The sequence below is a fragment of the Nelumbo lutea genome, chromosome 1 (assembly GCF_056320005.1).
Source record: "Nelumbo lutea isolate HS-2025 chromosome 1, American lotus-T2T, whole genome shotgun sequence".
NCBI lineage: Eukaryota > Viridiplantae > Streptophyta > Magnoliopsida > Proteales > Nelumbonaceae > Nelumbo > Nelumbo lutea.
In genome coordinates this window covers 4,719,967-4,864,145 of record NC_142684.1, presented here as the reverse complement: position 1 = coordinate 4,864,145, position 144,179 = coordinate 4,719,967, and the positions used below count along the sequence as shown (strand labels likewise).

Genomic DNA, 144,179 nt, shown 5'->3' with positions numbered 1-144,179 from the left:
TAGGAGAAGAGCAGAAGGAAGAAGGTAGTAGAGCTTAAAATCAAGTAAGTTTTTCTTCTGTTTCCCATTTCATCTTAACGGAAATTCTATACCAATCGAAATATTTATTAAATAAATTTAAGTTACTGTAAAAGCCCTAAGATTTCATTTCAAAACTCCAGTCAAACAACCAGAATTTCAATAGCAGGAATTCAGAAGTCTTAGATGAAATCCGGGATGGATTATTATCAAAATACAACACTTATTTAGGTTTCACGATTTTGAATTCGAAAGGCCTCTATGAATTTGGTCTTTTATTTTTTTTCCCTTTTGAATTATCATCGAAGGATATTTTGCTGTAACAGGAACTTCTAGTTTCAGATTTTCTATTTCTCTTCAAATTTTCCAATTTTCTTTTATTTTTTCTTTCGTTTTTTGGGAAACTATGCAGTATATACTTATTAGTGGAAATAGGAAATGCAATATTTCGTATACTTACATGTTTAATGTTGGATAGAGCAGCCTGGTAGAGAGGTTTGCATTTTCCTTGTTGATAGAATAATATATGGGCTTGTACAGAAATACTTCTGATATATTTTTGGTGATTTCTGGAAAACTATTTTTCTTCATTTTCACATAAAAACCCTTTGAATATATTTTGACACTTCTAGTTTAAACTTTTTTTTATTGCTTTTATCCAAAATGGGTCTTACTTAAGTATAGTGCAGAAATTTTGAAAGTATTTCCAATTTATTTTTTTCTATATTTTCTAAATTACCTTATATTGTTTTTTTTTTTTTTTATTTAGCTGTAGAGTGAATGTTTGGTACCTTTGAACAAGGACTTTATGGGAACCTTCGCTTGTTTAAGAAGCAAATATTGTTTTTTAGGCTAAACCCCTATCATCATAATTCTAAATAAAGCTGCAATGAACGCTAGAAAAAATCTGAAGTTCACTGTTATAAAAATGAAAAGACTATGAAGTAGATCTGGTTGAATTGTGGTCTTAGTAAATTTTGTTCCTGTATCCTTACCAATTTGCTATGTCTGGACTCTAGAATCATTCTATGAAAAATAACTGTGGTCTTCAGGCATGCCAGCTGTTTACTCAATACCAACAGAATTCTCAGATACATAGCCTTAATCAATTGAATTTTTATGGCATGCAGAAGATGATAATTGGTAATGTTGTGTGGCAGTGGATTTGGAGAATCCTGTGGGTGATGGCACAGGAACAACAGAAAGATCTGCTGCAGCAGATTCAGCTGTCTATGAAGGTGATCCAAATCCCGAGCCCTATGAGGGTATGGTGTTTGAATCTGAAGAGGCTGCTAAGAATTTCTACGATGAATATGCCAGACATGTAGGATTTGTAACCCGTATTGTATCTTCCCGTCGTTCAGAGAGAGATGGATCAATTATATCCCGTCGACTTGCATGTAATAAGGAGGGGTTTAATCTGAACAGTCGGAAAATAGGGCGTGTCCAAATTAGGAAGAGAGAAAGCAGAAGGGAAGGTTGCATGGCTATGATTCTGATAAAGAGAGAGAAGCCTGGGAAGTGGATTGTTACCAAATTTATGAAGGACCATAATCATCCACTGATAGTCTCCTCTGGCAAGGATCACCCAACCCCAGTTAGTCCTCTTCACAAAAGATAAATATAAATTCAATTTTCATTTGTTTTCTTATTGATCTCATCACAAAATTTTGATGGTCATTTTCCTACTTCTCTTGTTTATTTATTTTAATGTTAAAATCCATTTACAGTTTCTTTCTTTGAAATATATGTAGAAGCTTTTCTTCTAGTGTGGAACACAGCTTAGCCAGAACTGCCCTTAAGGAGGGGTAGCCCTTAAACTGTGTTTCATTAAGATAACATATTCCCTAGAAAATAGGATTTCAATCCTAGAAAAAAGGTACAAGTGCTTTTAATTTTTATGCACTAGTTTCTTGATTATAGTTTTTGATAACCAAACATGAACATGGTAATACACCATTTATATTGCCAACAATGGGTTAGTTCGATTTCCTTGTTGATGTTTGAGAAATCTGTAGTATGTATTCCTTATTTCCCTGTCTGTCTTCATATAAATACTTACGCTAAAAAAAAAAATTCTCCCCAAATTAAATGCACTAAAACCTTCTTTTCTTCAAACCTACAATGTGTATCACTTTCCCTATCTCTTTCTCATGCACAAAAATTTAATGCTCTTTCACAGGCTCATGCACATCCACCCTTAACAAGACGCATAACGTTTAGAGTCCAGTGGGTGGGTAGGGGGCAATGCTTTGGCTGATTCTCTTGTTAAACAGGGGTCCTCTAGGGATGGGTATTTTTGGGAAGCTTTGTAATCTTTATTTCTGATCTCTTGTAATGTTTAGGAGAGGCCTGCATCTCACGCTTCTCCAAGGGATGCTTGCAAAGCCTTATTCTTCTTGATTATTGAAATTAATTTTCAATTATAAAAAAAATGGTGTGTATTTATAATTTTAGAGTTTTTGAATAATCAATTTAAGGGTTATCAGGTCTTCTTTGAATTAAATTAGGAGTGGCACTTCTAATTTTCCGTATTTGAGTTCTACTGGATTCTTATGGTTCTACAGTCTAGAAATATGTATGGATGTTTGACAATGAAGGAATGGTGTTTATTTGTGATCTTATAGTACAGCTTATGCTATGCGTGTTGAGTGATTCCCATTGCCCTAAAATGATTCTAGGAACCCGTTTGTGTATCCAGGTTTTCTTTCTCTCTATTTTCTTTAATCTTGCAAAAATCCATTACAGCCATCTAACAGGCATGACCATTATGAGTCAGAAAGTCATTAATTTGGGAGAAAATGCCACATTTGTCGCTCTAATTCCAAAAAATAGTGGATGCTAAATACCTAAAGACTTCAGGCCAATCAATTTAGTAGGTAGCCTCTACAAAACAGGGCTCAAGGAGGTACTCCCTAACATAATATCACAACAACAAGAAGCATTCATTCAAGGTGGACATAATTAACCAATGTTTGATTGTTAATGAATGCTTTGAAGACATGATGAAGACATTGAGTCAGAAAGGATGGGCATGCAAGCTAGGTTTGGAGAAAGCTTACAATCTAGTGCATGAGGATTTTTTTGGAAGAGGTTCTAAAGCAATGTGGTTTTGATGTTCAATGGAATAAGTAGGTCATGGGGTGTGTAAGATCCTATCACTATCATGTCAAAGGCATATTCTGGAAGGAGGAGGATGTATGTGGGCGTGTCTTATCTGACCACACGCCTAAAGAGATTGTATTATATACTTCTAAGTTACAAAATGTGTGAAAGGGCAGTAGCGTCCTTCACAAGTACAAGTACAAGAAAGAAAAAAAAATAAAAGAACAATTATATGGTACATAAAGGACATAATCTTATGGTGCTTCCAAACAATAGATCAGCCTATAGACTCTCTGCACTCCCCCCACCCCTGCCCCCCCCCCCCCCCCCGCCCAAAAAAAAAAGACAAAAATACAAAAATACAAAAAAACTGATACTGAGGAAGGAGCATCAGTTTGTTAGCTAAAAATCTATGGTGAGGACAATAGCCTTATTGTAGATGTCTGCAAGTTGAAGGCCAGAGGAGATGTGAGGAAGAGAGATGTAGCCCACTAGGAACTGATCTTGAATAAAGTGGAAATCAACCTCAATATGCTTTCTGTGTTCATGGAACATAGGATTTGAGGCTATCTTGATGTGCTTACATTATTAGCATGGATGGGAGTAGGAGTTGAGACTAGAATATGTAGATCGTGAAGGACAGAAGGAGAGCCTTCAATCATATAATCTCTCTACAAACGGATGACATAGCATGATATTCTGCTTCAGTGGAAGACTTGGAGGCTGTTTGTTGTTTCTTACACCTCCATGGAACAAGAGATTCATCTACAAAAACATACCACCCAGTTGTGGACCTTCTTGTGTCTGGGCAACTCGCCCAATCAGCATTAGCATAAGCAATTAGTCTAAAGATGATGATGAGAAAAATAATCAATGAGACAGAACACCTCGAAGAGAGCTTGAGATTAACTTCAAGTGGTTGCCGAGGAGAGGAAATGAACTGACTGGCCACATGGACAGCATAAGAGATATTGAGGTGTGCCATTGTGAGATAAATAAGTCGGCCCACAAGCTGCCAATATTAAGTAGCATTTGTAAGAGGTTCACCATCATCTTTGGAGAGCTTGAGATTAACTTCAAGTGGGGTATGAACTTGCTTATCATCAGTGAGATGAGCCGATTTGACCAAATCAGCAACATACTTGTGCTGATTTACAAAGTATATCTCAGAAGAACAAAACACCTCCAAGCCCAAAAAGTAGTAAAGGAACCGAGATCCTTCATCTTAAAAGAATGAACGAAAAGATTATTCAGATGAGTATACCCTCATTATCATCACTAGTGATAAGAATAAGAATATCATCCACATACGATAGTAGGAGAGTGATTCCTTGAGGTTGAGTATGAATAAAGAGTGAATAATCTGAGGGGCTGTGGAGTCTGGAGCATAGTTTTCAAGGTGTCTAGGCGATTCTGGGTGATATTGGGGCACCTAGTTGCGCTTAGGCGATAAAAAATTTATAATATAAAAAACTAACTTTTGGCTAGTTCCCTAGTTTTATATACCATTTAGCATGTATATTAATTGAAAAAATACCAATTCTCTTTATTAAGAGCATTAAATTTTCTCTAAAAATGTTTGGTGGATGGTCTTACTAAGCAAGGTGTACAAAGACAGTCTATGTTTTAGGCTCAGTTGTAATGCTTGGGGTTTAGACACAAGGTGTCTATTTGTATACTTAACAACTTCTTGTTGTACTTCATTATTTTTTCTTAATGAATTCATTTACAGAGTTGCTGATAAAAAAAGCTCTAAAAACGTGGCAAATCATCACATCGAAAAGATAAAAATCTTTTACATATATTAGTTTCCTTATTTTCAAAAATAATACTAGTATTTAATAGAGCAACTTCATATCAATTAGCAGCTAAAGAAGGTTATAAACTTTATATGATAAATATTCAAGATGGAAAGTAAAATAGAAAACACAAGGATGGAGTTTCTGTTTTATTTAATTAGAGAGAGAGAGAGAGAATAGAAAGAAAGAACCTCTTTATAAATCTATTCTTTCTTTCTTTCGTTTTCTCTCCTCAAAACCCTTTGATCTTTTAAATTTCAATAGTAAAATGTTAAAACAAAGTATAATTGTATATATATATTTCGCCTAAAAGGGTGCCTAGTTGCTAAAAGTCAAGGTGTTTGGGTGAAGCGCCCAGCCAAGGGCACCTAGTTGCCTAGGCGACACCTTGACAACTATGCTCTAGAGAAATTGTACATCTAACTCCCTTGCCTTGCAATAATTCCCCATCTGTGGCTGATATTTTATGATTATCATTAACCGGTGTAGAAACAGGGTTGGCATCAAGTATGCCCGTCTCCAATAGATCTAAAATATACTTCCTCCAAATCATCACCAAGCACCATGTATCAACTAGTGCAGCAGCATACAAAGGCCAAGGAGGGGGCTTTTTGGGGAGAGTATTACCAAGATCACTCATAGAAGCCATAGGAAGGTCTTTCTTGTTAAACACCTATTACATCATCTCCAATTCTTTCATAATCGATTGAGTACTTCATATTCTAACTTACATCATCTCCAAGGCAGTGGTCATGTGTTGAGTTTTTCCACCATGACATTCTTTTTCCTCATAATATAAAACTGTCATATCTGTTTTGACAATGGCCACTGGACCATTAAGTAGATAAATGTCTGTGCCAATGACTAGGTAATCAAACACCTCACTCTGCCTACATAGTCTCTGTGCATCTCTGAACTAAATCCTTAGTTTTGTAAAGATACTGATTTTTAGGGATGCAATTGATCAGATTGTATTCAAATCAGGGTATATCCGAATCCGATCCGATACACTATAGATCCGATCGGATCTCATAAATACAGATTTTAATTCGAACCCAATCAGGATGTCGGATATCCGAATCTGATCCGATCTGATTTCATTTTTAAAATAAAAAATTATTAAAAGGAAAAGAAAATATAACAATTTAAATAAAGAAAAATAAAAAATACAAGTATTTTTCAACTATTTTTATCATATATATACATGTTTTTATAAAAAAAAATAATATAAAAATTTTATAATTAAATAACATATATATATATATATATATATCGGATCTGAGGAACCAAAAATAGGGCCATCCGAATCCAACAAAATAGGATCAGACTTTGGACCGGATCATGATCCAATCCATTTGCACCCCTATTATTTTTACTTTACATATTCTTTCCATATATGTAATTTCACTTAATACATGTACCTTGATAAGGGCCTTGTTCAAATGGCTCATCCAATTATCTATTATCCATTAGATGTGTATGCCTTGATAAGATAGAAAATGGAAATGTATTTCATAATTGTTGAATGTCACAATACAACTGCTGAAAGTTTACCATAAGAAGGGAGAGAAAAATAAAATGAAACTATGCAATGAAAAAAAAAAAAAGAATCTGTATATGCCTACCAGATAATACATAGGATAATGTATGAAATATTTACATCTCTTTGTTCTTATCCAAAGAAAAAAGAGAAAAAGAACAGAAATCTGTGCCTTTGGTTTCTATTGGCAAAAAAAATGTCTGCTTGTAAATCTTGAGAAGTTGGACAATGAATGGTAGGCGGCACTTCATGCTAATCACGTTGTGTTGGACATTCTGGCTGTTGGGAACCTTAGGATGGTAGTTAAGGAATATGTTTATCTGAATAGATGATCCAAACCATTTGAGTTGCATAAAGTATCCAGGCATTGAGTCGTTGGCTCATCCAATTCCAATCATTCTTTTGGGTGAGTGATCTGGGTGCATTCCGTTTTTGATAAGGGAGCACTCTCCTAATCATGGGACAAGAAGTTTGAAAGACAAAAGTACCTCCATGTTTAATCATTATAAACAATGACTTCTTTGTGTTTTCAATAGGGAAATGCCTGGTTTATCATGTAGCTGTGAAATGTGGTGAGGCAAAGCAAAGCCAAACCCCCCTGCCTCATCCACCTTGTGTGTATGTCAAGAGGCTTAGGCCTTAGGTGTGCGTCTCATCTATGCAACATTAAAATTGAAAAAAAAGTAAAACAAAAACATATTAATGTATAATATTCTCCAAAATTCAGGAAAACATGATTATTTATTTTTTTGGTAGTTGGAAAAACATGATTACTTAATTGGTTACACTCAAATATCTCTATTAACCTGAAAATATCGCTTTGCATTTCTCTTACTAAACAAAATAATCCTAATGCACTACACTATGTCTTAACATATTGCATCTAAGAATAGCATCTACTATCTACATCCATAACACCCATGACACGTGAAAATGCCAATCTACAAACTAAAATGATAGTTATCATCATCATCATCATCAAAGCCTTGTCCCAACTTTATGGGATCAGTTACATGAATCCTGTTTCACCATTTTATTTTGTTCAATACCGAAATAAATAAACAAAAATAAAAATAAATAAAATAAAGTTATTAATACGAAAAAATGAACAAAAATTGTCTCTTTCTTTTTATTCACTCTCATTTTCAAGTCATTTATTTCTAATAAAGAAGTTGTGTATGTTGGAAAATGTTCATTTGAAACTTGTTATAAATTAGTCTATATTGAAAGATATATTAGAATGTATGTAAATTAAGTGAAAACATTATTTTATTTAAGTAGAAGAGATTATAAATATAAAATCAAATACATGACAATTTCAAAGACATGAGTCATATTCGAAAGTATATAAATGTACTAAAAAGTATATACACAAATAGACTATGAAAAAATAAATCATATCTGAAAATGTATAAAGAAAATAGAAATTATAAGTAGACTCAGTTTGTTGTGTGTGTGTGTGCATGCATGTGCATGTGCGTAAACTAGGATGCATGCAAATTAAGTAAACGGATTATTTTATTTAGGTAAAGTAGGTTATAATATAATATAATATTATCTGTCCTCCTGTCCTCCCCAGACACTGCATAGGCGAGAATCAGTATAAAAGATTATAAGCATGAAACAAAATAAAAAGAGGTTTTAGATTGGTAATCAATATCCTCTGATATATTAACCTAGGATCTCTTCTGTGAGCCAAACATAAAGTGAATGGTGGATTACTTCTGTGAGCCAAACATAAAGGAAAGAGTAGCATGTGGAGCTACCTGAATGAAAAGAGAGTATTTAAATGGTTGACTTGGGATATGACAATGAGATTACAATGGGTAAAGAGGCGTGCCAATTCCTTTGCAGATGCAATAGCCAAACAAGGGGTGGGAAGAATGGGCTTATTTGTAATCTTTTAATATTTGGAGGAGTTGAGAGAGTTTATCTCCCCCTGCCTTTGTACTTATCTTTCTTTTGTTCATTAATGAAAAGTTATTGATCAAAAAAAAAATTACTATTGCCTTTTTTCATGCATGCCTCTTAGGCATGAGGAGCAACACTAGCTTCTAATAGTGTTGTTTTTCTTTGTTAGTCCACTATCCATGTGATTTCCATGTCAAGTTGTTTGAGATAATTTGTGTAATTTAATGCAGGATGAGAAGGATAAGAAAATTCGGGAACTATCCCTAGAGCTGCATCGTGCAAATCAACGGCTAGCTGCTTGTCGAGAACAGCTGCACACCTTTATAAGATATATTGAAGAACATACCTACCACCTATCAGGAACGGTTGATGATGTAGTCAACAATATCAAAGAAATTGAATCTGAAGACAAAGAACTTTCACAATACAGATAGGGGTGGAAATTTCAGGCCAGTACCTTTGTATAATTCTTCCATATTGTATAATTAAATCTCTATTTATAGTCCACCATAATCTTTGTGCCCTAAAGTATGTATAAATCCATTTTTTTTTGTTAATAAAGTGTCTACATTTGTGATGGTTACTAGTTAACATTCCATTTCATGTTCATACTTCTTTGGCCTAGTCCTTGTTCATACCTTTCTAAATCATCCACAACATTCACTCTTCCTACTTCAACTTCTCTAACCCAATTAAGTTTGCAGAAAATTTCCTACAAAGCCGGAAGTTGAGCCAAAGGAAAAGAGCAATTAAGCAAAGAGGTTATTCCATAAATGGAACCATAGCCAAGTCATTGTGATGGGTTTTGTCATGACTGTTATTAAAATTTTATTAGAACTCTTTTCTTTCTTATTTTCGAACTCAAGTGTGGAAGTAATTCAGAATTTTAGATTAATGCTCGATCACTTATTTGACACACAAAAGTACTTGTTTCACTGGTAAACCTCCATATGCTTGAATTTTGGCATCTTCGTCATTTTAGGCAAGGTTCAAAGTATTGCAATGTATCAATTCTACGATATGTATTGGTTTTCAGGGCCACTGATACATGAGATATGTTTAATCAGACGTGTTTAATACATTTAACTCATAGTAATTATGTTATTATAATGATCAACATACTAATGTCACAGAGTAACTGGTAGGTGGTAGCCAATTTTAAGCTATGCATAGGGATATGCGCGGGACAAGAATGCAGTTGGAAATTTAGGATGTATCAATATTGCAAAGCGTATTAAAAAAGACATTTTTAATAAGATATATACAGAGGCACACTTAGGAAAATGCATGGATATGGTGGAGAAATTATTATAAGTGTGAATATTAACAAATCCTGTATGCATCTCACAAATTCATTAAGATACTAAATTTATAACGCAAAAGAACAATTTTAAAATTTGTAATTGATTTTTGATATGGCAATGGTAAACACATTTCATAAATAAGAAATGCACATTTGTTAATATTTAAAAGTGGGTCAAATTTAAGTCAAATACGTTTTTTCCTTGTTAGGAGAATAGGAAGAATGATGTATAAGGACTAGAAAGTTATATTAGGGGGGGAAGCTTAATTACATAACATAAATTAATGGTGGTAAATGCATATACTAAAAAAATGAAAGAAAATAGAGAAAAAATAAATGTCCAAGAATTAGTAAAAGAAAATTAATCAAAATATAATTTAGATGAAGAGATTAATGATATATGACTTATAAATGACTAATTATATAAAAAAGTATCATATAATATTTTAGGTGCATCTAAAGAAAATAGGGAAGGTTAAAAACATTGGGGTAAAATGAAGATGTTCAAAATATAATCAATAAAATAAATATAATACAAAGATTGGCAAAAGACTAAAAATATAGAAAACTTGAAAAAAAAAACAAAATCATAAGAAAGAAGTCAAAAAGAAAGTGAGATATACTAAATTGAAGGCATATCAAAAACTCTATCATAAATCTAATCAAAATTTTTGACAAGGCAGAAAATTAGTTTTACCACACTAGAGGCTCTAATTCATAAGGCTTTAGTTTCATAAAAGGAGGCATGACATGCAAAATACTCCCATTGATCTCGGTGCACATGCATTCATAACTTTTCAAGCATGTTTAAGTCTCTATTCTCTACCAAATAAATTATTGTAATTTAATAAATCAGGTACTTTAAATTTAAACTTGAGATGTTGTATTTGTAAGCAACTAAGTCATAAGGTGGAAAATAAGAACTATAAATTTTGCCCTAGTTAGCTTAAAATCACTATCTTCAATTGTTCTTGGAATAAAAAGTTTCTTCTTTCTTTTTATTCACCAACTTCAAGCAATCACTCTTGAAATAACAGGTTATATACGGTAGAAACAAAATATTATCTTCTATATTAGTTATATGCTTGATGATTATTTATGTTTGTCTAGGAGTTTTCTTTTATCATACTTTTATCTTTCTTCTTTCCTGATTTCTTGAATTGCTTTTTCTTCGAACCAAAACTAGCTAAATGATGAACAGATTCAACTTTCATTTTCTTTTATCAATCTTCTTTTGACACACACTAATTGATCAATTTATTTGTTGTCCACATTTGGCAATCACTAGTGTTGCAATTAACAACAAATGTCTCATTTGATTTTGGTAGCCTTAACATCACAATATAAATCAAGAAATCATCTTCTAGTCTGATTTTTAATTCCTCAAAGGCAAAAAAGAAAGGCTTAATAATTAATTTAAAATTGGCTTCATAATGGTCCAAATTTTGGTTTAAAAGTTTCCCAAAAAAAAAGAAATTTACCTGTCATCAAAATGGCACAGGTTATTGAGAAATTGTCTTAAAAAAAACAAATTGAATACGAAACTAGTTTAAAAGTTGTGCTCAAAGTTAGTTCAAATTTGCACAAAATAGTCTAAAAATGATCCTCAAATTATCCAAAATTACTGAAAAAGGCTTGTGTTAACTTAAAACTTAAAAATCAGCCTGAGGTTCCCTTAAAATTTGTAAAAAATAGTTTATAAGTTAATTTTAATTGGCCACAGTATTAGCCTAAAGGTGATTTTAAATTATCCACCAGAAAAAGGTGGTTTTAAAATAATCCCAAGTTAGTCTAAAATAGGCATTCAAACCAACCCTCAAAGAATATGTTTGCGGGAGATTCAAAGACAATTGTCAGTTCGCTGAAAAATGAGTTAACAGGACCTTGACACATATGGCATCAGATTAGAAAGGCTATGTTTGGAAGCTAATTTTGGTTGGGTGCCACAATCAACAAATACAAAGGTTGATGCAATAGCCGGAATTCATTAACAATTGTTGAATTGGGGGAAGGGGGGCATCCTCTAGATTTTCTTTCTTTCTTTTTTTTTTTAGAAATGGTGAATTTCATTAAAGTAAATAAGAGTGGTCAACAGCGTTCTTATCTCCTGGAGATGGAGTTGGTGGGGTGGCGGCAGTTGGATGGAGTAAGATATGGAAGCTGAAGGAGATGCTCAAAGCCTTCAGAATTTGGTCAATTAGGGATTGAAATCAAAGGGGGTGTCTTTGTCAAAAAAATACAACTACCGGAGTGGGAATATCATTCCTGGGGGGGTCGGAAATGGCCACTCCTCCATATGGACGGGAGGATAATCAAATGATTAGAATCAGAATGGCCCATTACAATTCCAATTCCAATTCCAGGCTCCTTTTCCCTCAAACCAAACAGACCCTTAGTCATTTATGGGTAGAGCTTTTTGGCCTATTTTGGGCAGTTTGAAGGCAGTTTTTAGGCCAATTTAGGGATGTATATGGGACATGCTTTTAAAACGTTTTGAAGTCTCGGGGCTCATCATATTGGTTTGAACCCTATCTAATGTTTTTTATTTCCAGAGATTGGCTTCTTGCTTAAATATTCAAGCTAAATTTATTTATGGGCCAGAAGTATAATCTGGGCCAACTTGAGGTTATAATAAGATTTTGAGCCCAACATTTGGATTGTCCTTGGGATTTCACTTCAGATGGTTATTTTTTAATCAAAATAAATGTCTTTTATGACGCTTACCTTGGGCCAAACCCAGCCCATTTAGAGCCAATATTTTAGTCAATCGAAGGCCCATTTTTAGGTTTCATCACAAGAAAGGACCATTTTAGGGCTTACCAGAAAAGAAAGAAAGAAAGAAAGCCCATTTTAGGGCAAACTTCGAGCTATAAGCCACTGATCTTGGCAGCGGTAAGCCTTGCAGTACGACCCCAAGATAATGATCTGATGCGCCATTGCGCCTGATACAAACCTTGAACCTTGACTATATTGCCCAAGTGTCCAAGTTTCATACAAGTAAATTACAATTATCGATCACCAGATAATTAGAGATAGTTGATGGCACCACCTCCATTTAGGAGGCACGAGGTCAAATCTAGGGTTGTACATGGGTCAGTTTGATATGGTTATACATAATTTGTCCAACCGATTGGCATCTTTATCACTTAGATTGGTCGGTTTCTCGGTTTGGTTGGATGGGCGGAGCTAGGAGGGCCATGGCCCCCCTATTTCTCATCAGTAGGGCCGAACAAGTCCCATGATGAGTCTGAGTCTGTCTCAGGAGGTAATGGTGGTTGTGGTGGAGGAAATGTCAAAAGATTCATCGTCTATAAAACTAGTACTATTAAAAGATGGGCTGATAGTAACAGTGACGAGAGCAATTCCTCCTGATCTCATTGTACATTACTGCGTCGGCAAACTAGTTGCCTCCGCATTATGAGAAGATGGCAAGGATATGAGTGAGAATTGGATTGGTCTAGTTCAACCGCAGAGGGATCGAACAAATAGTCTAGCAGATCAGAAATACTAAAAAGCATTGAAAATATAAAAAGCCAACACACATTTGGGGAGAAGAAAATAAAGGAGCTGACAATTTAGCAAGTACAGGTCATGACTTTCACGACTCACGAGTAGGCTCGAAAAATAATAAATACTTAGAAAAAGTAGAGAATGGAGTAAAAAACTTGTAACACGGCAGAACTTTTGCTTTACAAGTTTTCATTCCAAACTTTACCAACATTATGTAAATGCAAATTGCCAGAAGACCATTTGGCCTCCGCCCATGCATCTCATATAAGAGCTGTTCTGGAATATTATCACTATCATGGTAAAACTGAAGCCCACAAGCAGACCTATGCAAATTCCAAGTCGATAATGGAGATAAATAGGTTAAGGCAACGCGTTAATTATATACCATCCCCATATATAATATAATAAACTGGAAAAAAATGAGAAATTTAACAAAAGATGAAATTTCAAATATTTTGGATCTTGGAGTGCAAGAGGTCAGCCAGTACCTCAGTACACACTAATTACAACATGATACGGCACATAACCCATGCATGACTTGACTGTACCAACCAAACGCTTGTATTCCAGTCCTTTTTATCCTTATCGCCATCATTGTTTGTGTATTCCAGTCCTTCAAATGCATCAAAACGAGCACCAAGTGCTCTCAATAACGCACCTGCATCAAAACTAAACAATAGAAAGTAGAGGTCTTAGAAGAACATTCTGAAATGTTAAATAAAAAGGCTTCTCAGACATATAAGGTGCGACCAAAGATAAGACCTAACTTAGGTATGATTTGTAATCGAGCAAATACACTTCACCTAAAAGAATATCTTCCATACCAATTCAACCTCTTGGAAGCCTTTTGCTTGATTTTTCATTTTGGGAAACTAAATTAGATTTAATTTGTGATTAGAGGTTACAAAGCAACTTTCTAATTTTAATTAGGAAACACATCTCTAGAACTAGAGTGGGACCTATGTACCCAATTTTCTAAATGGGAAGCCTATATACATCAACCCGGCGTTTTCAACCTATAGTTGACCCAGATGGTTGGACCAAGGACTTGGTCAATCCTGGTTTAGGTCAATGACCCATCAACCTAGATGGTTGATTCATTTAGCCGCCTTCACCCATTCAACAGGTTAGTGGGTTTTTGTAATTATTTTCTTGAAACTTCTTTATATAAATGACTACAAGTTGACATGTTTACATGCATGGTTGATTGACTTACCCACTGTCCCAGTAGGGAATTAGTTCAGCCTCCAGACTGGGTTCTAAAACAATGCTTCAACCCATTACTACTTTTCTCATCCCCTAGCTCTTCTTGACCCTTCAACCTACAAAAGATCACTTCTCACTTATCACCTTACGGCCAAACCATCTCAACTTTATTTCTCTTCTTATCACCTTACGGGGCTACTCTTATGTTCCTATGAATATGTTCGTTCTTAGCTTTCCAACTCATCCATTTCAACATTCACATTTCTGTTGAATTAACTTTTATTTGCCATGTTTCTTGGCTGTCCATCACTCTACCCCATACAACATTGCTCACCTTATAACTGTTTTATAAAATTTTCTTATTACCATTATGGTGCTTTGGTTACTTTGCTACATTCTTCAAAAGAGAAATAAATATAAATATACTAACACATTTGTGTATGTAAGAAGAATATATGAATGGATTAGAGGATGAGTTATATCCAGTATAATAATTCCTTCCCTTGTTCCTTTTTCTTGTTTTTCCTATTGATTAAACACATTGTCAATGTCAACAAGGCCAACGAAAGAAGCCTTTGTCATTGCATAGCTTGTGAAAAAATGAAGCAAGAACGGTAAGGCCTACATCACATCAATAATATCAGTTCATGCCAACCAACACCAACAGAAAAAGTACATTCATAATTCAACCTTCTATTGGATCGTTAAAACAAGTAGTAGCACCTGTAAAGATTTGGAAAAAAAAAATTATCTAATTACCTTGAACATGTAAGATAATGCAATTGGTTGCATTTCTTGAAAATGGTGTTGCTCATCCCCATTTTTTATAGTAAATGAAATGAAAATTCACTACAATAGAAAAGACAAGCTTTTTTTTGATAAAATGGGTGTGATGAGGTGACACTCCAAAACAAAGATACCAATTGGAAAAATTTAAACATCATTAAAGATAACAAATCATATAGAAATCACTGTCATCTCAACAGTAGACCAAAATTTTAATTCAAATGAGCATCTCTAAATGTCTACATGTTAATAAATAAGTTGTTACAATCATATAAAACTTGTAAGTATTGTAATTTGTGCAATTTTTTTAGGATTTATTTGAGTTTTCTAGCATATTTATGTCTATCTTGATTTTCAGTCCATATCCATAGAGAAATCACTGTCATCTCAACAGTAGACCAAAATTTTAATTCAAATGAGCATCTCTAAATGTCTACATGTTAATAAATAACTTGTTACAATCATATAAAACTTGTAAGTATTGTATCTTGATTTTCAGTCCGTATCCATGTGTATCCAAAGCATATTTATGTCCATCTTGATTTTCTAGCATATTTATGTCTATCTTGATTTTCAGTCCGTATCCATGTGTATCCAAAGCATATCCCAATACGCCTCTTGAAATTGTCTTACACCTTGTGTTTCCAATACTTTGAACCTTGCGTCCACTCTAGATAAATCACTCTCTCGAATAATATCATCTTCTCTAATCCCATGGAATAGAACTATAATTAAATTATCCTCGTAAATTATGTATTTATGTATAGGTTTACTTTTTGGGAATAAGAAATAAAACTTAGTTACCATCCCACTTAATAAGACAATAACTAGTTAGTCTCATAAATTTTGTATTACAATTGTGATATCAAACAAGTTACACAATTAAGTTACTTTATGGGCAGCACATTCATTTCTGTCATTTATAATATAACCCCTCTGTGTCCATCCCTAGATTTAAGTGCTCAAACCTTTTTCCACCAATTAAATAGTGGATAACTTTGATTTAGAAATAAATTTCCGAGAAAATGGGTTACAACACCCTCCAAGATGGAACATTTCCTTACTTGACTGCATTCTCTTGGCAAAGCACACCATATGAAAAACAAAAACACCGAATCAAGATTAAAAGATAGTATACCAACCAACAGTCACAATCTCATAAAAGACAATTAGTTCAATACCCCCAAAAAAAAAATCATCAAAATACCTAATCTCATTTCCACTTCCACCGTTTTGAAAATGCTTCATTAACCCCTATCCAAGCTCTTCATTCTTCCTCTCTCCCATTCATAAACTCAATACCGGTAAACCCAATACTATCCTTGTTTCCTTAAACTCTGAACCCATCTCTTCTTTCTTCTAGATGATCATATTCATCATTCCTATTAAAATCCCCACCCACTCATTCTGCCTCTTCAAATTCCATCTCTCTAAACTGACCAACTTTATTGCAAAATCCTGCCCACCCAAAAAGAATAATCAAAATCTTTTTTAATCCTACCCTTACTAAAGCAGTGATTGATATCCCCAAGAATTTGAACCTGCAAGAAGTGAGGGTGAAGGAAATAAAATTTTGGAATTCCTCTACCCTTAACACTTTTTGTGAAAGGATTCTATCATAGGTGTCAAGGCATCATCTTGACAACTAAGCACAACTTTGGTTGGGCACCTCTGAACACCATGACTTGTAGCAACAAGACACCTGTCCAAGCAATAAGGTGCCTGCCTATGTGACAAAAATCAGGCACTTTATGATAATACTATTATTCAACAATATGTATATTAAAACATTCTATTCTATACTGTGTATATCATTTATACTTTGCTTTAATTTTTTTTTGTTACATTGCTTTAAAATTTTACTATTAAAACTTAAATATATCCGAGGATTTAGAGAAGAAAGAAAAGGAAAAGAAAAGTCAACAATTTTCTTTTTCTTTTGTTTTTCCATCTTTTTGGCTTTGCCCTTGTTCTTTTTCTATTTTACTTGCTCTATAATTTTTTTATCAGTATACTTGCTCTATAATTTTTATCATATAAAAATTTAGCTCTTTTCCTAGATAAAAACTATAGCTTTCTCTAGTTGCTAATTTGCTATAAAGTTGCTCCATTTAGCTTTTTTGAAAATATTGAAATTAATATTTTAAAATACCATTGACTTTTAGATAAGATGATGCCATGTTTTGAGAGTAAGTTTAATCTTCTTAATAAAGAGAATTAATAATTTTATCAATTAATATGCATGCTGATTTATATATAAAACTAGAGAATTAACCAAAATTTAATTTGTGGTTACCAAATTCTTAATCCTAGGGACCTAGGTACCATCCACCTAGACAACTAGTCGCCCCATAGTTGCCCAGAATCAGCTAGACACCTTTTTTTTATCAGCAACACATAAATGATTTCATTAATAATAGAAAATAGAATTTCAACAAGAGACTGGAAAAAAGAAAAACTCAGCTTCAGTAAAGCTGACCCAACACAAGAATTACAATTGAGCCCAATACAAGGAAAGTCTCTGTACCCCTTGTTTCACTAACCCATCTGCCAGACTGTTGGCAGTTCTTCTAACCCATTTAACTTGGATCGTCATGTCTTCTGACAGCCTGAATTCACTTCCTAGGTGCCAACTCACCCCATCCCCCTTCTTCAACCATTCCACAACAGTTCTCAAATCACCTTCAATGATGAATCAGCTCGACACCTTAGCAACTATAGAATCCATACATAGGCCATTGCTGCCTCTTGGGCTTCAATTCAAAAAGAATTTCAAGGATTAAATTTCTGCTAGTTTCTGAATTCTGTGCCAGCAAAGAAGTGGGCAAGAAAAGGTTGAATCTAGAAATTTGAGGAAGCAGTTCCAATAAATGCCATTGACACCCACGAATTCCATTTACTCAATCACAGCCCAAGAGTCTCTATGGATGAAGATACGCTAGGTCCTTTTTTAAATAAACAATTTTAGAATCATGGGCCTTCAAATCGAAAGAACAAAACTAGGTCTCATTGCCATCCCAAAATTCCATTTACTCAATCACAGCCTAAGAGTCTCTATGAATGAACTTATGCTAGGTCCTTTTCTGAATAAACAATTTTAGAACCCTGGGCCTTCAAATCAAGAGAACAAAACTAGGTCCCATTGTGATGAAAGGCCCATGTCACTAGCATTCTTCATCTTATATTAAAATGTGTAAGAAATCTTTGGCAAATTTATTGATTCATTGTTCAACAGAATATATGCCCTTAAGAGAATGTACAAAAAGGGTAAAGTGGCATCATGATGAATCTATTGTCTGTGGGCATGTTTGCTGACCTTCAAAAGTGGCTGAGGACTTTGCAACAATTATAAGGATAACAACAATACCTGGTTCACTCCAAATTGTCCCTGAGGTGCATGGTTTCTTTGATCCGCTTGCATATCATCCCTCCTCTCCACTTGTGAAAATTTTTGAGGTTCTTCATGCCCAGGGTAACTCTGACCATATCCAGAACCTGCTCCTTGTCCATAATTCCCACCACTCTGAGGTCCAAAGTTCCTATTAAAGTCCCCATGTTCAGGAGATGCATAGTCCCTTCGGTCTCCTTGTGGAAAGTCCCTACGTTCTTGAGAATAATGGTTTCCTTGCGCCCCTTGGTTGTAATCCCTCTGATACGAAGGCATTGCATCTCTTCTCTCTCTCTGATAATTGTCTTGTCCTCCAGGAGCATAATCCATGTTGCCTGTTGGCCTAAAATCTCTTCTTTCTCCCTGTCCAGTTGAACCATAGTTTTGTTGTGGTGCATAGTTCTGTTGTGATGGATAATTTTGTTGAGGTTGATAGTTTTGTTGGGGTGGATAGTTTTGTTGGGGTGCATAGTTCTGCTGGGGTCCATAATTCCTTCCATCTCCCTGCATTGATCCTTGGCGATCATATGGTGGGTTTCCTTGTTGGGTTGGCATCGAGCCTCTTTGTCTGTCATATCTTGGCCTGTCATAATTTCGATTTCGGTCACCATATCTTCCTTGTGACCTTCCATATTGAACAGGGGGAGGCCTTGGGATGATTGTCCCATTAATGTATTTGTCTCCTGAATGTTGCAGAAAGGAAAATAAATTGTAAATACAAATGAAACAATGAAATACCAGAAATAGAATATGCATAAACAAATATGTTTAGACATGTGAATACATCAAGTATCCAGAGTGCCAAGACCCAATGCTTTATGATCCCACCAAGGTCAGAAAGTATCCAACTTTGGCAAATAGTGCAAAATCTCCCATAAGTATTCCAATCCAAAAAATACAAAGAGAATCTCCAGATAAAATGGTAAAATTATCCCATCATTATGTAAGGTCAAAATGAGGTAAAATCATCTATTGATTCTATTCATTATTCATGTGGCATGTATTAATACTTTTTGCTAAGAACATGTCTTTGAGTACTCAAGTGGCCATTTCTTGGTGCAATGGTAAAACCTTGGGCAGACAAGCATGACAAATATGGGTTCAAGCCTGAGAGAAGGAACTCCATGCAAAAAAAAGAATGCCAAATGTATGGTCCAAATCCAATCTACCCCTCCCAAGACCCTAGGCAAAAGGGACCACCACCATTGGCAAATGGCTCCTTTTATCATAGACAAGTTAAAATTTCATTGAATTAATGTAAAAAGATGCATCATTTACTACTCTCCATTATAAAGAAGTTATAACAAACAGCCAAAGGCTGATCAATCCCACTAACATAAAAAATACTTTTTTAATCCATTTTTTATCAATTAATTTTTAATCCAATTACGCCATGATACACCCCCTCACTCAAGCATAAGCCCTCTCAAGTAGGTAATGACTCTGTACATGCCATTGAGCATCCAATACATGGAACATACAGAATTTGTATGTTTCATTTATTTTCGTTCGTATCAGTCCGATACGGGCCCATATCAATTTAAAAGAGCTCTCTTTCTTATTTAATTTTGACACCTTTTAAATATCAAATTTAATTCCCTTCTCTCCAAATTTAAATTATATGACTCTTAATTATCACATTTAATTGCATGCCATTAAAGGCGAATTAAATAGTACATTTAAGGCAATTTCAGATTTGAATTTGAATTTGAATTTGGCATGCCACTAAATTTGCGTATAAAAATCACAAATAGGCGACCAAAGGTATTCGAACCCTAGTCATTTGTTTTCAACAACTACAAGCTTGCCACCACACCATACCCTCAATGCTTGGCATTATAATATGTATTATAAATTTTAATTAAACGCACTTTTTAGATTATTATAATATATTCAAAACATGTAATTATATTCTTCTATAACATATATTTTTTTATTTTAGTTTCAATTTTTTATAAGACGCCTATCTTGAAAAGTTACACAATTACTCCAATTGGACATTTGAGTGAAAAGTTATGGCCTTTAGAGTCTGCATTAATGTGCTAAAAAATTCAAAGCACCAAGTGGTTTTCTAGACTGGTTCATCAACTTTCTAGTTTGATTAGCTGGGTTGGTAGTTTTGAACATTTTTTTACCCAATCCGATTTTGGGAGCATGACTGAACCGGCCAAAATCTCTCTAAGTCATGGTTCAACCGGTCCAACTGGTCAATCCATTCCTATTTTCTAAACAACGATAAATATTAATACAAATTATATTGATTCTTTAAAAAACTATGGTATGTATGTATTTTATATCTTCCATCATTTTTTCAATAGTTTCCAATATATAAATCATTGAAATATGGTTTTTTATGTTTAAATAACTTGTTTATAGTCATATAAAACTCATATTTATTATTATTATAGTTTCTTTAAGATTTATGAGTTTTTGTGTATCCATGTGTATCTTAATTTTCTTTTATCTATGCGTATCCAAAGTGTATCTCGATACATCTCTTAAAATTGCCTCTTCAATACACATTCCATTTCCGATACTTTAAACCTTGCAATTCACATAGAAAAAGGAAAAGCAAAACAATTTCTACATTACATATTACAGCCTAGAATGGAGCAACCCTTTAGGCTCTCGTTTGGTTTGTAGGAAGATTTGGGTGGGATGGGGTGGGATGGGATGGGAAAGTGTAAAAATTTACCTTTCCATTGTTTGGTTTTATATATGGGAAAATAATAGGAAAACACTGTTACGAGGGAGAAGAGAGGAGGAAGATGGAGGGAGAGTTGGAGAACTCCATGACTGAAGCTCCGAAGATGTCCTCCGGCACCGATAGTCCCCTCTCCTTTGTCGGTGCTTAATCGACCATTGTGCAGTGGTCCCCCCTTCGCACTTCCTCTATAATAGGGGATGATTGGAGACGAATAGCCGTTGTGGGGTGCTCTATTTCACCAAGAGGAAGATGGATAGTAGTTCATTGGCGGAAAGCGAAGATGTAGTAGTGTTGCGAAGACAATGAGCAATGCTTTGGTCACCGCCACTATGGGGTGCTTTGTTTCACCAAGAGGAAGACAAACAATAGTTGGTCGGCGGAAAGCGAAGATGTAACAGTGTTGCGAAGACGGTGAACAGTGCTCTGGTCACCACCGCTGTGGGGTGCACTAGTCACCGCTGCTGGTATTTCCTGTGTTCATTGTCAAGAAGACGATGAACAGTGCTACAAAAAACAAAACACGGAATAAGAAAGAGAAGAGAGGCGAGGGGGAGAAGGATGTGATTGAGAGGGAATGTCGTCGTCGCTGCTCTGCTTTTGGGTTCGAACGGAGAAGGGGAAGTAACAATGGTTTCTCAGTTTTTCCACCGGGGTCGCACTGTTCTGGTGCGACCCTAGCTCCACGATTTTGGGATCTATCATCCCACATTTTTCTCATCCCATCCCTCTACTTCCCTTAAAACAAACAAGAGAAAAGGGAATATTTTTTGGAATATTCCCTTTTTCTCATCCCCATCCCACAAACCAAACAGAGCCTTATAGACAACCCCAACCCCTTGCTCTTGCCAAAGAGTTAGACAGCATGTTAATACTCCTAGGCACCCAGATGAATGAGGTATTCAGGTATGTACCTACACGAGGGACAACAATATCAATTACCTAAATTGTGATGCATTATCTGTTGGCTATTTAACAAAGAACCACTGTTGCAAAACCATGCTAGAATCAAAATAATATTCAGGTTAAATTTTAGAAAGCAAATCCATTTCAGCTTTTCAGATAGGGAAGAAGGGATATCATGAGGAACAATACCTCCATACTCCTTGTTCACCGGATCAATGTAGGAATCGGGCAAAATAAAAACAACACCAGGCAAACCTGATTAAGAAATTAAAATTAAAGAAACAAAAAATATAGAAAAAAGATATATTAGAAAAGCCAATTGTGTGCTGTCCAGATAAACTCATTACCGGAAAAGCTTACCCCGAAACTTCTCTGACATTTCCTCAGTCATCACAGCCTGGAAGCCAGTATAGGTTGTTGTGCTACAGGCATACATTCTTTTCTTTGCCTCTTCCACACTACACCCATAGAAAAGCATCACTAAATTGGCCTACTTCTCTCCCAATTTACAACTCCAAATATGTTCTTGCTCACAAACAAATATTCCTTCGAAAATATCCAACAAGTAAATATCATAGACAAAATGTAACAAAGATGTAAATCTTGCCACACCAACAATCAACCAATTGATTGGCGACTAGGAAATCTTATATAACCACAATAAAAAAAGAAACCTTTATAAACGTAAGGTACCCTTGGAACAGTAATACAACAAATTGAAGCTTATTGATCAGTGTCAGAATTCAGACCCATTGGAATGTCCACCAATAAAGGAGATCATCATCCAAACCAAAAACTGACAAACTAGTGACCATGTACTTCTATGAACTCTTTAAAAGAATGAGTGAATATAGATCATTAGTTGAGAAACAGTAACCATGTTACATATACATCCAGTTTAGGAAAATGCACCTAACATCCTAGACAACTGAACTAATGGGTCACTTCCCCAATGGTGATACAAGAAATTAAATAGATTGCACAACCATATCCAATCTCTATTAGTCTATTATCAAAAAAAACCATATCCATCACCTAGGTCACTTCATTCTGTCTTCTAGCTAGAGCCAATGGGCATATTAAGAAAATTGAAGGACAGGTTGGAACTCGGACGCAACAAAAGGATTCATCTTAAGTTGGGTATGTGAACTACAGATGAAACTTTGATACAGAAGTATATATAGTGATTTAGTAAAACAGATCAAAACCACTTAATCACATTATTATGGCATGCAATATGCAGTACTTAGAAATGTGGATCTTGATAACTTGGTTGATAGGGAGGTGGAGGTAGGCAAGTCATTGGGTTTGTTTTTTGTGGGTGGGGAGGCCTTTGTCAGAAGAGCTTTTGAAGAGTTTGAGAAGAAAAAAGGAGAGTCTTACAAAAATTACTACCAGGGAAGGGGGTGAGACACGGAACAAGGGAGAAGGGCAAGAACAAGATTTTGTTGGGGAGGAGTAATTCAGGTTGTAACTTGTAAGGAGGGTAAGGGGTCTGGACTCTGAAATTGGTAGGAGAAAGGAGGGGAGATTTTGTGGGAGATGTTTGAGTTTCTTTAAGTATTGTCTCTTTTTGGGGGTTCTTGCGTTGCTTTTCTGAAATTGGTAGGAGAAAGGAGTGGAGAGTTTGTGAGAGATGTTTGAGTTTCTTTAAGTAATTTCTCTTTTTGGGGTTCTTGTGTTGTTTTTCTGTTTCGAGTATGTGGTTGTATTGCAGCTTCCCTTTTTCCTTTTAATGAATTTTTTCTTGTATTATCAAAAAAAAAATCACATCCATCTGCCAAAAAATAATGGATATTCCTATTAGGAAGATGAAAATGCACATATCCAGTTCTGTAAATGAACTGGACTGAAAGAAGTATGTAGCTGACATGAAATAAGAAAAATAATGGAAGTTTTCATTCCTGTAGAAATTTAATTGCTTCATATGGTTTACGATCAATTACCACAAGGCTATTTCTGGATGATAACATTTATAATATCAGCTCATTTTTCAATGGTGTGAAAAAGAGCCAGAAAGTAGTGAGCACATATTCCTCCCTTCAATCAATGAATTCATGTACATAGTTGCCAAGGCATCACCTGGGTGCCCACCTAGGCAACTAGGCGCCCTTGGTTGGGTTCCTCACCCAATTCCTTGACATTTAGCAACTAGGCACCCTTCTAGCTAGGCAACAATGTATTAATACATTTTATCATATATATATATATATATATATATATATATAGAGAGAGAGAGAGAGAGAGAGAGAGAGATAAAGAGATTCAAAGAGTTTTGTTTGAGGAGAGAAAAAAGAAAGAAAAAAAAAGAAAGAGGAAAAAAATAATAGAATTATAAAGAGATTCTTTTTTTATATTCTCTCACTAATTAAATAAAACAGAAACACCTTGTTTTTTCTATTTTACTTTCCATCTTGAATATTTACGATATGAAGTTAGTAACATTCTTTAGCTGCTAATTGATATGAAATTGCTCTTTTAAATACTTATTATAGTAGTATTATTTTTGAGAATAATGAAACTAATATAAGTAAAAGGTTTTTTATCTTTTAGGTGTGATGATTTGCCACATTTTTAGAGAAAATTTAATGTTCTTAATAAAGAGAAATTGTTATTCTTTCGATTAATATGCATGCCGAATGGGTATATAAAAATAGGAAACTAGCCAAAAGTTAGTTTTTTATATTATAAAATTTTTATCGCCAAGGCCACTAAGTGACTAGGCGCCCCCGTGTCGCAGAGAATCGCTTAGATGCCTTGAAAACTATGCTCATGTAGCATGGACCAAAGCCAATAAGAAAACGTAACTGGCATGGGAGGAAGTTCACTTAGTAAGAGGTCAGGCCAAGACCACCTCAAATAGTATGGTTTAATCAAGAAGAAATGACATGTAAAATTTTATAGCAATAACGAGTATATAATTGTCTCATAGTAGAGAGCGATTTTCTTTTTTTATCGATCAATAAGTAGAGAGCAATTTTCTTTTTTTATCGATCAATAAGTAGAGAACAATTCTCTTTTTTTATCGATCAATAAGTAGAGAGCGATTCTCTGACAACAACAGAAAAAGGAAACACAATGTACCGTGGCATAAAAGATATACGTAGCAACTAGATACTCGGTTCAGAGTTCAGACCACCAGGAACCAAAACCAGAGAGGGAGAACCATACCTCCCAACAACTTTTGCTAGGGTTTGAACATAGGTCTCGACCATCTCCTCAGGAGTGGGTTTGGGATCTTTGGGGAACTCCATGGTGATGAGCCAATGATTGTAATCGCAACCCTCGAACAGAATCGTGTCTGGCGATATCTTTTCATCATCATTGCGTGACCTTGACGACGATGAATAGGTCAATGAGGGCGACGAGTGGAACGAAAGAGATTGAATCCGGAAAGGATTTGAAAGGAACCGAGGGCTAGGGTTTTGAAGAACATTTGTAATTAGGGATGCCGAGGAAATTGGACGATGTAAAACAGAAAAGGAAGAAGAAGCAGAAGATGTTGCAGAGAAGAAGCGATGGTGCCTGAAAAGAGACGATGAGAGGGATAATGATCGACGAAGACGGAGGGACGATAGAGCCATTGCTGATGGCTGGACGACCACGACGAGAGAAGGAAGTGTCTAGGGTTTTCCAAACCAAACGAGGGGTTTAAGAAGATGTTTTGTAAGCAGCGTGACAAATTTTTGTGTAAATTACAAAGACCACAGCAATAATTTCTGACAAATACCCTCTGGATTTTAGCTGTGAGACAAAGACACCTCCGTTAGCGTTCCGTCAATTAATTCGAAAAAGATTACCGTCCATTGTTAGAACTTGGGAGTTATTTAAAGGGAGAATGACGGTTCAGGCTTTTAAGCCCAAAGCGCAGTTGGATATGTGCCGGGTTTTTGATATTTTGAATGTTTTTAGATTTGCAGTAGAATTCAAAAATCTGCATTTGGCGTGTCCGTACTTTTCCGTTATTTGAATACCCAAAATAGGGTATTCAAATCAAAGCCGGTGAGTTAATCGATCAATCGGTTCGACTAATCATCAATTTGGTTCATCTATTTTTTTATTCTTCAATTTTCATAATGTTATATATAATAAATATAAAATATTATATTATATTATAGAAAGACTTAGATATACATATAAAATATTATTTTATAAATGATATTTAATATATTATATATTATAAATATATAATACATAATACTCATTTATAATATATAATACATATATATATATATATATTCATTTATAACATATAGATAATATATAGATGTGAAAATATATATAATACATAAGTATATATAAAATATAACTATGTATATTAGTTAGTTTGGTTAACCACCTGTTTTTTATATTGATAAACCAAAACCAAATTAGTAACTTTGGTTTTTCCAAAATACCAAACCAATAGTTTTGGTTAACTGGAATTTTTGGTTAAGTCTTGTCGATTCGATTCGGCTTTTTCGATTTTTCTTGCTCACCCCTAACCCAAACTACCTTTTTTCTCAGTAATAGTTCATATTTTCTCCTTAGGTAAGTTGTTGAAACCTCCCTTGAAGTTTTTGGTAGTTGTTAAAATCTCCCTTGAAGTTTGGTAATTGTATCACCTCTCCTAAATTTTCTAGCATAGATGCAATTAGACCCACTTTATTATAATACTCTAAGAAAAGGCATGAAAATGTCCAAAATACCCATGTACTTACATTTGACCAAAATGTTTATTTTCCAAATTTTTTCTTCATATCAATTACTATCCAAAGCCTCTCCATTCTCTTTACCCTTCGTATCAATCACTAAAGGCAACTATCATTTTTTCTATGTGGAAATCAACCTCAGTAACTACATGGGTATTTTAGACATTTTTGTATCTCTTATTAGAGTATTATAATGGAGGGGATCCACTTGAAACTATATAAAAAGTTATGTGGAGGAAATTGCAACTAACAAACTTTATAGGAAGTTTCAACAATGGTCAAAAACTTTAAAGAAGCTTTCAACAGTTTATCCTTGGGCAAATTTCTTAAACTACCCTTATAGTTTAGCTATTGACTAATTCTATCTTTAATGTCTACACATTATTTTAAAACAGTCCTACTATTTTTGACAATTGACATCTCATTAAACACTAATGAAAAACAAAATATCGAATATGTCCTCTATTATTCCTCAAATTTTCAAAATAAACCCCAATTGATGAAAATTTTCAAGAACCTTCATAAGTTCTCTATGTTGTGCATTTGTTGTATCTCGCTACAGTTGTCGTCGTCGTTGTCTCTACATCCATTGTCCACCACCTCACAATCTTCATAAACCTTCCTGAGTTCCTGTTCATGGAGGTGGATCAAACTGGACATTATGGTCGACACAACAATTTGTTCGATGCAAAGGCGGTGAAGAAAGTGCTTGGCATAGAGCAACGATTAGCTTTTTTGCAACCGATGAGCTTCATGAACAATCCTCTACAACCAATTTGTTTTTCTATCCACGTCTCGTGCAAAACAATGTGGTGAGGATGAACCATAAGAAAAGGAAAAATGTCGGTGTCGACAATTGTTCTAAACCCACCAAATGAGAGGCAATTCGTTTTGGTGCCTCAGTTGCTGACTTCAACATGGCCACAACCGCTTCTACTACCAAAGCCTCCAATATGGAAAACAGGGCTCCTTGTTAAACTCTTGGTGCCTCAATTGTCGACTCAACATGGCCACAACCGCCTCTACTACTAGAGGGCCCAGAGCCTCCAATTCTAGAAAAAACAGGGCCCCTTCTCGGACTCTGGAATGGATAGACAAGGGTCTACATCCAATTCCACTATTAAACCAACCAAAGTTTGCAACAGAGTCACAGACAATAGAGGATCCACTCTTTCTCTTGGTTACATCGAAACAAGAATGGTAGAGACAATATTGCAGCAACCTTGAGTGATTCCAATGCCAATCAAGCAATTCCTTGTGAGAACATCGTTGTCCCCACCGATTGTCACAACCTCGAGCCTTTGCAGCAATTCAGGCACAATAAAGCAATTCTTGGTGAGGAACATCGTCATCCCCGCCGATTGTCACAACCTTGAGATTGTATAACAATTCAAGCGCATAAAGGATATGGGCAACATTCGTGCATGAGGGTGTTTTGTAATTGGATTAATAGGTTTTATGTTGGGGCCTCACAACAACCACCCACATTATAAAATCACAATGTGTTTAAAATAACAACCATGAGAAATCCAATAGAAGCCAAAATGATAAAATAAAAGCATGCGCCACAAAGAACACAGACTTACGTGGTTTGACCTTATCGCCTACGTCTACGGGAGAGACGAAATTTGTTATTCACTATGAAAGAAAATGATAACAATACAAGTACTTTGCGGCTTGTAGCCCAAACCAACCCTTAACCCTTGTACACCCGTTCTCCCTTTCCTCTCAACCTAAAGAATAAAAAAAAGAGAAAAAAATTCACTCTCGCACCAAGAGCATTCTGTATTTTTCTCTCACACATTTTCTCCCAAAAAGCTTTAACCTTACATACAAAAGAAAGCTTTTATTTGTAAAACATTTTTAACCTAAAGAGGAACCACACCAACTGTTAGATTAAAATTAATCCAACGGTTGTAAAAAATAAGACATAATCCCAACAATCTTCACATTGGCTTATTTTTTAACCACCTCAGAGATATACTATTTCCTCCACCTGTTTGCAAATACCGCAAACCTCCATTGGCCTTAAAACATCACCAGCTACACATAACTTGAATAATTTGGGCCTGACTCCACATGATTCAAACAAGACGATCAATGTACATGTGTAACTATACCCAAGCTAACAATCCTAATTAATTTCAGAGAGGGACCTCGATCATTCATCTCTTCCAACAAGAGTTTTCATATCACCATCATCTATACCTTGAATGTTTGTAGCATTTGTCTTACTCTATCTGCAAAAGAGACCCTCCATGTGGCCACACTACCTTGCGCATTCTGTTTCCAACTTTCCGTCGAGATCTTGAAAACCACAGTACTCTCAACCAAACGATACAAATGCTTGCATTTTTCTCCCTTCATCAAGACCATACCACCACGTGTGATTTTCATGACTCTACCTACATCAAAAATCTTGCATCCCTTGGAGTCTAACCGGCTAAGTGATATTAGATTCATGCACATTTTTTTGACATACGCCACACCACCCAAAGTGCGAACTACTCCATCAAACATTTTGATTTTTTTTGTCCCAACACCCGTGATGTTACATGTAGATCCATCACGCAAAGAGACAACACCTGTCTCTTCTCTTAGGATGTGTCAAAATATTCATTCCTGGAGCAAATATGCATAAAATATCCAAAATCTAAAACCCACTCATTTGGAGAAAATTTGCATATACCTTCGGAGACTGTGAAAACATCTCCATCATCATCAGATGCATCTGCCACGCTTTCAAATTCATCATCATTCATTTTTCATGCAAGACAATATCTCTTCATTTGACCAAATTCATTGCATCTATAACACTATACTTTACCCTTTCCCTAGCATTGGATTTAGACCTACTGCTTTCAAATCCCTTGTCAGACGACCTTCCTTTTTGATCCGTTCCCACCGTGACCAATGCAGAGTTTTGCCAGCTCTCATACTTGGGCTTCCTCATAACCTCATTGGATATAAGAGATGCAGTAACTTCTTCCAGCTTCATTGTATCTTTCCTATACAACAATGTTGTCACAAAGTTTTCATATGAATCAGGAAGTGAGCTAAGAAGCAAAAGGCTCATCTCTTATTCCTCCACATCGACATCAACTTTCCCTAGTTGATCCAAGATATTGTTGAACACATTTAGGTGTTCTAGGAGATTCCCACATTCTTCCATCTTCAACTCGTTACAACTGTCGCTTCAGATATAGCTTTGTAGTTAAGCTTTTTCCCAAATAAAACTTCTCCAGCTTATCCCACAATTTCGATGCAGAATCTTCCTCCATAACGTTAAACATAACATTACCAGTTAGGAGCAACCGAATCATATTAACACACCTTTCCCTTCCTTAATGTCTTATGGCTTCCCATCCTTTCCCTTCAATGTTCTAGCCAAGCCTTGTTGAACCAGGATGTCCTTTACCCTTCTTTGCCATAGGGTAAAACTGCCTTTGCCATCAAACCTCTCAATCTGAAACAGAAAACCTATACCTTCTGATACCATTATCTCTCAAGAAATTTTACAAACACCTTGTAAACACTAACCTAGGAGCTCTGATACCACTTTGTTGGGGTCTCACAACAACCAACCATAATATAAAATCATAAGGTATTTGAAATAGCAACCATGAGAAATCTAATAGAGGCAAAAATGATAAAATCAAAGAAAAGACAAATAAAAGCATGTGCTACAAAGAATACAAAGATTTATGTGGTTCGGCCTTACCACGTACGTCAATGGGAGAGACGAAATCTGTTCTTCACTACGAAAGAAAACTAAAAACAATACAAGTACCTTACGACTTGTAGCCCAAACCAACCCTTAACCCTTATACACCCCTTTTTCCTTTTCTCTCAATCCGAAGAACAAAAGTAAGAGAAAAAACTCACTCTCGCACCAAGAGCACTCTATATTTTTCTCTCACCCCTTTTCTCCCAAAAAGCCTTAACCCTACATACAAAAGAAAGTTTTTATATGTAAAACATCTTTAACCTAAAGAGGAACCACACCAACTACTATATTAAAAATAATATAGCGGTTGTAAAAAAATAAAACACAATCCCAATAGTTATGTACTTGGTTGAGGGTTAAAACAAAAAAAAAGGCAATTATGATGCATTTCTTGGGCAACCTCCATTGTTGTTTGCTACACATTGGGAGACAACGAAGTTTACTTTTGAGTATGTGCTTGAAATGTGGAGTCTAGAGAGGAGCCCCATGAGGTCTCTAGAATACCGATCGGGATGGAATTTCGCTAACGCCATAAGAGAATATGGATACAATTATAGGCCCAATTGGTCAAAGCCACCAGAGCTCATGGCACCTATATATACCTTCATTGTCACGTTATTATTGTTTGGGTGCTTTGCATCTCCCAAAGGACCCAACCTACCCAAAGGACCCAACCTACTCACTATCCCTTATCTGTTCTCATACCACTCATTCGTTGCCGATGCCACCACCATTGGTGGTGGTCGAGGCAATTGGTAATTGGACATGATCTGATTTCTAGGCACTCCATATCCATGGGAGCACCTAGAATCTCTCTATGACAAAGGGTATTTTACGGATTTTTTAAGAAATATATCAACCACGTGATGTCACATATGAAAGAGGTAACGATAGGAGAGGTTTTAAACAATTGTCAGGAACAGTAGGGGTACTTTAAGACAATATGTATAGTAAGAGTAAAGTTAGTCAATTAGCTAGACCATAAGGGTATTTTAAGAAATTTGCCCTTTACCCTTTTTTCTTTTTCTTTTTCTATTTCAATACAAAAAAAGAAAAAAACTCATATAATATTTTTTTCCTTTTATCCTATTTTTGTCATCCACGATGACACCTTACCAATTCGTGTGTGATATATTTACATCATCAACTTTAACCATGAGCTGTTTTGACCAATAACCCTCCTTCCTTAACCATGTATTTGAAGCAATTATCACACAAAATATGAATCAAAGAAAGACAACTTCCCAAATCTCATGGCTTAAAATCATGCTCCTTCCTTTCTGTAGCAACTCAACATCATGCTTGAACTAACTTATCCAACATGAAAATGATTGCTTTAGGAGTCATTTGATGACACTTTTCAAACATTTGCGTATAAAAAATTTGTTTTTCAAACGCTAGTCGCATTTGGATGTGTGTATGAATAGATGATTTGAAATAACTTTTTAGGTCTGAATTGGTCAGACCCGGGCCAGTCATTGAATGTGGTCGTATCTTGATATTTATATAAATACATCATTAGCCAAGCTCTTCATGAACCAAGTAGCATCATTTGGAATCCAATTCCGATTCCTATCTAAACCAAACAGGTAGGGGGAATAGACCATTCCGATTCCGATCATGAACCAAATGGACCCTTAGATGTAGATTGTAATATCCAAATTCGATCCGATTATATAAATACATCATTTGAATTCGACATAATCAGATCAAACCTCAGATTTTCAGGTATCATTGACAGACCTAATCAAGATTGATCTAGGGGGACACGTATCATAAAAATGGCAACCAATCAAGTGGTATTTATCAAAATTCATTGGGGGTATTTCATTGGTCAAAGCTCATCCCTTTTTATCCTTTTTCTAGCAGCGAAGACTTTTCCATGTTTCTAAGTTGTTTGCATGTCCTATCCACAAATGAGATGTTCTTATTGCGGGGTTGTGTTGTCTTGTGGGTAGGAGATCCAAACACATTTGTAAGACCATGTGATTTGAAAACAACTAGGAATGGCAACGAGATGAGGCAGTCCCTGCAAAAAAACCTATTCCTCTCCTTTCTCTCGGGTTTCCCCATCCCCACAAGGATGCGATTCTTATCGTTTTATCTTTTATGATATCAAATTTACTTTATATTTTATTTATATTTCATCCAGAAAAAGAAAAAGTTATAATCCTATCAAAATGGACCCAGGAATTCAATCATATTTAGAAAAAGACAACTTCATTAACCAATTCATAAGAAAAACACAAACAATCAACATAAACGGGGATCCCCCATGGGGTGAGAATTGGGGACCCGAGGGATAGGGAATGCTCTCCCCATCCCCAAATTTTTATCACCACAGGGAAAAACCATCCCCAATCAGCCCCATTCAGGGTGGATCCCACGAGAATCAATGAAATAGAAAAATTATCATCCCTAAAAGCAAATTTACATTGTTGAGTAAAACCAAACTCGTCTATTACACGGGCCGGTCACCGCTAGTAGACAACTATAATGGTTCCGGCTTGAAGGAAGAAGGAAAAAAAAAAAAAAAGAAAGAACTTGTGTTGAAATTGTCTCCATGCATCATATATATCCCACTGGCTGGTAGGTAAGAAGATAAGCTTTCCTTATTCTTCATTTGCTTTCACGTGTTCTCGTCTTCATTCTAATATACTTGTGCTTTTAGGATGCGAATGGTGCCTACACCCATTTTGGGAAGTTCTTATGATCTAATAGAGCAGGGCCCACTCATAGAAAAAAGGGCCCACAAACCGGAAGGTAAGCCCTCCGCGAAAGCCCGATCCTGTTAGGTTTGGGTTCAGAAAGACCCATGGTAAACCCAATTCATGGACATGGCATCGTTGAAATATTTGTAAATGTAAGATTAGTTAAGCATAAAACATACAGAAATGGGTCAAGTTTGTTGGTATTCGCTTTCTGTGTAGCCAGGTCAGGTCAGGTTAGTTTAAGTCCGGGTTAAAATTGCTTTGGGTCGGGTTCAAATTGGAGCAAACCCATTGCCATCCCTATCCCGTCTTGATAGGAGAGTAAGGGATGAAGATACAATCATACAGATTACAACACATTCAATAAGAGATTCCAACCAAATAGTCCAGAATTCATGGCTAAGATATTTTTCATCAATATATTCTATAAAAGAAATATAAAACATTAATCTTCTTCTTCTTTACGCTTTATCAATCCACATGTGACACACGAAACGGAATAATCCAATTGACGCAACCATATCTCATGTTGCCATGACCCATCTGTCATAGGGTTGCAAATGCATCCAAATTCGATCCAATAATGTAAATCATATATCCCATCCGATGATCTGATAGATTTCACAAAGATCAATTCAAATTTGAATTTGGTAATGATGTCAGATATCCAATTCTGATTCAATCTGATTTCATTACCCATAATATGTAAAACTAACAAATTAACAAGAAAAAAAGAAACAAAACAGTCTAAGAAAAGCAAAAAACACAAGCGCTTTTTTCAACTATTTTTATCATTAATATAAAAATATAAAACAATATAAATAATATAAAAATCAAATTACAAAAATGTAATATATATATATATATATATATATATATATATATATATATATATATATATATATATATATATATATATTATGGTGCATTTGTAAACAGGGATCTCAATGGTTTGGTCCACCTGATAGAACTAAACTGATTATAGCGGTTCTGGTTCTATGATTTTGCCTGATTAATAATTGGGTTGGGACCTGTTCTTGCTGTTTCGAACCAATTCAAACCCAAATTGATTATTTAGGTAATAAGAATCTCTTGATTTTTAATGTAATTTTTATTATATTTTGTATTTAAATGGGTAGATCTCATAAATAATTAAATATGATATATGATGGTTATGGTTAAAAGCACATTTTAACATATAAACAGTTTAAATGTATAATATTTTAAAATCATGTTTTAAGTTGATAATTAGTAATACCAAGTTTAATCATGTCTAATTGGATTAGATGGAACTAATACACCCTGTTCCAAACTAGACCCGTCCCATTCACAGTCCTATTTGTAGCTAAGGGTGCAAATCCGGTTGGGTTAGTTCTGGTTGAGATCAACCCTAACCCTAATCGAGTTACTGAACCCCTAATCTTAATCTTAATTCAACCCAACTTTTTTTTTTTAATTGGGTTTGGCTAGGCCTGATTTATTCTTCATTTTGTTGATGTTTTTTCTGTTTCTTATACTTGAAATTAGGGGATTAAGATTCATGGGTTTTAGCATTCATCATTTGTACAATGATAAAGTTTTTTACACCATAATTATATAGCACTAACAGATTTTTGCTTTTAAACATAAAATTAGAAATTGTTGATACATGTATATAGATACGTGCATTCATGGAAACATGATTGCACACATACATGCATGCATATTTATTAATATTTATACAAATATGAAAACTAGTATAATTCAAATTGGGATGAATTAGCTTAGGCCTAAAGCGCACAACTCCAATCCAACCTAAAGTTAATTGGGTTCATATTTTTTCATCCTAACCCTAATCTTGACCCTATTCAACCTAATCCAACCCATGGGCCAATCTGGCACTCTAACCCAACCTGAAGTTAGATTGGGTTCATACTTTTTAATCCTAACATTAATTTCAATCCAATCCAACCTAATCTGACCAAAGCAACCCAAAAAGTCGGGTTGAATTTAGGTCAGCCCAACATAAGTTGAGCACTTGAACCCCCTATTACAAGGTAAGAAAACAAACTCATGTCATATCCTTGGCATTACTCTTCTATCAATCCATGCATGGATCCACTTAAAACAAATCCCAATTCATGACATTGGCTTTAGGTACTATCAGGGCCAAATACATGCCAATTGCCAATCTATTTGACCCTCAATTGTCTAATTAGAATTGCCAATGGGTCGTGTCTGGTTTGGGATAAGGTGGATCAGTTCTCAACTGATTATCAATTGGTTCGATAAGACAAAATTAGAACCAAATCAATTAATAATTGGGAAAGTCGGGTATGATCCCATTAAATCAATTATACTTGAGATCTATAATTACATGTTATAGTAACAACTTAAAACTTCATTTTTTTGATAAAAACAAGTTGATGGAATTCTGGCCCAGGTTGAACTTACTACATGGAAACCTGACAAATTGACACTTGGATGAGTTAAAGACTACCACATGTCCAGAGTGGACAAGTTAAAGAATAGTGATGTGGCACACCCTCGTATGCCCCAAAAGCTAAAATAGGTGCATGCCACAACCCTAGGGCGAAGTAGTGACACATTACGAACACCAAATGAAACCCGCCAATAATGACTTCGAATTTAACGTATGAGTTCAAATTAGCACCCCACAAAACAGCTCCCACAACGTCCCAAGCACATTCTCATTGTATATTGGGAATATCTCTGGATGATAATACTAGAAATGATGGTATCATCATTGGAAGATGTTCTTAATAATACATCGAATGGGATGTTCTGTGTGGGGGGCAGTCTTGTGGGGACTGATTTGGGCCCTTATCGTATGGCTATGACCAATTCTCAACTCTCAATCTCTTTACATTGCTCTCTTGCCTACTTAGTCTCTTTAGTTTGTAAAACTATGACCAACTTGGCCTAGTTAATCACTACTTTCTCTTGATTGACTTGAGCATCTAAGTGCTCCTCCTTGAGAACCACCTTTGAGCCTCCGACTTCTGTGTGTAGTCATTGAGCCAATTTAGTTCACCTAGATTAACAACTACTACGTGTAGTCATTGTTTATTTCATACATAAACAATTGTATACAATAAAATTCATATAGAATATATATTTTTTAAATTTATTGTCTATCTTGATATTTCTTTTTAACTTTTTCAATATCTTGTTTCAAATTTTCTAAAAAAATCATGCCACCCTCAACTTGGCACTATAGAGGCTCACTTGAGCTCATGCAATGGGCCATGCTGAATTCCCTTTTGAGCCAGGCTGGCATGGCCAACCCAGGCCCGAATGGTAGTCCAGCACAACCTACTATAGTGTGGGCAACCCACATTATACATCTACTAATGACCTTGAGCTTTTTAGCATGGAATTAGACATGTTCATGGGCCGAGTGCCCCGATGGGCCGGCCTGCCCCCCGGACGGGTTTGAACAGGCTTTTTGGCCTGCGGGCTTAACTTCGGGCCGAAAAGCCCGGCCTGCATAAAATTCGAGTTGGGTTCGGGCTTTGCCAAAATAGCCCAGCCCGAGCCTGACCCGACCCGACCTATAGTTAAAACTAAGTAAAAACCCTATGTGATGTCCATTTTAATAAATTTGTTGATTCACTTATAGGTCCATTATTCATTTAAATAGGGGGGAAACATCTGAATTAAAATAGATAATGTCCATTTGAATAAGGAAAAATTCGAATTTCTTTTATTAGGTCGGGCTTTGGGCTCGAGCCTAACATTTTTTTGTTAATAAAGAGTAAAAAACCCAGCCCGAGCCCGGCCCATGAATAGGTCTACGTGGAATGTATATGGTACTGGCGTACTGCACACCCCTTTAACCTTGATTGTTGATTACCTCAGAAGCTAATAAGTGCCCCATAAGCGATGAACACAATGACACTCCCCTGGCGAGTTCACATTTGCACCCCACATGGAGTGCCTGGCAACGTCTCACAGAACATCTCTACCATGTATTGGGAACATCTCCTAATAATAGTATCAAAATTGGTGATGTCATCATTGAGAGATGTTCGCAACACATGGCAGAGATGTATTATAGGACAGCGTTGTAGGGCACCCATCTGAACTCCTCCTTGACAGGTATATAAGGGCACGGTGCCCAAGGTGAGACTCTTCTTGGTACACTTTTGGCTAACAAACTCTTTACACTCTCTCAAGTTCTTTACATTGCTCTCTTGCCCATGTATGAGCTCTTTAGCTCATATGACTACAACCAACTTAGCCTCACTAGCTCGGCCTAAATGATCACTACTTTCTTTTAATTGACTTGAGCATTGGAATGCTCCTCCCCTAACAAGCATCTTGGGGCTGCTTACTTTCGTCGTGTGCTTGGGTCATGGACCATCTCAGTCGTCTAGCTCTCACCAACTTCACATGATGTTTGGCCACCTTCTCCAACAAAATTTACCCTTTTAGACAAAAATTATATATCAACAATTGCAAGAAAAACCAAGAGATCTCCATATAAATCGGTTCGAAACAGCAAACCGGTCTCACCCCAAGTAGTAATCGGGAGTCTCAATCTATTTATTTGTCGGGAACAATAGACCATATCCGGTAGAATTGGTTCGATCAGTCTGGTTCTATCGGGTAGACCTGACTTATGACAGTTCTTTCTATGATGATGCATCCAACGGTTCTAATTGTCCTTACTACTCCTTGGACGGCTGAGGTTGTTGAGACAACATCGTTTCAAATCAGAGTTCGTCCGATCCAATAGATGGAGATGTCCCACAAAATGAAGGTCCCACCAAGTTAAATAATACATACATAATGGGTCCCACTCCCACGTGTAGCATAACAAGGAGACAAATCCATTCTTTCCATTTAATTTTCTCAGCACTTTTTGCTGCTTGCAAAAAAGAAGCGCCACGAATATGGATCCATTTCCCATACCAACATTGATTGGTAAGCCAATGCGTTGCCTTTACAAATAGAGAGAACGAGCATCGATATCTCCTGGTTCCATCCATCTCCTCCCGATCGACCAAGAGAATCCCAAGCTTCTCAATCATCTGGTAATCATTTTTCTTCGGTTTCAGTGTTGGATGCTACTTTTTTTTGTTAATTTTTGGCCATTGATTTCGAGAATCTCGTGAAACTACCTGTGATTTGGGAATTTCGATCGTTAGGTCAGGAGTCTGAGTTAATCGTTATTTTAACCGTCGTTTTTTTTTTTTAATTCTATGTTTTTTTTGCATGTTTGTTTTATGATGATTGATTGCTGTTTTTCAGTAATTTGTGTTCTTTGGTTGTGTTTTGCTCTCTGCATGGTATAGGGGTAGCGGTTAGATTCATTTGATATCTAATTTTCTTGTACTCGTGTGTTTGTTTGCTTAGAGCCTTTTGTTTTTGGTATTGACATTTAGAAATTTTGTTTGGGTGTGATTTTCAGTTTAAAGTGTTGCTGCTGTGTCTTGCAATGATTAAATTTAGTTTTGTATAGAGGAAACATATGATGTGACCAGGAGAAACTGGTTTACTTTGATGAGCCTGCATTTCAGGAGAGTGCTATAGTAGGAGGCATCATTATATCACCTTCTGCAATTGTGTTGATTGCAGATTGTTTTAGTAAAGCATTTAAATGCCATTTTTAAGTGAATTAACATTTATATTGTTTCCAAATACTGTTCTTTTGAAATTCATTCGGTTATTAAATGTTATTTTTTGTTGTTTCTCAATAATTTGATGGGATATGTTTTCATTGCTTCTGGAGTTGTGTAACTTTCATTTTAATCAGATTGATTCTGAATCTTGATTTTTGAAATGCTCTTTTCTGAAGTTTCTCAATAAAATATAGTCTGGATTTTTAGTGTTATCCCGATTACTTGTTTTCCTGAAGGATAAACCTTGGGTTTGGGAACACAAGACCCATGCCTACTTATACCTTGCCACATGTCGCATGAGGTCAAGATCCACCATTGGTTAGGCCCCTTGTATTCTAAATATGTGATGGTTAAAGGTTTTTTACATTTATGTGACCATTGCTTATCTTGGACCTGTCTAGTGGTCGATACCAGCCTCTTAATTGTCCAACCTGTTGCAAGATATAGATACTGTACAATCAAGATGCCTCCTTGCCTTAAAATTCATATTTTTGGTCCATATGGAATATGATTTCTTACCATGAACAATAGAAGAAAAGATTACGAGTCACTTTTAATTCTAATATGATGCTCAAGGTGAGGAGGGATCTAGGGCCTCTAGCCTAAACTTTTCTTAAATTTCCTATTTCTGTTCTGCCACACTATTGCAGTGGCCCAAGCTCTGATTATAACAATTGTCACTAACCAGTGAGCTCAAGGACATTAGTCATTGTATTTTTCTTTCACCCCCTTTCTTTTTTCAAAATACAAATTTTGTTGTCAGATATATATACCTGCAATTCTTTTATCTTCTAAAATATACTCAACGGGGATCACAAGGGAAGTCCATGATAAATACAACAATCTCATCTAAAAAAGTACAACCTAGACTGTCAACGATTTGGGGTTAATCTGTGGGCAACTTTGGATCATTGCAACCTTTTTTCTTAAGAATGTTGGCCTTGGGGGATTGTCTATTTTGTTATGGATCATGCTTGTATTCTTTGTGGTGCTCTTCACAAAATGTTGTGCTTGTTTTTATTTTTGGTTAATGAAAATTTCCCTTACTATCAGAAAAAAAGACATACAAGTGCTTGAAATGATGTAAATAAAAATAGAACATGAAATAAAAGAACTAGGGGTCAATCCCACTATGACATAGAACTATTGCCTTACCACTAATTCATCCTTGTAAAGAAAGCTAGTTGGTAGTAACTTTAGCTTGTACTTACTTTGATATGTCTTGTAATCTTAATGTTAGCTCCATTTTTTTTGTTTGATAGGAAATGATAACTTTCATTAGCTAAAAATCTTGAAGTACAACTGTCATCTACTAAAGTGAAAGGTGACCCCTGAACAAAAAACAACTTACAACACTACCCAAAACAAAACCTCCCGATTCACCCCTTGCTGTGCTATGTTGTTAGCTAAAGCATTTGCTGACTTCTAGACCAAGAAACCTGTGCACCCAGCTCCCTTGTGAGGCATAATAATTCCCTTACAGGTTGTCTAAGGAACCACGTTCCCAAACTATTTGATTGCAGCCAACCTACTACTAATTTTGAATCTCCCTCCACCTCTAGCTGTCGAAAGCCCAATTGCTTGGCCAATGTGAGCCCCTGGAGGAGGGCCAACACTTCAGCTCTAAGCGAGTTCCCCAAATCTATTGGACCAGAATACATAGCTGGGATTTTTCCTCCTGCATCTCTAAATACACCCCCTATTCCAGAAAGTACAGGGTTCCCAACAGAACTGCCATCAAAGTTCAGTTTGACATTACACTGCAAAGGAGGGGACCAAACTTCTTGTATGGTAGGTGATGAAGTAGAAGACCTTGCTAAAACACTCCAGCCTCTAATCGAATCATCTATGGAGACATCCTTGAACAAGCCAAGAGTTTTCAGCCAATGTACTGCCTTGATGGTGATCCTTTCTATAACTTCTAGAGCTGATTTTTCTTTCCCTTGTAAAATCCTGTTATTTCTCTCTTCCCACACTGCCCACAAGATAGTTGTCCTCGTTCTCCACATCATCCTTCCTTTCTTTTTGGTTGTTGGAAAAACCTAGGATCAAATAATTCCACTGTGCTTGAGGGGGGAGTCCACCTGCAATCAAAGAGAGAGGAGAACCAATCCCAAATAAGAGCACTAAAAGGACAAGAAATTAATAGGTGATTCACCGTCTCACCATTCCTCAAGCAAAGGCTACAGACATGAGGGGACAAGCACCAATTTGGCCTCTTTCTTAGAAGCACTTCCAATGTATTAATTTTTTGGAGAACCACTTCCCAACAAAAATCCCTTACCTTTAGGGGTACTGGAGCGCTCTAAACTTCTTTAACAGGAAAGGAGGTGATCGGGTTAGAAGGGAGGACCATAGCATAGAAAAACGAAGATAAAAAAAAGCTACCTGAAGAAGTTTCAGTCCAAATTCTACTATCAAGACATGAGTGGTCTAGAAAAATTGAGTTTAGAAGAGAAAAAAGATCATTTGCCAATCCCACTTCTGAGTCCCTCAATCCTCTCCTTGGTCCTAGATCCCAAGAATCCCCAGAAACACGAAAAGAAGAGATAATTTGAAACTTTTTTCAAAGAAAGGGAAATAGGTATAGGAACCTATCCTTAAGTAGAGATTCCCCAATCCACAAGTCCTCCCAAAAAAGAGTCTTATTACCCACGCAAGCATCATACCTAATGAAAGGAGAGAAAACAGGCAGGATACTAGCAATATCTTTCCACGGGGGAAAGCCTGAAGCCCTTGGGTCGAGTCAAGCATCCCATCCATTTGTTGCTATTCCATGAATACTTCTTATCGCCTTTTTTTTTGATGAATAATACTCTTATCACCTTGTGCCATAAACTTTCTTGCTCCTTAGGAAACCTCCATAACCATTTTCCCAACAAAGCTGTGTTTCTTATTCTGATATTTCCAATCCCTAAGCCCCCTTTGTCTTTCTTTCTAGACACCACTTCCCATTTTACCCTATGATCCTTTTTAGAATCACCAGGTTCCCATAGAAAATCTCTCATTATTTTTTTTCCCAATCTGGTTTGCAATCTTAATAGGCAACTTGAAGGTAGACAAAAAATACAATGGCAAATTTGCTAGTGTTGACTTAATTAGACTGATTCTACCCCTTAAAGAGATGTAGTTCCTTTTCCATCCTACTAGTCTCTTTGAAAATATTTCCAGAACAGGGTGTACCAGAAGCTACCTGACCTCGATTCCTCCCAAAGGTAAGCCTAAATACTTAAGAGGCCAATCACTTACCTTACAATCTAGAGATCTAGATAAAGATGCCACCTATGCTTCTTGCTTATTAATTCCAACTACACAACTTTTATTCTGATTTACTCTCAAGTTGGAGACCTTTTCAAAATTCTCTACCAAGATCTTTAAATTTTCCAACTCCTCCGAATATTCTTCACAAAAAAGAGTCAAGTCATCAGAAAATTGAAGGTGGGTTACAACTATTCCCTCCCTTCCTACTCTCCACCCTTTAAGCAAATTACTAGCATCGGCTCTAGTAATCTGAACACTCAAAACATCAACTATTAAGGTGAAAAGGAAAGGGGAAAGAGGGTCCCCTTGTCTTAAACCTCTCTTTGCCGAGAATAAATCCTTGGCTACCCCATTTACCAAAATGGAATAGTGGCATGAAGAGATACAACCCTTAACCCAATTGCACCACCTCTCTTCAAATCCTCTAATTCTCAATACTTTCTGTAAAAAAACCCCAGTCCACCAAATCATAGGCCTTCTCCAAGTCCAATTTGCAAATCAGACCCTTTTCTCTTTGTCTTTTTCTATAATCCACACATTTATTGGCAATAAGGATTTGATCAATAATTTGTCTTCCTAACACAAATGCTCCTTGATTCAAAGAAATCAAGGATGATAGTACCTTTTTGATTCTTTCTGCCAAAACCTTTGAGATTACCTTATACATACTACCAATTAGGCTTATGGGCATAAAATCCTTTGGGTGGTTTGCATTTACCTTTTTAGGAATCAGAGCTATGAAAGTAGCATTGGCACCCGAATTTATCTTTCCTTTCTCAAAGAATTCCGAGAAGACCTCCATTAAATCACCACCTATAATATCCCAACAATCTTGGTAAAAGGCCATCGTGAAATCATCTGGGTTCAGGGCTTTAGATCTTTCCATTGAAAAAACAACATTTTTACTTCTTGGACCTCAAAATTCTTTTCTAGTTGATCCATCAAAACTCTATTCCCTAGAAGCCAATCGAGGTCAGGAAGTTCTCTCTCTCTCTCTCTCTCCTCCTCACTTGTAATCACTTCCCCATTCCATTCTAGCCTCCCCATAAAATTCTTCCTCTTCCTTCCATTTACTAGGGTATGAAAAAATTTGGTATTCCCATCTCCCTCCTTCAGCTACTTAACCTAGACTTTTGTCTCCAACTTATCTCCCCTTTCCTTATGATTTCCTCCAACTCTTGTTACAGCTTCCACGTTCTTCCCTCTCTCCTATTGTCAATCTTCTCTTTGCCTCACCTAGAGGTGTAAATTGGGCCATGCCGCTTGTGGCCTAGCATGGCCCATCACGAATTTGGATCGGCCTGGCACGGCGGTTCGTGGGCCGTGCTAGGCCTGGCACAATTGTGTGGGCCGTGTTGGGCCTGGGGTTTTAGGTCCGTGGGCCGGGCCAACATGGCACGATCCCGCGACACGACCCAACACGGCCCATATATATTATTTATATATATAATATATAATATATTATATAAATTATAAATTTATATTTATATAATATATTATAGTATATAATATATTAATAAAATAAACAATTGTTTTCAGTTTTACTATACTAATTTATTTAATTATTGTATATATAAGCAATTGTATACATCAAAATTCATATGAAATTAAAATTTTAAGTTTTTTTTTTCAATCTTTTCAAATAAATTGCTTTGGCCTGGTCCATGGCCAGGCTTGATCCAAGGCTTGGTCCATGGACCAGCCCGGTCCACGGCACAGCATGGCATTGGCTCGCACGGGCTTGGGCCGTGGGTTGTGCCGGGCCGACCCCCCAAGTTATCCCAACGGAGGCCGGCACAGCCCGTGGGCCGACACGGCCCGTTTTACACCTCTAGCCTCACCTCCATGAATTTCTTGAATCCTATTTGCAATCCACTCTTTTCTTTCTTTCACTCTCCCAAATTTCTCCTTATTCAGGGCTTTAATCCTAGATTTTAGGGCGTGTAGCTTTTTTATAAAACTTATACCCTTTCCACCTGAATTCCACATTTCCACTTGGTCTTCTTCCTACCACACTTGAACCTTTTTTTATAAAATCAGGATGAAGCGACCACATGTTCTAAAACTGGAAAGGACACAACCCCCACCTAAGTTTTCATGGGATAACCTAATTGGACAATGATTTGAGGTAGGTCTAGGGAGAGCCCTTACTGTTAGTCCCCTCCTAGCAGTTTTGAAATCTGAAGAGAATAAGAATCTATCTAATTTACAACACAGGGGTTCTTCTTGGAAATTGGACCAAGTGAAGTTTGCTTGCAACATGGGTAGCTCTCTCAGTTCATATGATTACACAAACAGGTTGAACTTTCTCATGCTAGAGGTGACCCTATGGTTTGGATTGGTAGTCTCATTTAGGAACCTAATGACATTGAAATCACCCCTAAACACCACGGTCCATTCCAAAGACCCCTTATGGCTGCAAGCTCCTCCCAAAAATCATCCCTCTCCCTATACGAGTTAGGTTCATAGACATTGGTTAAAGCCCACTCAAAACGATCCTCTTTCCTTCTCAATTTGATTGTTACTGTAAAATTGCCAATTAGTTCTTCAGTACAGTCCATCTCTTCATTCTTCCATATTGTAATGATGCCTCCTGATGCTTCTCATGATTGTGTAAAAGCCCAGCTTAACCCTCTAGCTGACCATACACTCCTCACCCATCTTCTATCCACCCCTGTCAGCTTTGACTCTTGAATTAAGACAATGGTTGGCTTCTCTTTCCTAAGGACTTCCCTAATGACACCTTTTTCTTGAGCTCCGCAATCCCCTCGCATTCTGACTGATTATCTTCATGGAAATATAAACAAATAGGCCCAAAGATTCAGCTTAATTTAACCCAATTTTCTCTGTTTCCTTCCTGTGCCTCATCTTTCATAATCCACACCATACCTAAGTCTTTCGACTTTATTCATCTTCTTTTTTCTTCTTGTAGAAGTCTCTCCCTCCCCCTTGTTTGGAGCTTTTGTTTGAGTTACTTCTTGTCCTTTTTCCTGATCCTTGCTAAAATTATTAATTGCCATTTTAGCTCTAGCACCACTCTTATTAATCTCCCTCTTCCTTTTCCATAGTAGTCCTATAAGTTCAGCCCCTTCTTCTGATCCTAACCTGGAATGAATTTCCACCTCTACCAACTGCTCGAAAAGGATCACTATTAATTCCCAGATTCGCTCCCCTTCCTCAGACTCTTCTACAGCCTCAACATCCCCTATCTCTTATGTTACTCCCACCGAATCGCTAGGAATGTCATCTGTTGGGCAGGACCTGGAAACACCTGCAGGCTGGACAGAAAAAACAAGAGGAGAGAGGGGAAGATTAGCTGAATCACAAGAAAGAACCAAAAAAGATTGGCGCAAAATATCAGGCTTCAAGGGGTCTACACTAAGTTTCGCAGAAGACTGGACTAAAGGGCTTCTATATAGGGAATTCTCCTCCAAAACAACCTTTGAAGTGCAAGCTGGGGAAGGGGAGAGATCTGTAGCTTTGCTTGCTGAATGCAGAGATGAAGGAAACACTCTACCAACAACTTGGCTTTGTCTCTGGACAAGGATAGGATCTGCTCCATCTTTAATTGAGGTATTATCGTTGCCCAAGTGAGGAACTAGTGATCCGTAGATCTTCTGAAAGTCCAAAGGAAGTCTGCTGGGGGCTGGTGAAGATGGTTTGAGCAGCAGCCTTGTTCCCATTTCCATTTTTCATTAGAAAAAGTAGGAAACTAATCTTGCTAAGAGATAAAAGCATCTCTACAGCAATTCAATCCTTACAAAGAAGGCAATTGTAGTCTATAGAACTTGAGAGTCTGCTGTTAGCTATCTCAATCCCTACATTAGTAGTTCCCATTTCTCCTCTAAAAGTGCCTTAGAGATAATGCACCAAAATTCTTGATTGTTTACATTCAACTGCAATATTGACCTCAAAGTTTCCATAAAGTGTCCATGCACAACAATTCATATCCGGCTATATCATCCTGAATAGATTCCTTAAAGTTGTATCTTCTATAAAACCACCTTTGTTTGACGGACTAAAAACTTGATTAAACATGGCCGAACTTGTTACAGTTGCTGGCCGAAAAAAAAAAAAATTCAGCCTAACCCGAGAACCGGTTTTTTGGTATTTTGAAACCTGAATTTTTGGATCGATGTTGCATTGAACTTGGACCAGTTGAAACCCGAATTTAAAAATGATCATATTTAATATTGGATTCCATAGTATGCAGCTCCCAAAGTGGTGGTGGTTCATGCCCAATATCAAACCCAGATTGGCCTCCAACTGAAGATGGAATAGTTGTATGCGTGAAGCTGATTCAACAACACCATTTCAGCAAAATCAAATCCCAACTTGCTTGGATTGATGCAGCTATGTGAACCTGGTAACCTTTGATGTTTTTCTTAAAAAACACAGTAAAGGACTAATGAAAATCAGCCCCCACCACAGCTGGTTCAAACTAGGTTTTTGGGGTGCATAGGGAGAAGAGAAAGATAGCTAGAGGGTGGAGAGAAAAGGATAGTTTGTCCCCTCCCTCTTACCCCCCTATATAGAGCAATGTTTAGAGAATCGGTCTGGACATAGAACCAAAGAAGGAAGAGGTTCACAGGTCAGAGGTTCAACCGGGGTCGAACCATGATAACGTGGCATATACATACATACATATATATATATATATATATATATATATATATATAATAGAGGTCATATAAATGGTATATATAATATGTTTTACAACTTTTAATATTTTTAAATCTGGTGTATTGATGCTGAGTTATTTAATTTTTAAAGCAAATGATTATGGTTCAAGTGTCTTAATTTACATTTTCTTTAAAATACATGCATAATAAAGTAATATGTACAATAAAGAGTCATTAATTAACACAAGTTAAGAGGTGGACTGATGGTAATTAAGCAATATATGAAAATAAAAGGTCATGGGTTCAATCTTGCTAAACACAATTTAAAATTTCTATTATTTAAAGACCCAAGCGATTTCATGAAATTGGAACCGGTTCACTAGTTAAACCAGCTAGTTTGTTGGTTTTCACTGGTTTTTGAATGAAAGCGGTTATTGAGGTATGACCGAACCGACCAATGTCTTGGGTCATGATTTAACTGGGCCAACTGACCGATCCGTTATGGTTTTCTAAACACTGATATAGAGCACTCTCCTAATCCTTTTAGGAGCTGATCCAAATTAGATTTGGATTAGGATTTAATCCATTAGATAAGCACATTATCTTCTTAAGAGGACGGGTGCTTCATACCCATATTCGATCCATGTCAGATGACTTCTTAAACTATCTTATTAGTAATGGGCCTAAGGCCTATTTTCTTTAATGGCTCACATAGGCATGCGTGACCACTTAGGCCTGAATATTGTGTGGCATGGGACCCACAAAGGTCTTATACAAGTCAATAAGGGTTCGGTCCACCCTTGGAAAGGGACAAGCCAAATTCACTGCCTAAGGGTAGTGAACCTTGAGCCAAACAAGTTGGGCTCAGTCTAGGTCCAACACTTAAATATAAATGATCATTGGATCCAACCACCCTATGAAAATCCAAGGATAATGGACTTATGTAAGATAAAACCCATAAGGTTATCAACCCTATAATGGTTTCTTGCCCTTAACCTCTCAACCCTTAATAATCAAAACACTACTTACATGGAAGTACCTCTTCCCTAACTGCAAAATGCAGTGTTATACTCTTTGCTCAGATGGATCCTGAGATTAAAACCTTTTGCAAACCTTTTTCAGAAAATAACATAATATATGTATAAATACAGTTGAAATCCACTATCGACAGTTTAGGTTTCCATCAGAGAGAGTGTAAGCCTTGATATTCACTTTGTTTGACAAAGGGGCCAATCCTATCACTATGAGCACCCATTCAGGTAATTTCCTAAACTGCTCCAACATGTCCAAGTATTTGACCCTTGATGGATATCATTGGTTGGTGTATCAAAAACAACTCAGTCCAAGACCTAGTGTAGTATCATAATCAAGTCTTAAGTTAAGTGCAGCTTTCCAATTTTGCCCATCTGTCTCCAAGGTCTAGGGCATAATTGGAAATTGATCCAGGTTTAATGTTTTTTTCCAAACACTCACTGATCGTGCTTGGGGTCTAAACCTAGCAGCTGAGACAAGCTAATCCACCAATTTGGCAGGATATTAGTGTTAGCTTTGTCAGGATAAACTTCCCAAGTCTATCCAATGGCTGAAAACATTCTAAACTAACACAAGTCTCATAAGTGTTTGGTTTAAGGAATAATTCATAGAAACACACCAATCTAAACATAAAATAATAATGCATTGATATTATTCATATATAAATGTTTGTGTACATCAATTTGATTGGAGTTAAGGGCATACGTTATCTAACAACCTTAGTGTTCACAAACTCTCCTAAAAGTGCCTTATAGTTTATGCACCAAAATTCTTGGCAGTTTATAGTCAATGGCAATATCCTCCTCAAAGTTGCCATTAAATTCATAGACAATAAATCATATCCAGCTATATCACCTTGAATATAGTCCTCAATATTGAAGGAGATCTACAGTTGGCAATCAGTTGGCTCCTAAAAATGGGAAATGATCCATGGATGTACAACAATGAATTAAAAAAGTTTAAATGGTTCACTAGGGTTGTGGATGTAAAAGTTCAATGGATGGAAAGGTTGGCTAACAGCATGGCTGATATATTAGCCAAACAAAGGGTGGAAAGGGATCAAATGTTTTGGGCTTAGTTGTAATTCAAGGGTTAAGGCGATTTGGAGATAAGAGGTTTTATCTCCAATTACTTTTTATACCTTGTACTATCCTACCCTTAATCATTTAATGAAATCTTCAGTTATTGATCCATAAAAAAATCCTCAAGTTGCATCTCATGAGATGAAATACCCATTTCCTAAATTGCTGAAGAGTATACTAGATTCATTGGGGTAACCATATTAGTAAAGGTGGTTGTACATGTCTACCTTAACTATTCACTTCTTTTTAGGTGCTTGAATATTGTTTCTCATTTTTATAATTTTATTTAATCCAAGGATAACTTGATGTTTATTAATGTTATGCAATTTAGGCAAGATTTGAAAGGATAAATGCACAAATTATTCAACACAGTTTTAGGATATATGCTAAGGTGTGAGCTTCTTTTTTACTTCTTGATTCAAATAATCCTCACTAATTTTCAAAACTTTGTATATATATGAAGGGCTTAGGGGCTGGTTTTAGAGAAACCATGGATCGACTTAATGGTTCCCCACATCTCATGATAGTTTCAGATCTTGATCATACAATGGTAGGTTGGGAAATAATTTTCAACTTATGGTTATGGATGTTATAATATTCTTGTGTTTCCCTTATTTTATTGCACAAGGTTTTTTCTGTCTATAGGTGGATCATCATGATCAGGAGAACCTTTCACTTCTTAGATTTAATGCCTTATGGGAAGCCAGCTATCGTCATAATTCTCTGTTAGTTTTCTCGACTGGAAGGTCACCTACACTTTACAAACAGTTGAGGAAAGAGAAACCCATGTTGACTCCAGATATAACTATAATGTCTGTGGGGACTGAGATAACATATGGTGAATCAATGGTTCCAGATGATGGATGGGAGCAGTTTCTGAATCACAAATGGGACAGAAACATTGTCAGAGAGGAAACATCAAAGTTCCCCCAGCTTACTTTACAGGTATGCATTTTAGCTACTAGCCTTTGGTTCCTTGATTGCTATCTTGGCGGTGAATATGAATGTCAGATGTTGTAATTTATCAGTAATGTAAACAAATTAAGTTTCCACATGATAAAAATTGATATTATACATAATACAACATGAAAGAAAATTGGCTTTCATACTATTTTAGAATCTGAATATATTGAAATTTATGATTCACAGTCAGAGACGGAGCAGCGACCACACAAGGTGAGCTTTTACATACAGAAGGATAAGGCCCAGGAGGTTATAAAGGTTCTTTCAGAACGCTTGGAAAAACGCGGGGTAAGATTGAATGTCTGAACAGAAATGCTATTTCTTGAATACTAATAATTTGTTTCTTTGAACTTTGTATGCTGTTTTCTGTGATTATCTTAACACTTACCACAACCATATGTTGTCTGGATGTTGGTTTTACTTTTTTCCTTTTATTTTCTTTTTGTCTTTCTTGTTGGCCAGTTAGATGTAAAAATAATTTACAGTGGGGGAATGGATTTGGATGTTCTACCACAAGGTGCTGGCAAAGGACAGGCTCTTGCATATCTACTTAAAAAGTTCACATCTGAAGGAAAAGCACCAACTAACACTCTTGTTTGTGGTGATTCTGGAAATGATGCTGAACTCTTTAGTATTCCAGATGTATATGGTGTCATGGTTGGTAGCCTGAAGTGCACTTAATTATTCCTTAACTGCTTGTTAACTCGATTAAAACATTTTGGTTTCTTTTTTTAATTACTTTTTCCCCATTTGTATGTTTTATATGCAGGTTAGCAATGCCCAGGAAGAACTATTGCAGTGGCATGCTCAAAATGCCAAGGGAAATCCTAATATAATCCATGCAACTGAAAGGTGTGCAGCTGGAATAATACAAGCAATTGGTCATTTTAAGCTGGGTCCAAGCATACCTCCAAGAGATGTTGTAGACTTCTCAGAGTGCAAGCAAGAAAATGCCAATCCTGGTCATGAAGTAGTGAAGTTTTACTTGTTCTATGAGAGATGGAGGCGTGCAGAAGTTGATAACTCTCAGCAGTATATGCAGAACATGAAAGCTTTCTGTGTATGGCAGATATCAATTCTTTTTTTTTTTTTTGATAATTGATATCAATTCATTTTTCCTTCTAGAGTAGTTTTGTTTGATTTTTAATCAACTATTCTAGTAAGAGAAAGCCAACTGTTTAAGTTAACCCACTAACAAAAGTGCCAGCTGGTTCATCTGGCAAAGTCATGGATGTAGTTCCCACTGAAATACAAAAAAAAAAAGGTCCAAAAATTTGAGATCACTGCCCTGGTTTGGTCCCAACTCTAGATTGACTTGGGAGTGCAAGACTCACTTTTTTGATTTGTGTAGCTGTTTTTCCATGTATGGTACCTTCATTACCCTTTTTTGAATAGAATATAATTTCGTTACTTTATTCAAAAGAATCTAAGGCTGATAAGCATGAGAATGCGGATTTGAATCTGAGAGTGGCCACTTTGTGCCAAAAACTGCTAAAGGCTAGGTTCATATCCAGTCCACCCCTTCCAAAACCCTAGATAGCTGGGACAAATAGTGGGTCATAGTCTCTTTCAATCCCCCCCCCCCCCCCCACAAAAAAAAAAAAAAAGAAAGAAACCCAAAACTTCATTGTTTTACAAGACTAACTTTATTCTCTTTTCTTGGTAGTGTATTATATTTTTCTTTGAATATGTAATTCCTAGTGTACATGTCTGCTCAACTTTAACAGGATGACATGATTGAATTTTCTGAATACTTTATCCCATTCACCTTTTTTAGATGTTGGATTGGCCATTCATTTGTTTCCCCTCTTGATTTTTATCTGGGGCCTCCCAAAACCCCTGAAAGATAGTACCAACATTGAGTAACGGCCTAATGGCTTTTTTCTTAGTTACTGATTGTAAAGTTGCTAAATTTGTATATCTTTTTGTTCAGTATGCTGCCGGCATCCTTGTCCATCCTTCTGGAGTTGAGCGCTCTCTTCATGACTGCATTGATGCAATGACAAAGATTTATGGAGACAAACAGGGAAAACAATTCCGGGTATGGGTAGATCGAGTTTCATCTGCACAGATTGGTTCAGATGCATGGATGGTGAAATTTGACAAGTGGGAATTGTCTGGTGAGATTTACTTTACCTGATTAGATGGATTGGCCTTGTTTTATCATGTTAAGTATATGCATTTCGCTATAGTCATTTCATGGGGCACATGCATCAATGGCTCCAGAATCTAGACATCAACCTAAGAAAATTGTAGTTAATTGAAAGCAATTTCATTGTGATAACATTAGGTTTAAATGCACTAAGAATATATCAAGTTGGGAGGAGCAAAAATTGCATATGAAGTAAAAGAATAAATTGAAAAAAAGTACAATGGAATTGGAATAAAATATAAAAATAATATGATAAAATTGAAAATAAAAATTTATAGTGGTATTGAAATAATCAAATAACTTCTAGATAAAATTGAAAAACAACATTTACAATAATTTTAAAAATGTTGTACAACTATTGAATATACAAAAAAATATCAACTTCAAGTTCCACCTCCTCCATCTTCTTGTTCTTGATTTACATCATTTTCTTCTCGTGAACTATCCGTTGAAGTGTCATGCCCTCCCTGATTTTATAGTTGTCTTCAATATCCAATCAATCCTTCAAACATATATGCATCTACAGGCTTTCACCATTCATGTAGCTTCTCTTGTTGTCCAATACCCTACTACTTGTAGTAAAACAAGACTTTGATGGAATGGTGGACACAGGAGGAGTTAGTAGATCATTTGCCATGGTGGCAAGCACTAGATATTTTTTTTCCATGTTCTTTCCACTAGGATAAAATATCAAAATTATTTAATCCGTTAGAGTTGAGGGCATCTGTTAAGCTATTAAAATTAGCTTGTAAATAAAAGCTATGTTTAGTAAATGAACTTGATGATGAAGTGGCAGCTGATTGTTACCTTTTATTTATTAATGACCAAACTCTATCTCTTTCACTACTAGAACTAGTGGTTCCAGTAATGGAGGTTGTACAATTTCTTCTATGTCCTAATAATTGTGATTCATATATACTATACATTTTAAATAATAAATTATTAACTTCATCATTTTGTTCCAAAATCACTTCTTATATTTTCATAATAAGATTCAAGAAAAACATCCAAACCATTTTTTTTCTAATCCTAGGATCTAATATTGTAGCTAAGCAATATAGAGGCAAAATATTTTTCAAATTTAATTTCCATTACATCAATAATATTTTGAAATTTTAAATTATTTCTATAATTTAAAAAATCACTAATTATAAATAATTGATTAACTAAAATATGAGAAGTTGGGCAATAAACACCTGAAAATGCACTAGTTGTATCATACAAAAATTGTAAAAAAATCTTTTATACAAACAACAATTTCTCAATTGTCATTAGTTATAAAACCATGGAGCATTTTCTGATTATAAAAGTAAGAATGTCTTTATATGAAATACAACTCTCTAACATAGACTAGGTGGAATTGCTGATAAGAAAAATATATAGAATAAGTGGAATTCCACCTATGTTGAACATCTAATACCGAATTTCTATATTTTAGACCATGTTTTTGACATAAAATATTTAAATTCTTGTTTTCCTGTTCTAGAACTTTTAATACACATAATACGATTTCTAATTTTAGAAATGTGAGGTGAAATAATTTTAAAGCAGTTTGTACACATAAGCGTAAGTTGTGACATACACATCTAATATAACATAAATTATCATTTAAACATGGTCTTAATTGAGATTTTAAAATATTTATTGTTGAATCATTATTACTGGCGTTATTAAAACTAATAGAAAAAACTTTATTTTCAATATCATAAGTATGTAAAGAATTTAATATACTAGCAGCAATGAGGAAGTTCAACAATTTGATAGAGTTCATAGAGTTGAAAGAACCTCAATTGCTAAAAGCTACTTTCACTTGGCCAAATTTTTAAGAAAATCAAGTTTGTCCCAAATTGGATAGATTCCTGCTCTCCATTGATTAGGAAGAATTGTGGGGAAACCTAACTCTGAAAGCCTTCCTTGGTTAACCTCAGACTATTACCCTTTGTGTTTAAATGAGGAAAACCTCCTTGGGGAAGTTCCAAGATTTGTAGACAAAGTGAAAGCTTGGTGGATGAAAGAGGAATCAATGACTAGAATAGAGGGTTGAGATTCACCAAGAAATTGAAGAGGTTGAAAGAAAAAATTAAGGAGTGGAATAGAGAAGTTTTAGGAGACTAGAAGAGAAAAAGGGAGAAATTGCTAAAAGGATAGACTATTAGAGGAACTAGACCAAAAAGAGGTCCAAAGAGAGTGTGGTTTGGAGGACAGATTAAAAAGATGGAATATGAAAGTGCAGCTAGAGGACATTCTAAGGAAGGAAGAAATTTGTTGGAAACAAAATTCAAGATGTAAGTGGTTTTTTGGTTGCATAGTGAGAACTGCTTCATGGAAAGTGGTTCTTTGAAAGGCCCATTAGTGAATGGGCCTTTTGTTAGGAAGTGGTTCTCCAAAAATTAACCTTTGGAAGTTTGGATGTGCTTCAAAGAAAAAGACCAAACGGGTGCTTATCCATACATGTCAATAGCCTTTGCTTGAAGAGTGGTGAGACGGTAAATCATTTATTAATATCCTATCCTTTTGTTACTCACATTTTGGAATGTTTCTCTCTCATTTGGTGTAGGTGGAATCCTCCTACAAGCGTGGTGGATCTTTTTGAATTTAGCTTTTTTTTTGGACTCCAGAATTTGGACCCCCACCCCCACAGGCTTATTCTTTTGTGCCTCCTTCTTCAAAGTCTTAAGCTAGTCCACCAGTCTTGTAGCCCTCCCCTTCCCCGTTAAAGAGGTTTGGTGCAGACTAATTCCTTCTTGGGTTGGTAGTTTTTCTGGAAAGAATCAACACTGGTGATCTGCTCCAAAAGAAGAGACCCAAGACATGTTTATCCCCTCACATGTGTGTTCTTTGTAAAGCTGATGGGGAGATTGGTTTTCACCTTATGGTGTCATGCCAGTTTGCAAAGTCTATTTGGGAGTGGACTTTCTCCCTCTTTGGGTGTATTTTGGAACCCTCCATCAAACTTACAAAGTCTTTTTTCCCCTTCTTTCTTTAGGTGGCAGATGAAAAGGGGTAGGACCATGTGGAGATGCCTGAGGGCTGCGGTATGCTGGTCTTTATGGGAAGAAAGAAACTCTAGGATCTTCTCTGAAGTAGAGAGAGGTGCTGAAGGACTGAGAGAAATGATCCATATAAGGGTTGTACAGTGGCTGAAATCCTCAGAGTTCACATATTACACAGTGGATGACATGTTGAGGAAGTGGGGTGAGATTGCTAGTTGCACCCAGACCAAAATAGTAATGAGTGTGTCTTGGACCCCTCCACCAGCTGGTTTCTTAAAACTAAACTTTGATGGGAGTAGTAGAGGGAATCCTGGACACTCCGGAATTGGGGTGTGTTTAGAGATGAGAATGGGATTGTTTCAGCCTCGTTCTCAGGCCCAATCGGAGTGGGTGGCTCTCTCAGAGCCGGAATCTATTCAGTTATGGAAGGAGTCTAGAGAGCTAAGGAGATGAGTATAAGAAAACTTATAATTGAAGGAGACTCGGAGGTGGTGGTAGGGTGGCTGAATAAAGACAACAGTGGGTTATGGAATTACAGCAATGAGAGGAGGAAATTTAGGTGGCTGGTTCAAGAGATGGAAATCAAGATCAGTTGGGTGAAAAGATCAGCTAACTCTTTTGCTGATGGGTTAGCTAAGCAAGGGATGGAGAGGGAGTTTATGCTTTGGGCTCAGGTGTAATTATTTTTTTCCTTTCTTGGGGGCTCAAGCCTCAGCTGGAAGATAAGAAAGTTTATCTTCCCCTTTGAAATTATTTCTATGATTAATTAATGAAATGTGTTATTGATTAAAAAAAGAACTTAGCTTTTTCCAACAACCAAAGAAAAGAGGATGGGTGGTGTGGAGAACAACGAGGGTATTAATTATTTGGGCAGTGCGGGAAGAGAGAAATAACAAGATTTTCCAAGGGCAAGTAAGAATAGCACTTGAACTCATAGAAGGGATCACCATCAAGGCTATACATTGCTGGAATTGTTGGATCTCTTCAAGGACTTCTTTTTAGATGGTTTATTTAGAGGCTGGAGCATAGTAGCGGGCTCTTCCTACTTATATATTACCTTCCATGAGGATTGGTCCCCTCCTTTGCGTTTTGGCATGAAGTTGAATTTTGATGGCAGCTCTGTAGGTAATCTTGGTCCTTCTGGAATTGGGGGTGTTTTAGAAATGTTGAAGAAAGAGTTCTAGCCCTTTTCTTTGGCTCGATAAGATTAGGCGACTCTCTTAGAGCAAAAGTTTTGGCACTCCTCCAAGGGCTCAGGTTGGATAAACAATTGGGTTTTCTACAGTTAGAAGTGGATGGAGATTCAAAATTGGTAGTAGGTAGGAGCGGAACTCAAGAATTTTCATGGATAAAGCAAGAAGGAAAGAAGTATTTGAAGCAATTGAAATGAAAGTGGTGCATTGGTTGAAGTCCTTGAAAGACTTGTCTTGTATTTCAGCAAATGATTTACTGAGGAACTGGAGGGCAGTGACAGATTCATTTACTAATAAGGCTATCATAGCTCATCATTGGAGCCCACTGGATAGATGATTTATTAAACTAAATTTTGATGGTAGTAGCTTAGGAAATCTAGGTGCTTCCGGCAATGGAGGTGCATTTAGAGATGAGGAGGGCAAAAGTATTGCACTATATTCTGGGCTGACTAGGGAAGGAGATTCATTGAGGGCAGAAGTCATGGCTGTAATGGAAGGCATACAAAGGGCGAAGGCAATGAGCATCAGAAAATTAAGTGTTAAGGGAGACCCAAAATTGGTGATCAACTTGCTATAGGATGAGGGAATGAAAATGTGGATGTATAATAATAATAGGAAGAAATTCAGGTGGCTAACTAGAGATATGGAAGTAAGGATAGGGTGGGTTAAGTGGAGCACAGATGCTATAGCTGATACATTAGCTAAGCAAGGGGTGGAGAGAGAATCGTTGTTTTGGCATAATTGTAAGGGAGTTGGGGCTTCTTGGGGGAGAGATAAGAGGTTTTACTTCTCATGAACCTTAAATTGTTTTGAACCATTTGTATTTACCACTTTCTGCTCAGGTTAACAAAATTTGATGCTATTGATAAAAAAATTGGTAGTAGGTTGGATGCAAATAAATAGTTTGGGCACTTGGTCCCTTAGACGTCTGCAAGAGAAATACTGAACCTAACAAGGGAGCTTGAAGCACTTATTAAATGGACTAGGAGGTCAACAAATGCAATGGATGATACTTTAGCAAAGCAAGGAGTTAGTAGGGAAACTCTTTTCTGGGTGTGTTTGTAAGTTTTTATTTTGAGGGGTCACCTTACCTATGAATGTGAAAATTGTACTAACTTTCCTTTTAAGATTTATGAAAGTTACCATTTCTCGTAAAAAAAGTCAAGTGGTTACTAGATGGGGATGGAAACTCAAAAGTTCTTTCGCTCTTTGGCAAATGGGAGAAGAAGAAAGAGCTTTCTCTCTAGCATTGTGGTTGAAGATCAGATAATAACTTCGAAGGAGGAAATTGAAAAGTGCTTCGTGGATCATTTTAGATCAATCTTTGCCTCCTAGAAGATAGGACTGTGAACTTAGGGGATTTGAATTGGGATAAGGTGCTGGCCCATAAAGCTGCCCTCTTAGAAAGAGCCTTTAGTGAGGATGAGGTCCATGAAACAGTTTTAACTATGGAAAGGTTAAAGGCTTCAAGACCTGATGGTTTCACGATTACTTTCTATCAGGACTGTTGGGAAATTATAAAGGATGATTTAATGGTTGTCTTTGTTGAATTTCATTGAGAAGGGAAAATTTCACTAGGAGCAAATGCAAACTTCCTAGCCCTAATACCCAAGAAGAAAGAGGCAAGAACTCCTAAGGACTATAGGCCTATAAGCCTTTTGGTTAGTGTTTATAAAATCATTGCAAAAATCTTGGTAGGTAGGCTAAAGACTGTTTTACTCTTGGTAGTTTCCCAAAATTAAGGAGCCTTTGTTGAAGGGACCAAATCCTTGTTGTAAATGAGTGTATGGCAACAAAGATGTAGGGGGGTAAGGGTTTCTTCCCAACAAAAAGAGGAATAAGGCAAGGAGATCTTCTTTCTCCTTTCTTGTTTAGAATTGTGGTTGAGGTTCTAAGTAGGCAAATCCTCAAGACTGATCAAGAATATCTTTTTCAGAGGTTGGAGGGTTGGGAGATCTAAGGTGGTAGTGATTCATTTGCAATTTGCAGAAAACATTATCATTTTTTGTGAGGATGGTGGTGAATCTAGATTGAGGAATTTGAAAGCTTTAGTAGAAGAGTTTTAAAGGATCTCAAAGTTAAAAAGTTAATTGGGGAAAGAGCTCTGTGGCAGGAGTTAACATCAAAGAGGATGAAACCTAATTTATGGCACAAATACTAGGATGTGAAGTAAAAAGTTGGCCACTGGAGTACTTCAGTTTGCCTTTGGGGGGTAATCCAAAATTTGAGGGCTTTTGGAAACCAGTTATAGAGAGGTTCACTAAGAAACTATCTATATGGAAGAGAAACTACATCTCAATGGGGGGAAGGATTATATTGATTTAAGTCCACCTGAGCAAACTTGCCCACTTCTTGTCCACCTTTAGGATCCCCACAAAGATAGCTGGACAACTGGAAAATATAATGAGGGATTTTTTATGGGAGGTAGGAAAGGAAGAAAAAGATCATTTAGTAAAATGGGAGCAGGTTTGTAAACCCAAGGAGCAAGGTGGACTAGGAGTTCGAAACTTAGTGAAGAGAAATACAGTTCTACTAGGAAAATGGTTGTGGAGGTTTCCCTGTGAGGAAGATAAACTATGGCTCATGTTCATTGAAAGCATTCAGGTGCAGTGGATAATGGCTGAGGTGCAAGAAGCTAATGCAGCTTCAAATTCCCCCTAGAAAGAAATCTCTGAAATCTTGCCGTTATTTACTAATTTCATGCATCTTGATGTTGGGTGTGGGATTAATATTTTATTCTGGGAAGACCTTTGGCTTGGGGATCAACCCCTTTGCTTGCAATTCCCTAACCTTTACTCTTTGTCAAACCTTAAGGCTGAAACTATAGCTAGGGTTGCTGCACCATCATAAACTGGGATAAATTGGGACTTTGGGTTCAGAAGGGGCCTAAGAGACAATGAGTGTGATTCTCTCCTTGTCCTATGATTAAAACTGGAAATGGTTTACCTAGATCAAAATGGCCTTGATAATAGAATCTGGCATCTAACTTTTGATGGTTTGTTTTCTTGTGATTCTTTTGTTTTTAACTTGCTTGCCTGGTCTGACACTATGAGAGTAAACTATCCTGTGAGAGAAATATGGTGCAAACTAATTCCTCCTAAAGTACAAGCTCTTTGCTAGGAAATGTTCCTAGGGAAGGTAAAACACCTATGACGTGCTACAGAAAAGAAGGGCAAATATCTTCCTTTTTCCTCATGTGCCTCATGTGTGTGCTCTTTGGGACTACTGCTCTCTCTTTGGTTGTAGATAGATTCCCCAAGACATAGTGAGCCTTTTCAACCCAAATTTTCTGAGGCAACAAAAGAAAAGGGGAAGATGTATGTGGAGGGTAGTATGTTCAGCCTTGGTTTGGTCTATTTAGGAAGAAAGAAATCAGAGGATCTTCAATGAGAAAAGTAAGTCAATGGAGGAGGTGATCGAAGCCATTAAAATTTAGATTGGTACATTGGGTTAAAACGATGAAGCTCTTAAAGAGTATTTCTATTGATGACTTCTTAAGGATATGGAGAGAAGTGGCACTTTCAGAACCACATAGAGAAAGTGTAAGAATGGAGTGGAAACCACCAGGTTTAAATAAGCTAAAACTAAACTTTGATGGCAGTTCCTTTGGCAATCCAGGAAGAGCAGGAATTGGGGAGTCTTTTGGAACCATCAAGGAGTAGTGATGGCCTTGTTCTGTGAACCAATCGGTTTTGGTGACTCAATTCATGCTGAATCTAAAGCACTACTGCAAGGGCTGAAGCTTGCTGAACAATTAGGGGCAAGAGAATTGGAAATTGAAAGAGATTCCCTTTTGGTCATAACATGGCAAAGCAAATTGAGTCAGCACCCTAGAAACTCAGCTTCATTTTCAGACAAATTGACCAACTTGCAAAGGAATATAATTCTAATTTTGGATGGGTTAAAAGGGAAGCAGATGGGCTGGTGGATGTGTTAGCTAAGCAGGGAGCTGATAGACCATCCTTATTTTGGCCATTGCAGTAACCTATTGTATCATGGGTTCCATATATATGCCTTGTAACAAATATTTAAATTAAAAAATGAATTTTCTTTGCTGATAAATTAAAAAAACAATGGGTGGGGGTTGGTTCCAAGAATTTGGAACCAGACCCTATCCGCTAGAAGATTGTGTAGGATTGGTTCAAGTCCAGTTCGAGTTTGGTTCCTTTCGGTTCCAGGTAAAACCTACCTATTTACTCACCCTTAGTGATAAGGGCATATAGCCTAGGTTGATAAAAGTACAGAGGAGGACGTAACCCACCTTGCTTCATTCTTGATACTCAATCCTGTCCCTAACAAAATTAATCCAATTATAAGCACAATACAAAACGAAGGTAAAGATATAAGTTAACAATATGCTATTAAACTTTAACTTTTATGACCTGCAGCAAAATCAAGGCAAGTATCTAGTTTATAATAGTACAGATATAATATTTTATATTATATGTCATGTAACATGTGTATAAAATTTATTTTGTACATTATATAATATAGAATTTTATGTATAATATTTATTATAAATGTCATATTATATTATTTATATATAAAATATAAAATATAGCATAAAATAATATGTATATATGTGGGCCAGGCTAGGCTGAACCTGAGCACCTCTACCATGCATATTCTCTTGATATTTCTTTTTTTTTTTTTGCTAGCCATTTCAAAGCATCTATTTCTCAAATGATCAGCCATGAATGTATTATCCAATGCCACCAATCATGTAAAAGCTTTATTCCCCCAGATTCTCCTTTTTTTTTTAATCAATAACTGTGAAATGTATTAATTAATATTAAGAAGAATTAAAAAGCAAGGGGGCTAAACAATCTTAGCTCCCTAGAACAATCAATGAGCACCAAATACAATTACAATAAAGCCCAAAATAAAGAGTTTCTGTTAACCCCTTGCCTAGCTAAACCATCTGCCAGTGAGTTTGCACTTCTCTTTACCCATTTGTATTGAATTTCAACATCCTTAGTCAGCCACTTAAATTTTCTTTTTTCATTGTTGTACTTCCATATCCTTGAGTTATTCTCTTTTAACCAGTTCACCACAACTTCAGAGTCTCCTTCAATGATCAGCTTACTAATTTACAACTCCTTGGCTCTTCGTACCCCTTTGGTCCTGAAAGCATAGCTAACAGATTCCCATGTTCTTATTCTCCCCCTATTCCAGATGGTCCTGGATTACCCATACTGCTGCCATCAAAATTCAGTTTAATAAAGCCGTTAGGTGGAGGACTCCAACAAGAATTTGATGCCTTCTTAGTTGAAGCTAATTCTGCAATTTCCTTCCAGTTTTTTACCATCTCATCTACTGAGAAATCTGCAAACAATGCCAAAGTTTTTAGCCAATGTATCACCCTAATATGGATTACCTCCAAAATTACTTCCAAGCTTCTCTCCTTTTCTGAGAAGATCCATGAGTTCCTCTCCTCCCAAACAGTCCAACATACTGCATCCCTCATACATCTCCACATAATCTTGGCCCTTTTTGTTGGCCCACTCGGCATGTAACTAAATAAACTTTGCACATTCAAAGGGGGGAGGGGGGGGGTCCACCTGCACCCAAACAAAGAAGTACACCACTCCCAAATGCCTTTAGTAAACTGACAGGAAATCAGTAAATGGTATTCAGACTCACCACCAGCTTTACAGAAAGCACACCAGTGAGGACACAAACAACTGTTGGGTCTTTTTCTTTGAAGTAAATCACTTGTATTAACTCTTTCCAGAAAGGCTTCCCAGCAGAAACTTCCAACCTTAGGGGGTATAGGAAGACACCACACCTCTTTAACAGGGAATGCCAGATCCAAAGAAGGAGGTTGTGTTAGAGCTTCAAAGAAAGAAGCACATGTGAAAGAACCAAAGGGGGTAAGAGACCAAATTCTACTGTCTGCCTTTGTTGGCTCTAAAAAGACCCCTTCAAGAATGGATAACAAGGATAAGATACAATCAAACTCTGTGTCCCTAATTTCCCTTCTAAAGCCCAAGTTCCAGCTGAACCCAAAAGTTGAGTTAGAAGGAACAAGGAAGGAGGAAACTGGTTCATTTTTAAAGTGGAAAGAGTGAAAAGACTTGGGAATTGGTCTTTTAAAGGAGAATCCCCAATCCAGATATGTTCCAAAAAATTGATGAGATTACTTGAGTGCAAGTCATACTTGATTCATGGAGAGAACAATGGAAAAATAGTTTGAATCCCACAGCTTATCCTTCTCCAAAGAAAATCTCCACAGCCATTTCCCTAGTAGTGCCAAATTCCTACTCCTTATATTCCCAATACCCAAATCTCCCTCCCTCTTGCTCCTACAGACCATCTCCCACCTAACCTTATGGTCCTTCTCTTCCCCCGGCTCCCAAAGGAAATCTCTCATTTGTTTTTCTAACCTGTTATCCACCTTAGTTGGAATCTTAAAGACTGATAAAAAGTAGACAGGAAGGTTAGCTAATGTAGACCTAATTAAAGTAATTCTCCCACCAAGAGACAAATAATTCTTCTTCCAAGTTGCAAGTCTCTTTTCAAACCTCTCCACAACCGGAGCCCAAAACTCATCTTTCTAAGGGTTATCTCCTAATGGAAAACCGAGGTAATTTAAAGGCCAATTAGAAACTGCACATTCCAGAATGTTTGTACACTTCGATGTCTCCCCCACCCCCATATTGACCCCCACTAGACAGCTCTTCTCAAAATTCTCCTTAAGGTTTCACATTTGCTCAAAGAATTGTATAGTGAGCTTCAGGTTTCTTATCCTATTAAGGTCCCCTCCTTCACAAAAGAGTATTGTGTCATCTGCAAATTGCAAATGTGTGAGTGGCACACTTTCCCTTCCAACTCTCCATCCTCTTATTAGTCTGCTCTAGAAATTAATCTCCCCAAAACTTCTGCAACCATCATGAATAAGAAAGGGGAAAGAGGATCTCCTTGTCTTATTCTTCTCAAAGCTGGAAAGAAATCTACCACTGTCCCATTTATCAATATGGAATAATGGCATTTCCTAATACATCCCATCACCCACTTACACCACCTGTCTCCGAACCCAAAATTGACCATCACCTCCAACAGGAAAGACCAATCCACCATGTCGTAAGCCTTTTCCAAATCCAATTTGCATACCACCCCTTTTTTCTTAGATCTCTTGAACTCCTCCAAACTCTCATTTGCTATAAGTATTTGATTTGTTATCTGCCTCCTTTCACAAAAGCTCCTTGGTTGTCTGCTATAATTGCTAGGAGCACTTTTCTAATTCTAATGGATAGCACCTTAGTGATGATCTTATAGATGCTATTGACTAGGCTGATCGGCTTATAGTCCCTCGGGTGATTTGCATTCCTTTTCTTGGGAACCAAGGCAATGAATGCGGAATTTAGCCTCGGGTATATCACTCCTCTAGAATAAAATTCATCAAAAACTAGCCTTAGGTTCTCTTTTAATATCTCCCAACAATCTTGATAAAAAGCCATTGTAAAATCATCAGGGCCTAGTGCCTTTGATCTGTCCATAGAAAACACTGTTTCCTTTATTTCTTTCAATTCAAATTTCCTTTCCAGCCATTCCCTATCCTCCAGTTTTAGTGTAGGCCATTCCAATCCTTCAAGCCATACCCTATCGTTTAGGGGTCTTCCTTTAATGTTAGAGACCACCTGATTTCTGATAATTATATTGTAATAATATTTTATTGAAACATTGGTTGCTGCATTCTTTCTACCATCTTATATCACTTTCTGTAGGGCTAATCAACATTTCCACTTTTTCAAACCCCTTGTTAGAATGCTCGAGTCAGGGGTATTTTGGTCATTCCGGATTATTTGCTTGAGAGTGAAAGGTCTATTGTATCTGAGTTTAAGTTATGTGTCCCATCTTCTATGAGGGACAAAATGGTCTTTCCTGTAACTCTATGTTTTTGAATAAATACAATTGGGTCAGCTAGGGGAGAGAGATTTCGACTCTCTTCTAGTCTGGCCGAACCTTTCTTTCTTCTTCTTCTTCTTCTTCTTTCTCTTTTCTTTCTTCTTCTCTACTTCAACCTAGAATCTGCTAGGGTTTACTAACATGGTATCAGAGCTGTAAGGTCGTATCCTCATTTCTTTCTTGCTGCTGTTCTCTTTCTGGGTTCGCCTCCAACTTTCACAGTCATCTTCTTCCTTTTATACTGACCTGAGTGGAGGTTCGATAAGGGGCTGAAAAGGAGCTGTCGTTTTGTGGGCCTGGAGGTGAGGATGCCTCCGGTCGTTGCTGTGGTGGTCATTGGAGTGGTATACTAAACCCTCTATTCAGTATCGAAGAGGGCTGAATGTGGATAGGTATGAACACTACTGTTGTTTGTCCAAGTAAGGGACTGTGAATGTTTCTTTTTGTTTCAAGAGTTGGTTGTGGTGGTGCTCAGTGTGACTGATATGCATCTCAGTCGTGTTCCTCTGCATTTCTCTTCGTATGTATGTTGAAAGAAGAGTTGTTGGCTGTTGAAGTTCACAACAGCAGTAGATTGGTGGTGGTTGTGTCGTGGTGATTGGTGTATCTATGTTTCAAAATATTTAAAAGTGTTCTCCTATACCTTGTGTGTAATCAGTTCTGCAGTGTGTAGCCCAAGTGTTTGATGTGAGGACTGAGTGATTTCAGTCTTAGTGTGTTGATGGTGAATGGTTCTGTAGTGTGCAGCCTAGGTGTTTGATGTGAAGACTGAGTGATTTCAGTCTTAGTGTGTTGATGGTGAATGGTTCTACAGTGTGCAACCTAGTTGTTTGATGTGAAGACTGAGTGATTTCAGCCTTAGTGTGTGGTGTGTAATGTGTATTTAAAGAAGCTGGAATTGGTGGTGTTATAAGTGAGATAAGTCTTGTGAAAGTGTGAGGTTGTGTTGTATATTTGAAGGTGAAATAATTAAAATGGCTTCATTTGAAAATGGGAATGATAACAAAACAGGTATCATGCTTTCTCCAGACTAAGTGTTCAAATGACATCCATCAAGTTGAATGGTGAGAATTATGTATCATGGGCAAAATCTGTGGAGGTGTTCTTATGGCCAAGAGGAAGGTAAAACATGTAAGAGAGGAGAAACCTCCCTCTGATTCCCCTGGGTTCAGTGATTGGGAACAAGTAAATGCACAGATAATGACATGGCTCTGGAACAACATGGAACCAAAGATTAGTGTGAACTTCATGTCCCTAGATACAATTAAGGAAATCTGGGATCATGCTAAGAAGTTGTACTCTGGACAAGACAATACAACTAGGGTGTATCAGTTGTACCAAGAGTATTTCAATCTGAAGCAAGGGAGTCAAAGCTTAGAAGAGTACTATGCAAGTTTGAGGAACATTCGTGATGAGCTTAATGTGTATCATCCTCTAACATTAGATGTTCAGATCCAACAACAGCAACGTGAGCAGCTTGATGTGACAAGGTTTCTTGTGGGGTTGAAGGCTGAGTATGAGCCTGTCAGAGCACAAATATTGGGAGGATCTGCTCTTCCCTCACTTGAAGAAGTTTTTGCTCGTCTTAAGAGGACATCCATTGAGTCGGTAGAACATTCTTCTCTCTCTGACAGATCTGGTTTGGTAGTAACTAAAGGGGGTGGTTGTGGAAATAGAAGTGGTGGTGTCAGGAGTGGACTCCCAAGCAACCATGGTGGTCACATGTTTAGCAGGGCTAGTGGTCGGACTGGAGGCCGAGACTCAGGGGGAGGTCAGGGAAGAGGAAGGAGTAATGCTCAGAGAAAGTGTACACATTGCGGTTTAGAGGGGCACACAGTTAATTTCTGCTATGATTTGCGTGGTGCACCCAACACTTGGGCTAACCATGCTAGGACTAAGGGTAGTGACACAATTACTGAAAGTCAACAAACTGACCCAATCCCCTCCACATTCACTTGTGCTTCTGAGAAGGAAATGGTGAGTGTACCACGTGCAGTATATGAGCAGTTCATTCAAACATCTTAGCAGAACACCGCTACACTTGCCCATTCAGGTATGGCTTGCTTAGCTTCCAAAGACTCACACGGGATCATTGACTCCGGGGCCTCAGACCATATGTCTGGGACTCATGATGTATTTTCTTCCCTTTCCCACTCCTCCACACCTCAAATAGTTACACTTGCTAATGGTTCTATATCTCCTATCTATGGTGTTGGTGATGTTAATCTCTCTTCCTTGCCTTTATCATCTGTTTTATATGTTCCTAAGTTTCCTTTTAACCTTATGTCTGTCAACAGATTAACCAAGTCTCTTAATTGTTCTGTAACCTTCTACCCTTCTTCTTGTGTGTTTCAGGATCTCAAGACGGGGAGGAAGATTGGTGGAGGGCATGAAGCAGGTGGATTATATTACCTTGATGGTGGTGGTCCTCCAATAGCTTTTCAGTCATCTCTTACTCCTCTTCAATGGCACTGCAGACTTGGTCATCCTTCTCTCAAGGCCTTGAAGTTACTGGTTCCTTCCTTGAGTCATCTTTCATCATTAGATTGTGAGTCATGTCAATTGGGTAAACATCATAGAGTCTCATTTAGTCCAAGAGTTGATAGTCGTGTCTCAAGTCTTTTCTCTTTAGTTCATTCCGATGTATGGGGTCCAATTAAAGTGGTGTCATACAATGGGTATAAGTATTTTGTAATCTTTGTTGATGACTTTTCAAGGATGACATGGATTTATCTTATGAAAGATCGTAGTGAGTTGTTCCCTATTTTTAAAAAATTTTATGCTGAAATACGCACTCAATTTGGTGTTCATATTAAAATTCTTCGCTCCGATAATGCCAAAGAATACAACTCCTCACCATTTCAACAATACCTAGAACATCATGGGATCATTCATCAAACTTCTTGTTCCTACACCCCACAACAGAACGGTGTAGCTGAACGAAAAAATTGACATCTTCTTGAAACTGCTCGATCCTTGATGATTAATATGAATGTCCCAAAATATTTTTGGAGTGATGCTGTTCTTACATCCTGCTTTCTGATCAATCGGATGCCCATGTCAATCATTGGAAGTCAATCCCCTTTCTCCATGTTGTTTCCCACTTTATCTCCATTTCCTCTTACCCCAAGAATCTTTGGCTGTTGTTTTGTTCAACACTTGGGGCCTGGGTTAGACAAGCTAAATGCTCGAGCTACTAAGTGTATCTTTCTTGGCTACTCAAGGACTCAGAAAAGGTGTAAGTGTTATAACCCAAAATCCCATAAATCGTTTGTGTGCTCTGATGTCACATTCTTTGAGTCAGTTCCGTTCTTCTCAGATGCTGGGGTCTCTTCCTCTTCCTCTGTGGTTCCCCTTCCTGTACCTGTTGTGGACATCCTTCCAGTAGCTCCTGTTTCTACTGTAGATGCACGTCCTATGCCTGTTACTACTGAGAAGCCGCCAATCACTCAAGTGTATACCTACAGAAGTGCATCGGGCCCTCCTCCACTTCAGCCCCTGTCGACAGATTTTGCTACTGCTCCTCCTTCAGATCCTGATCTTCCTATTGCTCTGCGAAAAGGTAAACGTACTTGTACTTCTCACCCCATTTCACACTATGTTTCTACTGCTCACCTTTCTGCTTCTCATTGCAAATTTATATCATTACTCTCATCTATTCCCATTCCCAAGACTGTCTAGGAAGCTCTTGCCTCCCCAGGGTGGCGGCAAGCCATGGAAGAAGAACTCTCTGCTCTACAACATAATCACACATGGGAACTCACCGTTCTTCCTCCCGGTAAGCACACAGTTGGGTGTAAATGGGTCTACACAGTGAAGTATCTTCCTGGTGGCAGTGTGGAGCGATTGAAAGCGAGGTTGGTGGCCAAGGGTTATTCTCAGGTGTATGGTGTGGACTATATGGAGACATTTTCTCCTGTGACTAAGATTGGTTCAGTTCGGGTGCTGATTTCATTAGCTGCTATGTATGATTGGCCTCTTGTACAACTTGACATAAAAAATGCCTTCCTGCATGGTGATCTAGTTGAGGAGGTGTATATAGAGCAACCACCAGGGTTTGTTGCTCAGGGGGAGTCTGGCAAAGTGTGTAGGCTCAAAAAGGCAATTTATGGACTGAAACAATTTCCACGTGCTTGGTTTGGCAGGTTCAATGAAGTGATGAAAGCCTTTGGGATGAAACAATGTCAGGTTGATCATTCTGTGTTCAGCTATAACTCAAAGGATGGGAAAATCTTGCTAGTCGTGTACGTGGATGATATTGTCATAACTAGGAGTGATAGCAATGGAATCAACAGGTTGAAGAAATTCTTACAGGATCACTTCAATACGAAAGATCTGGGGAAGCTGAAATATTTCCTAGGAATAGAGGTTGCGAGGTCAAAACATGGGATCAACTTATGTAAGAGAAAATATGTTCTTGATTTACTTGAAGAAACAGGGTTGTTAGGTGCTAAATCAGCAGAGATTCCTATGGAACTCAATGCCAAGCTGAGTGTTGATGCGGGTGAAGAGTTTGATAATCCTGGAAGATACAGAAGGTTGGTGGGCAAATTGAACTACCTGACCATTACCCGATCAGATATATCATTTGCTGTGAGTGTGGTGAGCCAGTTTATGCAACATCCTCGGGTTCTTCACTGGGAAGCTGTTCTGAGAATTGTTAGGTACCTAAAAGGTGCTCCAGGTCGTGGTTTGTTATACCAAAGTGGAGGAACTCTTGAGATAGTAGGGTACACAGGTGCTGACTGGGTTGGTTCTATATCAAACAGGAGATCAACTACAGGGTATTGTACCTTCCTCGGTGGCAATCTTGTAACTTGGAAGAGCAAGAAACAAACAGTGGTGGCAAGAAGTAGTGTAGAAGCAGAGTACAGGGCTATGGCCCATACCGCATGTGAGCTAGTATGGCTGAAGGACCTGCTTCAAGAGATGGGATTCTCAATTGACAAACCCATGAAATTATACTGTGATAACCAAGCTGTTGTTCACATCTCTTCCAATCTTGTTTTTCATGAGCGAACTAAGTATATTGAGGTTGATTATCACTTTGTAAGAGATAAAGTGATAAGTGGGGTGATGACCACATCTCATGTGAGCTCAGGAAATCAGTGGGCAGATCTCCTCACAAAGGGATTGTCTTGGGGAAGAATAGATTACATTTGTAACAAGCTGGGACTATATGATATATACTCTCCAGCTTGAGGGGGAGTGTTAGAATGCTCGAGTTAGGGGTATTTTGGTCATTCTGGATGATCTACTTGAGAGTGAAAGGTCTATTGTATCTGAGTTTAAGTTATATGTCCCATCTTCTATGAGGGACAAAATGGTCTTTCCTGTAACTCTATGTTTTTGAATAAATACAAGTGGGTCAGCTAGGGGAGAGAGATTTCGACTCTCTTCTAGTCTGGCTGAACCTTTCTTTCTTCTTCTTCTTCTTCCTCTTCTTCTTTCTCTTTTCTTTCTTCTTCTCTACTTCAACCTAGAATCTGCTAGGGTTTACTAACACCCCTAAAAATCTCATATTGCACATAAAAACCGCAATAAGCTCATGTTTCCTTTTGATTGTATAACATTTCCATCTTTATTAAGGCCAAGGAGGAGGGAAACTATAACCCATAAACTTGATGTGATAATTGCTTATACCCTGGAGGAGTTTTAAGTTTAAAAGAAAATTCTAAATGATGTGATAATTGCTTATACCCTGAAAGTATGATATCAAATTTGATCATATTACTTTACATCCTGAACAAGTATGCGAATTTATATTTTCTAAATAATAGAGAGTGCACCAAATAGCTTGCACCCGATTATATGTTGTCCATTAATCGTTATAAGGTAACATTTTGTGGATTAGCTTCTTGTTCATGCTTTGTTGTTTATGCCTCACAACTCTTCTTGTGTATCTGTCTTGTAGATGAAGGCAGGCATTGTTGTTTGACAACACTATTGTTGAACACAAAGGTAAAATTTTGAAATCCAATTTCTTTTTTCATGAAACAGATGCATGCCTTTTCATTCCCGTGATTGACAATATTTGGATTTCTGCAGGCTAGAGAGGGAGGGTGTGTTTGGGTGCATCTTCATCAGACTTGGTTGGCTGGATCAGGACCAAAAGATCAAACGACCTGGCTTTTCTAGATGGACATGAAAAATGATGCCAGAGTATTTTCCATCTGTTGGAATAAACCATCCTCATTCTTCCCCCTTCTAGGCTCTCTAGTTAGCCGTCTGGCTTCCAGTATATTGTATCGGCCTAAAACTCTTGTCAGAGAAAATACCGATGTGATTGTTTCATTTTCACCTCAGCAGCGTTTCTAGAATGACTAATAATTTTGGTTACATTTGGATAAAGGTTCAGGATATGTGCTTTTAAAGCTCCAAAGCACAAGGCCCCAATTTCGTGCTTTAGGGCTTAAAAGCGTTGACTTCAGATCATAATGTTTTTAAAAGCAGTTCTTAACAAACGCTTAAAACACTTTTTTTGGCTCAAATTTTTTTTTCACAGCCCAAAGTTCAAAAGCAAAAGCTCATTCAAACTAAGCTTCCTTTCATCTTCTTAAATCTTAACTAGGTTCATGCAAGAAGTTTTAGACCTTGACTGTTTAACCCCCCTAAAATCTAAAATTCTTTGGGGTTTTTATAGTTCAGTCCACCCCTAGGGTGGAGCTAAGATTTTTAGGGGTGGACTGAATCCTGCCTGTAGATTGATGCCAAATTCATGAGTAGGATGCGGTTTAGGGGGGGGACTACTAGTAAACTATTGCTGCTGTCTTTATTTGCAGCTTTTGTTGTTGCTGGAACTATGTGATATGGTTCAGCAACTATCGCAATCGAATTATTTGGTCCCACTCGTTATCAATGAGATCAGGGATACTTCCAGCAAGAAATATACCGATGAATTGGTGCTGGGCTAGTCGAAAATCAAAGTTTATTAGAAGCTCGTTCTAAAATTCCCGAAAAATTAGCTTTTTATGATTACATCGCCAATAATCCAGCGGGATGCAACTATAAAACCTTAGGGTGGGATTCCTTCTGTTTACCCCTTTTTACACCCTTGTTTTTCCAGTTAGTTTGGGTAATTGATTAACGACCATAATTAGTTAATAACCTATACAAATATCCAATCTAATAAGTAAGGTACACACAATCATCTGTCGAGTCCGGATCTGTTCCTTACACTGGCCTCATATGAGTTATACATCAGGAACATCTCCCATATTTGTACGTTATTATCATGGGAGACCATGGGAGATGTTCCCAAAATCAAACTTACGGCCATTTAAACTCAATTATAACCAATTCAGTATCATTTTCAGTAGAAAGCTGATAATCACTTCCTCAACATGGGTATATTTCAATTCCATTCGATACATGGTCTCTTTTAGTAACTTGTCAAAGAGGAGCTGAAAGTGGGATATAAGAAATATTTAAAATGTGCCATCCAGCATTTTTAGCAGCTTGAGAGTTTAGTTAATGACCAAATGATCGACGATAGGCATTGGAGTGATTATTTTATTGGAAAAGTACGGACAAGCCCAATGCAGATTTTTGATTTCCACTGCAAAGCTATAAACATTCAAAATGGCAACAACCCACACTCTATGCACCAATGCCCGTCCGTAACCTACCCCAATAGTACTTTGAGCCTACAAATTCTACCCCGGGGCTGAACTTTCATTTTCCCTTATTTTATCTCTAAGGCCTCGTTCACTTTTTGGTAAGTTATTTATCCGGGTAAATGCACTTACCAATGGTTTCTTATTTTTCATATAAATGTAATAATGACCATTTTAGCCATTAAAATTTCATTATTAAAGGGGCATTTTTGTTCCATTCAAATGTTGGCAACTTTTCCAAGATGGAAAAGTTAATTTACACACCTAGGAGATGTGTATCACTTACCCGGGTAAGCGGTACCCAGAAAAATAAACTTTCCCTGTTCCCCACATAAATATGAGAAAAGAACATGGGATTCACATTGACCAACTTTCTCCCCTCTCAAAATCCCAAAAACTAATGCCCCCTAAACTTTTTTCACATACCAATAGTATCTCTTGATTTATGCCACTTTTAAATTTGAATATTTGCAGCATTTCTTTTTACAACACCAGCAATGCTTTCTTTTCATTTTTTGGAGGTGGGTGGTGGGGTTAGAGTTATTCTTCCAAACTTAGAAAGTTAGAATTACTGTTCTGACATGAGAATTAGAACCCACTACCAATGGAGCCATCTACATCTGGATCCAGATGATAGATAAAAATAGACTAAAATGATTTTGATCATATGTATAAAAGACCACCAGTAACATCAGTTAGAAGAAGTGATTTGTTTCAAGTTGAAGGAGATAGGAGTAAGGGTAAACCAAAAGGACATGAGTAGTAGTAAGAAAAGATTTAAGGACTAATAATTTAAAAAGGATATGGTTTTAAATAGAACCGATTGACAAGATAGGATTCATTTAGTTGATCCCATATAGTTGGGATAAGACATGGACAATGATGATGATGAAGATGATGACCACGACTTGCTTTTATTACTTTTATAATTATTGTAGGTCGTTACCTTTGTTTGCAGAATGAGCATTAATGAAAGAAATTCGCCTCAGGTTTAAAAAAGAAAATTATGAATGAAATTTTCCTTTCAGGCTTAAAAAGGAAAAAAAAAAAAAAGAGCACTCTTCATTAACTATCGAATATTTCAGATTAAACAATAGTTTTTTGAGCCAATACAACACATTGAAGGGTGCTATATCTTGTTCTTTCGTGATCCAAGAGGCCCAAGTCAAGAGTTCTTTTGATCTCCTCTCCCCGGACATTTTCTTCCTCGGTTGACCTGCCATGGATACCATACAAAGATCTATGTCAAAGAGTCACGATCCATTTTCTTGATACGATGATTGTATGATTACAATTATTGCCATATAGAAATCAATTAGATTTTACGATTTCAATCTCTTGCATATCTTTATGTTTCAGCTACTAGTATCTATAGTCGTCCAAAAACATATCAATTGGGCTCCTTTGCTTTCTTATTCTAACTGTGGTCACCAATTGAGCTGAACTTTTCCTTTGTTTTCTTATTCCAACTGTGGCCATGAATCCAAAATAACATGTATACTTTGATCTGTGTTTTCTTGCAAATAGAGGAGAAACTCGGGAAGCTTAGGCTGTTGTTAAGTGCTATAAAACAGTGTGGAGGTTAGAGAGAGAGAGAGAGATGCACCTTTTCTAGACTCGAAAGGAACCATATGGAAAATGGATATAGAAAAGACAAAATTAAGAAAATTAATGTTGTAAATAGATGCGCCTCAAAAAAAATGTTGTAAATAGATAAAACCGCATCTATTATTACCTAAAACTAAGAAAAGAAACAAAACAATGCTTAAGGCCACGAGTTGGTCAAACTTGTAGCTGCTACGAATGTCCCATTCTCAATTCTAGGAACATCCCCCAATGCTTGATGGATTGAAACAAAGTAAATGATCTTTTCTATTCCACCAGCTTCAGGTTCCAGAATATGTGGTGGTCCTGGTGAACAAAGTTGTAGCCTGTCCAAGAGAGAGAAACACACCAACTAAATGTTAAATAAACATGATCTATGCAAGTATTTTAACTCGTGGAATCACCATTAGAGAAGGACTGCAGAATTAAATAAAAAAAATCCCTACCTGCATCAGGCATGCCAGGGAAAGTTGATTTGAGATGAGTGAAAGTATGTTTACATTTCTTTCTTCTGGGGCTTGACTGTCTTCATTTTGGAAATTTCATGGTATGGATTAACAGGTCCCGGTTAACAAGCATATTTGGATCAGATTATCTAAACCAAGTCCTAGCCAACTTAGGGTTGAGATTTCCCAGCCCCATACTGAACCAAGTTGCAGCCCTAATTGATAAACTGGTGAAGTGGCCTCATGTGGTGTTTGGCTCCCCTTTATTCAATCTAACATTCATCTCCTGAGATAACTGCTAAAATGTAATTAAGATTATTAAATAATTATACCATTGAAAAAGTACAACAACCATGACCAGCACATTCAACAAAAGAATACTTGCTTCACTTGAGTGGGTGCAACCTTATATCAGGATCTTCATCCTCAATTTCTTTTATGTACTGAACAACATCTTGAACTTTCTTTGTCAAGTGTTCTGTGTGCATCTCAATTTCATTCAAAATACTTCTCAACTGTATCTTATATGCTGCACACCGTTCTTCATATGCTTCACACCGTCTTTGACATCGTTGCCTCTCATTGTACAGCTGGCTGGTTAATTCTCGGATTCTTCTATCCTTTTCATCCTGTGGCATAATAAACAAGAATACATAACAAACCTCAGTTGGCAGAGGACAGCAAGGAAAATCCCGTGTTGACAATTCATACAATTTCACTTGGACCTGCTTAGACAAACTTCTGATCTAATAACTGGCCTAATTAGGCCCATCTGAGCTACTGATTAGGAACATTTTTTTTATATTTGTAAACCAGTATTGGAAGTTGCACTTATAGCACTCATCACTTTTTTATTATTTTGAGTGAAAAAGTTGATCCTTTAGCACCCTAAAAAGCAAGCATTGGATATAGCATTATTGATTTACATGTCTTATAGCATAATGGTGTATTCCAGTTCTAGACAATAGTTTGCTACGACCAAGATCATGATAATAACAATTTCGTACATAACACCATTTAGAATGTAGTACCTGGTTTGGAGCACAACCAGATCACTCCTGTCCCAGGCCAAGCACATCATGGGTGGCCCTCAACTCCCAACCCCTCTTAAATGTCTGTCATCTACACTATCAAAATTAAGTTACCCAATTCACCATCCTAGTTTAAGCATTTAGAAAAAGTAGGAACACATTTGGTGAATTAGAATATCAAGGGTGTGTAAGAGTCCTTTGTAACATTAATGCATTAGACTATCACCTCAAGGGTATTTAATATTTGTATTTTTATTCTTAATTATAATGGTAAAACCAAGGCTGACAAGCATGAGAATGAAGGTTTGAGTCTGAGTTGCCACTTTCTGCAAAAAAAGGTGCCAAAGGTTAGGTCATTATCCATTCCACTCCTCCCAAGACCCAAAGATTGCTAGGACCAACATTGGGTAATGTCCCTTTTTAAGTGCATATTAGAGGCCTACTGCATTTTCAGTTTACTACGTCTGCCTCTATGTTAAATGCCAATTCAATCAAGCATACCATCTAATGGAACAAAGAAAAATTAATTGTCTAAAAGGAGGGATTAATCTAGTAAGCTATATATAGGTGGATAGATAAAGATTTAAAAACAAAAAATACAATGTTCATTTTTCTGGATGAGAGGTGTAAGAGTGCCACAAGAATTTTATTGATACAATTAATCAAATTACGTTTTTATAGGATATGCCTATAAGTCAGATACATATTTCAATTTCATGAGTCATGACGAAATCTCATTTTGAAGAAAGTGAATCAGTGCCACAAGAATTTTCTTAAAAAAACATTCATGTACAATTTTAAGGCACAAAGCACATAATTCTTGGAATTTGAACTTGCGGAACACAATAAAAGGAAATACATTACAACTCTAGAAGGATGAAATGGGTATCCTTACCACTGTCTTTGTTTGTTGAAGTTGCTCATCATATCAAACATATGTAATGGCAAAAACCAGGGGAAACAGTGAATTATATCACAAAATGCATTAACATATTATGGTGTTTGTGAAGGATGGATTTGGAGCAGACAAAAATTTAGAATGTAGAGATCAAACTCATATATAATCTTTTTGTGTAAAGTTCAAATTCATGCACAACTCTAATACCATATTCTGAGATCATTAATCATCTCATTCAAGGAAACAATACTGGCAATAATTTGCTTTCAAATACCATCCTACAACAGTTGGTCTAATGCATACCTCGCTGAGTGCCTTATCAGGTCTATCCTGTCGCCTCACTGGCACTTCACTAGGTACCATAAGTTCATGATTGTGCTCTCTTACAAAATTGGTAACAACCCATTTCCCTCCATCTCTTCTATAAGCTATAACTAAAATTGCCTTGCATCCTACCCTTGTTTGTTTTGACAAACGAATGATCCTATCTTCCCTCAAAAATTTCTTTCGCTGAAAGCCTTCTTTTGAACATACATAATCATAACCAATAACAGCATGGTCTATACGCGATCTGCGTTTACGGTTTACACGTATTGTGAAACCATTTCGTCTGGCATATACACAATAATAGTCCCTAGCATCATCTGATGAAGTGAATTCCATCCCAACATATGGCTCTGAATGTTCCACATTTGCAGTTAATCCTTCAGCAGGAGGTTCAATCATCTTTTCATTTCCACTAACACCATCACAGTCTTCTACTGTTTCAAGCTCATTCAAAGATTCATCATCCATAACCCTGTTGCTTCCCATCAAATCAAATCCCTGGCTAGATGTGCTTGCCATTACATTCCTGTGAGAAATAGATGTTTAATTTATCACCCACTGTCTTAAGGGCATAAAATGTCATAAGGCAAAAAGGCACTGCATATTCCCATTTGAGAAATCCATTCCATCATGCAGACCTCCACCATGAAAGATAAAAGCTATATAAGTAAATAGAGATTTCAAATTTCCCTTCTTACCATCAATTTTGCATCCTCTTGACAGCCCAAAATAAAATAAAGAAACAAACTCAAACCAGATATAAAGAAAGGACTAATTCAAAATTTCAAATGTGAAATAACCAGTAATAAAAAGTACCACCATCACATCATCATCGTCATCACAATTTGCCTTCTCACTTATCATGGTTTTCAAGGCAATACTTAGGCAACGCCTAAGGCAGCAAGGCATTTTTTTAGGATTGCCCTGTGCCTTGCTTTGGTGTTTTTATATGGGAGGTGTAATTAGGTCTAGTGCAGCTAAACCACACCATATTGTATAAGCAATATCATAACTTGTCTAAGTTGGTTCAAGTTGTAAGTGTGGAAGTTGGCAACAAATGGAGGTATTCAATGTCTATAATCACATAACTGAACTTTGAAATTCTAGCCAACAGAAGTATATCAATCATCTCCGATCTTCATATCATGCACGTAAGCATACCTGTTACTTTTATGCTCCTCAACTTGAATAAAAGATGTACAAAACACCTCCTTCACCTCTTGAGTTCTGACTATGATAATGACACAACTTCTGCAGCCTAAGCTCTATGCAATTTCATCTGTCTATCAAACCTGAAATATGTGCATGAGTCAGAACCAGTGCCGAAATTTATTTCATTTACTTCAGATGATTTCATCATATAAATTTAGAAGTAAGTTTGAATCAAAATTATTCAAATAATTGCACTGATACAATGTTCTTGATATATAATGAAGCATCTTGATGTTACGATTATTTTAAAATTTGTCTTTTTGCTTCTGAGGGAGTTCGATAGAAAACTCAAACTACATGGCAAATCTATAGGAGCTGTGTTGAACAGATTCTTGGTTGGGCATGATCTAGGAGGGTATAGATGATGTAGGGATCTGTTGACATTTGACAATTTTAACACCTCTAACACCTCCAAAAATAAATTGTAGGTTTATATCATTGCTGTCAGGTATCTTATTTTGCACTTTCAATATGAAAAATATCCATGGATGGACTCACTAAGTTTGTAAGATGACTACAACACCCTAGAAGAGAAAACTATGCAAGTCAAAAAAGAAAAAGAAAATTCAGCCCCACTTCAATGCTCACATTATGGGATAAGCATCATCTTATACATCCAAAGCTAGGAGGATCAAACAATAATCCCATGACAGTCTAACCCTCAGCAGATTGAGAAACACTACAGAATGCTCTAGTTTGTAAAAACTAAGAACTGATCAAGCTGATAATTCGCATGGACAAATAAAGTCAAATCAGCATGAAGCTTCTGAAAGTCTCTTAAAAAGCAAGTATTCATAAAATGATAAAATATTTTCATACTTATTATTCATTCCATCCCTCTCTCTCTCTCTCAAGAGTTATTAAATTGCATAGGAACCACTTCCAATACACCACAGCCCCTTGTAGAGACTTTTTGGATGCTTACAACTCTTCCTAAAGTGCATTTCTTTCTCTCAGATGACTAGGACTATAGAACTAGTGAAAGTCCACTCAGAACCAACCAGTTTACTACCTATGCCACAAGGATATGGTAAAATGCCTAACAATTTTTTCCGAACAGCTAATCACTTCTATATTCCAAATCATGATAGTCCCTCTAGAAGTTCCAATGGAAGTTCTGCATATTCAACCCCTATCTATATAAGCCTAGATACTCCTAGCCCATCTAGAAGCTGAAATAATACAAACATTGCTAAATGCTGTATTGAACCCTCAAAGACTTTAAAACCTGAATCAATAAGTACTATTATTATTTCTTTTCTTCTTTTCCTATAACAAAGATAAAGGTTCAACCCCTATATTTTTTGAATTTTCTTTTCCTTCTTTTTCTTCTCATGAGTATGTTGATTTTCTATACTTTAACATGAACTCTATACTTTTCTTATGAAAATTATGAATAATTATTAAGGAAATATAGTTATGGTACCTAGGGAACTACCCTAGGATCTATGTTTTCTACATAAAAAGACCATTGCCTAGGTGACTAGGCGACAAGGCGTCCCCCTGTCGCCTAGCCTTGCCTTGGCACCTTGAAAACTATGATAGGTAATTTATTATACTATAGTTAGAGTTTAAACAACTCCACCAATGCCATCTTGTCTTAACTGTCATTCCCAAACTCAGATAGAGGAGGGTTGCATCAGGTTGGCAGTAGGAATTAAAACCTTTGCAAACTCTTATGGTCATGGATCCTGAATTATCGTTTTGTGCTCATGCCAGGGCATTCCTGAGAATTTATGTGTCAAAGCTATGCCACGTGGTGGAAAATGAAAAACTAGGGTTTTTACATCCTCATAGAAGAAAGTTAGTAAAAGAGGTTGTCCAATAAAGACAAATTTATTTAGCCACTTGGAATGTAGAAACACTAATAGGAATGACTATGAAATTAGTAAACATAATGACAAACATCAATATTGCATGCAAACAAGAAACCATGGAATTAGTAGACACAATAGGAAAGACTAATGACTACAAATTATGGCACATAGGAGAGTAAATAATAGAAATGGAGTAGCAATTATAGTAGATGACCTAAAAAAATGAAAGTATAAATGTTAAAAGAATCGGAGATAGAATAAGTTTAATTAGTAAAGAAAATTAACAAAGTTAGTGCTCTTTTGATCAATAACTGAATTAGATTCATTAACATACTTGGTGCTTATGCACCTTGAATGGGTTTTGAGAAAAAAAATGAAAAGACAATTTTGGAAAAACTTAGAAGGATTAATCTAAAAAATTCCACAAGAAGAGAAAATTTTCGTAGGAAGGGGCAAGGTTCAAAATATCAATACACCCTGTTATGCCAAAGGGGTGTGTATTGATACTTTGAAAACCTCACACTTCATAACTTTTTTAGTTTTTTTCTCAAAATTTCAGAGGGGATTTTTATGTTATTTAATTATTAAGAAGAAGATTTTCTTAAAATGCTTTAAAAAGTCATATCAGTCACCAAAAGATATGATGCAAAACACCCGATACAGAGCATATTATATTGAAATTTTGAACCTTGGAAAAGAACCTAAATATGTGGGCAAAAGAAACGGAAAATATGATATGGTACAAGAAGGATTTGGGTTTGGGGAGAGGAATGAAACAAGAGATACAATTTTAGAATTTACGATAGCTTACTATATGGCAATACACAATAGTAAATACATATTTCAAAAAGAAGGATGAACACTTAATACATTTAAAAGTGAACCAAAATAAAACAAATAGACTTTTCCTAAGAGAACAAAATAACTGATGTGTAAGGATTGAAAAGTTATTCTAAGAGAAAGATTAACCACACGATATAGATCAGTGGTGGTAGATTTGTGCATTAGGAAATGGAAGAGAATAAAGAAGAAAATAGATGTCTAATAATTATGTGGGAAAGCCTAAAATGAGAAAAACTAGCATATTTTAGATATAGATTGATAACAGAATGAAAATAGAGTTCATATGCAAAGATTATAAATTTGTGGCATGAAACGGCTAACTACATAAGGTGTTTGTACTGTTGCTACAGTAGTCCGAACCAGTAAGGAGAAGAAGAAGAAGAGAAGAAGAAGAAGAAGAAAGAACTGTCGAACCTGATAGCTAAACCCTATCAGTCAACCTCTTAATGGTGATTAGGCTTTAATTAAATGTACAAGGACTAAACTGCCCCTACTTAAGTATGGGACAGAGAATCTCTAATAAGACTGCCACATAAGCTCATAACTTAACCAAGGTGAGTTGACTAATCTACCCTTATTCGGCTAACTCTAACACTCCCCCTCAAGCTGGAGAATATATGTCATATAATCCCAGCTTGTTACATATATAGTTCACTCTCCCTGAGCTTAAGGCTTTTGTAAACAAATCTGCCCACTGATCACCTGAGCTTACATGTTCTGTGCTTATTTCTCCGGTAAGAACCTTCTCCCTCACAAAGTGGCAATCAATCTCTATGTGCTTTGTTCTCTCATGAAAAACAGGGTTGGATGAGATATGGAGTGTAGCTTGATTGTCACAGTACAACTTCATAGGTCATGTGGAACCCGATTTCTTGTAGGAGATTCCTCAACCACGCTAATTCACATGTAGTGTGTGCCATGGCTCTGTACTCGGCTTCAACACTGCTTCTAGCCACAACCGTCTACTTTTTACTCTTCCACGTCACAAGATTTCCTCCAAGAAATGTGCAGTAACCTGTAGTAGATCTTCTATCAGACACAGAGCCCGCCCAATCTGCATCCGTGTACCCAACTACTTCAAGTTTTCCTCCTGGTTTATACAATAGCCCACGGCCCGGAGCTCCCTTCAAATATCTTACAATTCTAAGAACTGCATCCCAGTGAGATATACGAGGGTTCTGCATAAATTGACTCACCACACTGACTGCAAAGAAGATGTCTGGTCTCGTGATAGTCAAATAGTTCAGCTTCCCCACTAGTCGTCTATACCTTCCAGGATCATCAAATATTTCCCCTTGTCTTGATCTAGCAACTTCTATACCCAAGAAATACTTCAATGTCCCAAGGTCTTTTATTTGAAAATGATTTTGCAGAAAGACCTTGAGTTTGTCGATCCCCAATTTGTCACTGCCAGTTATGACAATATCATCCACATAGACCACTAATAAAATCTTTCCAGCTTCTGAGTCATAGCTGAACACTGAGTGATCAACCTGGCATTGTTTCATTCCAAAATTCTTCACCACTTCACTAAACTTCCCGAACCAAGCATGAGGCGATTGTTTCAACCCATAAATTGCCTTTTTCAGTCTGCACACCTTACCAGTCTCCCCCTGAGCAACAAACCCAGGTGGTTGCTCCATGTATACCTCCTCTATAAGGTCACCATGAAGGAAGGCATTTTTTATGTCAAGTTGAAATAAGGGCCAATCATACATAATTGCCAGGGAAATTAACACATGGACAGAGCTAATCTTAGCCATTGGAGAGAAGGTCTCTATATAATCCACTCCATACAACTGTGAATACCCTTTAGCAACAAGTCTGGCTTTCAAACGCTCCACACTACCATCTGGCAAGTATTTAACAGTATACACCCATTTACAACCCACAACATGCTTACCAGGAGGAAGAGTAGTGAGCTCCCACGTGTGAGTATGCTGAAGAGCAAAGAGTTCCTCCTCCATTGCCTGCCTCCACCCAGGTGAACTAAGAGCCTCTTGAACATTATTAGGTATGCAAATAGATGACAATAGTGAAACAAATTGGCGATGTGAGGCGGAAAGGCGAGATACTGAAACAAAATTGGAAATGGGATGGAGAGTAGAACTACGTTTACCTTTCCGTAAGGCAATGGGTAGGTCAAGTCCTGAGGGTTCAGCAACAGAAGCAACGACAGGATCTGCGGACAAGGTAGAAGCTGGAGGAGGGGCCGGTGTCGTTCGATGTGTATACACTTGCCGAATTGGTGGTCGTTCAATAGGGATCTGCACTGGATGAGGTGACGAGTCAACTCCAACAGGAACACCCGGAACAGGAGCACTGACCGGAAGAGGAAGAGGAAGTAAAGGTGGAGACGAAGATGCTTCAGTTCCTGAGAAGAAGGGAGCAGACTCAAAAAAGGTGACATCAGGACAAACATAGCAATTCCGAGTAATGGGGTTGTAACACTTGTACCCTTTTTGAGTCCGAGAGTAGCCAAGAAAGACACACTTAATAGAGCGTGCATCCAACTTGTCTATTCCAGGACTCAGATTGTGAACAAAGCACACACAGCCAAAGATACGAGGTGTTAATGGAAAGGGAGACAAGGTGGGGAACAAGATAGAGAAGGGAGACCGACCATGAAGAATAAAGGAGGGCATCCGATTAATGAGGAAACACGCAGTAAGTACAACATCACTCCAAAACTGTTTAGGAACACTCATATGATGAAGAATAGACCGAACTATTTCAAAGAGATGACGATTCTTCCGTTCAGCCACCCCATTTTGTTGAGGAGTGGATGCACATAAAGTTTGATAAATGATGCCATGCTATTCTAAATACTGTTGAAAGGAAGTTAGAAAATATTCACGACCATTATCTGAACGAAGAACTTTTATTGGAACACCAAATTGTGTACGTATTTCAGCATGGAATTTTTGAAAAATGGAAAATAATTCACTCATTTCTTTCATTAAATAAATCCACGTCATTCTTGAACAATCATCAATAAAAGTGACAAAATACTTGTAACCATTATAAGACTCTATTTTGATTAGGCCCCAAACATCTGAATGAACCAAAGCAAAAGGACTCAACATACGACTTTCAACTCTAGGACTGAAGGAAACACGACGATGTTTCCCAAATTGACACGACTCATACTGTAACACTGACAAATGACGCAAATACGGAACTAGTATCTTGAGTGCCTTGAGAGAAGGATGTCCCAGTCGACAATGCTACTATAGAGGAGTGAGTGAAGTCTGAAGTGCAACTGACGATCCACCACCGTCAAGATAATACAATTCACCAGCTTCATGCCCCCCACCAATCTTCTTCCCCATCCTGAGATCCTGAAAAACACAAGAGAAAGGGAAAAAAGTAACGGAACAGTTAAGAGTCTTGGTTAATTTACTAATAGACATAAGATTGAATGGAAACCTAAGGACATATAGAATAGATGATAAAGAAAGAGAAGCCATGTCAACATTGCCAACATCACAGATGGGAGAGGAGGAACCATTGGCAAGGGTAACAGTCTGAGATGTGGAAGTTTCAGAGAGAGAAGAGAACACACCTGGAGTCCCGGTCATGTGATCAGAGGCTCTAGAGTCAATAATCCAAGGAGAGGTTTTAGATGACAGGCAATCTATACCTGAGTGGGCAAAAGTAGCAGTAGTGTGCTGTGAAGTGGACTGAAGGAACCGCTCATACTCATCACGCGGTACACTCACCATCTCCCTTCCGAAAACAGATGTAGATGTGGAAGGAGTTAGGTCTGCCTGTTGATTATCACTGACATCAACCCCACCAGCAACAACATGATTGGCCCATTTAGAGGGAGGGCGGCCATGAAGATCATAACAGAAATTTACGAAATGTCCTTCCCTGCCACAGTGGGTACACTACTTTGTAGAACTGCCTTTTTCTTTGCCACGGCCTCCCCCTGAGTCACAACCACCACCACGACCAAATATGGAACCACCACGACCTCCTCAGGAGGCATGTCCTCCCCCTTTTGTATCACGTCCACCTCCTCTGGCTGTCACAAAAGCTGATCTATCAGACTGTGTGGGATTCTCTATCTGTCTCAAAGAAATCCTGCAAAGCCGAGCAAACACTTCCTCAAGTGTAGGAAGGGTAGAGCCCCCCAATATTTGGGCCCTAACTGGTTCATACTCTGATTTCAACCCCACTAAGAACCTTGTGACATCTAGTTGTTCCCTTTGTTGTTGCTGAACCTTAACATCTGGAGTGAGAGGATGATAGACATTGAGTTCATTTCTGAGGTTCTTCATACTGGCATAGTACTCTTCTAGGGTTTTATTTCCTTGTTGCAGACCAAAGTACTCCTGATAGAGCTGATATACCCTTGTAGTATTATCTTGCCCAGAATACAACTTCTTGGCATGTTCCTATATGTCCTTAGCTGTATCTAAGAACATGAAGTTGGCACTTATTTTGGGTTCCATACTGTTCCATAGCCATGTCATGATTTGAGCATCCTCCTGTTCCCAATCATCAAACCCTGGAGAGTCAGCCGGTGGTTTATCTTCTTTCACATGCTTCACTTTTCTCTTTGCCTTGAGAAAAACTTCCACCAACTTGGCCCATGGAACATAGTTCTCACCATTCAGTTTAATTAAGGTCATTTGTACACCTAGATAGTCAGAGGAAACCACCACACTAGGTTTCTGATCCCTACAGCCATCTCCCATTGCTGCCATGATACTCTTTCAATGCTGCCTCTAATCTGAATTCCCAATCACCAACTAAGTGCTGTTGTCAAGGGTTTGATGTTCCAGAACCTACAACAGTCCCTAAACACAATGATAGATACACACGCCTTTGTTCTTATCCACACCACTACTGATTTCACAAAAAAACACAGACAACATCGACATTAATTCAGCACTTACTAACCACATGCAAGTTCTCTTACAACTACTCAATAGAGTTTGTGCATCACAAGCACCACCACACAACCATAGCTATCACACACAATACAGACCTGCTTTAACGCTTTTAAGAGGGCACCACAAGACCAACAAAAACTCAACTAGTACCACTGCATTACACCTTGCACCATTCGGCCACCTACAGTAGCAGCCCTTACACCATTTGGTCACTGTAAACACAGCCTGTTCTTGGAATTTTTCCAAGAACCAGGGCAACAACAAACCTAGTTCTCTAGGTTCTGATCAGTCCTCTCAAGTTCTTGAAGATTTTCAACCCAGAAATACCAACAACACACAGAGGAGAGATAACCAACCTTCGTTTGAGAGCTTCAGCCAACCATTCACTATTGAAGTTGTTTTCTTAGGAAAGGAGGTTCTGTGCACCAGAAAAAAGAAGAGCTGTGATGTTTCAGGCCTGGGACGAACCACTTTTCTCCATTGACAGCCCAGAGAAGAAAAGGAGAGAACTGAAGCACGAACTGAAGTTGTCACGAACTGAAGTTGTCACACTCTGATACCATGTTTCTATTGTTGCTACAGTAGTCCGAACCAGTAAGGAGAAGAAGAAAGAGAAGGAGAAGAAGAAGAAGAAGATGAAAGAACTGTTGAACCTGATAGCTAAACCCTATCAGTCGACCTCTTAATAGTGATTAGGCTCTAATTAAATGTACAAGGACTAAACTGCCCCTACTTAAGTATGGGACAAAGAACCTCTAATAAGACTGCCACATAAGCTCATAACTTAACCAAGGTGAGTTGACTAATCTACCCTTATTCGGCTAACTCTAACATAAGGAAAATAGCAAAGTATGTTTTAGGAGAATCTAAAGGGAAATGGTGAAGTGTTAAAGAAGATCGGTGGTGTAGACTATAAAGTAGGCTTATTATGGTTGATTAAACAATTTAGCAAGAAGTGTTTGATGAATGAAAGCATTATGGTACCTCTATTTAAGAACAAAGGCAATATACAAAGTTGTAATAATCATCATGGAATTAAACTCATGAGCCACACCATGAAACTTTGGGAGTGAATAATTGAGTGAAGGTTACGACATGAAACAAGCATATCAGAAAGCAATTTTGGTTTCTTTTGAGACAATTGATAGAATCCTTAAAGAGATACATGGTGGGTCCTAGAAAAGAAGTGAGTGCCAGATAGCTATGTGGACCTAAGCAAATATATACATCAAATTTTACAGTTAAAATGGATCTTCACCAAAATTCAACACTTGGTATGACAGATCCCAATATTTTCATCTATATTTCTAGCAGATCATTCTAAAAACAACACTTAAGAATTAAGGATAACTACATAATAATCACACAGTAATAAGAACTCAAAATACATATTGTCTGCAAAAGATGCAAAGTGATAGGAGCCCTTCTTCCCCTCAAAGCAAGGTTATTTTTTCATTGTAGTTTCATGGGTAACACGGCCCTTTCAAGGGTTGAGAATGCTTTCAGGACCTATCTTTTAGAAGTGGTTGCTGCATAAACAGGTCCTACTGGAAAGGCCACTTTCATTGAGACTGAGAGCATGTGACCTATTCGAGGCCTGAAGATTGGCTTCTCTCTTGCCTTGAAAGTTGAAGGGTGTTCTTCATTCATAATATGTTAGCTGAGATCACCATCTAAAGGACCTGGGGTAGTGAGACTATTAAGCTATATAAGGGACACTACATCATTGACAGTCAGGATGAACACCTTGTTCAGCTGGATACCAAGATATTGCCGGGATGGTGGTGAGACTAACCGTATTAGGGGGAGGGATTGTTAGGGTAATACAAGTAATAAAGATATTTCCGGGATCAACTTTAGTGGCTGTTTCTTGCTTGTCTTATGGTTCTTCCTCTCATTTTGAGATAAAGATTTCCTGTATTCTTTACTTTGACTTTCATTTCATTAACTAAGCATCTGGATCTTGCACTGTTGATCAAAAAGAAAAGGCATTATATTCTGATGCATAATTCTTAGTCAAACATCAAAAGTCCATGCATATACCCATATCATCACAGTATTATTAAGACTACCCAATGAATCCCCTATCTATACTTGTCAAAAGACTTGAAGAAAAAACAATAAAGAACTATCTAATCGTTATCTCCAAAATTCACCAAGGCATTAGATTCCACATTCTCCACAAACTATAGTTCAGTGAGGTGACATTGGAGATTATAGGCAACCTGAATGCAAGTAAGGTATAAGGTGGAACACTACAATTTCTACCTTCCACCATGTAGGCGGTGCAAATCCAGGTGACCCAGAGTCTTCAGTCTCACCTAAGTGAATATTATTTTTTCAGTTCAAATGCTCAGTTGCCCATGCAACTTTGGGTTTTGTATTCCTCAACAGCAACCAACTGAAAGCAAAATGAGAAATGGAAATCAGTTTAATCTATACCACTCTATATCTCACCAGGAAAATAATGAATTCGAAACCAAACAAAGAAAATACAACTTTCAATACAGAAAATTATGTTCTGAATCAATCAATTCATCCACCAAGTTTATATGTCCAACCCGTTTCTGTGAGGTCCGAGCTTCAAAGAAAATTATAGTTGTTCCTCTATCTCTTTACTGGATTGATAAAAAAAATTAGAATCCAATACTTCCAGAGAATTTGCACGAAGTCTCTAACTGTTTACTACAACCCAAAATATTTTCCAAAAAAGGTGAAAAAAAAAGAAATCATTTGGTGAGTGTACCAGTAAACCCCTCTCTCTTGTGATCAAAGCCAATTTGATGAAATTCAGAATGATGAGAAAGAAAGGCCACAACAGAGAAGATTAAAAAAATGGAATTTTACCTGCCCTGAGATATCATTTATAGAATTCGATTCGATGATTTGATCCAAGCAATCAGAACAGAGGGGAGAGTCTAGGGTTTGATCCAACCAATCATTTAAAGATGGAAAATTTTTGTACAGAAAAGGGCGAAAGAAAAATTAAGAAAGAAATAGACACAAAATTTCAAAAAAAAAAAGAATATAGTACGAAAATGGATTAATTAATTAAAAGAGTCAGTGCCGGACGATTGGCTGCAGCATTATTAACTTCTGGGAACGGCAGTAAACCAACCAAGCATATTTTCCCCGTTTTTTTTTACAGGTGGCGTCAATTGATTGCAAAGAGAGGCTTTTATTTGAGCCGGATGGCGGAAGCCACGTGAGAATCTGGCTGGAATGGACTGGGCTGAACCCAATCCGTGGACTTTCATTATGTAAAGAGAATCTATGGACTTCGGAGTTAATTCAAGGTTGGGGACAGAACCCCCCGTTTTCTTGATACATTGAAGTTCAACCCTAAAAATCCGCAGGCTATCCATCTAAATGGAAAACATTTGGCTCCCAATGGGATGGACGGCATGGTTATATCCAAAGGTATTTTATACCAAAATTTTAGAATTTAGGATTTAAGGTTTTAAAAAGTAGGGATTTCAGATTTTAGGTTTTAAGTTTTAAGATTTAAGACTTAAGGATTTAGGGTGCAGGGTTTACGATTTAAGGATTTAATGTAGTAGGATACTTTTGTCCAACCATGATCGGAGCTACTTAAACTAGCTGTATACCAAAAAGTTTTTTTAGCCCACCAATTTATCTTGCTTCATATCTTTTGTCCTTATATGTGTTTGTTGCTCTATAGTGTGGCGTCTAGAAAGCTAAAAAAGCAAAGGCAAAAGAAAGAAAGAAAAAAAAGAAAGAAAGTAATTTGTTGCCTTTGGCCCTTTTTTTAATCCCAAACTTCATTTGAAGTGGAGAGGCAGTCAATCTAAAATTTAATTACCCATTATCAAATGGAAAATTCAACTTTACAAGGACATAACCCGTCTTGCCCTAAAGGTGTAAAACGGACTGGCACAGCATGGTCTGCGGGTGGCTCATGCAAAGTGTGGGCCGTCTCAAGCTCTGCTACCCTCCCTTAGGATAATTTGGGGGGTTGGCCCGACATGACCCATGGCCCAAGCCCGTACAGGTTCATATCGTGTCGTAGGCCGGATTGGTCTGTAGGCCAAGTCTTGGGCCAGGCCGAATCGTGGATCGGGCCAAATATATTTATTTAAAAAAATTGAAAAAAACTTAAAATTTTAATTTTATATGAATTTTGATGTATACAATTGCTTATATACACAATAATTAAATAAATTAGTATAATAACATTGAAAACAATTGCTTATTTTATTAATATTATATATATATATATATGGGATGTGTTGCCCGCTCGATCGTGCCGTGTTGGCTTGTCCGTGGACCTAAAACCCCAGGCCCAGCATGGCCCACATGACCGTGCCAAACCTGACACGGTCCAAGGACCGTCATGTCAGGCATGTCCAAATTTGTTCTAGACCACAGGTGGCACGACTCAATTTACACCTTTGCCTTGTCCCAAAACCCAAGCAACAAGAAACACATTATAACAAAGATTTACACCTCTCTCTCACTATTTCAAACCCTCCCAACAAGAAACACATTATAACAAAGATTCATCCACCAAAAAGGAACATAATTACTCTATACGAGTAACAACAAAAGCTCAAAAGTCTCCATGAAAAAGTCTTGTCAAATTTCTAGGAAGTGGTTTTCATCAAAACAAAAAGTCTTCTTTAGTTACCTTTCAACCTAAACATTTAATTTTAAATCTTCTTATTTGTAGTTTATATTAATGTTTCCAACTTGTGGTCAAGGTTCAAAGTATTGACATGTATTGGTTCGTATTGATCGATATATATTGTGCTGGTGGCTTTCCGACATGTCCCTACAGGGGTTGTATTGGGTCAGCCATTGTTTTAGATGTTAATTGGGCCTTAAACCGGCCCCTCTGAATCGATTTCAAAAATAAATAAGTACAACATAAAAAAAAAACACCAACATAGGCCGATATGCTATCGGCCCGTATCGATATTTAGAACCTTGTTTCAACCTTAGATTTAATGTTATAATTTTGATACCAAGGCTGAGTTTGGAAAGAATAGAAATGCAAATATATAGAGTGCAAAACCATATATTTTGTATGTATTTAGGCTGTACATATTTGCATTTGTACTTTTTCCAAAATGAGCCCAAGGTTCAAATGTCAATACATTACATACAATATGATCAGGCATATTGTACCCATATCCAGGGAGCCTGACATGATAGGCAATAGTTATGGTTGAACCAAACAATCTAATTGATTAACTTGTCAATTACACAAATTTATGTTTTGATCCAAACCAATGATTTGGTTAATAACTAGATGACCTTATTGGTTGAATTGTTGACATATTTGACCAGGTTAATAAGACATTGATATTTGATAAGAGATTGATTCTTTTTGTTTAATATTTTTAGCCATTTTCACATTCATAATAATAATTCTCATTTTTTATATATGTTTTTGTTTAATATGATGAATATATAATATTAAAAACATGTTCAAAATTTCTATAAATTTATTAAGTTTTCTATATACATATTATTTAATTTATGAGTCTCAAATTCACTTATTAGACTAGGCGAGAAATACAATTCTAATTGATTTTTGGAACATTGTTTTTTCAGCAATTTTTTATCCTATGGCCAAATCAATTGGTTGGATTGGTCAACTACTCACCTTACCATAATTTTGGGTCCACTTATCACCAAATTACTTGCCTACATAAAACCTTTTACTTAGTCACTATGTTGTTGAACAAGCTAATTCAACTATTTAATTGAATCATTAGAGTCACACGTTAAACATTGATTCTATTTATTCCTAACTGTTATTCTATTTTTCATCATTAAAAAAAAAATAATTCTTATTCATCACACAGATTTTTAATATGATGAGTATATATTCAAGATGTACCCAAAACTTTTACAAACTTTTCGGAGAAGTACAGTAAGGCCCAATGCAAATTTCTGATTTCCACGGTAGAGCTATAAACATTCAAAAGGTAAAAAATTCACTCTATGCACGCATACCCACCCGTGAATTGGCATCAATTCCAAGCTGACACCTTTCACAAATGTACTTTGGGGCTACAAATTCTGACCCTGGGTTGAACCGTTATTCTCTCCAAACTTTTATATATTTGTGTTACTTTTTATATTTTTATTTATTTAATTTTTTATTATTGCAACCATGACATCTCAGGTTGACCCATCTAACCTAGATGGTTGAATCCTTGATCCACCACTTGGATAGAAAATTTCTTTTGATTTTGGGTTGACTTTAAATTTTGTATTCCGTTTCCATCATTATATATATATATATATATATTGCCCAAATGTATTTTACAAAATTCTTTCCCTTTTCATTTTTTGTGCTCTATTAATTTTTAAATATATATTATTTAATTATAACATCATGTGTTCAAGCATTTGACCAAAAGTGTTGGATTATTGACCTACCAACGAGGTTTCTAGCCAAAAAAAAAAAAAACTACCAACAAGATAGGAAAATTGTTTCATTTTAGTATTAGTTTTAAATTTTGTATTTTATTTTTATCATTAACAAACATAATTCTTCTTCTTCCCTACTTTGCCAGGTCAGCAAACAAAGAGAACTCGCCCCTAAATGGAATTGAAATTAACTCCGAGAGAGAGAGAGAGAGAGAGAGAGAGAGAGGAGCTGCCACTACTTTGGTTCAATCATTTGGGAAAGAAGAGGAGGCGTGAAGTGGAATTATAGAATAATTTAACGAGTCTGTAAATAGAACCAAACATTTTCTTAACAAAGGCCTATTTGTGCTAGTAGTCTTTTGCGAGTTTGCTCTCGCTAAGGCTGTGTTTGGTTTGAAGGAAAAAGTAGGGAAAAGAAGGGAAAGGTAGGGAAACCTTTACAAAACTTGTATAGGTTTTCCTACCTTTTCCTTCAAACCAAACATAACCTAAAGACTTCCACAAAGATGCTACCAAGGTTCAAAGTATCGGAAACTCCAAGTGTATCGAAAAGACAATTTTAAGAGACGTATCGGGATACGCCTTGGATACACATGTGTATCGGAGAAAAACTAAGTTACACATAGATACGCTTGGAAACACTATAAATAATTTAATAAATTATAAAAATACATCAATAACACTAAATATAAGACCTCAATGAGGTGTATATATATTAAATTAATATAATTTAATGGTTTTATGAAGAAATATATTGTAGGTAATTATAAATTCATTAAAAATCTCATGCTTAACTATAATTTATAAATTATAATTCTTAAGTTTTAATGCTTTATGGGATGGAAAAAACTCAATTCTCCTATCCAATCATAAAACATGTGTAGGCACAACTTCTAAATGAAAATATAATCAATTATTATTTATTATTTATTTTCAAAAATTATAAAAATAAATAAACATTATATAATATATTCAAAAAATAGTTATTAAAGAAGAAATTTCAATTGCTTTGTGGATATGATATATCATCCATAGAATTATAATATGTTCAACCATTTTGATCAAATGATAAAATATAATTAATTAATTATTTATTTTTTATTTAAAAAAAATAATTATTAAATAAGAAATTTCAATTGGTCTGTGGATATGAATGATCATCGATAGAATTATAATATATTCAATTGTTGTGATCAAATAATAAAATATAATTAATTATTATTATTTTTTTATTCTAAAAGTATAAGAAATAAAAAAAATACTAAAGAAGAAATTTCAATTATTCTATGGATATAATAGATTAATCCATAGATCTAAAACATATTTAGTCTTTATAGGTAGAGAAAAATTACATTTTCAAAATTTTTATTAATTTATATTTTCCCCAAATATCTTCATGAAATTTCCATAAATTTATCAATAACACAAAAAAAAAAAAATTGATATTTGATTGTAATAAATGTATATCAACATAAGTTTAAACATTCAAGAAAAAAAGAAATCACAAGATATTATAAAAAATTGAAAAAAATTACCTATTTTTTTCATATTTTTCAAAATTTGAAAAATTTTCAAAAAAATTAACTATTCACACTTGTTTCTTGCAATTTTTTGCAAATCTAACATTTAGGAAAGAGGTTTGGAGTTTTAGAGTCATTTGGGGGGGGGGGGGTGATGAAAGAAGGCATATTTCAAGGAAAAAAAAACTTTCTTTTCCCCTTTATTTATTTTTTAGTTTTTTGTCATATCTTTTTCGTCGAAACGCTACTGGTACGCCTCCATACACCCCCGATACGCCTCCGATACGGGTCTGATACGGATAAAAAAAAGACAAAACGTCTAATTTCCATCTGTATCCTATATCTATTTTTCAAAGATACGATATAATACGTCGGACATATCGTATCGAAATTTTAAACCTTGGATGCTACTCCTTACATAGGCGGTTGCGGTCACAAGCTTGGTGGTTTGTGAGGTTGGGGGTGCAATGGGCTTAAGAAGCTGTTGGGACCATAACTTTTACACCCTTCATGCCACTTGTTGAGCATCAGATATAAAGTAGATGTGTGAGGCCACCAACAATTGTTGCCTCAGGGTAGGTTTCAGTCCCTTAATATACCAAGTCATTGTGATCTTGGGCTCTTCCAAACTCGTCTAAGCCAGTAATGACTGAAACTTGAATGTGTACTCGTCTACTCCCTTGGCTCCCTCTCATAACGACTGTAGTTATAATATGAAGAGGCTGATGATAATATGAAGGAACTCTCTCTTCATCTTTTCTTTTATGGCTTCCCCAGTCTAAGTCTTATGTTTGCCCTACTAGCCGTGATTCTGGTATAGACTATCCCATTGTGCAAGAGGTTGGCCTCATAGCTTGAGAACTCTCTCTTCATCTTTTGGGTGTATAATTTTTGAATTTGATAATCTTGCCCTTACGGGGCGTTCTTTTTTTTTTTTGGATTTTGAGAGGGGGGAACTCATGTTCTTTTTTCAGATTTATGTGGGGAACAGAGAAAGTTTATTTTCCTAGATATTACTTATCCGGGTAAGTGATACCCATTTCCTAGGTGAGTAAATAACTTTTCCACTTAGGAGGAAAGTTGCCAACACTTGAATGGGACAAAAATGTCCCTTTTAATAATAGATTTTAATGGCTAAAATGGCAATTGCCTTATTCACATGAGAAATAAAAGAATATGGGTAAATCGCTTGCCCAGATAAATGTTTCCCAAGAAAAACTTACCTAGGTAACTGCATTTACTCGGATTAGTAACTTACTGAAAAGTGAACAGGCCTTATTGACATATCATCATTCCAGTGATGGTGACGTATTTCTCACTGGGCTAAACACCGAGGCTTCTTCCTTTTCTTCTTCCATGCTGAATCAATAAAGGGAGAGAAGGAAGAGGAGACAAATGAGTGCTCCTAGAAGCTTTCCTGCCTCAGCACCCAAGGGCTAAGTTAATGAGCCCTTGGGCCTGAACCGAAATCCGGTCAAGTCATTTATCAAAGTTGGGTTATGTGTTCCTCTAAGTCCTACATCTAGGGGCATTCATCTGCATATCTCGAACAAAACTTTCTTTAGTAGTGTGCCCCTCCACATCCATTAGCCATTGTAACTCTGATATTAGATGGTGTGGCCGGTAATCTCTAATTGAGTGAATCTCGTAGAGTATAATCGGCGACAATAGGAATGCTATGTTGCAGTAATGGTAAACTGAAGCAGACACTATCATCTTGGCTTTGCAACCTTTAGGTTATGTTTGGTTTGAAGGAAAAGGTAGGGAAAGGAAGGCAAAGGTAGGAAAACTTATACAAGTTTTGTAAATGTTTCTTCATCTTTTCCTTTCTTTCCCTACCTATTTCTTCAAACCAAACACAGCCTAAGGAAGCGATCTTAGTCTCTTCTCTATGGCTCTAAACAAGACCAACAAGAGAGAGAAGAACAAAGATATGCGCCTGAAGGCAAAATGTTGTATTCAATTCAAGATAAAACTATCTCTACAAGCATCGGGGTAGCTTTTATGGTGCCGAACTCAAAGAAGATTACAACTGCATCAAAACAATGATACCATACTAATTAACAAGTAAGATATAAGCTGAGAATAGAAACTGGCAGTTTTCGGTGTTCGGGAGCTTTGCAAGTTGATGATTAATAAGCAGGTAAGGTTGGCTCCAGGGGCGGAGCCAGGAAATTGTTATAAGAAGTACCCCAAAACATAAATGAAGTATTGCTGGGCCCATAAGGGGGGGATAAGCATACACCCGATACTCTGGGGCATATCGGACAGTATCGATACTACTTTTTTCAAATTCGGTTCAGGAGGGGAGGCTTAAGGTTCCTCTACCCCCAAACAGGTCAAAACCCTAATACATCTTCTGGAGGGACATATCAAAATGCTCCCAATACGATACGTATCAGCTAATACAAATCAATCAGCTTTTGGGTGATAGGCATCTGGAACTCAAGTTTAGAAACATCAGACTCACCTTAGCAAGTAATGTTAGATTTTTGACGCTATTTGCTCCCTTTTGAATATGACGGGAAAGCCATGCAACTCGAAACAATTTTATGTAATGTCTAGGCTTTTTAAAGGAGGTTGTGGGTTCCTTATAATGGCTGAACTGAAGTTCAGTAGACCACTATAAAGTTTTATTATTTAATTATTTTAACAACTAAAAGGACAGAAATAAGTCTTTCAGTTGAGCAACTACAGTCGTTATCAAACAGCCAACTGTCTCGTAGCATTCGTAGAATTCTTTGAAAGCTTCACGATTGACCATGCTTCACTCTAGAGAATACCTTACATCAGTACGTGAGACTTATCCTTTACCAAGGATCTCAGATTTTAGAATTCAAAAAAACTACTTGATCTCGGGAATCAATATGAGCAGCATTGTTGGTAGATTCTTGATTTCCTACTTCATTCCATGCCAAGCTCAATATCTGTCAGCATTGGTAGATTCTTGCAATGTTCTTTAGTGAATATCTTCCCAATACCAGATTCAAATTTGAGAAGCAACGTCGAGGAACAAGGGTATCCAACTTATGTAAGTCTACCTTGAATTTAACAAACTACAACATCATTGTCAACATTTTTTGGTTCCCACTTCTCATTCCTTTTTCTGGGCTATTCAATTCTCATTCTTAATATCATTTGTATTTTGGTTTCTTCTATTTTACCCATGCTTCCTTTTCCACCAATGTAGATCTTCGAAAAACTGAACCCAGTCCATAAAAACGGTATCGTCAAACTCCACCAAATTTAGGAATATATTCAATCTCACTCTTAGCTCCTCAAGTATCGTTGGAAGAGTCAGAGGGGACTTAGGATATACATGACGACCGCACACCAAGGAATCAAACTCGAGATGAGAGAAACTTGCAAAAACTGCCACTTAATCAACAGCATATCTATAAGAACATAGAGAGGTGAGTCACTAAAAATTAGAAAAAAACAGTATATTTTGCCATTAGATGTAGAACGTAGCTCCTTATATTGTATACATGTGTGTTTATAATACAATATGGAAAGACATAATTACCTCTGATTAATGGAATAAAAACATAATCACACAAGAATAACTATTCTCTACAATTGGGTTGTCCTCACCTAGAAGAGTATCCTCTGGTTGAAATGAAGCAGATGAACTTGGCACAATATCCAACCTATAGCATTCCTTTGGGTGGTGGTCCAATTACAACACCTAAATTACATGTAACTGAGTCAGTGGTAATATGGACAAGTTATACTCGAGATCACCCAAATTGAGGCCCATCAAGTAGTCATTCCCTGCAGTCTTCATGTATGGGTATTTCTACATGGACAGTGCAAATCCCTGTCTGTAGATTTCCGCAAATACTATCATCATCAACACCAAAGGACCTTTGTAAAGCTTTCCCAGCTTGACTGCAAAGCCAGTTCTCAAGATGCAATCTACCCACTGAATTTGCATGAATCCAATTTGAAGGGTCAAGAACCTGCATAGCTAACCTGTGCAGCAGATGGGAATGGCTGTAGTAAATCTTTATGTGTGGTTTAAAAGCTCTTGCCAGAATACTCAATTTCTTTCATATTGTTAACAATGTCCTCAACTCTTATTGATATGTATTCTGCATGCTCCTCAAGATATTTCAAAATCATATGTAGTTGCTCTTGAATGTATGCAGATCGTTGTCTCTCATGCTGCAGCTCATTGGATAGGTCCTGTATCTTCTTATCCTTCTCATCCTGCAATATGAAGTATGCATGTTTAGTTTCTTATGATACGAGAACATATTTTATATATAATGCATTCCTAAAGGATAAAGTGGTGTTGGGATTGAGGTGGAAATGGAAATTAGGATAGAAAAAGAAACATAAATACAGTGGTTCCAAAGACTGGTGGGATCTGGAGAACAGTGGACTGTTTTTTTCTCCATGTCTTTTGCCAACGTAGTGCATTTTTTATTCTGTAATGGGGCTAGTCATTCTGAAATCCATTAATTTTTCTTTCATTCTGTTGCAAGTTTCCACTTTGATCCCACCAATCTAAACTCAACCTTAGAGAATAATAGAATGAAAAACATGTTAACCAGACAACAAATATTGAGGCTTCGAAGAATACCAGGTAAACATTGAATATATCTACCACAAAAAAAAAAATAAATAAATAAACCAAAGTGCCCCCATGAAATAAATAAATAGGAACTAGCATCAATATAATATGGCATAACTATTATCAAGGAACAGGGATACTCTGCAAGAATTAGGAAAACCATATTTAGTCTAAAAATTCAAGGGATGAGTTCATTGTTTTGTCCAAATTACAAGTGTTTTATGCTTCTGCAGATTCTATAAAAGAAGGGACCCGTGTCCTGATTAATTGTCAAAGGCAGGTTGAATCATGGAATAAGGGAAAAGAGGTCAACAAAAAATTACAGATTAACAACTGAAACCAAAGCTATATCATATTCTACAAAATTACAGAGTATCAACTGATTCCTTTCTTAATTGATCAACTTCAATAAACATAATAGAAAAGGGAGGAAAGGAGTATTTGGAAGGGCTAATCTATTCTAGGAGCTGGCTGCCCAGGGGCTAACTAACGAATTTTCTATAATTGAGTGTCTTGAACTTTTCTTCCAGGTCCCTCCAAACTAATAATTTCTTTTTTCCTTTCAATAGACAATAATACTTCTAATGACAGATGAAACTGTACAAGAACAGAGGAGAGATAAACTAAGGGTATTTTTGTCATATAAAATTAATTAATAGGGTAGATTGCTTGTCAAGGTTAATTTTGTCCTTAAAAAATTTGAAAAAAAATGGCACATCTGGAGATTCTGGACCACTTCTGTCATGGTCACTAGCGTTGACTTGACAGGGGGTATAGTGTCTAACAAGGGGGTTTCTAGAGGTATGCTCCAAAAAGTAAGGAAGGGGAGCTTCAGAAAATAACCCTTCTAGCATATCAATATATATTTCCTCTTGACATAATTGGATGCCATGTCTCAATCTCGCCATTCAATGCCTAAAAAATACCTCAATTTCCAAGGTCTTGACATTGAAACTGTTCTTGAAAAAAAACTGTTTTTTCTGTGCATTGAACAATGTTAGCATAGGGGTATTTCTGTCTTTATACCTTGATTGATGTTGATGATCTGTAATGTTGTGTTGGAACATGTGCTCTTAACTTAAGTAAGGGCACATAGGTCTTTTCAGTCATGTTTTAATAATAATATAAATACTTCCTGGCCGACCGGGAGAAGTCAAGTTGATTCTGTTAGTTCGAACTAGAATTCTCTCTTTCTCTTTCTCTCTCTCTCTCTCTCTCTCTCTCTCTCTCTCTCTCTTTCTTTATCACCTTTTCTTCTTCTACATAACTGAACTCAGTCAGGCCGAACTCTAAGGCAGACCTGAATTGTAACATGGTATCAGAGCTAGGTTAAATCTGCCTAGATTTCTGCTTGCCTAGGGTTCATTCTCTGTGCACCCTATCTAAGGTTTTCCTCTTTTTTTTCTGTGTTCGATTGGAGATAAGGGAAAAGGCTGAAAAGGAGTGATCCCCCTCTTCCCTTGGGGGTCTCTATGCCTCCAGTCAGGTCGTATGTGGTCGGTGGTTGTGATTTCTGAGATCGCCCTCTCCTAGTAGAGGAAGAATAGAGGGCCGAACTGTGTGGGCAGTGGCTGTTGTGTGTGGTGGTTGTGTGTGAAGCGGCTGTTGTGTGTGGACTGCTCTCCTACTCGTATGGGTGTTACTTCAGCAATAAGGTAAGAGATTTCAGTACATGATATCTGTTATGGATTAAATAGGAGGTGTGTTTCGGACCATATGCTAGGGTTTCGGCCAGTAAGAGCTGGGGTTTATGCTGGTTTCTTTGTGCTTTTTGAAGGAAGAGATATGATCATATAGTGGTGAGATTTCAGGTAGTTGTAGGAGTAGGGTTTGTGGTGTGAGCACACTTTTCAGCAAACAACAAGTGCTGAAATCAGTATGACAGGTGTGATCTAGGGTTTGTGGTGTAAAGATCACACATTCCAGCAACAATTAGTGCTGCAATCAGTGTGACAGGTGTGACCTAGTGGTGTGTAGTGTGCAAATCTCAGTGATAATAGAATTCAGCAAGTGTGCAGAATTGGTGATAACATAATGGGAGACAATAATGATTATAAACCTAGTGTGATGGTGCCTACAGACTACCTGAATGTTCAGATGACCTCCATTAAGTTAAATGGAGAGAATTATGAGCCGTGGGCTAAATCCGTTGAAGTCTTTCTGAAGGCAAAGAAGAAGGTAAAACACATCAAAGAGGAGAAACCCTCCTCTGACTCTCACGAGTATGAAGACTGGGAGCAAGAGGATGCTCAGATCATCACATGGTTGTAGAACAGTATGGAACCCAAGATTAGTGTGAACTTCATGTTCCTTGATACTGCCAAAGATGTGTGGGACCATGCGAAGAAATTGTATTCGGGGCAGGACAATACAACCAGAATTTATTAGCTTTATCAAGAGTACTTTAATCTGCAACAGGGCAATCAGAGTCTTGAGGAGTACTATGCCAACATGAGGAACACACGTTGTGACTAGATTTTTTGGTGGGACTAAAGTCTGAATATGAACCAGTACGGGCTCAGATATTAGGGGGATTAGTTCTTCCGTCCCTAGAAGAGGTATTTGCTCGACTTCGGAGGATTTCTATCGAATCTACTGAGAACTCTAATATCTCAGATAGATCTGCCTTTGCTGCATCGAGAGGCCGTGGTGGTAGAGGTGGAGCTCGGGGAGCTCAGTCTGGCCGTGGTGGTGGTAGTGGTTCTGCATATGGCCGAAGTGGCAATGGTGGGTCTACTCATAATCGTGGTGGTGGTCATACTGGGAGCAGAGATTCAGGGGGAGCCCGTGGTAGATGTCGTAGCTCAGGCCCGAGGAAGTGCACTCATTGTGGTATGGATGGACATACAATCAACTATTGTTATGATCTACATGGTCCTCCCTCAACCTGGGCCAATCATGCCGCGATTGGTGACTCAAGTTCCAGCTTTAGACAGGAGAATCATTCTTCCAACCAGTTGCCTCCTACATCCACAGATGGTCCCATGAAGGAGATGGTGAGTGTTTCCCGTGATGAATATGAGAGGTTTATCCAATCACAGCAGAACACGGCGACTTTTGCTCACTCAGGTATGGCTTGTTTGCCATCTACACCCAATCCTTGGATCATTGACTCTGGAGCCTCCGATCACATGACTGGAACTCCAAGTGTGTTTTCCTCCTTATCTCATTGCTCAACATCACAATCTGTCCACCTTGCTAATGGTTCCACATCCTCAATTTGTGGTGTTGGTAATGTTGACCTAGATCCTGTATCCCTCTCATCAGTTCTGTATGTTCCTAAATTGCCTTTTAACCTTATGTCTGTTAGTAAGCTGACCAAATCACTTAACTGCTCCATTACCTTTTATCCTTCTATGTGTCTTTCAGGATCTCAAGACAGTGATGAAGATTGGTGGAGGGCATGAAGAAGGTGGACTGTATTATCTTGACGGTGGTGGTGGTAGAACTTCAACAGCTCTCCAATCATCTCTTTCTCCTCTCCAGTGGCACTGTCGATTTGGTCATCCGTTGCTAAAAGTCTTGAAGTTCTTGGTTCAGTCCTTGAGTCAGCTTTCTGTTTTGGATTGTGAGTCGTGTCAGTTTGGGAAACACCATCGTGTTCCCTTTAGTTCTAGGGTTGATAACCGTGTGTCGAGTCCTTTTTCTTTAGTTCATTCAGATGTTTGGGGTCCTTATAAAGCGATGTCATATAATGGATACAGATATTTTGTCATTTTTGTGGATGATTTTTCAAGGATGATGTGGCTCTATTTAATGAAAGAAAGAAGTGAATTGTTTACCATTTTTCAAAAATTTTATGCTGAGATTCGTAACCAATTTGGTACCCATACCAAAGTTTTTCGATCTGATAATGGCCGCAAATATTTATCCTCATCATTTCAAGAATACCTGGACCAACACGGCATTAGCTCTTCAATTTTGTGGTTCTCTTCTCCTCCTTGCTACTTCGAGTATAGCTCTTCAGATTACATGGTATCAGAGCATTAGCTCCTTCCTGGTTTCAGCAGGCGCACTCTTTTCTCTTGCTGTCCTTTCATCTTCTCTCTTCCTTTTCTGGGTTGCTGCAGTGAAGACCTAGGAGTGTAAGAGAGTAAAGCAAGTTCGAACCTAGGGTTTCTCTTGGTTGTAAGACTCAAGGGAAGTAAGACCCAGAAGTAGATGTCCTACTAGATTACACCAGCAAGTAGTAGCTATTGGGCTACTAAGAGAGGTCTGTATAGGACAGACTTGGTTGAGGGCTGATTCAGCAGTCCTAGCACTGGCCGAGAGGGGGAGAACTTCCTCTACAGTTGCAGCTTCGTGCTCCAGCAAGACTTGTGCAGAACAAGTGGTAAAGACTTAGCTCCTTCAACTTCAGTTGCAGTCTTGGTGCATCAGAACAAGTGGTAAAGACTTAGCTCCTTCAACTTCAGTTGCAGTTTCGGTGCATCAGCTTCTACAGTTGCAGTCTTGGTGCATCAGCAAGACTCTTACAGAACTGCGACAACTTCAGTTACAAACTTTCTTCAGGTCGGTTATCAACCCTACTCTTGGACTGAATTGGTTCAGTTACAGACCTTTACCTTTTACCAGAACTGCGGCAACTTTTGCACCACACAGTTGCAGCCTTAAATTTTTACCAACACTGTGAACTGGTTCAGTTACAGACCTCTACTTGCTACTGTACCCGTACTGTGAACACAGTGACCAATTTGGCCAGTCCTTAACAGAATCACCTATAGTACTGTGAACAACTCTTGGACTAAAGTCAAGATGTCCTCACTATCCGGTGAAGTTTCCTCTAGAGATAACAGACCTGTTACAAGGTCCTCAAACCTGGAAAACCCTAATCTGCACAGCTTGCAGATTACAAGTGTGCTGCTAGATGAGTATAACTTCAAAGAGTGGTTTGTCTCAGCAATGCTGTTCATTACCTCTCGTGACCTCACAGGCTATTTGGATGGAGACAAGAAACAACCAGAAATTGGCAGTCCTGAATACACCGTGTGGCGCAAGGAAAATGCCATAGTCATGTCTTGGTTGCTGGCCTCTATGACTCCTAGGGTGGCCATAACTGTTCATCACTTCCCCACAGCTGCTAAAATTTGGGAGAAAGTATCTAAGACATATGGCCAGAAAAAGAACAATGCTAGAATCTACAGGCTGAACCAAGACATTGCAGCCCTAAGGCAAGGAGACATGTCCGTGGCAACCTACTTTGCAACACTGTAAAGGCCTCTGGGAAGAGCTTGACCACCATTTGATCTTGGATTGGGAAAATGCTAATGATAAGGGGAGGCATGATAAGCAGATTGAGGAGGGCAGAGCCTTCAAGTTTCTGGCGGGTCTTGACCTTGTATATGAAGGTATAAGGTCACAAATTCTAGGGAGAGATGAATTACCTGAGCTTCACCATGTCTACTACCTGGTGAGGAATGAAGAAGTAAGGAGAAAGGAGATGCAAGTTGACTTCCAGACACAGTCAACAGAACTACCTGGAGAACATTCAGCCTTAGTCTCCACTAAGGGGAATAGATTTTCAGACAAGAAGTCCCTCAAGTGTACACATTGTGGTGGTGAGAAACACACAAAGGAGAAATGTTGGGTCCTGTACCCTCATCTGAAGCCAGCTGCTCTGAGAAAGGACAAAAGGCAACACAAGGGCCACACAGCAAGTGGGAATCTTGCCACCAACAACAGTAGTGACAACTCACAGAGTATTCAGACAGTGTCATCTTCCACCGCAAGGCAGGCTGCCGACTCCTCTGGACCAAGTACTTTGGGCTTCACAGCTAGTGAGGTAGAGGTTCTCAGCCGGGCATTAGCCCGTCTGAAGAACAATTCTTTAGCTTCCACCTCTCTTGCCAAATCAGGTACAACCTCTGCATTTAGTGCATCTAGTTCCATTAATTCTACCTCTTGGGTGATTGATTCAGGAGCCACTGACCATATGACACATATGTCCTCCTTATTCTCCACATATCATCTATTGTCTGGCCAGGATAAGATGAGAGTAGCTGATGGGTCCCTCTCCACCATCTCTGGAAAGGGGGTGGTTGACCTAAGCAAGGATCTCTCTCTTAAATCAGTCCTACATGTTCCTAGTCTTACCTCAAATCTGTTGTCTGTTTCAAAGCTTACAAAAAACTTGAACTGTAGTATAACTTTCTTTCCTTCTCATTGTGTCTTCCAAGACAGATTGACGAGGAGGACGATTGGGAGTGGTCATGAGTATGGGGGCCTCTACTATTTTGATGAAGATGTCAGCTCAGCCTTGCAAACTTCTACTACTAGTCCGGAAAGTGTGGAGTCAATAGCTAGGCTGCACTTGTGGCATGCTAGGCTAGGTCATTTGTCTTTTTCTTCCTTAGCAATGTTGTTTCCCGAATTATGTAAGGGCATTCTGAGTCAGAGTTTAATTTGTGATGTGTGTCAAATGTCAAAACAATGTAGATCAATGTATCCAATTTCTAGTAATGAAATTCAAGCCCCTTTTGATTTGGTTCATTATGATGTTTGGGGTCCTTCACCCATTGTTTCCATTGATGGCTTCCGTTTATCAGTTTTATTGACCATTATTCTCAGTGCACTTGGATTTATCTGTTGAAAGGACGTGAAGAAGTTCCCCGGATAACTATGATGTTTTGCAAGATGGTTGAAACACAATTTGATAAAAAGATCAAGCAATTCAGTTCAGACAATGCAGCTGAATACTTTGAAAGATCTCTGAACTCATTCATGGAAGATGCAGGCATGTTACATCAATCATCATGTGCTTACACCCCTCAACAAAATGGGGTTGCTGAGCGCAAGAACAGGCATCTATTGGAGACAGCTCGAGCCCTTCTTTTCCAGCACAATGTGCCCAAGCAATATTGGTCTCAAGTTGTTCTTACTGCATCTTACCTGATAAATCGGATGCCATCTAAGGTACTGGGTATGAAGACCCCTTTCTCTGTTTTGTGTCCCACTCTTCTAGAATTTCCTCTTCCCCCGCGGGTTTTTGGTTGTACATGCTTCATACATGTGAAAGATCCAAAGAAGACCAAGCTGGATCCTAAGGCTACAAAGGGAATATTTTTGGGGTACTCTCCTACGCAGAAGGGGTATAAGTGTTATGATCCTGTCTCCAAGAAAAAATGTCACTAGGGATGTAGTCTTTTTTGAGTCTCAACCCTATTTCCAGTCTTCTCAGAATCCTCTTCAGGGGGAGAGTAGTGGGTTGGAAGAGGATTTTCATTCTCCCTTCTTTTTTGTTCCCATTTCATCACCTTCCACTACTACTAGCTGTAACATTCCGGGTCAACCTAGTGAGACTTCCACTGTGCTAGTTGCTTCTCTAGATTCGGCCGATGCTCCTGAAGGTTCCAGTAAACAAGAAAAAGAGATACTTACATACAGTAGAAGGAAGAAGGCCCCTCAACCTCATGATTGCAACCAGTTGAACTCAGATCAATCTGTCTCTGCAATCCAAGGTAATTCTGATTCACTCAATTCAGATTTGGATCTTCCTATTGCTCTCCGTAAGCCTGTTCGTTCTTGTACCACTCGGCATCCCATATCCGATTATGTTTCTTACTCACACTTATCCCTTGCCTATCATTCCTTTGTGTCTGCCCTTTCCTCTGTATGTGTCCCTTCCAGGTATTCAGAGGCGGCATCTGATCCGAGGTGGAAAGAAGCCATGAATGAGGAGATGAAAGCCCTAATGAAAGCAAGGACATGGGAATTGGTGGACCTACCAGAAGGGAAAGGCACTGTTGGGTGCAAGTGGGTATTCACAGTAAAGCACAGGGAAGATGGGTCAATTGAGAGGTACAAGGCCAGACTTGTGGCAAAGGGATTTACACAAAAGGAAGGAATTTACTACAAGGAAACCTTTGCCCCAGTAGCAAAGCTCAACACAATCAGGGTTCTACTGTCACTAGCAGCAAAATTCTCTTGGGAACTTCATCAGCTGGATGTGAAGAATGCCTTCCTAAATGGTGATCTTCATGAAGAGGTATTCATGGAACCCCCACCTGGATATGATGTTGGAAAGAAGGTATGTAAACTAAGGAAAGCATTATATGGTTTGAAGCAATCTCCCCGGGCATGGTTTGAGAGACTTTGTTTGGCCATGAAGAAAGTAGGGTACACTCAGAGCAGTGCAGATCATACATTGTTTACAAGGAGACAGGATGACAAACTTACAACACTCATTGTGTATGTGGATGATATGGTGATTACTAGAAATGATGTGAAAGAGATGAAGAGGCTGAAGGAGTTCTTAGCTTCAGAATTTGAGATCAAAGACCTGGGAAATCTGAGATACTTTCTTGGAATTGAAGTTGCTAGATCAAGAGAAGGAATCTACATATGTCAAAGAAAGTATGTGCTAGATCTCCTAGAAGAAACAGGCATGATGGGGTGCAGGCCAACAGACACTTCAATAGAACCAAGCCATGGATTACAAGAATCAATGGGTGAGGAATACTGTGATAAGGAAAGGTACCAAAAGTTGGTAGGAAAACTGATATACTTATCCCTTACTCGGCCAGATATTGCCTATGCAGTGCATGTTGTCAGTCAATTCATGCACTCACCAAAGGCCCCTCATATGAGAGCAGTGGAAAGAATCCTCAGATACTTGAAAACTTGCCCAGGGAAAGGAATTCTATTCAGAAAAAATAGCAGACTTGAAATTGAAGCCTACACTGATGCTGATTGGGCTGGGTCCGTTGGAGACAGAAAATCAACCTCAGGTTACTGTACATTCTTGGGAGGAAACCTAGTCACATGGCGTAGTAAGAAGCAGAATGTTGTGGCTAGATCAAGTGCAGAAGCAGAATACCGGGCTATGGCACACGGGGTTGCTGAACTCTTATGGCTCAGGACTCTCCTTAATGAGCTTGGTATCAAGACCGAGGGTCCTCTCAAGCTGTATTGTGATAATAAAGCTGCTATCAACATTACCAACAATCCTGTGCAGCATGACAGGACAAAACATATTGAAATTGATCGACACTTTGTCAGAGAGAGAATTATTTTAGGAGAACTTTGTGTGCCTTATACTCCATCAGAGATGCAGATTGCAGATGTATTAACTAAAGGGCTGGCATCAACGAAGTTCAGGGACATACTTGGCAAGCTAAACATGATTAATATTCATGCTTAGCTTGAGGGGGAGTGTTAGAATGTTAGAGTGATGTTCGGCTGATAAGAGTTCTTATTAGCCCATTCTTATGTTTAACTTATCTTGTAACTAGGCTTGTGTTAATGGGCCTGGGTCTAATCCTGTTTAATGATTTAAGTCATCTGGGTGTCCCATCACTAATCAGGGGCATCCCAATAATTTCTTGTACTTTGTACCATATTCATCTATAAATAAAGGACTGGTCGACTGGATAGAACAGTTCGACATTCTCTTCAGTTTTGTGGTTCTCTTCTCCTCCTTGCTACTTCGAGTATAGCTCTTCAGATTACAATCACCTCCTCTTCCACTTCCCGTTGTCGATCGTCCTCCCTTTGTTCCAGTCATGACCAAATCCTTGCCTCCGATGCCACCACCTGTTGAATGCCCACCTATCCGTCATGTGTATACACAACGCCCACGTGCACCAGCTACTACTCCTCCGGCTACATCTCCATCGACGGAACCGGCACCAGACCCGCACTTAGCATTTGAGATTGATCTACCCATTGCTTTGCGGAAAGGTAAACGTACTTGCACCCTTCATCCCATTTCTAATTATGTTTCTCTTACTCACCTTTCCTCTTCCCATCGCCAGTTTGTTACCTTGTTATCATCAGTTATTGTTCCTAAAGATGTCCAGGAAGCCCTTGCCTCTCCAGGGTGGTGTCGTGCCTTAGAAGAACTCTCAGCCCTTCATCATAATCATACTTGGGACCTCACTGCTCTTCCTCCTGGGAAGCAAGCTGTTGGTTGTAAATGGGTTTATACGGTTAAGTATCTGCCTGATGGTAATGTTGAACGCCTGAAAGTGCGATTAGTTGTAAAAGGGTACTCTCAAACCTATGGCATTGACTACACAGAGACCTTCTCACCGGTTGCTAAGATAGGGTCAGTTCGTGTTGTGATCTCTCTTGCAGCCATGTATGAGTGGCCACTATATCAGCTTGATATCAAGAATTCCATTTTGCATGGTGACTTACTCGAGGAGGTCTACATGGAGCAACCTCCAGGGTTTGTTGCTCAGGGGGAGGATGGTAAGGTGTGCAGACTAAGGAAGGCTATATATGGGCTTAAACAGTCTCCTCGAGCATGGTTTGGTAGGTTCAGTGAGGTGGTAAAGAGGTTTGGTATGAAACTGTGCAAAGTTGACCATTCTGTATTTAGTCATGACTCTCAGGGAGGAAAAATACTGTTGGTGGTGTATGTAGATGATATTGTTATTACTGGGAATGATAACATTGGTATTGACAGACTGAAGACTTATTTGCAAGATCACTTTCAGACAAAGGATCTGGGTAAACTGAAATACTTCTTGGGGATAGAGGTAGCGAGATCCAAGTATGGGATTAACTTGTGCCAGAGGAAGTATGTGCTTGATTTGTTGGAAGAAACAAGCTTGTTGGGTGCCAAACTAGCTGAAACACCCATGGACACAAATACCAAGCTAAGTAGTGATATGGGTGAAGTGTTTGAAGACCCTGGCAGATACCGACGACTTGTGGGCAAATTGAACTACCTAACCATTACCAGACCAGACATCTCATTTGCAGTTAGTGTGGTAAGTCAGTTTATGCAAAAACCTCTGATTCCTCATTGGAATGCGGTTATGAGAATTGTGAAGTATCTAAAAGGGGCTCCGGGTCGCAGTCTGATATACAAGAGTGGGGGAAAACTTGAAATAGAAGGGTATTCTTATGCTGATTGGGCCGGTTCTATGTCTGATAGGCGGTCTACTACAGGCTATTGCACGTTTCTGGGAGGTAACCTAGTGACATGGAAAAATAAGAAGCAAACGGTTGTGGCAAGAAGCAGTGCAGAAGCAGAATATAGGGCTATGGTGCACACCGCTTGTGAATTAGTGTGGCTAAGGAACCTTCTACAAGAAGTAGGGTACAACATTAACACTCCAATGAAGCTCTATTGTGATAACCAGGTTGCAGTTCATATCTCCTCTAATCCAGTGTTTCATGAAAGAACCAAGCACATTGAGGTTGACTGTCACTTTGTGAGGGAGAAGGTGCTGAATGGAGAGCTAGACACTACACATGTTAATACAGGAAATCAGTGGGCTGACTTATTTACAAAAGGCTTGAGTCAGGGAGGAGTGGACTACATATGTAACACTGGCCGACTGGGAGATGTAATGTTGTATTGGAACATGTGCTCTTAACTTAAGTAAGGGCACATAGGTCTTTTCAGTCATGTTTTAATAATAATGTAAATACTTACTGGCCGACTGGGAGAAGTCAAGTTGACTCTGTCAGTTCGAACCAGAATTCTCTCTTCTCTCTTTCTCTCTCTCTCTCTCTTTCTTTATCACCTTTTCTTCTTCTACATAACTGAACTCAGTCAGGCCGAACTCTAAGGCAGACCTGAATTGTAACAAACAACACCACTAGTAATTACCATGCCATCAACATACACCACCAGTAAAATCTTCTTTGCTTCTATCAAGTTCACAACTCAGACTGATTACCTTGACACTGCTTCATCCCAAATTGCTTTACAACTTCACTAAATTAGTCAGACCAAGGTTTTACAACTGTCGTTGACCCAATGGTAGAACTGTTAGGCCGGAAACTGGCCAGCTCACCAGTTTCGTTTCAGCCTTGAATTAAGGAAAACCATTGAAATGGTCAAAAAACCACTGACCCAAGCAATTGAACCGCTGAACCATTCAACCTGGGTGGAGTACTCTCTAACAGAATTGACGCTTTGCTTAAAGTGATTGGGGTTAAGCTGCGTGGCCTAGGCAACTAGGTGTCCCAATGTCACCCAGAATCACCTAGACACCTTAAAAACTATGGCCCATATACCTATTTCGAACCCCTTTTCTTCTCCAAGGCCCACCATATTATCTTTCTAAGAACTTTATCATATAACTTTTCTAGATCAATGAACACTAATATGAAGATCTTTCTTCTTCTCTCTAAACTTTTCTATCAATTGTCTCAAAAGAAATATAGCTTCCATGGTTGATCTCCTTGGTATAAAGCCAAATTGGTTCTCTGATATACTTGTTTTAAGTTATAATCTTTGTTCAATTATTCTCTCCCAATGCTTCATAGTGTGGTTCATAACCTTGTATATGACCTCTGTTCTTTAATATAGGCACCAAACTGTTGTTTTTCCAACCATTAGGCATCTTCTTTTCTTTCACTATCTTATTAAATAGCTTGATTAACCATAACAAGCCTACCTCTCCCATACCTTTCCATACTTCTATTGAAATCTCATCAGGTTCCAATGCCTTTCCCTTTCCATCTTATTTAGTGCATCTTTTACTTTAGTAGGTCTAACTCTATGAAGGTAAGTATTATTTTTAACACTACCAATATTGCTAGATTCTCTTCCACTATCATCCTCTCCCTGTTGATCATTTAATGATATTTCAAAATAGTTTTTCCATTTTTGTTTAATTTCCTCATCTTTTACCAAGACTCTTTGATCTTCATCTTTAATGCACCTATCATGGTTTAAATCTTTGCCTTTTCTTTCTCAATTGTGCTAGTTTACACATTTCTTTTTCTCCCTCTTTAGTGACTAATTTACGGTAAAGCTCATCATAAGCCTTACATTTAACTTCATTCACTTTCTCTTTAACTTCCTTGCTTATGATTTTATATTTTTCCTAGTTTTCTACATTTCTAGCTTTTCGCTATTCTTTGTAACATGCTTGTTTTAATCTAATTATATTTTGCCACTCGCCTTATTTTCTCTTAAGACATCATTTGCTACTTTCTTTATATTGTTTGCCATTTTAAGCCAAATACCATTCATCTTTCCATTTAGATTACGACTCCCTTCTATTATCAATCTATTTATAAATTGAGCTAGATTTTCTCCTTTTAGGTTTTCCCACCTAATACTTGAGCACCCCTATTTCTCTTCCATTTCCTAATGTGCACATCTACCACCACTAATATATGTTGTGTTGTTAAGCTTTCTCCCAAAATAACTTTAATCTTTACACATCATTCGTTATGTTCTCCTCATAAAGAAAAAATCTATTTGGCTTATGCTTAACCCACTTTTAAATATTATTGTCCGTCATTCTTTTGGAAAAGGTGTTTAAAACTGTCATATCATAAGCTATTGCAAAATCTATATTGTACCTCCTGATTCATTCCTCTCCACAAACCCAAATGCTTTATGCACCATATCATATCCTACACTTCTTTTCCCTACATGCTCATCTAAGTCTCCTCCTATAAAAATCTTATCTTCGTTTGGAACTTCTTAGATTAACCTTCTAAGTTTTCCCAAAATTGTATTTTAATGTTTTCTTTTAGACTCACTTAAGGTGCATAAACACTAATCGTGTTAATAATTTTCTCACCTAAAACAAGTCTAATTATAATTATTATATCCCCAAAATTTTTAACATTTTCAATTTCATTTTTTAAATCTTTATCCACTATTATCACTACACCATTTCTATTATTTACTTCTCCCATATACCATAATTTTTTTATCAATAACGGAAAATTTTATTAACATTTATCAAAAAAAAAAATTATTAACACAGTGAAGCTTTAATTGCAAAAGAAGGGGAGGTAAACTATCTTAACTCCCCCAACAGCATAAAAAAGAAAATCCACTCCTTGCTTGGCTAGCCCATTGGCAAGTGAATTAGCAGTTCTCTTTACCAACTGTATTTAACCTCAATGTCCCTAGTCAGCCACTTAAGTTTTTTTTTTTTTTTCATTGCTGTAATTCCATATACCTGAGTTGTCCCTAAGCCATCCCACCACCACCTCCAAGTCACCCTCAATAACCAGTCTTCTGATGTTCAACTTCCTTGCTCTTTGGGCACCTTCCAAGGCCGCAAGGATCTCAGCCCTAAGAGAGTCTCCTTCCCCAATAAGGCCTGAGAACATGGCTAGAATAAGCATTGTTGTGGCTATTAATTTGTAGTCTATTAATTCCATATTTCCATAATTTTTCTTATTAATGTTCGTCCATTCCAAGTGGATAAACGAAGTAGTGTTTCTTGGACTAGCTTTTTTACCCGCTTCCATCCAGAGGGATGCAGGAACCACCCTTGCCTATTTGACACCACAACTAAGCATTGTTGTGGCAAGTCACTTACAAGGACCATCCTAACAAATCCTTGCCCACTTAACACTACACTTGGGTTAGGGTACAGTGTGTAACAACAAGCTAAACCAAAGAGAGTCTAACACAAGGTTTCAAGGGTGTCAAAATGAATGAATCAACCCCCACCCCAAAGAGCCTTTATTATATTGTATATAATTGCAAGAAAGCCCTCATAGGGCTTAAAGAGGAAAAAAAATAAAAGAATAAAATACAATGCAGCAGGGGCTATTATAATTGAATACATCAATACTCTCCATACTCCCCCTCAAACTAATGCAAAGTCATAAGCATCAATTTGCTCACAAGAAAGAGATGTCTTGCTCTCGTCATAGCCTTGATAAAAATGTCAGCAATCTGCATATCTGAGGCCGCACGAGGAAGTGAAATAGAACCAGCAAGAAATAGGTCTTTTGATAAAGTGACAATACAATTCAATATATTTAGCTATCTTGTAAAAAACTGGATTCGAGGCAATCTTGATAGCACTGTTGTTGTTGGCATAAAGAGGAATAGGGGTAGGGAGATGAACACCAAGATCATCAAAGAGAGATTGTAGCCAAAAAATCTCACTACAGACAAATGAAATAGCTCTATACTCCACGTCTATAGATCTTGGATATTATTTGTTGTTCCTTGCACTTCCAGGAAATGAAGGAATCACCCATGAAGACATACCACCCCATAGTAGAACGTCTAGTGTCAGGGCATCTCTTTCATATTAATTCTAGAAACACAACTCTTTTCAAGAATAAGTTTCAAATCTGAGACCTTCTCAAAGCATTTATCAATAATGCAGATTTTCCAATCCCTTACTTCCAATACCATCACAAAAGTACAAAACAACAATGTATCATTAGCAAACTACATATGTTTAAGTTTAGTTCCCTCTCTCACCACATCTTATCCATTAAATAGCCCTACCACTTCACCTTTAATACTCATCCTACCAGCAAACACCTGCAACAAAGACAAAGAAATGAGAAAATGAATCTACCTGTCTAAAACCCTTTCTTGGTTGAAAAAGTCACGTGCCACTCCATTGAAAAACAGCAAGTCCTCAAAAACCCCCTTCTCCAAATCTACTTCCTCCATCTGGACTATAGTGCCTCATTGCCTCCTTCAAAAAAGATCAAACATGGTCATAAGCCTTTTCTAGATCAAGTTTGCACACCCATTCTTTCCACCCTCAACACAGTCATTGGCATTAAGGCATAGATGATGATTTGTCTATCCTGAATAATAGCACCTTGAAATCGGGTGACCAATTTCTGGATGGCTTCTTTTAATCTCAAAGAAAGGACTTTCTCTATAATCTTGTATAGGCATCCCTCTAAACTAATAGGCCTTAAAAAAAAACTTAGGTTGATCCAAGCCAACCTTCTTAGGAATCAAAGCTATGAATGCAGTATTAGCCTCAACATTTATTGACCCATGTCATGGAACTCCTAAATACTTGTATTACTTCCATCTTGACTATGGTGGTGTTCCGTAATCTGAAGTCTGAAGTCTGAAAAGCAAAAAAAAAAAAAAAAATCTGAAAAGGCTCTGAAAGCAATCTGTGGTAAATTTTGTTTTAATACTTTTGCAGATGTCTGAATATAGTGGAATTGTTCAGTAATCTGAATGTTGTGATGTCTGAAAAAAATGCATTTTACAAATTTATCCTTCAAATTGTTATTTAAATAATAATAAGTGAAAATGACTAAAATATTATAATATTATGAAAAATATTATGAAGTCATACAAGATGTAATTAAATTATATAAAAAAGAATAATTTTATAAAATTAATCGACATCCTCCTCTCTATTGGTCCTCTCTGCAAATAAACCAACACCGTAGTGTAGAAAGAAGCATACATGACACTTCAAAACATAATATGCAAATAAATAACTGAATTTTCTTTTATTTTCTCTTGGTCTTCTTCTCCACATAATTAACTACTCTCAAAGGCATCTAAGAACAAAATCAGAAACCGAGATAGAATACCAGATTGTACTGTTCATCATCTTCCTCTCAATACCGACAAAGAGGTGGTGACAACTGGGTCCCTGATCTCTTCTCCTTCCTCTGGCCACTCTTCTTTCATTCTCCCTCTCTCTTCCTCACTCCCATCAAAATCAAATCACCAAAATCCCTGTTCATCATCCTTAACCTCTCGACGACAGCCACAGTCTCACAAACGGTAGTAAGAAGGATCAACCTCTTCCCATTTTGGCTTTTCAATCGTTGAAATCATCTTCCTGCAATCTTTCCTCTATTTTCTTCTTCAACCAATCATCCCCTTCTCCTGTTTATGTTTGGTTTGAAACCTCACTGTCACCATTGCAACCTCTGGAAGCAGCGGTGACCCTTCCCAGCATCTTTCTCTTCTCCCTCTCTCCTTACTTCTCCAATTCCTCTCCAACACCAGACTGTACTACCTGCATCAAGTGGTGAGAAGCGGTGCGATAGTGAATCTGAAAAGGTTTCCTCGCATCAAGTGGACATCCTGAAGCAAATTGCTTTTGCCAATGAAGCACATCACACAAGCGAAGCAAGTTGTCTTCACTGATGAATCAAGGATGAGCTACCTCCTAGAAGACGTAGCAAATCATCACAGTAAAGTACATCTCTTTTGCTTTCTTGATTCATTAGAGAAAACGACAACTTGCTTCTCTTGGTCTCCTCATTGCAAACCAGAGTTTATTTGGGGGTTTCTTGTTTTGTTGGATTTCTGCATAAAATTTAAAATCTCATCCTCCAGAGCAGAGGTTGATTGCAGAGGGAAGAAAACAAATGATGAGGGAAGAAAAAGACGGTGTAGGGTGTTAAGTTGACTGTTTTTATGTATTGTTGGTTTGGCTGATAAGTGTACATGTTAGTTAGTATTGGGTTTTAAGCTGTTAGGTACTGGGCCTTTGTTATTGGGCCTAAGTCTGTTTAGTGTTTTAAGCAGTCTGGGTGTCCCATCACTAATCAGGGGCATTCCAGACATTTCATGTAACACTGTATTGTAATCTACTATAAATAATAGTACTGTCGATTGGGTTACTCAGTTCGACATTCTCAGCACTTGTTTGCCTTCACCTCTCTTCTACTACTTCAGCTACAACCTGTCAGCAAACATGGTATCAGAGCATTGAGTGATCTTCTGGTTACAGCCGACGCCAACTCTTCTCTCTTGCTTTCTTTCTCTCTTTTTTTTTTTTATCCTGGTTGCTGCAGAGAAACCCTAGGGTTGCCGTAGAATAGAACAAGGTTCGAACCTAGGGTTTCCCTTGGTTGTAGGGCACAAGGGAAGTAAGACCCAGAAGTTGATGTCCTGCTAGACTGCTTCTAGTAGTTAGTAGCCATTCGGCTGCTAAGAGAGGTTTGTATAGGACAGACCTAGGTTAAGGACTGATTTCAGCAGTCCTAGTATTGGTCGTAGGGGTGAGCACTTTCTACAGTAGCAGAAGTTGAAGCCCAAGAGAAGTCTGCATAGTGCAGTGGTGGAGAGCTCTCAGTTTCAGGTCGGTTACTAGCTCACAGAATTCTTCTTGCTGCTGTAACTGGTCCAGTTCAGAACTGTGACTACTTCGGCTAGTCCGAAACAGTGTTATCTACACAAAATCTGCAACCAAGATGTCTTCAATATCCGGAGAGGTCTCTTCTAGGAATAACAGACCTGGTGGGAGATCTTCAAATCTGGAGAACCCAAATCTGCACAGCTTGCAGATTACAAGTGTGTTGCAGGATGAATACAACTTCAGGGAGTGGTCCGTTTCTGCAATGTTTTTTATTACTTCCTGTGAACTCACAAGTTATTTAGATGGGAAGAAGAAGGAACCCGAAGTTGGCAGTGTGAAGTATGCAGTGTGGCGCAAGGAGAATACCACAGTTATGTCCTGGCTGCTTGCGTCTATGACTCCACGAGTTTCCAGGACTGTTCAACACTTTCCCACAGCAACTAAGATTTGGGAAAAAGTGTCAAAAACCTATGGATAGAAGAAAAACAATGCTAGAATTTACAGGTTGAACCAAGACATTGCTGCTTTAAGGCAAGGGGATATGACAGTTGCAACATATTTTGCAACTCTGGAAGGACTGTGGGAAGAACTTGATCATCACTTGATTCTGGATCGGGAGAATGCCAGGGACAAGGAGAGACATGATAAGCAGATTGAAGAGAGCAGAGCCTTTAAGTTATTGGCTGGCCTGGACCTAGTGTATGAGGGCATAAGGTCACAAATTCTTGGAAGAGATGAAATGCCCGAGTTACATCATGTTTATTATCCGGTAAGGAATGAAGAGGTCAGGAGCAAGGAGATGCAAGTTGACACTCAGATGCAACCAGCTGAACAATCTGTAGAACATTCAGCCCTGATTTCTACAAATCAAAAGGGGAACAGATATCCAGACAAAAGGCATCTTAAGTGCACTCATTGTGGAGGTGAAAGACATGTAAAAGAAAAGTGTTGGGTCCTGTATCCTCACCTGAAGCCAGCTGCATTGAGAAAAGACAAGAAGCAACAGAAGGGTCAAGCGGCAAGTGGGAACCTTGTCACTAGTAACAATGGTGATAGCTCACAGAGTATACCAACAGTGGCTTCTTCCATGGGGCAGGTTGCTAATTCCTCCGGAGCCGGTACCTTGGGCTTCACTGCTGGTGAGGTAGAGGTCCTTAGCCGGGCTTTATCCCATCTAAGGAGTAACTCTTTTGCTTCCACCTCTCTTGCCAGATCAGGTATAGTCTCTGCCTTCAATGCAACTAGTCCTATTGACTCTACTTCTTGGGTTATTGATTCCATTGCAACTGACCACATGACACATATGTCCTCCTTATTCTCTTCATATCACTTGTTGTCTGGTCAGGATAAGATGAGAGTTGTTGACGGGTCTTCCTCCACCATCTCTGGCAAAGGGGTGGTTGACCTAAGCAAGGACCTCTCTCTTAAATCAGTTCTGCATGTTCCTAGTCTTACCTCAAATCTTTTGTCTGTTTCAAAACTTACCAAAAATTTGAACTGTAGCATAACCTTTTTTCCTACTCATTGTGTCTTTTAGGACAGATTGACGAGGAGAACGATTGGGAGCGGTCATGAGTATGGAGGCCTCTACTATTTTGATGCAGACATTGGTTCAGCCTTACAAGCATTTGCTGCTAGTGGTCCGGAGAATGTGGAGTCAATAGCTAGGTTGCATCTGTGGCATGCTAGGCTAGTTCATTTACCTTTTTCTTCATTGGAAGTGTTGTTTCCCTAATTGTTTAAGGGCATTTCAAGTCAGAGTTTAGTCTATGAAGTATGCCAACTGTCAAAACAATGTAGATCTGTTTATCCAGTTTCCAGTAATGAAATTCAAGCTCCTTTTGATTTGGTTTATTCAGATGTTTGGGACCCTTCACCTATTGTTTCTATTGATGGCTTTCGTTACTTTATCAGTTTTATTGACCACTACTCTCGATGCACATGGATCTACCTGTTAAAAAGACAAGATGAAGTGCCACGGATAACTATGGCATTTTGCAAATGATTGAAACACAATTTGACAAGAAGATTAAGCAATTCCGGTCAGATAATGCTGCTGAATATTTTGAAAAATCCTTGAACTTGCTCATGGAAGATGTTGGCATGCTACATCAATCATCTTGTGCTAATACCCCTTAACAGAATGGGGTTGCTGAGCACAAGAATAGACATTTATTAGAGACAGCTCGAGCCTTACTATTCCAACACAAGGTTCCCAAGCACTAGTGGTCTCAAGTAATACTTACTGCACCATATCTGATAAATCAGATGCCATCTAAGGTGTTGGGTATGAAAACCCCTTTCTCTGTTCTGTGTCCTACCCTTCCAGACTTTCCTCTTCCTCCTAGGGTCTTTGGTTGTGTATGTTTTATACATATAAAGGATCCAAAGAAGACCAAGCTGGATCCTAGGGCTACGAAAGGAAATTTTTTGGGGTACTCTCCTACACAAAAGGGTTACAAGTGTTATGATCCTGTCACCAAGAGAAAGTATGTCACCAGAGATGTGGTCTTTTTTGAGTCTCAACCTTACTTTCAGTCTTCCCAGAATCCTCTTCAGGGGGAGACTAGTGAGATGGAAGAGGATTCTTATTCTCCTTTCTTTTTTGTTCCTCTATCTGCCTCGGGCCTTCCATCCTCTCCTTCTACTCCTCCTAGTTGTGGCATCCCGGGTGAACCTAGTGAGGCTCCCACTGTGCCTGCTACCTCTCTTGATACCACAGATGTTCCTAAGGGCTCTAGTAGGCAATAGAAAGATATAAGAATCACCTACAACAGAAGAAAAAAGGGCCCTCAAACTCATGACAGCAAACAGTTGGACTCAGATCAATCTGTCTCTGCAATCCAAGGTAATCCCAACACACATACTTTTGATTTGGATCTTCCTATTGCTCTTCGTAAGTCTATCCGTTCTTGTACTACTCGGCACCCCATTGCTGATTTTGTTTCTTACTCACGTTTATCTCCATGCTATCATTCCTTTGTCTCTGCTCTTTCCTCTGTACATGTTGCTTCTAGGTACTCAGAGGTTGTGTCTGACCCAAGGTGGAAAAAAGCTATGAATGAAGAGATGAAAGCTTTAATGAAAGCAAGGACTTGGGAATTAGTGAATATGCCAGAAGGGAAGAGCATTGTCGGGTGCAAGTGGGTGTTCACTGTAAAGCATAGGAGGACGGGTCCATTGAAAGGTACAAGGCACGACTTGTGGCAAAGGGGTTTTACTCAAAAAGAAGGGGTTGACTATAAAGAAACCTTTGCTCCAGTAACGAAGCTCAACACAATTCGGGTTTTACTGTCATTAGAAGCAAATTTTTCATGGGAACTCCATCAGCTGGACGTGAAGAATGCCTTCCTAAATGGTGATCTTCATGAAGAGGTATTTATGGACCCTCCACCAGGCTACGACTTTGATAGAAAGGTGTGTAAACTGATGAAAGCATTATATGGCCTAAAGCAGTCTCCTCGTGCATGGTTTGAGAGGCTTTGTGGGGCCATGAAGAAAGTGGGGTACACTCAGAGTGGTGCAGACCATACCTTGTTCATAAGGAGACAAAACAACAAACTTGCAACACTCATTGTTTATGTGGATGATATGGTGACTACTAGGAATGACTTGGAAGAGATCAAAAGACTAAAGGAGTTTTTAGCTTCTAAATTTGAGATCAAAGACTTGGGCCATTTGAGATATTTTCTTGGGATTGAAGTTGCTAGGTCAAGAGAGGGAATCTATATGTCAGCAGAAGTATGTACTTGACCTCTCTTGACAGTGTGGCCGGTCAGAGATAAGAGGAAGAGAAGAGAAGAGAAGAAGAGAAAATAAGAGAGGAGAGAAGAGAGAAGGTTTTGCAATGTAACAGTACTGGTGGCGCCAGTCTTTATTTTACTATATATAGGGCGACAGAAATAACAAGGGAAAAGACCCTTGTGCCCCTGAGTACAATAATAGAAATAAAAAACGAAATAAAAAAAACACTTTAATTAGCCAAACAGGCCCTAACATCTGCAACTAAGTTATTTTAACATTATTCTAACACTCCCCCTCAAGTTGGAGCATAGATGTCAATCATGCCCAACTTGTCACACAAATCTTTGTGCCGCACATGATGAAGACCTTTGGTGAAGCTATCTGCAAGTTGCTCTTTCGAGTTGACATATGGTGTACACACTTCTCCACTTTCAAGTTTCTCTCTGATAAAATGCTTGTCCACTTCAATGTGTTTCGTCCTGTCATGTAGAACTGGATTAGCAGCAATATTGATGGCAGCTTTATTGTCACAGTAGAGTGACGTAGGATTGCTTACTATGAAACCCAATTCACCTAACAGATTTCTTATCCACATGATTTCCGCAACCCCATGAGCCATCGCTCTATACTCTGCTTCAGCACTGGATCTAGCCACAACACTTTGTTTTTTGCTTCTCCATGTGACAAGGTTTCCTCCTACAAAGGCACAATACCCATTGGTAGACTTTCGGTCATTGACTACTCCTGCCCAATCTGCATCAGTATATACTTCCACTTTTAAGTGACTGTGTTCCTGGAACAACAAACCAGCTCCAGGAAACTTCTTGAGATATCTCAAGATCCTCTCTGCAGCCTCAAAGTGAGTTGTCCTTGGGCTGTGCATGAATTGACTAAGGACACCCACTGCATAGGCAATACCAGGCCTGGTCATAGGCAAATACAAAATTCTCCCCACGAGTCTCTGGAACATCTTTACATCTTTCAAAAACTCTCCCTGACTGTCTCCCAGATGGTGATTAGGTTCCATAGGTGAATCAAATGGTTTTACCCCCAACTTGCCTATATCTTCTAGTAGATCTAGTACATACTTCCATTGGGAAATAAAGATGCCCCTGTGAGAGCGGGCAACTTCAATTCCAAGAAAGTATCATAAGGGGCCTAGATCCTTCACCTCAAATTTAGTGGCTAAGAATTTTTAGTCTCTGGATTTCAGCCTCCCAATCTCCTATGATCACTATGTCATCCACATACACAACAAGAGCTGCAATTTTACCTTCACCTCTTTTCACAAACAGGGTATGATCTGACTGGCATTGTTTGAATCCCATCTGTTGGACTGCTAAATGTAACTTACTAAACCAAGCCCAAGGTGATTGTTTCAACCCATATAGGGATTTTTTTTAACCTGCACACCTTTTGTTCACTGCCTTTGGCACAGAATCCTGGGGGTTGGGTCATGTACACTTCCTCTTCCAAGTCACCATTCAAGAAGGCATTCTTGATGTCCAATTGGTGAAGATCCCAGTCAAGATTTGCTGCCAAGGAAAGGAGAATCCGGATAGGGTTCATCTTTGCTACTGGAGCAAAAGTCTTTGCATAGTCCACTCCATATACCTATGTGAAGCCTCTCGCTACCAGTCTAGCCTTGTACCTTTCAACAGTTCCATCTGCTTTGTGTTTCACTGTGAACACCCACTTGCACCCCACTGGTTCCTTCCCTTCAGGAAGATCTACCAACTCCCAAGTACCGTTTTTGTGTAAGGCATCAATTTCTTCTTTCATTGCATCTGCCCATTCAGGTTTTGACAGCTTCTGCCATGGTCTTAGGAACGGGGACACTATCCACAGAAGAGAGAAAGGCACGGTACGAAGGTGAAACATGCTCATAGGACACAAAATTAGAGATAGGATGATTAGTGGTACAAGATCTAACACCCTTTCTCTTAGCAATAGGAATATTAAGATCATTGGTGATAGGGAAATCAACGTTTAAAGGAGCAATGGGAGCAAGTGTACCTGGCTGATGAGACAAATCTGCCTCGGGTGAATCCAATGATGTTGGTTGCATAGTGTCCGGCTCCACGGCTCTTGAACTCTGCTGGCTCTTATGGCGACGATGAAAAACCCAGAACGGAGGAGGATCGGGTAAAGGAGGTAGTTGAATCTGAGTCGTCGCCTGTTTCTCCTCAATCTTACTCTCCCCCTGAGGAGAAACCGAGAAAAACGGTTGACTCTCAAAGAATGAGACATCAGTGGAAACATAGTACTTGCAGGCAATGGGATCATAGCAACGATACCCCTTTTGAGATGAAGGGTAACCAAGAAAAACATAAGGAATAGCCCAAGGGTCAAGTTTACCACGAGTTGGTGACAGGTTGTGGACAAAACAACAACACCCAAAAACACGCATTGGAATGGTAGATAACGGGGCTGTAGGGAATGAAAGCTGATGTGGGGCCTTATACTCTAGTAGCCGAGAGGGCATACGATTGATGATATATGTCGCACACAATACTGCATCCATCCAGAACTGTTTTGGCACATTCATATGAATCAGCAAGTCACAAGCAACTTCGAGAAGGTGACGGTTTTTTCGTTCAGCCACACCATTTTGTTGGGGTGTCCTGGCACAAGAGCTTCGCTGAAGTGACCCACTCGAAGCAAAGAACTTCGTGAGATCACGTAGAGACCATCCACCATGCTTCCTCTACCAATCATCTTCCCTGAGGTCAAATCCTGAAACACACATGAAGACGGAAAAAAAGTGACTGAACAGTTCAAAGAGTAAGACTACTAATGGACAACAAATTAATAGGTAATTTCGGAACGTGCAGGACATTAGGAAGAGTAAGGCCAAGTGGGAGAGGTATGGTGCCTCGGCCAGCTATGGTAGAAAAAGAATCATCAACCAGTCTTACCTTTTCTCTCCCAGAGAGAAGGTTATATGTCTGAAAAAAATTTGACTTATCGGTCATGTGATTTGAGGCTCCGGAGTCAATAATCCAAGGAGAATCAGTAGTATGAGATGACATTACCTGATGTCATTACCTGATGTAGACGCAAATGATGTAGGAGTAGGCCCAAAATCCACCTGGCGAAGAGTCTTACCATACAATTCCAAATGTTCACGGAAGGAGTTGATAATATCTTCCTTAGGGTCAGAACCGGGATGTCTCTCCTGAGTTACGGAAGGACTAGTCTTTGTTGATGCCATATTGGCTACGTTATACCTTTTTTTATTCTGCTAGCCTGGTTTCTTGCCCTGATCCGGTGCTGACTTCTTACCCAAATCCTATGCCCATTTAGATTTTCCATGGAGATCCCAGCATGTATCTTCGTGTGTCGTGTCTTCTAGCAGTGAATGCACCAAAGCTTGCTTTTATCTTCTGATTTTTTCTGAGTGTCACCCCTTTTAAAGCCACCTCCGGCATTTGTATCTGAATTTCCTCGGACAGCTAGGGCAATTGACTCCCCTTCTACACCATTCATAACAATTCTTCTGCTTTCTTCTGACTACACCAAGGCATACACCTCCTAGACTGATGGCAAGTCTTTACTACCCAAGATCAGTACCCTGATGGACTCATATGACGAACTCAGCCCTAGGAGGAAGGCAAACACTCGTTGTTGTGATACAAGTGACTTATAGGCCTTTGCATCTTCATCACACTTCCAATTCACATTCTGATAGTGATCAAATTCTTTCCAATGTTGATGTCAAATCAGAATAGTACATCGAGAGACTCCTCTCCCCCTGCTTGCAAGTAGAAAATTCAGCTTGTAGTTGATATATCTTGGCATAGTGTCTCTGTTCTGAATAAGTGGACTTTGCTTGTTCCCATATCTCACAAGCAGTTTCAGCCCACATAAAAGTCTTCCTTACTTGTGGCAGCACTGAAACCAAGAGCCAAAACATCACCATACTGTTATCTTGGTTCCACCTATCATGCTCAGCACTTCCATACTTCGGTTCCTTTACTCTCCCATTGATGTATCATATTCTCCCCCTAGTAGTGATGTAGAGTTTTATTCCCCTAGACCACTCAAGGTAATTCAGACCATCAAAGGGAATAACAGCCATGGGAAAGCTCATATCCATTCTCCACTCACTCCATTGTGGCTCCCTGAGATCTCTGAAGTAGCAGAATTCTCAGTTGACATGGTCAAGCAGTTAATCAGCCCCAAACACCGGACTTAGGACCCCTCCTTACTCCACAAAACTCCACTCAGTTCACACCCACACACTTGGGTTTAACAACCAGGTTGAGCACAAACAGTACCAAATTCCGGACAAAAACTGAGGTAATATTCGGCAGATTTCAGACTTGTATAGTTTTAACAGTCCCCACCTACCAGAATTCCAGAATGTCTAACAGCCACTAATCAGCAAGAGAGATCTTTCTTACTTATAATCAACTCAAACCATTGAGAAGACAGGTCATCCTTGACCTACAGTTGTCTTAACACATGAACAGGATCACACGATCCAAGAAAACTGGGGTTACATAGGTTCGACAACATTCAGCCGCCCCAGATTAATAGGGTTTTCACTCGGCACATGACCAAGGAGGGTAAAGAAGAGAAAAATAGGGAGAACTGTACCAGTTGTAGCTATTTTGTAGTCCAGAATCAGATTTCTATTCTGCTAGTCTGTTCGATCTACTCTTTGGGTTGATCGATCTTCTCTTGGCAGTAGGGTTGATCGATCTGCTCTCTTTTAATCAGCATTCCCGCTCTGATACCATCTTGACAGTGTGGCCGGGCAGAGATAAGAGGAAGAGAAGAGAAGAAGAAGAGAAAAGAAGAGAGGAGAGAAGAGAGAAGGTTTTGCAATGTAACAGTACTGGAGGCGCCAGTCTTTATTTTACTATATATAGGGCGACAGAAATAACAAGGGAAAAGACCCTTGTGCCCCTAAGTACAAGAACAGACATAACAAAAATAAAAAACGAAATAAAAATAAAACACTTTAATTAGCCAAATAGGCCCTAATATCTACAACTAAGTTATTTTAACATTATTCTAAAAACCTCCTAGAAGAGACAGGCATGATAGGGTGTAGACCAGCAGATACTCTAATAGAACAAAACCATGGTCTACATGAATCAGTAGGGGAGGACTACTGTGATAAAGAGAGATACCAAAAATTGGTAGGGAAGCTGATATATCTATCTCTTACCCGACCAGATATTGCTTATGTTGTGCATGTTGTCAGTCAGTTCATGCACTCTCCAAAGGTTCCTCATGAGAGCAGTTGAAAGGATTCTCAAGTACTTGAAGACTTGCCCAGGAAAGGGAATTCTGTTTAGAAAACACAATAAAATTGAAATTGAAGCTTATACCGATGCAGATTGGGCCGGTTCTGTTGGGGACAAAAAATCAACTTCAGGATATTGTACATTTGTTGGAGGGAACCTGGTTACACGGCGGAGTAAGAAGCAGAATGTGGTTGCTAGATCAAGTGCAGAGGCTGAATATCGAGCTATGGCTCATGGTGTTGCTGAACTTTTGTGGCTTAGGACCCTTCTTGGTGAGCTTGGCATAAAAGTTGAGGGTCCTCTTAGGCTGTAATGTGACAACAAGGCTGCTATCAACATTGCAAATAACTCAGTGCAACATGACATGACAAAACATATTGAGATTGATCGGCATTTTGTTAGAGAGAGAATAGTCTCGGGAGAACTCTGCATTCCTTATACTCCATCCAAAATGCAGACTGCAGATGTGCTGACTAAAGGGTTGGCTGCAACAAAATTCTTGGACCTTCTTGGCAAGCTAAACATGACTAACATCCATGCTTAGCTTGAAGGGGAGTGTTAAGTTGACTGTTTTTATGTATTGTTGGTTCGACTGATAAGTGTACATGTTAGTTAGTATTGGGTTTTAAGCTGTTAGGTACTGGGCCTTTGTTATTGGGCTTGTCTGTTTAGTGTTTTAAGCAGTCTGGGTGTCCCATCACTAATCAGGGGCATTCCAGACATTTCATGTAACACTGTATTGTAATCTACTATAAATAATAGTACTGTCAACTGGGTTACTCAGTTCGACATTCTCAGTACTTGTTTGCCTTCACCTCTCTTCTACTACTTCAGCTACAACCTTTCAGCAAACATAGGGTACAATGGAGAAATAAATTTTATCTGCTAGCTTTGAACGTGCTCGGAGGCAGCAGGTCCTCTGAATAAATCGGAGGCATTTTCAGTGTTTGGAGGGTCGGTTCAGGGATGCTATTGAATGACTCTGAAGCGCTGAAAAGTAAAAATTTCAGTATTCAGAGCTCAGTTCAGCACTACTGAACACCACCTATGTCACAATTGTAAATCAATTCCTTATGAAATTCATACAGATTCCACAACAAGATCTAGCAAGGAAAGTGTGAAGTTTACTGGTTGGTAATATCTCTTTCATGAAAGAATAGTTGGTCAACATGTTCATAGTAATTATCTAATATAACTTTGAGTCCTAGTTTGTGCAAAAAAGTGCCAAAGGTTAGGACCATATCCAGACTACCCCTCCAAAGACCACAGATAGCTAGCACCAACATTACATAATGGCCATCCTCGAGTCCCAGTTTCAAGCTACATCCATGTGCAGGTTCATGTTCCACTATACTTCATTGATATGAAATGGAGTCATTCATGAATAAAGCAACTAGAAAAGGCAAATAATTCCACCTATTAATCAAAACTAAAATTTCAACAATCTTTATCTACTTTCAATTATTGCAATGAAGATAAATAAGGGAAAAAAACTGATAATTAATTGGTAAAGAATGAAATGATAAATGGTAGTTCATTTAAGTCATACCTCACCAAGTGAGGGTTTTTTTTTTTACCTCACTAAGTGTATTCATAGCTGGTTGATCCTCTGAAACTTTACTCTGAATGATTAGCTTGTGATTGTGCTCACCTACAAACTTTGTGACTACCCATTTACCTCCATCTCTCAAAGCCACCCTTATCATGGCTTTGCATCCTTCTCTTGTGATTGGCCTCGGAGGAAGAACCCTATCTTTTCTTAGTGTATGTTTTGCTGCACGAAAACCTTCCCTCGAGCAAACATAATCACGTGCTATAACTTCCCTGTTTTTCTGTGAATGTCGAATCCGATTTGTACGTATTGTGAAACCTGTCCTCTTAGCATATGCATAATAAAAGTCCCTTGCATCATCCACTGATTTGAATGCCATTCCAGTATACGGTTCTAAAGGATCCTCACTAACACTTAACCTTTCCACAGATGGTTCAGTCAATACCATGTTACTGCTTGCAACATTTTGTGAGTCACAGATCTCCAAAAGTTCTTTTTCATTCTTCTCATGTTCATCAAAAGCTTCATCATATATATTTTTGTCACTTTCTATTAAACCAAATGCATCATGAGATGTCTTCTCCATCATGTTCCTACCAGCCTACCAGGCTACCTCACAAAAATAAAAAATAGATATTTCCCTTCAATAACTATAATTTTTAAAAACAGAGAAGAAATTCCATAGTTCAGTCTATTTGCTCCATTCTAGCCTCCCTGAAACAGCAAATATGCACTGAAATCAGCACTTGATATGTACATCCTTACCAACACACTACAAGCTTATTCATGGTCACCCCTACATCATCATTAAAGTTTGATATAAAAATACAAATATCTTGAAAACTGAGGAAAGTCGATCATCATCAACATCATCTGCCCAATCCCACCTAGTTATCATAGAAAATATATAGTCTTAATCCAAACATATATGAGATTCAGATTCAGATTCATGAAAATGGTAAAATATTCGTAAATCAAACTATTCAAAACACAAAGAATATGCAAATGCAACAAGTCAAGTAGGCAACCATACGAGTTAAATGCATAAACCATTCATTTGTTATAATTTATTTTAATTTAAATTAGTATTTAATAAATAACAATATATAATGTTAAATAAATAGAATAATAGAATAATAGAAGATTCATAAGTCTAAGACATAAACCATATTCATATTCAAAATTTCAAATCAAACTACTGAATGAAAAGAAATTTTCTACATTAAATTTATTTTATTTCTATAAATTACTAAAAATTAAGTCAGGATAAACTTTATCTTAATATGATAGCTAATAACCTTCTACAAGTTACTATATGTTTTAAAAACTTAAATAATAACATGTTACTATTTAAATTAAAGTATTAAGTAGTAATTAAAGAAACATATTAGTCTTAATTTCAAAAATAGATCAGATCCATCACAAACTATGATAGAGCAACCACAACTCCATTAATCCAAGATACAAATCATATGCAAGTATGAAAGCAATGAAGTTCTATTTGCCCCCTGTTTTGCTAGGGTATCCGCCAACCCATTTGCAGTCCTTTTGACCCAACCAAACTGAGAGTTAAACCTCCTTGCAAGTATGTCAATTTCTCTATAGATAAATTTGAGCTTCCAAGGTGCTGATGTGATGTTTTTAGCTCAAGAAATGACCAGTAGTGAGTCTCCTATTTCTAAATCTGTTGTTCCAATCTGCTCAGTCACCTTTAAACCTTGAAGTAGAGCCAGAGATTCAGCCTGTATTGAGTCACCAATACCTATTGGTCCTAAGAAGAGTGCCACAACTTCACCTAGATGATTTCTAATCACACCACCTATACCTGCCCTTCCCGGGTTACCAAAGGAACTCCCATCAAAGTTTAGTTTTAGTTTGTTGAGTGCAGGTGGCTTCCATTCCGCTCTCACAACTTCTTTGGGTACATCTGATTGTACTACTTCAGTCCAATTTCTTAGAATCTCATTCGTGGAGAAGTTTTTGAATAGTTCCATGGTCATCACCCAATGTGCAGTTCTGATTTTTATGGATTCAATGGCTTCCTCCATTGATTTACTTTTTTCAGAGAAGAGTCTTCAGTTTCTTTCCTCCCATATAGTCCATATCACAGCAGCTCTTGCTGCCTTCCATAAGCACTTTCCTCTTTTCTTCTATTGCCTCAGGAAGGAGGGGCTGAATAGACTTACCACATCCTGTGGGGGAGCCCATCTGCATCCAAAGAGAGAACAAACAATTTCCCAAATACAAGAAACAAAAGAGCAGGATAAGAGTAAGTGGGGTAGGGTTTCACCACAATCCTTACAAAGGACACACACATGAGGAGAGAAGCATTTGCTTGTCCTTTTCTGTAACACATCACAAGTGTTTACCTTCCCTAGGAACAATTCCCAACAGAAGGCTTGTACTTTAGGAGGGATCGGTTTAAACCAGATTTCTCTGACTAGGAAGTTCACCCCCAAAGGATCAGAGTGAGTGAACAAACCAAAGAAAGAGGCACAAGAGAATAAACCATCAGGAGTTGGGGACCAAACTCTACTATTAGCTGTAGTTTGGTCTAAATAAACCTTCTCAAGGGTTGAGAACATAACCAATAGGGACTCACATTTATTTTCCCTCATCCCCTTTCTGAAGCCAAAGTCCAAAGAGATACCTAAGTCTGAAAGCATGCCAACCCTAGAAACAGGTTTGTTTTTAAGGTTTGATAAAGAGTAGAGGTCCAGGAATTTAACCTTAAGGTTGTGTTTGGTTTGAAGGAAAAAAAATAGGGAAAGGAAGGGAAAGGCAAGGAAACCTATACAAGGTTTGTAAAGGTTTCCCTACCTTTCCCTTCCTTTCCTTACTTTTTCCTTCAAACCAAACATAGCGTAAAAGGCAAATTCCCAACACAAAGATCTTCCCAGAATAAAACCAACATCAAAATGGATAAATTGAAGAAAGGTTGGTTTTGCATCCCAGCCGTTTTCTGCTTCACCATGAATGCTTTTAATGACCCTGTGCCACAACCTATCTTCTTCACAAAGGAATCTCCACAGGCATTTCCCTAGGAGGGCCGTATTTTTCTTTAAGATGTTCCCAATACCTAGGCCACTTTGCTCCTTAGGTTTATAGACTTGCTCCCACTTCACTAAATGATCCCTCTTTTCATCACCAGGTTCCCACAAAAAATCCCTCATTATCTTCTCCAACTTCCTTGCTATTTTCACCGAGATCTTAAAAGTGGAGAGGAAATAAGTGGGCAGATTTGCTAGGGTGGATTTTATCAAGGTGATTCTTCCCCCCAAGGAAATATAACTTATCTTCCACATTGCCAACTTCTTTGTGACTCTCTCTAAAACGAGCTTTCAAAAGCTTTCAGCTTTCGGGTTCCCCCCCCCCCCCTCAAGGGCATACCTAGGTATTCTAGAGGCCATCTTTTTACTTCACAGCCTAGCAAATTTTCCATGGCTTAGGTGTCCCCCTTCCCAATTCACTTTTAGTTTGGAGGCCTGTTGAAACTTATCCACCAAAATTTTCAGATTCCTCAAACTGGATTCATCACAACTCTCACAGAAAATTATTGTATCATCAGCAAATTGCAAGTGAGACACCACCAATTCTGAACTACCAATCCTCCAACCTTTAAACTGATTTTCTTGGTCAGCCATGATGATTTGTCTACTCAAAACTTCAGCAACAAAAAAATAAAAAAGAATGGGGATAAGGATCACCTTGTCTTAGTTCTCTTTTAGCCGGGAAGAAGTCCTTTTCTACCCCATTTGAAAGGATAGAAAAATGTACCGAGCTAATACATCATTTGATCCATAGTCTCCATCTTTCACCTAAACCCATATTTTCCATGAGATTCAACAGAAAGGACCAATCCACCAGATCATAAGCTTTTTCTAGGTCCAATTTACAAATCAAACCTTTGCCACCTTGTTTTTTCTTAGCTGCCACTAAGATTTGATCCACTATTTGTCTCCCTTCTACAAAAGCAAGACAGTCTTCAACCGACCAGCCAGAACTTTAGCAATGATCTTATACATTCTACCCACAAGACTTATCAGTTTGTAATCCTTAGGGGTTTTGGCCTCTTTCTTTTTTGGCACTAGAGCAATAAAAGTTGCATTTTCTCCTAGAGAGAATTTCCCTTTTTGATAGAACTCAACAAAGACATCCATTAAATCATCTTTCAAGATTTCCCAACAATCTTGATAGAAAGCCATTGAAAAACCATCTGGCCCCAGAGCTTTAGATCTATCCATCGAGAAAATTGCTTCATGGACCTCCTCTACATTGAGGCTCTTTCTAAGAGGGCGGCTTTGGATTCTAGCACTCTATCCCACTGTAATTCTCTCAATTCCAAATTGCTTTCAACAGAGGAGGCAAGGATTGACTTGAAATGATCCACAAAGCACCTTTCAATTTCCTCCTTTGAGTTTACTACTTTTCCCTCTACCTCTATACTGGATATTTGGTTTTTCCTTCTCCTCCCGTTTCCATCCCCCTCCAAAAGCCATTTACACCTTGATTTTTGTCTCCAAGAAAGTTCTTCCTTCCTCAGGATCTCCTCTAGTTGCACTTTTAAATTCCATCTTTAAGCTCTATCCTTCGGCCCGCACTCTTTATGGGCCTGCTTTTCATCCAATTCCTCTATTTTCCTGGCTAATTCCTCCTTTATGACCTCGAGTTTTCCAAATTCTTCTCTGTTCCACTCCTTGACCTTTTCCTTCAATCTTTTCAACTTCTTGGAGAATCTCACCAATTTCTCTCTAGCGCTTATTCCACCTTCTGACCACCGATCTTTTACCTTTTGCATAAAGTTTGGAACTTCCAGCTACATATTCTCAAATCTAAAGGGTGTAGGGCCTCCAATAAGGTTTTCTTCGTAGAAACTTAGGGGGCAGTGGTTCGAGGTTACTTTAGGAAGGGCTTTCAGTGTTAAGTTTCCCCATAACTCCTCCCAATCAATGGAGAAAAGGAACCTATCCAGTTTTGAGCACACTTCACTTTCCTAAAGATTTGACCAGGTGAAAGAGGCTTGTAACGAGGTAGGTTCTCTTAGTTCTAGGGACTCAATCAAGGAGTTAAAGTGTCTCATACTTGTTTTTATGGAATGGTTGGGGTTGTTTGTCTCGTTTGTGTACCTTATCACATTGAAATCCCCTCCCAAACACCATGGACCCTCGCAAAGGCCCCTAACTGCAGCTAGCTCTCCCTAGAATGTATCCCTCTCTCTATATGAGTTCAGGCCATACACATTAGTCAGCACCCAATCCCTTCCATCACTCATCCTCTTGGCTTTTATTGATACTAAGTGTTGTCTTATCAACTCCTCTTGACAATCAACTCCCTTGTTCTTCCATATTGTAAGGATACCACCTGAGACACCCCCAAGATGGGCAAAAGACCAACTTAGACCCCTACTACTCCAGATACTTCTTATCCATCTTCCATCCAAATCTGAAAGTTTTGTTTCCTGGAGCATGACTATTACCGGTCTCTCTCAGTTCTTATCACATTCCTGATGATTTTCCTCTTCTTTGCACTCCCTAACCCTCTTACATTCCAACAAAGAATCTTCGTTCCACTTTTTTCTAGACCCTTTCCTATTTCCAAGACCTAGTCTCCTCTCTTTTTCTCCCTCTTCCTGTTTACAGTCTTCTCATAGGATACTCCACAAGCTAACTTTTCCACCTCATTCGTTATCCTTTTCCTTTTTTTGCCATCTCCTGCTTCCTTTCTAAGATAGACATTCCCTTTGGTGAACTTTCCTCTAGCTTCTTTTTGTTCCTTCCCTTTTAGTTTGGGTGGTTCTCTGCAATCATCTTCTTTCTCATCTAACACACTAAGTTCCTTCCCCTTTTCTTTTGTGCCTACAATAGTTCCATTTTCCCCTTCTTCCTTCTCAGATTCCTTCTCTTGAGTCACATTCAGGATTACTTCCCCCTCCCTGTCTTTATCTCCTCTCCCATCTTCTTTTCCTACCACACAAGGGTCATTATCCACCACCGGTGAAGTTTCAACAGTTGGATCTGTGCAGCTAGGGGGAGTTGGCAATGAAGTTTTATTATTAAAATAATTATTTTGTATTTACTTTTATTTTTGTACGTTACCATTTTTTTACATAAATATTTGATGGATCCTTTATATGATAAATCATCCATATTCCAAGTTATAATCTTTCCCTCTGATCAGATCAAGCAATTTTTTTTCTTTTTTTTTTTGTAATTTTTGGAAAGATTCCATAAATCTACTTATGAAAGCAAAAAAAAAAAAGAATCAAAATTTCAACCACATATCGATAGATCAATGCATTCCTAGAATCAAAACATGTAAATCTACCAAAATATATGAAATTGAACAAAAATAGACAGGAAATTATTTTCAAGTTGCACACAAACCCACTATGAAAAAATAAATCTCAGATTTTGATTCGTTTTTTTTTTTTGTAGATCTTGCATCTTCAAGTTGTCTAGATCTCCACCAAGTTCCACAGAAAAAGGGGGCATATGGAAGATGTTAGAAGGATTGAAACATCCTCCTTAAAAATTCCACTCCATGCACCGATGCACATGCAATACTAAATTACTAACCAATACTTGGTTGATACTATGGAATTTTTCAGATGCTACAAATCTCCTACCAAGCCACATGTTGGTCATTCCAAAAACCAATATGTATCAGACCATATCTATCTACATACAATATGTAGATGATTAGAAATAGATTCCTTAGCCAAATTATTTCTAAAAATTTGGTCCAAGCAACCAGTTGAACCTAGTTCTAGGACCTGGGAATAGAACCAATTTGGAGACCTTATGGTTCAATCTTTCTTTAGAAGGTTGCATGTTCCGGTTGGAGGTAATACCATTCTGCTCAGATTTGAGTCCCAGTTAGGGGTGCTCAACCGAACTGGTACTACTGATTAATGGAAAACCAGTAACCAAAACCGAACCGAAGCCGAATGGCTAACCGGTTGACTGGTTTAGTTAACCAGTGGTTTGGTTCGTCGATTTTTCGGTTTTTTTGTTTTTAAAATGTATATTATAAAAATATATATAAATATATAATAAAAAACTATAAATATATATAATATTATATTTTAAATAATAAATAATATATTATATATTATAAATATATATTTATATATAATGCACATTTATTAATTTACAATATATAAAAATATAAAAAATGTATAATACATAAATATATATAAAATATAGAGAAATATATGTATATCGGTCAGAATATCTACTAGCTACTCTTTTGAAGCAATGAAAGAAAGACACTTTCCCTAAAGCCACTCTCTCTCGTATGAAGTGCCCAAGAGTTCCCTTAAGATAACATAGGACCCTTTTGTAGCAGCCATATGTGTATCTGTGGGGGCATGCATAAATTGGATAATCACAACCACATCATATGAAATGTTTGGCCATGCCATACAAAGGTATAGGAACTTCCCCAACAACCTCTAAAACACTGCCCTGTCGGCCAAGAGCTCACCATCATTAGCCATGAGATTATGATTCACATTAATAGGAGTGGAGGCGAGTTGACCAAGATTTCCAATCTTGGTGAAAAGATCCAACACATACTTCCATTGGGAAATGAAAATGTTGTTGTGAGACATAATATGTTAGTGGGCTAAAATGTTGTATTGTTTAGTAGTGGACCTAGGCATTATATATTATGTGTTTCTTTGTTTTTCTTATCCCACCTAGTAAGGGGCTTTTATGTAATTTTCTTCTCTTTTAAATCTTAATATAAATTTTCTGGGAAGAGCAAGAGAGCATCTACCACCCCATTCTCAAAACACCTTCGACTGTTCCATTCTCTCTTCTTCTAAGTTCTTCCTCAACAAACTACATGGTATCAGAGCACTAGAAGTTTTCTCTTCAAGAATCGGAGCTGCTTCTCTTGTTTTCTTATTGTTCTTTTCTGTCTTCACGTCCAACCTAGGAGATCTGAAGTTCTAGACTGTTCATGGGCTCCTAGAGCACCTGTTCTTCTTCCTCTAGGGTCTCTCCTTGGAAGAGAAACAAAGGAAACCCTAAGAAATATTGTTTATGACATGTTAGGGTAAGAAAAGGAGCAGTCCGCAGACTACTAGTGAGACTTGATTTTAGGTCTAGGCTCTAGGGTTTTGTAGCAAAGGGGGAACTAACTAAAAGTCTATTACAACAAGAAGTGTAATCTTCCAGAGATTTCTACTTCAGAAACTTATTAGTATGCAACGTTTTCCTCTTTTTGAATCTTGAGGAACTATTTTTTCTTGGGTTGTTCCTAGTTTTGGATCTTCCAGAAGGTAAACTGTATTCTCCCTTGATGTATTTGTTTCTTTGGTATTTTGCTCGTGTTGTTGGGTGTGACATTTGGAACCTGGTGTCAAGAATGTCTACAACCAATGAGGTTTCAGTTGAAACAATCCTCATTTGCTTCCTCTTCATTTGCTACGTTAGGTATAACTTCTGCCTTCAATGTCACCCAACCCCCACCATCATATTCATGGGTTATTGACTCTAGCGCCTTTAGATTAATGACAAGTATGTACTCATTATTTTTATTGTATCACCTTACTTCTGGTCACGATAACGTTAAGATTGCCAATGGCTCTCTTTCCACTATTTCCAGGAAGGGAGACATCACTCTTGGGAAGGAACTTACCCTGAAATCTGTGTTACACTTTCCTAGTTTTGCTACAAATTTTTTATTAGTTTCTAAGATTTCCAAAGATTTGGATTGTTGTGTGACTTTCTTCCCTACTCATTGTGTTTTTGAAGACCGGTTGATGAGGCAAATGATTGGGAGTGGTTATGAAGTTAGGGGTCTCTACTACCTGAATGAAGATATTGGTGTTACTCTACAGGCATCTAGTGAGGATGGTTGCAATAGTCAAGAGCTGATCTCTAGAGTTTTCTGTGGCATGCTAGACTTAGCAATTTGTTTTTTCCATCATTGAAAACTTTGTTTCCTGAATTGTTTGATAAAGTATCATTAGAGAATATTTTGTGTGAGACATGTCAGATGTCAAAACATTGTAAGAGCATTTATCCAAAGTCTATTAATGAAACTTCAACTCCTTCTGACTTAGTTCATTCTGATGTGTGGGGTCCTTTAACCGTTGTCTCTGTGGATGGTCATCACTATTTTTATTAGTTTCATTGATGTATGTGGATTTATTTGATGAAAGAACAAAGTAAAGTCCCAAGGATTACTACCATATTTTGTAAGATGGTGGAGACACAATTTGGCAAAAAGGTTAAGCAATTACACTCAAACAATGCAGCTGAATACTTTGAGGGCACCTTAAACATCTTTCTTAAAGACGAAGGAATTGTACGTCAATCACCTTGCACTTACACCGTGCAACAGAATGGGTTGCCGAGAGGAAGAATTGCCATTTACTTTAGACTACTCGTGTCTTATTGTTTCAGCATAAGGTTCCAAAGAAGTTTTGGTCACATGCTGTTCTCATGGCCTCGTACCTCATAAATAGGATGCCATCCACAGTACTTGGTATGAAGACCCCCTTCTCTGTTCTTTGTCTCAATCAAGTTATTTTTTTTCTACCACTTAAAGTTTTTGGTTGTGTATGTTCTATTCATGCCACCGACCAAAAAAGGACTAAACTTGACCCCAAAGCTATCCATGGAGTTTTCCTTCACTACCCTCCCACTCAAAAAGCATTTTGATCCTCACACTATAAGGAAATTTGTTACCAAGGATGTCACCTTTTTCGAGTCTTAATCTTTCTTCGAGCCTCTCCGGAGTCCTCTTCAGGGGGAGACTGGTGGGGTGGAAGAGACTTCCCCTAGGACAAATCCTTTTATGTCTCAGCCTCCTCTTAATTCTTATTCACCTTCTTCCTCTTTTTGATCCTGTCATTGCTCATCCGACCTCACAAGATGGAAAGACAAATAGGTCTAAGACTGAAATGAATGTCTATAGAAGGAAGAGAAAGCGAGAAATTGATAGATAGTCCAACACAATAGAACCAAGCACAATGAAATTGATAGACGTCTTGTTTAAGAAAGGATTATTTCAGGAGATCTTTGCATACCTTACTTGCCTTGTAGAAAAAAGTTGGCCAATGTCTTTACTAAAGGCCCATCAAAGACAACATTTCATGAATTATTGGGCAAGTTGAGCATGATAGACATCTATTATCCACCTGAGGGGGAGCGTTGTGAGACATAATATCTTAGTGGGCTTAAATGTTGTATTGGTTAGTAGTTGGTCTAGGTAGAGAAGGAGAGAATTTGCTGCCCCATTCTCAAAACACCTTCAATTGTTCCATTCTCTCTTCTTCATTCTTCCTAAATAGACTACAGATGCCTTCTTTGGATGCAGTAACTTCAACTCTCAAGAAGGTATCAGCATCTAAAAAGAGGATACCTAAAAGAAACTTAAACCCCAAGACTTGAGAAGGCATATGGTTAATAAGATAGGTGGCTGTTATGACAGCATCACCCAACATAGGGACATGAGTGGCAAAAAGGATGCTCCTAGCAACTTTCACATGTGTTGGTTTTTCCTCTCTACTACTCCATTTGTTGCAAAGTACGGGAACAAGATCTCTGACGAACAACCCAAACTTCTAAAAATTGAAGGTAAAATCTTTCTCAAAATATTCCTTAGCATTGTCTAATTGGAATATTTTGATGCGGATGATATCAAATTGGGTGAGTACATATTCATGGAATTGTTTTACAAGATTAGGCACTTCAACATAAAAATGCATAAACATAGTTTTCAAGGTGCCAAGGCAAGGCTAGGCGACCATGGGGCACCCAGGTGCCTAATGTGGGCACCTAGCCCTCACCTAGGCAATGGAATTTAAAAATAAGAAGCCGATGGATTTCTACCCCTTTGAACTAGTTTCTCTCCGCCAACTTTGTATGAGCCTTAGCATCTTTTATGCATCCCCATACAATAGTCTCCATTAGCTCAATCTCCTACCCAAGAGATTTAAGCATTGAGAGGTATGACTAAGAGCTTCTCCTCTTGACTTAGATTTTTTACATCATTCTTTAGTTTGTAGGCCCTAGCAACATTCAACTTCTAGCAATAAGTCTTCGTAACACTGCCCCACACCTCCTTTGCAGTATCCATTCAAAGGTAGTGCTGGTCGGTATGAGGTTGCATGGAATTTACTAACCAGCCTACAACTATGTAGTTTTCTTGCATCCACCTCTCATAGGCAAGACCATCCTCCTTGAGTTTCTTCCTGCTCCCAGTGATGTGCCTCCATTTCCCTCTACTACAAACATGGATCTTTATTGACTGAGACCATGCCAGATAGTTGGTTTCATCTAACTTCACTTTGGTTACTACTCATAACAGTCTCCACAAACTCTCCTTAGCCAAACCCAGAGTTTGTAGGTTGTTATGTCTTACCTCCAGCTTGCTCCATCGGCCGAATGACAACAAATGAAAATCAAAATAGGATACTACTAATCAAGAACCACTAACCTGAATCCAAACTACTCCTCAATCACCCAAAATCAGGGTTTCACAGAACCCGACAACCTGGGAAAAAGAGAGAAAGTGTAGCCACTGCTACAAGGAACTCCAAAACTCTTTCCAACCTAAATCGAACTCAATGTAGGTCAAAAAACTTCCCTTCAAGCCCCAAGCTTCAAACTTTCTCTAGAACCCTATTAATTAATATTTTTGGGAAAATCTCCAATAACCTATCTTGGGCCTCAAACTAAGAGTGTATTCTTCTCCAAAAGCCTCCCCCTATTGGTCTGTATAAGCTGTCAACCAATCAATTCTTCATACACAATGCATATGGGCCTAAAAGAAGAAACTGGATAAGGTGGGAACCTGCTATAATACCAAGTTGTAAATCACACCAGAAATAAACCTGAAATTAAACCAAAAGAAAAGGGAAAAAGGAGGAAAAAGAAGATGTTCAGAAGGAGAAGAGAATGGAAGAAAAGGGAAGAAGAGAGCTGATCATATCTCTCTCTATCCCTCAATTGAATTATATATGCTAAATATAAAAGATGAGAAAATTACATGAGTCCCCCTAGATAAGTTGGCTAACTAAAAAGCATAAGAAATGACAAAAATGCCCATAAAGAATGCCCCCTACAGCTGAAATAAAACTTATGAATAAAGGGAAAAAAAGTTAAGGCCCACTTGGCCCAATCTCTCTACATATACTAATAATGCCAATAACCTCCTCAACTCTCTTTTCTTTGTCATTGAACAACCTTGAATTTCTTTGCTCCAAAATACACCATAGGACAGCTGCCCTTGTGCATCTCTAGAGAAATTTTCAACTCTTCAAAAAAACATAGTATCAAATAAAGTATTCAGCTCACCAAATCCAATTGGTCCTGAGAACATTGCCCAGCAATTAATAATTTAATAAATGAATTTTTCTTTGTTGATCAAAAAATAAAAAATAAAGCCTTCAAGCTCTTCCTAAGAACTTGAAGCCCCCTCTCTCTAAATATATTATAAATAAATTCATTTACAAGACAAAAAAAAAAAAACTTTTTCAAGCGCAGCGAAGAAAACGTAAGGCCCTGCAAGAAAACGGCTGCGCTAATGTGCAGCCTTTTCAAGCAGCTAGCAGCATGATGAAAATCCATTGCAGCAAGATGAAAAACTACTGCACGTGCTAGCACGCTGCCGTTGCGCTGGCTGCGCTACTGCGCAACGGCTTGAGCACTAGCGCTCATGGAGTTGCTTGTTGCGCATCCGTTTTTCATCATGCTGTTAGCGCAACGGCTTGAGTGCTTGCAGGTGATAGGCGTTTTCACCATTTGCTTTACACAGGAGACAAATATGTGGGGAAATCTATTTCCCTAAACTCATGCCTATAAATCCATGGCACAAGTTGTTTATTCCTGGCCCAAGAAATAATCAGGTTTGGGTCTCCCTCTACTTCCAAGTGCTGAAAACTTAATTGTCTAACAAGTCTTAAGCCTTGCATCAGTGGCATCAGTTCAGATTTTAGTGAATCTCCCAACCCCAAAGGTCTTGAAAACATAGCCAACACTTTCCCTGTACAATCTCTAAATACTCCTCCAATACCTGCCATTCCAGTGCTTCCCATGGAGCTCCCACCATTACCAGCCCGAGATTTTACATGGCAATCTTTAATGACATAAAAATTTTGTAGTGTTGGTTTATGTTTCCCTTATAAATTTCTGAAAACCAATAAACTGTTTTATTGATAGTTAAAAATCAATAAAATTTTTCAAAGAGCTGCTACCATTTTTACAATATTTTAGCATGAAATTTTCAACATGTCACTTTTAAGAGACTGGTGATTCTAACATTGCCAACTTTTTGAACCTTGATCCTCCAAACAATGTATATCCATCATTGTTTTTTCATCTTTTTTGTTACAATGCTTTTCCTTCCAAAAACAGGGAATAAGGGGTGTGATACAATGACTTCTCAAGAGGTCACCCATCCTTATAATACTCTCTACCAAGCACACTTAACTTTATAGTTCTGGTTGGATCGAATGCTTTTAGAACTTTTATGATGTATCATTTTTCCTTGTTGTCCACCAAAATAGGTAGCCAAAGAAAATTTGTCAGTCCCGGATCAGATGAAAAGTCAGAAAGTTCATTGGATCACTAATTTATTAAATAGAAATTCAATCATTCAACCCATGGAAATCATCAAAGAAATGGGACTGAGAAAGCTCACTAAGTTACCAATTCACTATGTCCATCAGATCCAATCTGAGTCTGATACTGATTTCTAAAGTTACTTCATTTTAAGTTGATCTCTGTTTTTTAAATATTTTAAATTGAAAGAATCTATAAATGTGAAAAAACAGGTCCTTATATGCAGAACAAGGATGCACCAAGAACCTCTCAAAGATATTAGCATATTTCCACATATACCCAGTTACCCACCCCGCACACACATAGCACCCAAAAAGATACACTAGAAGAAATAAAGCCCATCAAAGATTAACCTTCCTAGAATCAGTTTCATTCGGGGAAAAAACAGAGAAAGAAACCCATCAAAGACAAATTCTCTTATCACATCACTTTAAATGAACTTTCACTGCTAAGTCTGTCAAAGAGTAAACCGTTATTACACTCTCATCAGAAACTGTTCAAGCTATTCAATTATCAAATACAGTTCCCTTTCTTCTTTTCCAATTTCATAACATTTTTAGTTAGAATAATAGCTCCTCCCTCAAAACACCCCGATCACCATCATCGAACAAGGAACCGGAACTCTTCAAACTACAAAATTTCATCTTCAAAGCTCATTTTAGAAACTTTTAACTTATAAGAATTATAGGCTTAAATTGACACCTGAATCTTCAATTCTCACTGCAGAGAGAACGATTTTTTCTCTCTCAGAGCCAGTTTCATAATTATTCAGTGAAATAAAAAAGAGAGAAAAAAACAAAGCAAAGGTCATGTATTTGTCAACTCACCCCACCTTAAGAATTCAAAAATACGAGCTAAATGCCTAAACTTAATGCTATCGTAAATAAATGATAAATAAACTTGATCAAAGTTTAAAATTTCAAAAAAAAAAAAAAAAAGATGAATAAAAACTTACATTGGGGTTAGAAGTTAGAACTTAATATGCAAGTTGGGCGCATTCTGACCTCAAAAGCTCGTTTTCTTCGCCTCCTCCACCGATCTCTGAGCTTTTCTTCAACTTGCTCTGTGGCAGATTTTGATTGGGATTTGGGAAGAACGATGAAGAAATGCCTCTGATCTCGGGCTCCAAAGGTTAATCCAACGGCAAATACACCTCGTGGACTTATAGACTTACCTGGTCTGCAGCATTCCAGCTATAGCATAGCACTACTCACGGTCACGACTCAACTCTAATTGACATGGACGACGGTATAATTTTGGGGCTGCCAATGGATCGGGCCTAGCTGATATAATCGAACCGATTATGCCGGTTCTTATTCTTTACCTCTTTGGTTTTGGACCGGCTCTCATTGATTCAGACCATGGTTTTGAAAACCGGATCAGACCTAATGGTAGGACCAAAAAAGGGAGCCGGTCAGGTAACCAGTTCCATTTCACCCTATAACCACGTTTTGGCCAAAAATCATTGATTTTTCCACTGGCATGGGCAGTCAAACTATCAAATTGTCAATTTGAACAATGGGTTTTGGCTTTTTTTATTTTTTAAGTCAGAATGGGTTGTTCGTTCAAACCAAATGATCAATCTGTTTGACCTGAGAACCAATCCCCATAATGATTTCTTGTTTAGTCCAATTTTAAAAAGGGAAAATTCCACTTTGGTACCATGAACTTTGGGGATAGTGTCAAGTTAGTACCCAAACTTTTAAATGTATCACTACAGTACTCAAACTTTCAAAAAGTGTCAAGTTGGTCCTTGTTGTTAATCGATCGTCAATTATTTGATCACGTGCTAACATGTGCAATTTAAAATTTTTGAAAATGTCAAAACTACCCTTAAAAAAAAGACACTATTCATTATCTTCTACCTTGAGACTGTTCATTATCTTCTACCTTTAGATGGTAGGCCCCCCTCTAACTAGAACGGGAGGGAAGAGAGAACCAGGCCAAGCCAAACGACACTCTCCTCCTTCCCCACCTCACTCTTGTTTCCTGTTACACTGATTGTTGGTTTTAGTTCATAACAAGCTCATGGACAGCCAATGTAGCGCTCCTCTTGGTCTTAAATGGAGAACCATAGGGAGAGAGAGAGAGAGAGAGAGAGAGAATGTGGGCAAAAAATTTTCTATCTACTTTGACAAAATTTGTAGTGTTCCCATCTACTTAGAAACGCAGACGACAAAGAGAGATTTTCTATCTACTTTGTCAAAACTGGTAAAGTTCCTATCAACCTTGAGAAATGGTATCATTCTTGTGTTCTAGCAAAATTCGGGGGAGAGAGAGATAGAGATGAACTAGTAAAAATTATGACCTGGTAGTTTTTCCGGATGGGTATTTTAGTATTATAAGATCACGGGTTATGCGGTATTTAAATAAATTTAATCATATGATATATATATATATAATATAAAGGCATCGTATTTTTTTCTTAATTTTTGTTACACTCTATTAGCGAAGAGCAAATGAATAAGTAAATATTAATCATATATGACATATGGCATTTGGATTTAGCTTTTATGATTTACACAAATATAAGGCAAATATCATGCTTTTAAACCAGTTGGGGACGATAGTATTCATCGGATTATTACAAAACCTAGGGAGCTATCGTATGATTTATATATATATATATTATATTATATAAAGGCATCGTATTTATTTCTTAATTTTTGTTACACTCTAATAGCGAAGAGCAAATGAATAAGTAAATATTAATCATATATGACATATGGCATTTGGATTTAGCTTTTATGATTTACACAAATATAAGGCAAATATCATGCTTTTAAACCAGTTGGGGACGATAGTATTCATCGGATTATTACAAAACCTAGGGAGTTATCGTATGATTTATATATATATATATATATATATATATATATATTATATTATATATTATATTATATAAAGGCATCATATTTATTTCTTAATTTTTGTTACACTCTAGTAGCGAAGAGCAAATGAATAAGTAAATATTAATCATATATGACATATGGCATTTGGATTTAGCTTTTATGATTTACACAAATATAAGGCAAATATCATGCTTTTAAACCAGTTGGGGACGATAGTATTCATCGGATTATTACAAAACCTAGGGAGTTATCGTATGATTTATATATATATATATATATATATATATTACAAAAGTGCTCATTTCTAGGGGTGAGAATTTTTTGGTTAAAACAAAAAATTTCAATTTTGATTTTTGGATAAATGGGTTCGGTTAATTCGATTTTTGGTTTCGGTTTTTTACAATTATAATTTCGGTTAACCGAATTAATCAAACTTTCTATTATTATATATAATATGTAATAAATAATATATTATATATTAATATATAATAAAATGAAATTTGATTTCATAATATATATTTTATTATATATAATATCTATTATATGTATATAATAGAGTATATATTATTAAAATTCAACTTTAACTGAAATAACCAAAAATCAAATAAAAAATTTTGGTTTCGATTATTTGGTTTTTCTATAATTCAGTTTTGGTTCAGTTTTTATTTTTTTTAGTTTGATTTTTAAAAATTTGATTTACTCGATTCAGTTTTTAACCGAATGTTCACCTCTCCTCATTTCCTAGGAAACTAAGTCTCAATTTGGAAGGAGTACAAATACAAATATGTACAATGCAAATCTGTGTATTTTATATTATTTTGTATGTATTGCATTGTACATATTTTTATTTGCACTCTTTCCAAACTAAGCCTTAATGCAGAACCAAGGAAAAATGGTATCTATAATACTATTGTCTATTGTCGCAAAGGGTGTACAAACAATACCCATCCAATATCTTACAAAGCAACAAGCAAAAGTCATTGATTTCTTAAGCAGAAGTCATTTCCATTAGTAGCCATTCAAAATTCTGCTTTTGTTTATTTTTGTATTTTGCTCTATTTTTGAAAACCCTTATTGTATCTCAAGGTATTTCGAAGTGGGCTTTTAATCTAATTATTGCTTTTCAGCCTCTTGGTGATCTAATCGAGGTGAGTTTTGGATATTGTGAATATCTTGTTTTGATTTGTTAGAGAGCAAATGGAGCAAAACCGGAGATGTGAAGTGCTTTGTAGTCTCAATCATCAGACAACGGCTCCCTTAGGTAGGTGTTCACGGTTGGGGCATTTTTTGGAAAACCGGTAACCGGAATTTAACCAAAATCAGTCAATTAACAGGTTGACCAGTTCGGTTAATTGTCGGTTTGGTTAATCAGTTTTTTGGTTTTTTTTTTTATTTTTACAATATACATTATAAAAAACATACATATATAATAAAAAATTATAAATATATATATAATATTATGTTTTAAATAATAAATAATATATATATAATACATAGAAATATATGAATACCTGTCAATTCGGTTAACCGCCGGTTTTCTATATTGGTTAACTGAAAGTTGGTTCGGTTTTGATAAGTTTTTTCAGCCAGTTCAATTTTTTGTTTTTTTTTTTTTTTACTCACCCCTACCCTTAGGTGGGAGTCCATATCGTGCACCTCACTCTATGGGATGTGGTTGTGAGGTTGGTGTGAGGCACACTCTATGAGAGCAAATCCCAATTCCTTAAGAGCACTGGCGCCCTTGAGCAAGGCCGTGGGAGGCGATGAATGATCTACAATGTTTAATAGCATATGTATTGTACAAAATCTCATTTGTAAGAGAGACTATGCAGAAAAAATCCATTTTATTGTCATGAATTTTTAAAAATAGTAATGAGACTTGAGTGAAATATAGCGTGTGTTTAGCATGGCTTCTGTTTGTTTGATAATTGGTGCCATGTCATTGCTATGTGGGCATTTGTCCCATCATGCTATTTCGTACATCTATTTATTTGATAAACAGATGTCTTGATTTACATGCAAGCCAACCATTGGGGGAAGCTTCATTTTAACGTTTCCCCCAATGGTGAAGTGTTTATTTACTATTCTGCTTATGTGGTGCCTAATAG

The 144,179-nt window shown here is 37.7% G+C and overlaps 5 protein-coding genes across 28 annotated transcripts in view; 2 read left to right on the top strand and 3 right to left on the bottom strand.

Annotated features, from left to right (window-relative positions):
• LOC148873273 (protein FAR1-RELATED SEQUENCE 12-like) overlaps positions 1-8,981 on the top strand; it is a 9,119-nt gene extending 138 nt beyond the window's left edge. Inside the window, exons 1-3 of one of the 2 annotated variants that reach the window (XR_016102677.1) lie at positions 1-44; positions 1,149-1,615; positions 8,604-8,981. The exon at positions 1-44 is cut by the window's left edge and continues 105 nt beyond it. Coding sequence is in view for 1 of the 2 variants with exons in the window: in XM_088956389.1 (XP_088812515.1) it covers position 44; positions 1,179-1,615; positions 8,604-8,807 (642 nt within the window). In the remaining variant the exon portion in view is untranslated. The remainder of the gene's footprint in view (positions 45-1,148; positions 1,616-8,603) is intronic. The other variant, XM_088956389.1, reaches the window with a different exon arrangement.
• Positions 8,982-13,532: 4,551 nt separating this feature from the next.
• On the bottom strand, positions 13,533-25,890 carry LOC148873272 (uncharacterized). Its single transcript, XM_088956388.1, has 5 exons — positions 25,348-25,890; positions 22,537-22,634; positions 22,366-22,431; positions 18,546-19,249; positions 13,533-13,855 (listed from the first exon to the last, which is right to left on the bottom strand). The coding sequence occupies exons 1-5, from the start codon at positions 25,758-25,760 to the stop codon at positions 13,850-13,852; spliced, it is 1,287 nt and encodes a 428-aa protein (XP_088812514.1). The 5' UTR covers positions 25,761-25,890; the 3' UTR covers positions 13,533-13,849.
• Positions 25,891-38,090: 12,200 nt separating this feature from the next.
• LOC148873271 (sucrose-phosphatase 2-like) lies at positions 38,091-70,443 on the top strand. Of its 2 annotated transcripts, XM_088963546.1 has the most exons (9): positions 38,091-38,344; positions 49,393-49,479; positions 49,575-49,874; positions 50,079-50,180; positions 50,355-50,549; positions 50,662-50,952; positions 51,826-52,012; positions 70,053-70,099; positions 70,187-70,443. In XM_088963546.1, the coding sequence occupies exons 2-9, from the start codon at positions 49,420-49,422 to the stop codon at positions 70,274-70,276; spliced, it is 1,272 nt and encodes a 423-aa protein (XP_088819672.1). In that variant the 5' UTR covers positions 38,091-38,344; positions 49,393-49,419; the 3' UTR covers positions 70,277-70,443. The 2 variants fall into 2 exon arrangements, with proteins under 2 accessions (XP_088819672.1, XP_088819673.1); XM_088963547.1 differs by lacking the exons at positions 70,053-70,099; positions 70,187-70,443 and adding an exon at positions 66,494-66,880.
• A 2,344-nt stretch (positions 70,444-72,787) lies between these two features.
• On the bottom strand, positions 72,788-88,234 carry LOC148873270 (protein FAR1-RELATED SEQUENCE 5-like). 16 transcript variants are annotated; one of them, XM_088960321.1, is made up of 8 exons: positions 87,685-88,234; positions 87,106-87,238; positions 77,223-77,353; positions 76,038-76,587; positions 74,187-74,434; positions 73,806-74,100; positions 73,490-73,685; positions 72,788-72,970 (listed from the first exon to the last, which is right to left on the bottom strand). In XM_088960321.1, the coding sequence occupies exons 4-5, from the start codon at positions 76,578-76,580 to the stop codon at positions 74,192-74,194; spliced, it is 786 nt and encodes a 261-aa protein (XP_088816447.1). In that variant the 5' UTR covers positions 76,581-76,587; positions 77,223-77,353; positions 87,106-87,238; positions 87,685-88,234; the 3' UTR covers positions 72,788-72,970; positions 73,490-73,685; positions 73,806-74,100; positions 74,187-74,191. The 16 variants fall into 16 exon arrangements, with proteins under 16 accessions (XP_088816447.1, XP_088816974.1, XP_088816746.1 ...); XM_088960848.1 differs by having other exon boundaries at positions 74,211-74,434; XM_088960620.1 differs by having other exon boundaries at positions 74,191-74,434; positions 87,159-87,238; positions 87,685-88,099.
• Positions 88,235-96,187: 7,953 nt separating this feature from the next.
• Positions 96,188-140,468, bottom strand: LOC148873269 (protein FAR1-RELATED SEQUENCE 12-like). Of its 7 annotated transcripts, none has more exons than XR_016099438.1 (4): positions 140,224-140,444; positions 125,665-126,353; positions 112,590-112,712; positions 96,188-96,971 (listed from the first exon to the last, which is right to left on the bottom strand). XR_016099438.1 is itself a non-coding variant. In XM_088945820.1 (3 exons), the coding sequence occupies exons 2-3, from the start codon at positions 126,226-126,228 to the stop codon at positions 96,780-96,782; spliced, it is 756 nt and encodes a 251-aa protein (XP_088801946.1). In that variant the 5' UTR covers positions 126,229-126,353; positions 140,224-140,468; the 3' UTR covers positions 96,188-96,779. The 7 variants fall into 7 exon arrangements, 3 of the variants coding, with proteins under 3 accessions (XP_088801946.1, XP_088801956.1, XP_088801957.1); XR_016099441.1 differs by having other exon boundaries at positions 125,665-126,526; positions 140,175-140,304; XR_016099437.1 differs by having other exon boundaries at positions 96,847-96,971; positions 140,175-140,449.
• Positions 140,469-144,179: the final 3,711 nt, after the last annotated feature.

What these genes read in the sequence shown, in the direction of transcription:
- LOC148873270 (XM_088958680.1), bottom strand. Translation starts at nt 76,580, where the DNA reads ATGGCAAGCACATCTAGCCAGGGATTTGATTTGATGGGAAGCAACAGG. An exon ending in CTGATAAGGCACTCAGCGAG is followed by an intron (nt 74,435 to 76,037) that starts GTATGCATTAGA and finishes ATTATGCCACAG; the next exon opens with GATGAAAAGGATAGAAGAAT.
- LOC148873271 (XM_088963546.1), top strand. Translation starts at nt 49,420, where the DNA reads ATGGATCGACTTAATGGTTCCCCACATCTCATGATAGTTTCAGATCTT. An exon ending in CAGATCTTGATCATACAATG is followed by an intron (nt 49,480 to 49,574) that starts GTAGGTTGGGAA and finishes TTCTGTCTATAG; the next exon opens with GTGGATCATCATGATCAGGA. An exon ending in TGACAAGTGGGAATTGTCTG is followed by an intron (nt 52,013 to 70,052) that starts GTGAGATTTACT and finishes TCTGTCTTGTAG; the next exon opens with ATGAAGGCAGGCATTGTTGT.
- LOC148873269 (XM_088945820.1), bottom strand. Translation starts at nt 126,228, where the DNA reads ATGATGGAGAAGACATCTCATGATGCATTTGGTTTAATAGAAAGTGAC. An exon ending in CTATGAATACACTTAGTGAG is followed by an intron (nt 96,972 to 125,664) that starts GTAAAAAAAAAA and finishes TTCATATTGCAG; the next exon opens with GATGAGAAGGATAAGAAGAT.
- LOC148873272 (XM_088956388.1), bottom strand. Translation starts at nt 25,760, where the DNA reads ATGGCTCTATCGTCCCTCCGTCTTCGTCGATCATTATCCCTCTCATCG. An exon ending in AATGTCAGAGAAGTTTCGGG is followed by an intron (nt 22,432 to 22,536) that starts GTAAGCTTTTCC and finishes TTTCTTAATCAG; the next exon opens with GTTTGCCTGGTGTTGTTTTT. An exon ending in GGTGAACAAGGAGTATGGAG is followed by an intron (nt 19,250 to 22,365) that starts GTATTGTTCCTC and finishes TGCAACATTCAG; the next exon opens with GAGACAAATACATTAATGGG.